General features: G+C 34.6%; 11 protein-coding genes, 2 long non-coding RNA genes and 1 other non-coding gene across 16 annotated transcripts; 5 read left to right on the top strand and 9 right to left on the bottom strand.

Annotated features, from left to right (window-relative positions):
- Positions 1 to 19,281: 19,281 nt before the first annotated feature.
- On the top strand, positions 19,282 to 27,161 carry LOC25497238 (post-GPI attachment to proteins factor 3). Its single transcript, XM_013597105.3, has 5 exons — positions 19,282 to 19,647; positions 22,455 to 22,716; positions 22,810 to 23,006; positions 24,035 to 24,222; positions 26,444 to 27,161. The coding sequence occupies exons 1-5, from the start codon at positions 19,553 to 19,555 to the stop codon at positions 26,728 to 26,730; spliced, it is 1,029 nt and encodes a 342-aa protein (XP_013452559.1). The 5' UTR covers positions 19,282 to 19,552; the 3' UTR covers positions 26,731 to 27,161.
- A 488-nt stretch (positions 27,162 to 27,649) lies between these two features.
- LOC25497239 (dehydration-responsive element-binding protein 1C) lies at positions 27,650 to 29,305 on the bottom strand. The gene is made up of 2 exons (XM_013597107.3): positions 28,337 to 29,305; positions 27,650 to 27,956 (listed from the first exon to the last, which is right to left on the bottom strand). Exons 1-2 carry the CDS (start codon positions 28,964 to 28,966, stop codon positions 27,783 to 27,785), a joined length of 804 nt encoding a protein of 267 aa, XP_013452561.1. The 5' UTR covers positions 28,967 to 29,305; the 3' UTR covers positions 27,650 to 27,782.
- A 1,076-nt stretch (positions 29,306 to 30,381) lies between these two features.
- On the bottom strand, positions 30,382 to 33,804 carry LOC25497240 (dehydration-responsive element-binding protein 1C). Of its 2 annotated transcripts, XR_003012877.2 has the most exons (3): positions 32,749 to 33,804; positions 32,166 to 32,396; positions 30,382 to 31,236 (listed from the first exon to the last, which is right to left on the bottom strand). XR_003012877.2 is itself a non-coding variant. In XM_013597108.3 (2 exons), exons 1-2 carry the CDS (start codon positions 33,376 to 33,378, stop codon positions 32,280 to 32,282), a joined length of 747 nt encoding a protein of 248 aa, XP_013452562.1. In that variant the 5' UTR covers positions 33,379 to 33,804; the 3' UTR covers positions 30,382 to 32,279. The 2 variants fall into 2 exon arrangements, 1 of the variants encoding a protein (XP_013452562.1); XM_013597108.3 differs by having other exon boundaries at positions 30,382 to 32,396.
- Positions 33,805 to 38,085: 4,281 nt separating this feature from the next.
- On the bottom strand, positions 38,086 to 39,571 carry LOC25497241 (dehydration-responsive element-binding protein 1C). Its single transcript, XM_013597109.3, has 2 exons — positions 38,721 to 39,571; positions 38,086 to 38,441 (listed from the first exon to the last, which is right to left on the bottom strand). Exons 1-2 carry the CDS (start codon positions 39,351 to 39,353, stop codon positions 38,337 to 38,339), a joined length of 738 nt encoding a protein of 245 aa, XP_013452563.1. The 5' UTR covers positions 39,354 to 39,571; the 3' UTR covers positions 38,086 to 38,336.
- A 3,536-nt stretch (positions 39,572 to 43,107) lies between these two features.
- On the top strand, positions 43,108 to 47,011 carry LOC112422490 (uncharacterized). The gene is made up of 3 exons (XR_003012811.2): positions 43,108 to 43,381; positions 44,989 to 45,312; positions 46,692 to 47,011. It is a non-coding gene; the product is annotated as an uncharacterized lncRNA (long non-coding RNA).
- LOC25497242 (dehydration-responsive element-binding protein 1A) lies at positions 46,588 to 48,158 on the bottom strand. Its single transcript, XM_013597110.3, has 2 exons — positions 47,167 to 48,158; positions 46,588 to 46,850 (listed from the first exon to the last, which is right to left on the bottom strand). Exons 1-2 carry the CDS (start codon positions 47,791 to 47,793, stop codon positions 46,662 to 46,664), a joined length of 816 nt encoding a protein of 271 aa, XP_013452564.1. The 5' UTR covers positions 47,794 to 48,158; the 3' UTR covers positions 46,588 to 46,661.
- A 4,272-nt stretch (positions 48,159 to 52,430) lies between these two features.
- LOC112422827 (uncharacterized) lies at positions 52,431 to 54,498 on the top strand. Its single transcript, XM_039826736.1, has 3 exons — positions 52,431 to 52,665; positions 53,739 to 53,965; positions 54,065 to 54,498. The coding sequence occupies exons 2-3, from the start codon at positions 53,893 to 53,895 to the stop codon at positions 54,313 to 54,315; spliced, it is 324 nt and encodes a 107-aa protein (XP_039682670.1). The 5' UTR covers positions 52,431 to 52,665; positions 53,739 to 53,892; the 3' UTR covers positions 54,316 to 54,498.
- A 7,540-nt stretch (positions 54,499 to 62,038) lies between these two features.
- LOC25497244 (dehydration-responsive element-binding protein 1C) lies at positions 62,039 to 64,905 on the bottom strand. Its single transcript, XM_013597112.3, has 3 exons — positions 64,164 to 64,905; positions 63,213 to 63,265; positions 62,039 to 63,056 (listed from the first exon to the last, which is right to left on the bottom strand). Exons 1-2 carry the CDS (start codon positions 64,767 to 64,769, stop codon positions 63,239 to 63,241), a joined length of 633 nt encoding a protein of 210 aa, XP_013452566.2. The 5' UTR covers positions 64,770 to 64,905; the 3' UTR covers positions 62,039 to 63,056; positions 63,213 to 63,238.
- A 4,564-nt stretch (positions 64,906 to 69,469) lies between these two features.
- Positions 69,470 to 71,335, bottom strand: LOC25497245 (dehydration-responsive element-binding protein 1C). Of its 2 annotated transcripts, none has more exons than XM_039834991.1 (2): positions 70,507 to 71,335; positions 69,470 to 69,701 (listed from the first exon to the last, which is right to left on the bottom strand). In XM_039834991.1, exons 1-2 carry the CDS (start codon positions 71,080 to 71,082, stop codon positions 69,651 to 69,653), a joined length of 627 nt encoding a protein of 208 aa, XP_039690925.1. In that variant the 5' UTR covers positions 71,083 to 71,335; the 3' UTR covers positions 69,470 to 69,650. The 2 variants fall into 2 exon arrangements, with proteins under 2 accessions (XP_039690925.1, XP_013452567.2); XM_013597113.3 differs by lacking the exon at positions 69,470 to 69,701 and adding an exon at positions 69,766 to 69,901 and having other exon boundaries at positions 70,507 to 71,334.
- Positions 71,336 to 88,196: 16,861 nt separating this feature from the next.
- LOC112422828 (uncharacterized) lies at positions 88,197 to 92,599 on the bottom strand. Its single transcript, XM_024786510.1, has 4 exons — positions 92,418 to 92,599; positions 91,285 to 92,213; positions 89,949 to 91,166; positions 88,197 to 89,860 (listed from the first exon to the last, which is right to left on the bottom strand). Exons 1-4 carry the CDS (start codon positions 92,597 to 92,599, stop codon positions 88,197 to 88,199), a joined length of 3,993 nt encoding a protein of 1,330 aa, XP_024642278.1.
- Positions 92,600 to 97,294: 4,695 nt separating this feature from the next.
- LOC112422829 (replication protein A 70 kDa DNA-binding subunit B) lies at positions 97,295 to 100,930 on the bottom strand. Its single transcript, XM_024786511.1, has 13 exons — positions 100,793 to 100,930; positions 100,072 to 100,336; positions 99,893 to 99,989; positions 99,683 to 99,810; positions 99,494 to 99,578; positions 99,275 to 99,404; positions 98,939 to 99,093; positions 98,725 to 98,845; positions 98,429 to 98,605; positions 98,270 to 98,338; positions 97,970 to 98,140; positions 97,613 to 97,882; positions 97,295 to 97,522 (listed from the first exon to the last, which is right to left on the bottom strand). The coding sequence occupies exons 1-13, from the start codon at positions 100,928 to 100,930 to the stop codon at positions 97,295 to 97,297; spliced, it is 2,034 nt and encodes a 677-aa protein (XP_024642279.1).
- A 16,908-nt stretch (positions 100,931 to 117,838) lies between these two features.
- LOC120576075 (uncharacterized) lies at positions 117,839 to 118,890 on the top strand. Its single transcript, XM_039827045.1, has 2 exons — positions 117,839 to 118,312; positions 118,354 to 118,890. The coding sequence occupies exons 1-2, from the start codon at positions 117,839 to 117,841 to the stop codon at positions 118,888 to 118,890; spliced, it is 1,011 nt and encodes a 336-aa protein (XP_039682979.1).
- A 6,138-nt stretch (positions 118,891 to 125,028) lies between these two features.
- On the bottom strand, positions 125,029 to 125,135 carry LOC120576270 (small nucleolar RNA R71). The gene has a single exon (XR_005642347.1). It is a non-coding gene; the product is annotated as a small nucleolar RNA R71 (small nucleolar RNA).
- Positions 125,136 to 137,780: 12,645 nt separating this feature from the next.
- Positions 137,781 to 138,389, top strand: LOC25481323 (uncharacterized). The gene is made up of 2 exons (XR_003008329.2): positions 137,781 to 137,889; positions 138,018 to 138,389. It is a non-coding gene; the product is annotated as an uncharacterized lncRNA (long non-coding RNA).
- The last annotated feature ends 5,790 nt before the right edge of the window (positions 138,390 to 144,179 follow it).

Here is a 144,179-nt window from a genome sequence, read left to right as displayed (position 1 = left end):
CTAGAATAATCATAAAGACAGACATCCTAGATCAGAGCCTACTCTACGACTCAAGAGGAACCGATAACGGAGATAAATTCCGCTATCCAAGCACTCACCAAGCAAACTACTCCTGCACTCTGTCTACCCATTCATACAAACAGGTAGGCGGTCAAAACCGCTGGGGGTAAGCTCAGGGCCGTCTTAACAAATTCATAGGCCCGGTTTTAATTTTATAAGGGATGCAAAAAAAAAAATTTTGGGCCCCAAAAAAATAAATAAGTTATTTTAAAAAAATATATATTAGAAATTAGACTTTGGTGGGTCTTGAACACATGACCTCACACTCAACAAAAAGTGGCCACACCACTAAAGCAAGCTGTACAAATTGAATTAATTTGCTTTTAATAGATATATAACCATTATTTTCGTGTCTTACATATAAAAAAAATATATTTTGTGCCCCAAAAAATTGGAGGCCCGGTGTCGTCGCCCAGCCTCGAAGGGCTATGGGCCGGCCCTGAGTAAGCTTCACATCAATCATAATCAACATAAACAAACATAAGCATTTCAAGGATTTCATGCATAACACATATACATAACCATCCCTCCTAGAATACAAGCATCACATGATTATTATCCCTCATCCCATACATCTCAAGTTATCACATTACTAACATAGCATAGCAAGCATATTCAATCTCTAAACAACTCATCGACATAAGCTCATCATTTATCAACATCAATCAATGAAAGGATTACTCACCTTATTCTTCACTTAGCATACTTAACTCAACAAGTACAATTCATCAAATAATTTTCATCAAATAGGTTCACTAAGTGTATGAGCACAAGCAAGTAAGACATTCAATTAGAGCATAGTTCAATTATTTACAACCATCAATAAAGCCCACAATTGTACATATACACCAATCCACATAGATCACAACATTCAACAATTTCACCAATGCACAAATTCATCAAGTCACATATTCAATTATGACACAATTCATCAACCAATCAATTCCAAATATCACAAGTATGTATTCATCAAACACACTTATCATCAACAATTATCTTCACATGCAACAATTAAGACCCATGCCAATATGATATGCGCCTAATCCCGACACATATATGCATGTGGTACCAAATCACCTCAAGGTCGTTATCCATGATGCAACAAAAACATCATATGTAAGATTTCACACCCGTCTTACATTATCACCGAAGTAAAAGAGTAACCCTCTTTTACAACATCAAGACTCAACATGACTATGAAGCATGGAAATACAAGCAAAGACTCGACAATGCAAAATCACCTCATAATATTCAACAACAATATAAAGGATAACCTCCATTTATATTGATCAACCCAACAACAATTTCATTATCAAGTATTTACGTCCACACAATCAATCAAGTAATAAATCAGTCAAGAATCATCACCACATCGTCATCAATCATTTAGCATATATGCAATCATCAACAAAATCACCATCACTTAACATATATGCATTCACCGACAATATCATAATCAATTAACATATATGTATTCACCAACAATATCACAATCAATCAACATATATGCATTAATCAACATCAACTATATCATATAGTTCAACAACTCATATAATTTCTCACAATTCAAGTAAAGGAGAAAATGAAACACATTATGATAAACATCATATTAAACACCTAGAAATCATTCACATATCTTCATATAATAATATCAAATTATCCAGAAAAAGATTTGGCAAGTATTTGGTCTTAAAGATTATTTTCGACAAAGTTCGTCTCTCATATTACAACTTTAAAATAATTGAGACAATTGAACCAAAACCAAGTAAATAAACTCTAGGGTCTCGACTATGTATAAAATTAGATCACATATGAGTGTAGTTGAATATACATGTGTGTTTCACCGGCCAACTACGACAAAATCATCAAAATCACAAAGTTATGACAAGTTCGTATCATTTTACCATTTTCCAAGTTATCCGACAAAACAAAACAAACAAGTTGGGAAACCTCAACTAAGTATATACACAAATCACATATGAGTGTAGTAGTGTATACATCAACTTTTCATAGGCCAACTCACTTAAATCTCAAAGTTTTGCAAAGTTCGTATCGTTTTACTCAAAATGCAAAACCAATTCATTTTCAAAGCAAAACGAAGTTAGATGCATTATAACCTAGGTTTAATACTCTTAAACATCTTAATTAAACTCCTAATACTCAAATTTTGAAGTTTGGAAACAAACCATAAGGTTTGATTTAACTTAGGAAAAATTATGCTGAATTTTCATAAAGTTTTACTAAGACCCACATGGAGTATTTTCATCATAACTCCAAATCTAAATATCATTTTCAAGTCAAACCAAAAAAATTGGAAAGCTAACACAATTATCTAAAACTTTCATGTTTACACTAAAGGCCAATTCAAAACAGAAATGAGTGTAAAGGACACAAGAACGTGAAACAAGAAATGTTGTCAGAGAGCATTTCGCGTAAGCGAAGGATTGTTCGCTTAAGGGAACTACTTCCAGTAGCTGTTTGATTATAGCTCGCTTCCGGCTCGCTTAAGCGAACAGTCATCAGTTCTGCAGAATTTTTCACGGGTTTAAACCATTTTTCACCCCAAAACCCAAATTTTGATCTCCCAACACCCAAATATGGTTCCAAAGTTTGTTTATAGGTCTTAGCACTTAAAAGGGCTCTCAAGAACACATCAAACATGAAAATAAATGTCAATCAAACATGATTCACCAAATCAAACCATTTTCACAAAACCAACAACAACAACTTAGTTCACATCAGAAACTCATGATTTATGAACACCCAATCTATGAATCATCAACAACAATATCTCTTATAACAACAACAATATCAATTAAACATGAATCTCATCACAAATCAACAACAACATAATACAATTCAACAATTAGAGCATAATTCACAATATACCATTTTCACATATTATGAACATGCAATTTCATCAACAACAATTCAATTATCACCAATTTCATGTACTCAAACATATCATCATAACAAGATTACGAATTTCAACTAGTAAGTGCAAAATAATCACTTATTCAAATAAGCACTTAAGCATATAATTAGGGAAAAGATTACAACTAAGTGATTATGATTGAAATTTAACACCCTTACCTCAATAAACAATAATCCTAGCAAAAGCTTCAATTTAGCTCCTAGAATCTCTATCACCTCTTGGTTCTTCAAGCTTCCTCTCTTTTAACCCTTTTGCTCCTTCTCTAGAACTTTCTCTCTCAAATTCTTATGAAATAAAATGAAAACCTATTTTTCTCTAAAGATTATAACTTATATAGGCTCCTCTCAAATCGGCTTAACCCTTAAGCGAACTACTTCTAGTAGCTGTTCGCTTACAGCTCGCTTAAGCGAACAGTCATCAGTTCTGTAGAATTTTTCATGGGTTTAAACCATTTTTCACCCCAAAAACCAAATTTTGATCTCTCAACAGCCAAATATGTTTCCAAAGTTTGTTTATATGTCTTAGCACTTAAAAGGGCTCTCAAGAACACATCAAACATGAAAACAAATGTCATTCAAACATGATTCACCAAATCAACCCATTTTCACAAAACCAACAACAACAACTTAGTTCACATCAGAAACTCATGATTTATGAACACCCAATCTATGAATCATCAACAACATGATATCTCTTATAACAACAACAACATCAATTAAACATGAATCTCATCACAAATAAACAACAACATAGTACAATTCAACAATTAGAGCACAATTCACAATATATCATTTTCACATATTATGAACATGCAATTTCATCAACAACAATTCAATTATCACCAATTTCATGTACTCAAACATATCATCATAAAAAGAGCACGAATTTCAACAACTAAGTGCAAAATAATCACTTATTCAAATAAGCACTTATGCATATGATTAGGGAAAAGATTACAACTAAGTGATTATGATTGAAATCTAACACCCTTACCTCAATAAGCAATAATCCTAGCAAAAGCTTCAATTTAGCTCCTAGAATCTCTATCACCTCTTGGTTCTTTAGGCTTTCTCCCTTCTAACCCTTTTGCTCATTCTCTAGAACTTTCTGTCTCAACCTCTCTCAAATTCTTATGAAATGAAATGAAAACCTATTTTTCTCTAAAGACTAGAACTTATATATGCTCCTCTCAAATGGGCTTAACCCTTAATGCCTTAATGGGCTCAACTCACTCATTAACTAATTCAAAAATGTTTCTACTCATTTAACGGTAAAATAATAACAACGATCAATTATCAGCTCATAATAAATTACCACACTAGTAACTTAGTAAAATAATGGTTCTCACTTGAAACACTAAAAAATAACCCTCACCATGAAAATACTAATTTACCCTTACTCCCAAAATGACCAAATTACACTTTTTGTACTAAAACCCATTAAAATGCAACCAATGATAAATAATCACACCCAAACACATATAAACACATATTAAAACAATTAAAAATAATTCTAACGAAAATTGGGCTGTTACATATTTCATCCATGTAAACATGGGTGCCTCATTACATTTTGAAGAAAATGGCATGTCAACGTCAAGTTTCCTCCACGAGTTAATTGTTAGGCTATATATCTCCCACAAATTTTTAGGCTAAAGATATTTTTCCCAACAAATTTGAATATTTAATCTCTGAAAGGTGTCCATAACCTTCAAACAATGATTCTATTTCAAAACACACATACTGAATGATCTTATAGTCATTTATAACACAATCATAACCAAACCCATGAAGATTCTAAATAATACAAAAATCAACAAAATCCTTAGCATCATCTGAGATAGACAACTCAACCGACTCAACCTAGCTAAAGGAAGGACCCTGAATGTAACAACTCGATTTTAGCTAGAATCATTTCAATTATTATTTTTCTATGTTATATGTGTTTATATGTGCTTTTATGTGATTATTTTTCTATGTGTGTGACTAATTTGGGATTAGTGGATTTTTAGCCTAGAATTGTATTTTGGTCATTTTTGAGGTTAAGGGTATTTTGGTTATTTGGCTAGTGAGGGTAAATTAGTAATTTCATTAGAATGGTTATTTTAGTGTTTTAGTGAGAATCGTTATTTTACTAAATTACTAGTGAATTTGGGTAATTAATTATAGACTGTAGTTATCCGACATTTTAACGGTTTAAGTGAGTAGTAACATTTGTGAATTAGTTAGTAAAGATGTTGTACCCATTATGACAATTAGAAACTTAGCTCAATTGGATGATGGTTTATAAACATAACACGTAAGAGAAAATTAGGTTTTCCCATTCATTCACTTCACAAAATATTTTGAGAGAGGTAGAGAGAAAAAGTAGATCAAGGCTTGGAGAAAGGGAAATAGAGGAGGCTAGAGGGAGCTTGGGGTTTGAAGAGCTAGGAGCTAAAGTGAGGCTTAAGCTTGTGGATTCAAGACCTAGAGGTAAGAGGAATAGATTGCTTTCTTCTAATAAGCTCTAATTTTAATAAGTGATTATGGGTCATAAGTGATTAGTTGAGAATTGTGATTTTTATGAATTGATATGATGAATTTCGTGCTCATGTTTATGTGATAAGTTTGAGTATGTGAAATTAGTCATAAACTTGATAATTATGCTTAAACTCTCTGGTGATTATGTGTTAAAGTGATTATGTTGAACTTTTGCTTTAAAAGATGAAAAATGATGTTCTTGTTGTTGATTATTGATGAAACCATGAATTGATGATTGAAATGTTGTATTGTTGATGCTATTACATGCTTTGGGTGTTGATGTATGTTAAGTTGTGATCAAGTTGTTTTGATGAACTTTTTAGAAAATGGGGTCACAAATAGAAAATGTTGATTTTGTTGTCAGATGAGCACGAACTGTGTGTGTAGCTTGACATTGAGCTGCACGACTGTGAGTCCTGTAGGCACCACCGTGCCTGCTGACAGAACATCAATTTTTGAATTTTTGAGCCTTTTTCACTCTTTTCTGTTTTGAATTGGCTTTTGGTGTAAACATGAAAGTCTTAGAACTTGATTTATGGTCAAATTACTACACACAGGTCATGTGACACTTTTATGAAACTTTATCGTAACTTTTTAACTAAACCATGAAACATCCTCAAAATTACTATTGAGTTTAAGGAAGTCTTATAGTGGTTAAATAAGTATGTAATCATGAATTTGTGATCTTTATAAGTGTTTTAACTTGATTGTTACTTTGGAAATGAATTGGGTTTGAAGCATGTTCAAAATGAGACACACTTGTGAAATTTTAGGAAAATGAGATAACTTTGAAAAACGAAAGTTCCGTGAATGTTTTTCCTAGATCATAAGTGATATGTATGGATGTCTTGAGTGTTTGATTGATACTTGTAACGCCTCAATTTTATTTAATTATTATTGGTTGATTTAAAGTCTTTTTTATATATATGATTCTATATAATTATATTGATTATGCGGTGTGTTATATTTTATTAAATGAGTTATTTTACTATTTAATAGAATAAGTGGGAATTTAGAATAATGTGAGAAATAAAATTAATTGGAGTCTTGGGGGTTTTATTTTAATTAATAGAAATTAAGTGGGAGGTTATGTTTTACTGAATTATTAGAAAATGGAAACTGTCAGTAGAGAAACAGTTTTCACATACAACAGAGTTTTGGGAGAAAAACCAAGAGAAGAGCCAAGTGGGGAGAATCAGATTCTGTAGAGCTTTGTTCATCGATCTAAGGTAAGGGTGAGACTAACATTCAGTAATCATAGTGTATAAATTCTGAATTTGTGATTTAACATTTTGTTGTTCTTAGGTTGGATAATTGGGATTAGGTTTTGATTATTGATTTTTGAATTGAAAAGTGTAGAAACCATCGAAATTGTGTTAAGAATTGATGTTCAGGTTGTAGAATAATCATAGGTTAAGTTTCCTATCAAATTTGGGGTTTGGGTGGATGAAAAATTGGGTTTTTGGCTGGAAACTGGTCTGTTCCGGTAGAGTTGTCTGTCGCAACTCGCCACAGCGAGTAAACTTACTCGCCTCGCGAGCTTCACTTTGACAGCATCCCCTATTTCGCGTTCTTGCGTCTTTTTCACACGTTTCTGTTTTGAATTGGCCTTTGGTGTAAACATGAAAGTTGTAGATAATTTTGTTAGCTTTCCAATGACTCTGGTTTGGCGTGAAAATAATTTTTGGTTTAGGAGTTATGATGAAAATACTCCAAGGAGGTCTTAGTGAAATTTTATGAAAATTCAGCAAAACCGTTTCTAAGTTTATCCAAAACTTAGGGAATAATTCCAAACCTCAAAACTAGAAGTACTAGGGGTTCAATTAAGGTGTTTAAGATTATTTAACCTAAGTTGTGAGTTGGTCCTTGGGGTAGAAACGAAGTTGTTTATAATATTAATGTTCTTCAGAGAGTCTGAAATTAAGATGATTAATGTTGTTGGTTATGTGAAATAACTATATGCCTTATGTGGAAAATGTATGATGTTTAAGTAGTGTTGATTATCATTTGGTATTGTCATATTTTGGGATGTCTATGTGCTACTAGTGTTGCTGTTGGATCTTAATTAAGATGTGAATGTTGGTTTAAATTGTAAGCGTGCTGGGTTGTGCGTTGCCGAATGAGTCATAAGTAAATTATGCAAATTGTCGATGTTGTTATCATCATTGGTGTTGTTGTTGACGTCGTAGTTGTATCCGTTGTTGGTGATTGATCAGGTTAGATGTTTCTATAAGAGGTGGTGTACTCTTACTTGTCGCTTTTATAAGAGGTGGTGTACTCTTACTTGTCGTCTTTATAAGAGGTGGTGTACTCTTACTCGTTGTCTTTATAAGAGGTGGTGTACTCTTACTTGTCGTTGTTATAAGAGGTGGTGTGCTCTTACTTTATTGTTTTTCTAAGAGGTGGTGTACTCTATCTTTGATTGTCTGTTATAAGAGGTAGTGTACTCTTACGTTGTTTATGTTGATGAGTATGACGAGGTTATGATGATCTTTTATGATGTTGAATGTGGGGTTGTTATGATATTACATGAGGTTACCTATGAGTTGTTAAATGTATTTGATGAGGGTTATGTTAAGTTGATAAGTTGTCTTTTATTCATGAATTGCTAATGGAATGTTTGATGAATAATTATTATTATGAAATGATGATGTTACGTATAGTTGCTAAGTTGTCCTCTACTCATGAGTTGTTAATGAGGTGCTTGGTGGAGAATGTTAATACGAATTAATGATGTTGTTATGATGTTGTTTATGATATCGAGTTATGACTGTTGATATGATGGAGTTTAAGTTGTTAGATGCATTTGATGAATTATATGCTTATTATTATTGTTTTTAAAATCTCATCCCTTCTGCTTGAAAATGTTGCCCTTCGTATGGGTAACTTGCAGGTAATAAAGATTAGTAGGAGTGGTGGCTCAAGTGTCTTAGGGCTCTGATACGTACGTGATGAGATTTTCTTATTGTTTTTCATTCCTATATATCAATTTTTGAATATTGCTGACGTAGCCCTATGGTTGTTGAATTTATGTTGATAAGGTTTTTATGCCAAGATTTAATTATGGAGATTTAAACAGTTGCTGTTGTTGTTTTGATGCAAATTTTCCGCTGTAAAATTAATGATGACTTTGAAGGATGTTTATTTAATAGATTTTATATTCTATTTAAGAAATCTTGAAAATGTAGTGTGATATGCCCGTTTGGGAATTACTCTGATGCATATTTTATTAATTAATTGATTTTTGGGAAACGGGGTGTTACAATACTTGAAACTTCATATTTAGTAAAATAGTTGGAAATTGACTATTTTACCGAAATTGACGAATTTTACCGAAATTGAGTTTATGGTTTCCGAACCATGTAATTGAGTTGTAATCTTGTTTATATGCTTTCCAAAACTTATATGATTGTTGTTTGTCCGTCTTTGGTGTAAAATGGGAAATTGAAGCGATAATGTTTCCTTAAGGTGATAATTGTTATGATGATGATTATAGATGATAGGTCATCTTATGTTATTCTTAGCATGTTTTTCAGTCATTTTCAGTAGGTTTTAGAAGCAAAAGGGAGGAGTATTAGAACGATTGCCTATTGTAACGCCCACTTTCGTTTAATCGTTGATTTAATTGAGTTTAGGCAATTATATTATAATTATATAGTATATGCACGATTTTGGTATGTTTTGATGATTTGATTGATGACGTGTTAAGTTATGAGTTTTGGAGGATTTGATTATGATATGAGATTTATTTTATTGTTAAATAAAATAAAGATTTGAAAATAATATAAAATATTTAGTTGAGGGCTGTTTTGATATTTTAGATAGTTTTGGGGGTGAAAGTGAGATAAGGTAAGTAATTAGGAAGAGATATAAATAGGAGAGGACCTAATATTTTAGAAACTCATTGTACGTGAAAACTTTTGGAAAAGGGGGAGAAAAAGCTTAGAGAGGAGCAAGAGACCAAGAGGGCTGCGATTTTTCTTCATAACCAGGTAAGGGTGGGACTAATAACTCAGTAACATTAATCTCTGTAATTCTGAAGATTAGTTGACAAAGTTAGGATTGATTTAGAGAAGTTTTGGAATTAGGTCAAAACCCTAAAATTTGAGAATAAACGGTAAAACTTGTTTAGATTGATGAAAGAACCGTCCTTTAACCTTAGAATATGTTTAGGAAGAATTCTGGAATCAAAACCAAGCTTAGAACCATGTGAATCGACGGATTTTTGTGTTTTTAGGAAGCCTGGCCGTAGCGACGTTCATCGCTCGCCACGGCGAGCTATGATCCTCGCCTCGCGAGTGATGAAGTTCATCGCTCGCCACGCGAGCCTTTTCCCTTCGCCTCGCGAGTTGTTTGGTGCAACTCGCCATGGCGAGCAACCTTCCTCGCCTCGCGAGCTTAGGCAGAGTGCATGTCATATTTTGTAGTTTCGACTTTTTAGTTGGACCTTGAGTGCCTTTAAGTGCCTAAACAGACCTAGAGATGATTAGGAATGATTTTAGGACAGGATTGAACCCAAAACAACATTAGTTGGGAATCTGAGTGGTACTCGCCATGGCGAGTAAGAACTCTCGTCTCGCGAGCAAGTCCAGAATGTAGCTGTTTGAGTGGTTGTGCGATCTGTGTCGTACCTTTTGATCAAGAGTGAACCCCTAATTGGTAATGAGACCTTATGATGACGTTTAATGCAGTCTGTAAAAGCTATTAAGATATGTTGATATTAATTGAGCATGATTAATGTATTATGCAATATGTGAGATATAATGAAACGATTATGATTCTATTGAATTGCTGTTGATATATTGATATCTCCCTGCTGATATGTGACTTGACTATGCTGCTGCTGTTATTTAACTGAGTATGCAATGTTTATTTATGAATATAATGAAAATGATGACGTTTCGCTTCAAGTTATTGAATGCACATGATTACGATGTTTTGTTGTTAAGAGTCCATGCATAGCATATCATTGAGCTTAGTCCTCACCACGAATATTAGGAGCTTTGTCCTCCGCACGATTAAAGTATATTTATACTTATGATGACGATTGGTACCACATGCATATACGGAGTCTAGGAGCATTGTCACATTGTCATGTCTATTATGCTATGTTGATGATGATTGATTATGTGATTACTTGATAAAAGCTTATTAAGGTTACAATGATGATTACGTTTTAAATTGATTATGATCAAGATTAATTAGGATGTTAATTCATGATTCTTTATTGCATTGATTAATGTTATTCTGTTATGAAATCTCACCCCTTCTGTTTGAATGTTACCTCGACCGTGGGTAATGTGCAGGTGACCGTGCTTAGTGTGCAGTTGTCGTCGTGAGTGGCCTTGCCTTCTCTGTGTCGTCTAGGTCGCTCTGATACGTAACGGGATGGGGTTATATGCTATAACATGCTTCGTTCTTTTACGTGAACTATTATGATAATTTCTGTTTTGATTAACTCTTTTGAGATAATTTGTTGGGGCCTGCGTGCCAAACTGATTTATGATTTCTGAACTAATACTCCGCTGCTATGTTAAGATATTATGTGGAAGTTAAATTATTATTTAACTGTTTTTGGATTACGTTTCTATGTGATATCCCGTTTATGGTTTTTACTCTGATAAATGTTTAAGAAATTTGTATATTGGGAACGGGGTGTTACACCTATGATTTCGAAACTTTTGTAATGTTTTCAATATTTGAATCTGTAATTCTATTTTTCCGAAACATGGCAATTTTAGGGGGGGTTTAAAGAAATTCACATAGAAATCATGCAAATCGGAAAATCAAGAACATCTGAAGAATTGTCAAGACTTTGGGGAGACCAACAATGAAGATTCAAGAGGCCTAAGGAGACTTTACACAGGGAGGAACTATGTTCCCAACTTCCGAGGCAAGTTATTTGAAGACAAAGACCTAAAAACGACGAAAATTAGAGAAATTGGGCCCAAGAAGGAGCAGCCATGCACCTAGGGCATGGAAATAAGGCTATATGCGCCTAAGGCATGTGCAATATTGCACTATATGCCCATAGGGTTGAATTGTGTTAACTTTTTCTTTTTTAAAACTAAGTTCAGTGTTCAAAGTCTAATATAGTTCAGAGTCTTATGCAGCGGATAGAGTAGATATATATATATATATATATATATATAGAGAGAGAGAGAGAGAGAGAGAGAGAGAGAAGATAAAGACACAATGAAATTATAAAGGTTCCTTCCACAATCCGAAAGTAGTCTTGTCCCCTTTGCACTTTCAATGAGAGTTTACTAAAATCAATATCTGATTACAACTGCTCAAGCACAAAAGAAAAAGACTTCCAAATACTCAAGCACAAAAACATGAGATTTCCTATGCTCAAACACAAAAGCAAGAGACTTATAAACGAACAGAATTAGACAAAAAATGTTTGAGGTTGAACACTTGATATACAATCAATGGTGTTCACAAAACAAATCAGATACAGATTCTTAAGACTCTATAATTTATAAGATATAAAATTTGTTAAGAAATTTTAAGTGAACTTTGATGTGGAACAATTTCAGCAGAGCTTTGGCACTTGTAACTTGTTCTTAAGTCTCTTACAAGCTTCAAGTCTTCACTCCTTTATATAGAGGTGTGAGAGATACGTTGAGGATTGCCAACACATCAAAAAGAGTCGTTGTTGAAGTTTCACCATCACCAATGATCTTTTGCATGATTTGGTTATTGACCTATGAGGGAACACTTTCAAATTCATTCCCTGAATAGAGACTAACTAGCGTAGGCACATTTGTTACTTGTACTATTGCAGACATGAAGAATGGAGTAGTGGAGTATTGATTGGATTGTACTATGTCCTTTTCCTGCGCTCTTCCGTGGATAAGCATCCAATGCCTTCTAATTTCTCTGAAATATCAATTGCTTCAGGCTTTTATTCATTCTACGGTGATATGTCTTTAGAATAACAAACTTTAACTAACTACAACTATTAGTCTTCAGACTCTGATGAACTTCAGCTTCTTAGAATCTTCAGACGCTTGATGACGTCAGCTTCTGGCAGTCAGCTTCTGTCCTGCAACACAAGCTTCCTTTGTAAATTCCTTTGCTCTCTTTTGTTCTTTCAGAACCAATACTTGGATAAAAGACATATAACTTTTTTGTCTATGGTCCTGCATAGTTAAATAAATATTAGCATATCCAATTGACTTTTTAATACCTTGTTATCATCAAAATTTAAGGTGCTAATATTAAACACATTTTGTTCGAAATAGGGCATGTTGTAACTAAATCTTCTTAGGTTAGAGTTCTATGATGAACCTCTATTTATTTAATTTAATATGTCCTTTATTTTATTTATTTTTTTGTTCGGTATTAAGTTCGTGATTTAATTATTTATTTCAAAGGAGGGTAACCCTAGATTAGGTACTGATGTCGAGACAGGGCATAATATTGCTACTATTATCGTGCTGCTTATAAGATAAACTTGGGGATTCGAAGAATCCTAAACGTTGCTTACTTTTCTATAACCAAAACAAGTAAATTTGCTCTGTTGCAAACAGATAAAATTGCAAGACTTCTAACCGTTAACTTTTATATCGTCAAACTTACAAAAATAAGTAACGCGAATTGTTTGGACGAACCGACAATTCTTATGGATATGATACCCTACTTATCACTTTATTACTTGGTAAACGTCTGTATTGTTGGATTTTAATGAATTTGTGCTTATGTAATTTAACGATGAATGGGTAAAATTGACTGTTTATGTCAGATTATGTCATTTTAGAAATTTATGGACAAATTTGTGTAATTTGGATCGTTGACGTGTCATTTAGTGTGTTTAAGTGATTACGGGTGTAACGCCCTAGTTGTTACTTTATTTATTTAGAGTCCTTTATATGATTTTAAATAATATTTGTGATTTATGTGGTGTACATGTATTGTTTTATTATATAGTTTATTTGAATAATAATTAGAATTAGTGGAAAATTAATATTATTTTGGAGTTTGGGGAGTTAATTAGAATTAAGAGAATTAAGGGGGGAGTAAATGAAATAAATGGGAGTTATTATTTTGGGAGTTAAGAAAAGAGAAGTCAGAGAAACGTTTTTACGTACAACCAAGCTTTTGGGAAACAGAAGAGCAAGTAGAGCCAAGAGAATCAAATTGTTGTGCATTTGTCTTTCTGAATTAAGGTAAGGGTGAGGTTTGCTTCAATAGTGTAGTTAATGAATGCTGATTTTGATTTTAACAGGTTTATGATAGAATTGGGAATTTTAGGTATGGTGAATTATTAAGTTTTGGGTGTAGAGATTGTGGTTCTGATGTTAGAATTAGGTTCTGGTTGCATACAACACTTAGTTTATCATCTGTAAACTGATTTGGGGAGTGGAATTGAGAAAATTGGGATTTTGGGTAAAAACCTGCATTCTGGTCGTGCTGACATTCATCGCTCGCCTAGGCGAGTGGACTTTCCCGCCTCGCGAGTGAGCAATGTTCATAGCTCGCTCTGCGAGCAAGCCAACTCGCCATGGCGAGTACCTGTGAGAAAAACATGATTTTTGAATTGTTGTTATAAGCTGTAATATGGATAGTTTTAAGTGCCTAGATGATTTTAAAGAGGTCTGGGACAATTTTCAGATTAAAAAGATGAATAGAGAACTTAAAAATGAAGATTTAGTGAGAAAAATGTCAAAACTCCAGAGAGCACCTGTTTTTCGTTCACCTTGAGTTCACCACGGCGAGCAGTTTCTTGTGCTCGCCATAGCGAGTAGATGTACTCGCGAGGTGAGTTGCCCAGTTCTGAAGCTGTTTGTTATTTAATTGAATAAAATGGGAGAACTTGAATGTATGAGCATAGTTATGATTAATTGTGTATTTCCAGGACTGTTGGATTGATTATGATGATTTGTTGTTGACTGTGATGTATGCTTTATTTAATTAAATATTACATGTTGTTAAATTGTGGGTTGTGAGTCATATATACATATATGCATTTGTTGAAGTTGTATGTAGATATACACAAGTGGAGTAAGTTGCATGAGCATAAAAGCGGGAGGGCTCTGGCCCTGGAACGCCTTGTCGTTCAAAGCGGGAGGACTCATGTCCTGGAACACTTATTGTTCAAAGCGGTGAGGGCTTAGGCCCTGATGAATGCTTTAACCATTCAATATCCGGTGAGGGCTACTGCCCTGTAAATTGGTACTACATGCATGTGCATTGTAGAGGAGTCTTAGTGGAGTTGTCGAGTGTTGCATGAGTCGTTGTCTTGGTTGTAAATACCATTGTTGATTATGAAATATACATTTATATTTGAATCATTATTATTATGTTAGGGTGTTAGATGCAATTGATGAATTTATTATCTATATTTATTGTTGTGAATCTCACCCCTTCTGTAACGCCCTAGTCGATATATTAATTATTTTGATTTATTTAGGGTCTTTTATATGATTTTAAAATAATATTTATCGATTATGTGGTGTGTATTATTTTATTATATAGTTTATTTTATAATAAATAGAATATGTGGGAAATTAATATTTATTTTGGTGTTTGGGGAGTTATTGGAGTTTATTAGAATTAAGGGGAAGTAAAATGAAATAAAGGGAAGTTAAGAAGGAAGTTAAGAAAGAAAGAAAAGAGTCAGAAACATTTTTACGTGAAAACTGTCAAGTTGGGAGAATAAGGAGAGAAGAGCAAGTAGAGCCAAAGAACCAAATTATTGTGCATTTGATATTGGATTCTGGTTTTGATTTTAACAGGTTTATGATGAAATTGGGAAAATTGGGTTTATGATGAATTAATGGGTTTTGAGAGTAGGAATTGTTGTTTTGATGTTAGAAATGGGTTCTGAGTGCATACAGACTTTCATTTCATATCTCTAAACCAATTTGGGGAGTGAATTGGAGGAAAATGGGATGTTTGGGAAAAACCTGCATTCTGCCCGTACAGATGTTCATCGCTCGCCTCGCGAGTAGTCTTGTTCGCCAAGGCGAGTGAGCAACTTCATAGCTTGCCTCGCGAGTGAGACAACTCGCCGTGGCGAGTAGCTGTGAGAAATTCTGGATTTTCAAATTGTTGTTATAAGCCGTAATTTGGTTAGTTTTGTGTACCTAAATGATTTTAGAGAGGACTGGAGCAAGTTTTAGATTAAAAAGATGAATAGGGAGCTTAGAATTGATGTTTTAGTGAGAAAAATGTCAAAACTCCCGAGAGCACCATATTTTCGTTCGCCTTGAGTTCGCCATGGCGAGCAAGCTGTTTTCTTGTGCTCGCCATAGCGAGTAGAGGTACTCGCGAGGCGAGTTGCCCAGTATTTGAATTGTTGATTCTGTTTTGGTATAATGATGAATGATATTGATGTTTAAGCATGACTGTGATTAATTGTGCATTTTTCTGGAATTACTGAATTGATTATGATGATTGTTGTTGACTGGGATGTATGCTTTTATTGAGTTAAGTCGTACATGATGTTGCATTACAGAGTTGTGAGTCATATACATATATATGCATTTGGTCGAGTTGTATGTAGATATACACAAGTGAGTCAGTTGCATAAGCATAAAAGCGGGAGGGCTTCTGCCCTGGAACGCCTTGTCGTTCAAAGCGGGAGGACTTATGTCCTGGAACACCATGTTGTTCAAAGCGGTGAGTACTTATGTCCTGATGAATGCTTTAACCATTCAAACAGCGGTGAGGGCTTCGGCCTTGAATATGGTACCACATGCATATTTGCATTTGTTGAGGAGTCTAAGGTGTTGTCTTAGCAGTGTTGTCATGTCATTTGCATGAGTCGGTGTTGTTGGTTGTAATTGCCATATTGATTTGATGATGATTTGAATTGATGATGATGATGTTGTTTGATGAAGTATATATTTATACATAGCTGATGATGATCTGATTATATTTAGGGTGTTAGATTCAATTGATGAACTTTAATATCTATATTTTATTGTTGTGAATCTCACCCCTTCTGCTTGAAAATGTTGCCCTTCCTATGGGTAACTTGCAGGTGATCCTGAGTAGTCGGTGGTGGCTCAAGTGTCGTGTCTAGGGCTCTGATTTGTATGGGATGGGATTACTTTATTATTTTTCATTCCTTATGTTTCAATTTTGGAACTTGCTGATGTAGCCCTATTGTTGTTTGAATTTATTTTGATGAGGCTTTTATGCCAGGATAATTTGATGGAGAATTAAACAGTTGTTGTTGTTGCTTTTAATGCAAATGTTCCGCTGCATGTTATTGATGATTTGAGGGATGATTTATTAAATAATTTTTATAATCTATTTAAGAAATTTTGAATTAGGAGTGTGACATGCCCGTTTGAGAATTACTCTGATGTATGTTTAATTATTATTTAATTACTTTTGGGTAACGGGGTGTTACACCTTCTGCTTGAAAATGTTGCCCTTCCTATGGGTAACTTGCAGGTGATCCTGAGTAGTAGGTGGTGGCTCAATGTCTAGGGCTCTGATACGTACGGGGTGAGATTTCTTATTGTTTTCATTCCTTATGTATCAATTTTTGGAACTTGCTGATGTAGCCCTTATTGTTGTTTGAATATTTTGATGAGGCTTTTTATGCCAGGATGATTTTATGGAGAATTAATCAGTTGTTGTTGTTGCTTTTGATGCAAATATTCCGCTGCAATTTAATGATGATTATGAAAGGTGTTTAATTAAATAGTTTTTATATTCTATTTAAGAAAATTTGAAAATGTAGTGTGACATGCCCGTTTGGGATATACTCTGATGTGTTTATTTATTATTTATTTGCTTTGGGATAACGGGGTGTTATAACGGGTCACTACGGGCGAATATGTGTAATTTGGACCGTTTGGATCGTTATGTGTGATTATGTTATTGTGAGAAAAACGATGTTTTTGTGTAATTTTGATCGATTGTGTCGTATTATCCGATAATCTTGTTAAATTGACGTAATTCGGTTCAATCACGAGCGTCTTAAAGCTACGAGTCTTTGATGACACAATGCATTCAATGCAATACAACATTAAATGTTGTATTGATATATCAGTAGAGCGTGAGTTAACTCGCGCATGTGTTAACACTATGCGTTAGTTAACTAACAGAATGTTTTACACTTGCGCAACTTAATTGACGCAATGTTAGTTAACTAGTTAACTAACGCAGGGGTATATTTGAAAAGACTGTAGGGCGCGAGTGTTTTGTGCAAGGTGAAGAGCAAAATTCTAAAAGTTACTATTTATTAAACCACTAAATCACAGAATTATTACCATTGCTAAATAATTACCCCAACTTACTAGTAAAAATAATGATTCTCACTGAAACGTCAAAAATAACCTTCTTAATAAAATTAATATTTTACCCTTACTCACCAAATGTTCAAAATACCCCTTAGTCTTAAAATGACTAAAATACCCTTATAGCAAAAAATTCCACTAATCCCCATACAAATACACACAAAGGCAAGTAAGCACATATAAACACACATAAATACACACAATAATTAAATTAAATAATTAAGGACATAAATTAACATTTCCCATATTTTTTCCTTTAAAAAAGAATAAGTTAATTAAGTTTTTTTTTTTTGTTGAAATAAGGTTAACTAAGTTTTTGATCCCTAAAATATTACCAAATTCCATTTTTCACCCATAAACAGATGTACATTTTTTCTTCTTTATAAAATTTTTCGACATGTAGTTTTATCCTGCATTCTTTTTGAGAGAGTTTTAGCCTTTATTGTTAAGTTAATAAGTATTTTTTGAATGATTTTCTTGCAGACATATTTAAATTATTATACAAACTCTTCGAAAAATACCAGGAGATCAAAGTTTTTTTTTTAAGTCCAGATTTTTCGTTACTTTTATATTGAATTTTTTACAATATAAAAATTCATATTTAAGAATAATTTTATCCAAAATCCCTTTTCTTTGTAGGAACTAAAAATAAAATTTCATAATAATTTTTCTACAAAGAAAATATTATTTTAAACAAAAAACTATGAGTTTAATGGTGGTGGGGTTGACGGTTCAAAACAATTTTGCACACACAATCAATTAAAACATCATAAATTGTCATGTTTGTCACTGTAAATTATAAATATTAGTTGATGTAACAATTTAAAATGTTTTAATTGGTTCTGTGTGCAAAGTTGTTTTCCATATATTATTGAATTGGGGGGACAAGGTAAGGTATGGTGTGGCTATACCACAATAGATTACTACCCAATTTTTTTCTTCCATATACTTGACTTAAACAATTAATTATATATAATATATGTCCTTGATATATCACGTTTCCTTTCTTGGCTAGCGGTGAATGTGGCATTGTTAACCCACTTATCCCATGTTCAACTCACACCAAAATCAAATGTCACGGTCCGTCCCTGCCTTCAACCCACCAACATTAACCTCAAAAACTATTTAAAATAAGATGAAAAAAATATGAAAAAAGTATTGTCATCATTTGTATATTCATTTAAGGGTCATGATAACCTGACAAAGGATATGGATACAAAAAAAGGAGGTTATTATTAAAAAAATGTTTTTTTTTAACTTTTTATGAATTGATTACATAATTTTTAATACAATAACTACTGCGTAATTTTCTTTTTATTATAATTAACCGGTGCTCCAGGATATTGATTAGCATTTCCCTGCATTTAAATTAGAAACAAACTAAGCACATTAACTTTACATATACTTCTATTTAATTAGACAATAAGACATCCATTTAATTTAATCATCATTCAATTTTGGTAACACAAATAGTTTATTTATTACCAATCAATATCAATAATAAAATAACAAAACAATAATGTTGTATATGTAAGATTTCATCATCATTCATCATCACCAATCTCTTCACAAGATTCTCCTCTCCTCCAACTCGCTCTCAGTTGACTCATTCCAATCTCATCCCTTACCAGATCAACTACAACCACCACTTCCTCTGCCGTACTCCGCCGTCAATGCAAATCTCACCGTCGATTTTCGTCGGAACTTCATCCTCTCCCATATCTCGGGAATAACCAAACCTTCCGTTTGACTTTTGCTTTTCAGCGATTTCGATGGCTCTCTTTCCCTCTTTTGTGGTTCTTGTAGTTCTCTGTTCATTCCTCCTCTCCGTCGATGCTAGTGATGGAGACACCGATCTGATTTACAAGTAATCTCTCTCTCTCTCTCTCTCTCTCTCTAAAATTAATACGAAGATTTTACAATGAATTGTTTACTTTAAGAACTTGACATGATTTTGGCTTATTTTAATTTGGTGTTTTAATATATGTAGCACTGACTCTTCTGATCGAAGAAGTGTTTGGAGTCGGGTAGGTGTCAGTGTCATGACTCTGACACATGTGATTTCATTGAATTATGTAATTTTCTCAGTTACCTCGAGGGATTAGTATTTGCAAATGTGCATGGGATAGATTGGTTTAAAGGAAAAATAGTATGTAGTTGATTTTTTGGTTGATATGAGTAGGTTTTTAATGCCTGTTATAATTGCAATTAATGATGATGATTATGCATTTTTTGGTATGTTTAGTGGTTTGATATAATTTGTTAAGCATGGAGTGTGCGTGTAAGATTAGAATTTATTGAAATAATGGTATCGTCTATAGTAATAAATTTGCTTTAGAGGGTATAACGAACATTGTCAATTCTTAGTTGATGAAAAAATCAACTGTTATGTGTTATATATAAAGCATGGTTTTGTTGGGATATCAGCCATTAAAGTTTTAATCATCGTTGATACGAGATTATTTGCTTTATTTTCTGAAGTGAATTGCTCATTTTTTTATAATGGTATGATGATTAAGAGATGTCCAATTCCTTGTTTTTGTTTGGAGATATCCGTTTGGATTGAGTTTATTTTGAGCTTATGAAAAATAACTTATACAAATAAATAAGCTTTTATTTATTATTCATAAGCTTGTTAACGTGGTTTATCAAAAAGCAAATTATGACGATACAACTTTCCTTAGTGAGAACTTATGAATTAATATAAAAGCTTATTTATTTGCATAAGCTATTTTTCATAAGCTCAATCCAAATGGGGCCTGTGTACTGTTGAATTCATTTTGCTTGCAAAAATCTTTACTCAGTACCTGAAGATATTACAGAATGATATACAGTAGACAGTAGCTATGTGGCACAGCTTATATATTATTAATGCACTGTATGCATGGATCTTCGCAATTGAGATGTTCAAGAAAACAGTTGGGAGCATTAATGATTCATGTGCCTTTAATTTTCTTAAATTTGGGTTTGGGACTAAATGAACCTTACAAATCCGGCTTCTAAGGTGAGAGATGCTACTCGGACAAACACATTTTCAAGCCATATCTCATCTAATGTGGGACTTTCAACAATTTTCTAGAAATACTGCGTCAGTTTATTTACTGAAGTTGTTAAAGGTTTTGTTTTAGTGCATTTCTTAATTCACCATGCTAACCATAAAGAACTTGTTTATGTAAAAAAAATCTATATATATAGTTTATTGCAACATTACCAAGGTTCATTTTATTTTAAGTGATGATTGATAAATCCTATATCAGTGACAATGCAATTAGTAAAGGGTGAACTTCTCAAAGATTATATATCATAGATTTTAAAAGTTATTGTTAACTTTGATGGCATGTCTAGTTTGTGATATACAATAATTGCTGGAATACCTAGTTATTTTTTTTATAATAATGAGTGTCATTGTGTCACATCATCTGTGTTATTCTAAACAGATTTTAAGTTATAAAAACAGATATTATTCTAAACAGATTTTAGGTTATAAAAACAGATAGGCCTGTGTACTTTAAGGTTACAAGGGGTAAACTATTCTTTTCTGGTATTGGTTGCGTTGAAACCTTTCCTGAAAGAAAATGAATTGAATTTAAGGAGGATTTGATGGCAGCTTTAGCCCCATGTTTTGCTGAAATATATATTGTACTTATTGGGTTGCGCAGTACAAACATTAGTGTCAGTGGCTTTATTATTGTTGTTAGAAGCCTGGTCTGCGTTTCATCATTGTCTAGGATCATTGATTGAATTTCAAAGTTCGAACTTAGTTGTATTTGCAGCATGTATCATTTACTTTAAATAACACATTCAAAAGAAAATTTAATCAGGTGTTAGTGTTACGTGCTTATGCAGCATCAGTCATGAGTTATGTTCAAAACTTCAAAAAATTCTGTAGGTGCATCTAACATGGTAATGTGAACTCATCTCTAAAGGAGGGGAACAAAGCTTATTGAGTCTCAACCCTGAAGCTTCCTGCATAAATGTAGTCTCAACATTTTAGTGTGAACCCATCCCCAAAGTAGGTGAATGAAGGTCTATTAAATATCAACCCTGTTCCCTGCCTGGATAAATGTAGCCACGAACCTTTAAACACGAACAAATTCATCATTGGAAGTTGCAATTTTCTTGTGAACACAGCAGACCAATGATGTTATTGAAATTATGGTTTTAGATAGGGCAGCCCAGTGCACTAAAGCTCCCGCATACGCATTGTCCTAGAAGGGGTCCCACCAATTGGTATATTGTACGCAAACTTACCCTGTTTTACACAAGAGGCTGTTTCCAGGACTTGCACCTGTGACCTTTCAGTCACGTGACAAGAAATTTATGGATTTTAGATAAAAGAAGAGAAATGATGTGGGCTTTGAATATGATAATGGTGTAATATTGTTGATAATTAACATGATATAATAACTTGTATACGCTTTTTATGTACTGAATTGTGTACTTCTCTTGTTTTTTGTGAACTTATCCATCAATTTTGAACTGTAATGTTATGATTTTGTATTAAGGTCTGGTCCAGATTTATTTGTTGCGTACAAAATATTTCAATTTTGGTTTTGTGGTTTGGTCTATAACTAGGTTAGAATGTTTAATATTTACTGCGTACAAAATATTAAATCAAGTGAAGATATAAAATAGATGTACTTAGACTATTTGATCTTGACTATTGAATTTCAGGGGTTGTGTAGAACAGTGCGAGAAATCTGGATGTGTAGGGGATAGATGCTTTCAACATTGTAAATTCTCATCAGATGGAAAACCAATTGATGGTCCGTGGTATATGCACGAACCACTTTACCTGGAGTGGAAACAATGGGACTGCCGCACCGATTGTCGATATCACTGCATGCTAGCCAGAGAGGAAGAAAGAACAAAGCTTGGTGAAACGCCTGTCAAGTATCATGGAAAATGGCCGTTTAGGCGCATTTATGGGATTCAGGTTCTTTCATGAATATCCTATGAAAAGTTCAGTGTAATAGTTTGCTATTTTGGTGGTTTTGGTTTCTGATTGTAGCACGTATATCTGTTTCAGGAACCCGTGGCTGTTGCTCTGTCAGCCCTGAATCTTGCTATGCAGTTTCATGGCTGGGTATCCTTCTTCATTCTTGTTTACTACAAGTTGCCTTTGAGGCCAGACAAGAAAGCTTATTATGAGTACACCGGCTTGTGGCATATTTATGGGATACTTTCGATGAATGCATGGTTGTGGAGTGCTGTTTTTCATAGTAGGTAAGTTGTTCACTTTGATTGTTCTTACTATAGTCTGGGCTGTATGCGTGTATATATTAAAGGCAAAATATATCATACTGTTTAAGTTTTTTACCTGTACTAAACCCACTTGGGTTGGCTGGTGATGTTGCCTTGGGACCTCGGAGTGTACTCCTCCTCAAGGTCACAGGTCCGGTTCTCCCCGGTGCCAATTTGGGTGGGCTAGTTTAGCTTCTTCAAAAAAAATATAAAAGTTTTTTAGCTGTACCATTGGTCATTCAAGTTTTTTGGTCACATATAAGTTATTTGTCACACAAATTGTGCAAGAGAGAAAAGGATTATACTGTGCAGCCCTGTAGTTGTTTGTCACGCAATATTTGCCCCAAACCGTTTAACCTAATTCTAGAATGGACAATAGTTAAATGTCGAAGATGGGAAGTGGGTACATTTAAGATAAGTGGCCAACCCCATTCATACGCATCAGTAACATAACCACCTTTGTGTTTTTGTAACAGAACGTGTGAATAAGGGTATCAATGTGCATATAATGGGGACTTAAAGGACCTATGTGGGACAAAAACACTTAAAAGGACTAATTTGATACAATTAAACAACATAAAGGAACACAATATGTATTTTGTCGATTAATGTTATGTTTCAGTATTAATGTACTAGCTTAATCTTCCGCTGTCGTTTCTTTGCGGTGCCTCAGTATTGATTTTCTTTGTATTTTATGTTTTGACTAGGCTTTATATATATATATATATATATATATATATATATATATATATATATATATATATATATATATATATATATATATATATATATATATATATATATATATATATATGTAATTCTTAAATATGAATTTAAGTAGGCTTTTATATAAATATGTACTTCTTAAATATTAATTTAAGAAATACACATGCACGCAGTGTAGTAATTCACTACGCTTTTATATAAATATGTATTTCTTAAATATGAATTTATCATTTTATTTTTATTTTTCGGTCTTGATGTGTACTTGAATCTTTTATTATCTGTAGAGCTGTCGATTTAACAGAGAAGTTGAATTATTCTTCTGCTGTTGCTTTGCTTGGATTTTCCCTCATCCTGGCAATACTTCGAGCTTTTAATGTGAGGGATGAGGCAACAAGAGTCATGGTTTCTGCTCCCTTGGTTGCTTTTGTGACAACTCATATCATGTATCTGAATTTCTACGAACTGAATTATGGTAATCTTTTAATTTTAAATGTGCTATTATTGTTTTTGTGTGTCTTTTGTATTACTCATCTTACAGTTTTGTGTTCCCCATCCTACTAGATTCATGATTTATCATTTCTTGATTTGTTTTTGTGACAACTAGTATTTGATAGAAACTGGTACTAAACTAAATTTAATTGAACAATATAAATACTTTATCGATAGTAATTTTGAGAATTGGAATATAACCTGAATGTTACTCACATACAGAACAATAGATCATAAAAGTACAAATGGAAATATTGTAAAGAACTCGTTTCCTCTCAATGTTGTCGAGAGCTTGGTCTCTCCCACACAAAAACCAGTCATTAACTTATAGATTCTGTTACAAACACACAACTGACAAACACAATTAATTGATAAAAACATAACCGCTACTAACTGTCTTTAAATCATAACTGCCACAAAACTGACCAAGTCAGTTTTAATATTATTGGCGTCTCCTCATAGTGTTTCTTAACGAGAAGTCTAACAGTATCCTCTATCTGAGTAGCTACATACTTGTGTAATCTTTTATTTTTAAATGAAACCTCTGTGAGTTGCACATGTCATCATAGGATTAAAAATGCAATCATTAGACAAAATTGTGGTAGTCCTCATTGTAAAAGAGATAGTAGAGTCTTGTTTTAGGTGGTTATGACATGTGTAATGAATATCTACAAAAGCACATGTGAGGAGAGTTGATTGGATGAATGGCAGTCCAATAGTTAGAGGTGGGGAGTGACCAAAGAAAGCTGTAGGCTAAACCATTAAGATTGACCTAGAGGGTATTTCGAAGAGGTTATTTAAATGACTTATGGCGTCTCCGTAAATTGTTTGTGGTTTAGTTTCACAAAAGTCTTCCTTTCTCTCATATTGCTTATTCCTATAAACTTTTTTCAGTTCATGCAGAGTTTATCCTTATTCTCTAATCGACTGTAGAAAAAGGTTATATTTCAGCACTTAAGCACTTGTTCCCTCTGTTCCAGAACTTCGGTAGTTCACTTTCTTATTTGATTTTTCTTTTTTTTTATGAAATCAAAATAAAACAAGCTTTTCCCTATTTTCCCTTAGAAAACCAAGAGTTTACATTAATTGTATTTTTATAAGAATTTTCAAAATGACTAGTTATTTAATTTTTTTTAATAGTAATGTAATCTAAATTTATTATTACTGAATCTATGCACTAAAACTTTATAATTATCTTAGATAAATGACGGAGGTAGTACTGGATAAAAGTTTAATTAAGATGTATATCCAAAGGTTCCTTTAGAAAAAAATAGTCTATCAAATGTATATCTAAATGCCCCTTTAGAGATTATTAATTTTTTTTTTTTTTGAGAGGATGTCCCTTTAGAGATAAATAGTCTATCAAAATGTATATATCCAAATGTCCCTTTAGAGATTTTCCCTCATTCTAGCAATACTTCGAGCTTTTAATGTGAGGGATGAGGCAACAAGAGTCATGGTTTCTGCTCCATTGGTTGCTTTTGCGACAACTCATATCATGTATCTGAATTTCTATGAACTGAATTATGGTAATCTTTTAAATTTAAATGCAATGATGTTATTGTTTTTCTGTTTGTCTTTTGAGCTACGCTTCTTGCAGCTTTTGTGTTCCGTTCGCTACTAGATTCATGGTTTATGATTTCTTGATTGCTTTTCGTGACAACTTTTTGATAGAAACTGGTCCCAAACAAATACTTTATTATTACTGAATCTATGTACTAAAACTTCAAAATTATCTTAGTTAAATGACAGAGGTTGTATTGGATAAACGTTTCATTAAGATGTATATCCAAATGTCCCTTTAGAAATAAATAGTCTATCAAAATGTATATATCCAAATGTCCGTTTAGAAATAAATAGTCTATCAAAATATACATATCCAAATGTCCCTTTAGAGATTTTTTATTTTTTTTAGAGGGTGTTCCTTTAGAGATTTTATTTTTTTAGAGGATGTCCCTTTAGAGATAAATAGTCTTATCTTTAGACCTGATACATTGCAAGTTTATGACACCAATTGATCTTTGTAGTCGACCCACCTAGTTTCAAAGAGTTTGATTGTTCTAGTTATAGTAGCAGTAGTGCTGAATGTGACACAGGAACGCGGATGCGATTCCTTATCATATTAGTTTAATTAAACTATGGTCTGCATCAATCATCTAGCACTATCTTCGAGACTGAGCTAATGCATCGACTGTTTTTTTCAGGTTTGAACATGAAAGTTTCCATGTTGATGGCTGTTGTCCAGCTTCTTATTTGGGCAATCTGGGCCGGTGTTTCTAGCCATCCAGCACGATGGAAATTATGGACAGTAGTGGTGGGAGGAGTTGTTGCTATGATCTTGGAGACATATGACTTTCCACCGTACATGGGATATGTGGATGCTCATGCAGTATGGAATGCAGCAAACATTCCTCTCACATTCCTTTGGTGGAGTTATATAAGGGATGATGCTGAGTTTAGAACCTCTGCTCTCCTTAAGAAGGTCAAATAGTGCTGTGGAATAATGGAGACAGAAGGGTGGATCAGATGCTTAAATTCATATGCTTACTTTGATTTGTATATTACAACTGTTTTCCTTTTCCTCGTGTCAGGCACTTTTTTAAGTGCTTAACACGATGGCTTTTATGTTTTTGAGTTTGTAACTCTTGTTTTCCTCAAGTATGGGGTATACTTTGTTAATGTAATTTAATGTTTCAATTCCTTCCATACCTTTTTAAGTGCATGCTTGGATTGGTAGTTATATTGACAAAATCACAATGATCCATCTCGACCTTGGCAAAATTTACACTTCAGTTTTTACAAAATCAGTGTTATCATGATTTTGTCAACCACACCACCTATCCAAACATACACTAAATTCTAAACCCCCATCCCCTTTTTTTATTAAACTCTTGAGTTAATAGACCCATTTTGGATTGCAAAGTTTTTTGGCTGTTTAGTTATTCTCCACAAGGCTTGATTCCAAAACATAACCAAACTTGTCCACTTGGACCTTGGTATATAGATTAGTTAACCAGCTCGGGGAGTAAATGGTTAATATCAAATTTTAAAGACTTAATTACAGTTTTGGTCCTCTTATTTTTATCATTTTGCAGAATTTGTCTCCGTATCTTAAAAAGTGTGTTGCATGGAGTAAAATTAGTTTTCATTAGTTTTATTTTAGACTATCAAATTAAGAAATGTTTTTGCTTTTATATTCAAAAGTCAATGGAGTACACTCTATTGCCTAAAGATGAAATGCCTTTAAAGACAAGTTGGAGAAGACATGGGATGACTTTAAGGCCAAGTGCATGTAGTAATCTGGAATATTTGATATAGTCTTTCTTTCATGGCTCCATACTTTAGTCATTTTTTAATGTAAATGTTAAAACTAATATTTGGCATGCTTTAGGCCTCAATAATAAGATTCATTGGAAAAGGGGCAATGACCATTCAGACAGCTATAAACATACCCTTCTGGATCAAACACATGAAGAAATTACCGAGTGTATTCATCACTGGCTTCTGCTTAGGTAGTAAATTCAGAATATGACCATTCAAGTTTTATTCTTTCTTCTTTTCTACCTTTCTTTGCCAGGAAGAAAACAAAGAAAATATAAAAGCGGGGTTCGCAGTCACGGCAACAATCACGATCCTGTACATTATGGTGAAATGCGGCGAATGCACCCCAGTTGCAGTCACAGTCCAGGTAGTGGTAACAGACTTTTTTTTTAAGTCCTACAAAAGAGAAGAGAAAATTAAGACAAGATACACTATTTTACCTCCTACAACTTAGTATAACCAAAACAAGGATAGCAGTAGATAAATGTTCTATGTGAAAAGCTGAAATTCCAACTGAATAGGTTATATTTGGAAAATTCCAAAATTATATTCTTTTTTCATATATAATAAAAGTCATGAGATGCACTATATGCTCGATTAGTGATTTAATATTCACATAAAAAGCTATAAAAAGAAATTCCTTTTTAATTTTAACCTATGTATATGCAGTATTTATGCTACCAATTAAAAAGGTTGTAGTATAGACATTTCCTATCCTACAATCCAAAAAGAAAAGTAAACAAAAGACATTAAATTTAAAAGTTCCATAGTGATACCTCATCATCTTGAAAATCTTGTACATGAATATCGTCATACTCATGATACTCAAAGCTATGTGTAGGTGACATCAACGCCATATTCCTCCACAACTCTGGCATATTCAACATTTCCTCCTGTTCATCAACTTCCACACAAAACATATTCAGCTCCTTTGTGGCGACGACATCTACGATAGTGTCAATATTGTTAGTCATTAAAGTATTGTCTGGTCTAAAAGCTTCGGCCGCTTTTGTAGCTGCCTTTTGAATATCTTTTATTGCGGAAGTTGCTGGAATAGGAAGGCGCCACACCGAGTCTGAGAAATTGAGACAGGCATAGCGGCCCCTCAATGCCATTGCAGCAACATCGTGGGCTCGGGCAGCCATCTCCGGTGTTGGAAAAGTTCCCAGCCAAATCCTATTCTTTGTGTTCGGCTCCCTCATTTCACAAACCCATTTATTTAAGTTCCTCTTCCTCACACCTCTATAGACCGGGTGGCGAGTTTCCTTAAATATCTTCCTCCCTGCTCGCTTCTTCGGGTTACTTGATGCTAACCGCACCTCAGAACCCGGTGATGATGCGTCGAAGGGAGAAAAATCTTTTGAGGAAATGGAGTGTGAATAGGAAGAGTTGTTAGTACTAATCATATGTATGTGTTGGATAGAGTGGAAAATGGTTTTGAGAGGTAAAGTGGGAATTGGAGAGAGTTTGTTTTAAGAGAATGAAGAGTAAGGTGTGTTATATATATAGGGAAGCATGGTTGTGTTTGAAGGAAAGAATAAGGTAACAGGCAAGTGTTTGTGAGTGTGTGTGTTTTGTGTGAGCGAGCTAATTGCCAAGTTGGAGGTTTTGTGATTGGTCAAGAAATGTTTGGAAAGAGAAAGGGAAACAGATGAGAAAAGAGAGAGTAGGGACAGAAAAAGTGTGCTTGTGTGTAGCGACAGTTACAATGAAAGAGGAACATTTGGCTCAAAACAAGCCACGTTATCAAAATAACATCTTTGTTTTCTTTTTTCTTTAAGCATGTTAGCAAAATATCTAGACTAGCAAAATATCTAGACTAACTACATTACTATATAAGGTTCTTAAGGAATGTACTATTTTTGGCTTTTTATTCCTTTTATAGTATTTATATATATGTTAATAAAAGTACTCTTAGGAGTATGCTATATATTATTGGCTCTCGCTCAATGCTTTTGTGCGTGAGGAAAATGTTGCATTTTATTTTATGTTTGTTTGTTTGTTTCAGTATGAAGAAGTCATCTCCCAACGGACCAGGTTATCTCTTAAATCACTAGCTTCAATACGAACTATAGTATGGACACGTTCTGGAAGAATAATCAGTATCGTTGATCGATCAAAATCGTTTGATCTGGATTGTATGACAATTTGTCTACAACTACACAATAAGACAACTGTCCAAGATAGAGTTTGTAATTGTGTCTTATCTAGGTCTAGGACTTAAAATATTTTAAGGTTCGAGTGATGTCTCTATTAGGTTAGTTCTTGTGTATGGGCTCATTCTTAAGATCGTATCATAGTATGATTTTTTCGAAATTGATTTCATTGCATAAAAACTTTATTTGAAAAATGATTTAGAAGAAAAAATATAGGTTGCAAAGCTATTTTAATAAGAAACATGGATTAATAATGAATTTTTTTTTAAAAAAAAAAACTTGGGTTAGAAATGATTTTTCACATTATATCAAGGGTTTTTTTATGTGAATTGATTCATAATGAACAAAGAATATTGTGAATTGATTCTAAGTTGTGTTTCTGAAAATCCAAAGTTTATTCAATTTACAACTTTGATGAATGGAATCATGATTCGAATTATTCCTCATCAAAATTATGTGCCTTGATAATGAATCCAATCATTATTCATGTGCATTGAACCATTCTTCATATGAATCCATAATACGTTTTTTAACACGTAATTTGAATCACTAAATGTGTGAATTGATTTATGTAGTTTTTTTTCTAAACTATTTTTTAGCTTTCATTTGTTCGAAACATCTCCAAATATATAAATAAACCACTACACATGTAATTGCAAAGGTAGTGAAAATAAACTTTCTAGATTACATGAGAGATTTAGCAGAGATGACATTTTTGTTGATAAGATTGTGATACCTATTAGTTCTTGGTTGAACTCATGTGGTATACCTCTTAAGTAAGGAGTGTATTCTTAAAAAGAAAACAACAAATGAAAGGAAGAAAAGGATATGAGTAAATCTCAAATGATAATTTTTTAATAATAATAGTATTTGGACCGGTGTAGCTAAACCCTATGAAAAACAAATGTATTGGGCTTGATGGCTTAACCCATGGTGGGCTGTGGACTAGTATAGGTTGACCCTACGAAGAACAAACATGGAATTTATTATACTTTGACTATTCAACTTGTCCAGCTCATGTTGAGCAGTCAGGTCACAGGAGATCCCCCTTCAGCGTGCTTAGCTAAGCTTGATCGTTAAGGTCGAGCTTGTCCTTTCAATATGCATAGCTCAACTCGACCATTCAACATGCCAAGTTCATCTCGATCCTTCAACATGCCAAGCTCGGCTCGGCCATTCAGCATGCCTAGCCCTGCTTGGCCCTTGAGCAAGCCTAGCTCAACTCGACCCTTCAGCATGCCTAGCTCAGCTTGTCCATTCATCATGCCTAGCTCAGCTCATCCCCTTAGCATTATAAGCTCAGCTCGGTCCTTCAGCATGCCTAGCTCAGCTTGACCCTTCAACATGCATAGCTCAGCTTGACCATTCTGGTCAACTAGAGTTTCACTTCTTCCTTACGTTACTGCCCAAGTGAAAGTTGTGGTCCTCATTAAATGTGTTTCATGGAATGCCACGTGTTCTGCACGGGCAAGTGACGCAAGCTGCACGTGTTCTAGCTCTGCATGTCTTGTACGAAGGAGCTGCAGAGAGAAGGAGTAGCAAAATCCACTAATGAGTGTAGACATCTAAAGAGAAGCCATTAGGTCAAGAAAATGATAGCAATAAAAGAGGACATTTATAACACAAGGGGGATTCATTCATTCTAGCTTAAACATTGTATTTTAACCTTAGTCATTTTAGAGTATTCTTAAAGCTCCTCACATGCAGCTCTACTGAATAGCTCATCTATTGTAATTCATGTTTACATACGTGAACGATATTAAATATAGTAAAACAAGCTTTTATAATAAAAGATCAATTGACATATTTGTCTTTGTTTTAAACTATCAAATTAAGAATATTTTTTTGCTTTTATTTGTGGATGGGGTACACTCTATTGCATAAATATGGAATGAATTTAAGGCCAAATGAATGTGGTAATCAGGAATACTTGACTTAGTCTTTCTTTTGCGGGTCCTTACTTTAGTCATTTTTTAATGTATAATTAAAAGGCTTAATTGCACTTTTTCCCCTATCTTTTGTCAATTGTGAGATCTTGCACCCCCTCTTTTTTTTGAGCGATTTTGCGCCCTATCTTTTGCCAATTGTGTTTTTGTTCAAAATCATCATTAAAAGAGGGGAAAGGGGGCAAAAAGTGGGGTGCAAAATCACTCAAAAAAAGAGAAGATGAGGTGCAAAATCGCACAATTAACCAAAATATAGGGGTAAAAGTGCAATTAAACACAAGAAGGTCCATCTAATCAGAAAGGGGGCAAAAGATGGGGTACAAAATCGCTAAAAAAAAAAAGAGGGGGTACAAATTCGCACAATTAGCAAAAGATAGGGCAAAAAGTGCAATCAAGCCTAGCTAAAATTTGGCATGCTTTAGATTCCGAACTAGGGTCTATTGATGAGTCTTAGTTTTAATTCTTTCAAATGTTTTAATTCTTTCAAATGGATAGAAACATACCCTTTCTAAACCAAATACATGAGGAAATTGCAGAGGATATTAATTACTGGCATCTGCTTAAATTTCATTCATTCTTCTCTTGTAGCTTTCCTTGCCAGGATGAAAACACAGAAATCAGACACATAAAAGCAAGGTTCGCATCACAATCCTTGATATGACGGTGAAATGCAGCGAATGCACCCCAATTGAAGTCACAGCCCAGATCGTCGTAACAGACCTTTTTTTAAAGTCCTACAAAAGAGAAGAGAAGAATAAGACAAGAGACACCGTATTACCTTCTTCAACTTAATACAGGCTAAGCAAAGATGGCAATAGATTATATTTTCTATATCAATAGCTGAAATTCCAAAATTATATTTTCTTTCATATATAATAAAAAGGATGAGATGCACTTTACGCTTGATTAGTGATTTAATAATTCACATAAAAGCTATAAAAATAAATTCCTTTTCAAATTCAACCTATGTATATGCAGAGTTTACGCTACCAATTCAAACGGTTGTAGTATAGACATTTCCTATTCTACAATCCAAAAATAAATGTAAAACCAAATCAATTAAATTTAAAAGTTCCATAGTGATACCTCATCATCTTGAAAGTCTTGTATATGAATATCTTCATACTGATCATGATACCCAAAGCTATGTGTAGGGGACATTAGTGCCATATTCCTCCACAACTCTGGCATATTCAACACTTCCTCTTCTTCGACTTCAACACGAAACATATTCAGCTCCTGTGTTGCGACAACAGCTACAACGGTGTCAATGTCACTGGTCATTAAAGTATTGTCTGGTCTAAAAGCTTCGGCGGCTTTTGTAGCTGCCTTTTGAATATCTTTTATCGCGGAAGTTGCTGGAATAGGAAGGCGCCACACCGAGTCTGCAAAATTGAGACAGGCATAGCGGCCCCTCAATGCTATCGCGGCAACATCGTGGGCTCGGGCTGCCATCTCGGCTGTTGGAAAAGTTCCTAGCCAAATCCTATTCTTTGTGTTCGGCTCCCTCATTTCACAAACCCATTTATTTAAGTTCCTCTTCCTCACACCTCTATAGACAGGGTGACGAGTTTCCTTAAATATCTTCCTCCCCGCTCTCTTCTTCGGGTTGCTTGATGCTAACCGCACCTCAGAATCCGGTGATGATGCGTCGAAGGGAGAAAAATCTTTTGAGGAAATGGAGTGTGAATAGGAAGAGTTGTTAGTACTTATCATATGTATGTGTTGGATAGAGTGGAAAATGGTTTTGAGAGGTAAAGTGGTAATTGGAGAGAGTTTGTTTTAAGAGAATGAAGAGTAAGGTGTGTTATATATATAGGGAAGCATAGTTGTGTTTGAAGGAAAGAATAAGGCAACAGGCAAGTGTTTGTGAGTGTGAGTGTGAGTGTGAGTGTGTGTGTTTTGTGTGAGCAAGCTAGTTGCCAAGTTGGAGGCTTTGTGATTGGTTAAGAAATATTTGGAAAGAGAAAGGGAAACAGATGAGCAAAGAGAGAGTAGGGACAGAGAAAAGGTGTGCTTGCGTGTAGTGACAATTACAATGAAAGAGGAACATTTGGCTCAAAACAAGCCACGTTATCAAAATAGCCTCTTTGTTTTCTTTTTTCTTTAAGGCATGTTAGCGAAATATCTATACTAGCTATATTACTATACAATTTGTCAAAAAAAAAAAAGCTATATATTACTATACAAGGTTATTAAGGAATGTACTATTTTTGGCCTTTTCATTCCTTTTATAGTTTTTATATTTTTATATATAGTTAAGCAAAAGTATTCTTAGGAATATGCTATATATATTATGAGTATTGTTCTTCTCCCATCTGCTTTTGCTCATTCCCTCCATATGTGAGTTAACTCACGCTCGGCTATTTTGACGGGAATGAGCAAAACCAGATGGGAGAAAAGCAATTATCATATATTATTGGACATGGCTCAATGTGTTTGTGTGAGAGGAAAATGTTGCATTTTGTTGTATGTTTGTTTGTTTCAATATGAAGGCTTGTTCATACTAATCAAGGCCCAAGAGACCGGGTCATCTCTCAAGTCTCTAGCTTCAATACGAACTATAGTATGTAATCTCCTTAAAAAAACAATCAAGCGGTGCGGTAGATCAATCAGAACCGTTTGATCTGGAGTTTGTGACAATTTGTCTACAACTACACAATAGCACAGGTTGTTTTCTCCTCATCATCATCAAGGGGAGGTGCACGCAGATTCAACAGTTAGCCATGAGACTGACTTTGCACAAGGACAGACAGAGAGGGTGAGCATTGATGTACCTATTACTCATAATATTGTTTGATTTTTATTTTGAAGGGTTTTGGTTTGGCCCTCCTCTCGTATATATATTTTCTCTTTTTTTTTTTTTAATAATATATTTTGAGTAGGTGACATAGGATGAGGGTACCTGTCCTTCAGAGCTACCTTGATGTCTCACCTATCTCTTGGTTTATAAAAAAAAATTATATATATTTTGAACATGGAATTGTGAAGGTAGTGAAAATAAACTTTCTAGAGTACATGAGGGATTTAGCAGATAATACAATTTTACTGATAAGATTGTGATACCTTTCTTGGGTTAACTCATGTGGTACACCTCTTAACTAAGGGAGTGTATTCTTAAAAAGAAAACAAGAAATAAAAGGAAAAGAAGCCATGAAGAAAGGTTATAGATAGACTTTGTCACGTTGATACAAAGATTAGGTAACTGTTGGTTTTAATTTAAGTTAGTATAGTTGATTAGCATTTTAATCAAGGCTTTGTTTGGTTAAAACACATTGTAACCAAATTGGTTATAGTTGGTTATTAGTTTTTTTTACTGTTTTTGCTAGATTTTAGCATAAGGTAGTTAGGTTTTGAGAGATGACTTGTTTCACAATTTACATAATTCTAATCTTCTAATTCTCTCTTCTTCTTGTTCTCTTATAAAGGAAGAAACATTGTAGGAGAAGCCATGAATGATAGCGGTAATTTCAACACTCATTTTCTAATTCTTAAAGGATGAAATTGGGAAACATGTAGTGCAGTGATGAAGAATCTGTTTGGAGCACAAGATTTTTTCGAAATATTGCAAAATGGTTACAATGATTTAGCTGCAAATGCAAATGATATTCAAAGGAATGCGCACAAAGAATTAAAAAAGAAGGATTTCAAGGCTTTGTACCTGATTCAATATAGTATTGATGAAGGAAACTTTGAAAGAATTTTAAAATCCACAAGTTCAAAGGAAGCTTAGGATATTCTTGCAAAGTATGATGGAGGTGATGATAAGGTGAAGTTGATTAAGCTTTAGTCATTGAGGAGGAAGTTTGAATTATGCAGATGGAGGATGAGTAGAAGATTGTTGAGTACATCTCTAAACTTATCAATATTGTGAATCAAATGAAGGCTTGTCAGGGAGCAGTTACTGACCAACAAATTGTTGAGAAAATCACGAGAACACTATCATCAAGATTTTATTTTTTAGTGGTAACAATTCAGGAATCAAATGATGTGAAAACATTGTAGATTGAAGAATTGCAAAGATCATTGGAAGCTGATGAATTGATGGTTTCTGAGAGAATCAGTGAAAGATCAATTCAACAAGCCTTGCAAGTTCAAACTATGAAGAAAGATGATTTTGATAGAAAGAACTTCAACACTAAGAGAGGAAACTGGTCTAAAGGCAAGAACAAAGGTTCAGAAAAAGGGTGAATCTTCAAATGAAGGAAGTTCTTATCAGAACAAGAAGAAAGGTTTTGATAAGAAGAAGATTCAGTGCTTTAAATGTGAGAAGTTTGGTCACTTTGTTTCTGAATGCGGGTCTAGTAAAGGAAAGCAAGCAAAGAATGTAGAGCAACAAGCTAAGATTGTTCAAGAAGATTCAGATTCTGACACAATGTTATTCATGGTTACAACAACTAGTAATGAGAGTTGCAATTCAGAAAGATGGTTGTTAGATACTAGTTGTTCTAATCATATGATTGGAAATAAAGAATGATCGAGGGAAGTTGATCCTAGAAATAACACAAAAGTGAGATTGTCTGATCATAGAACACTAGTTGCAGAAGGAATGGGGAATATTGCTATTGAAGGAAAGAATGGAAAGATATTAATAATTGAGGATGTACTCTATGCTCCTAGCATGAAGTGTAATTTGTTAAGTGTTAGTCAGTTAGTTCAAAAAGGCTACTGAGTAATCATTAAGGATAACTCCCTGAAACTGTTTGATAAGAATCAATGGTTAGTGTTGAAAACTCCCCTTGCAAAGAATATAAACTTTCAAACTGATATGAAAGTTGTAGAACTGAATGGTCTATCTGCTATTTTGAAAGAAGAAGATAACTGGTTATGGCACTATAAATTTGGTGATCTCAATTTTAGGAGTGTTAATCAATTGGTTGATAAATATATGATTCTAGGAGTACCTAAATTTGAGATACCTGACAAAGTCTGTGATACTTGCTTGATTGGTAAACAACCTAGATCTGCATTCAGTTCTAGCACTACACATAGATCCAAGGAGATATTGAATGTAGTATATTCAAATGTGTGTGGCCCTTTGGAGGTTCCTTCATTAGGGGTAAACATGTATTTCATCTGCTTTGTAGATGAATTTAGCATGAAAAATATGTTTATATCTAATCAAAGCAAAAAGTGATGCTTTTGATATATTTCAGAAATTCAAAGTCTTAGTAGAAAAGCAAAGTGGAAAATCTATTAAGATTTTGAGAACCGATGGAGGTGGGGACTATAATTCAAAGGTGTTTGAGATTGTGGGATCACTGAGGTATTTGTGCAATAGAAGGCCTGATATTGCTTATGCACTTGGCATAATTAGCATGTTCGTGAGTGAACCAAGAGCTTCTCACTTGCAAGCAGCTAAAAGGGTGATGAGATACATCAATTGAATACTAGAGTAAGGTATACTGTTTCCTAAATGTCTGACTTAAGATTCTATGGAGTTGATAGCTTATTCTGATGCATATTAGTGTGGGGATAAGCAAGATATAAAGAGCACCTTAGGTTACCTATTTAAATTTCTGAATGCTCCAATCTCTTGGTGTGCTAAGAAGCAACTAGTGGTAGCATTGTGAACATGTAAATCTGAGTATAAGTAAGCTATAAAGTTAGCAAAAAACCCAGTTTTGCATGGAAGGAGCGAACACATTGAAGCCAAATTCCTTTTTCTTAGAGAACAAGTAAACAAGCAGGAAGCACTGAAGATTGTCCATTGTTCTTTTGATTTACAACTTGCTAACGTGTTCACTGAACCTGTGAAGGTTGACAGGTTCATCAAGCTAAGAAGCTTGACTGGTTTGGTGAAAATGGAAACCAGAATTAAGGGAGGATGTTGGTTTTAATTCAAGTTAGTATAGTTGATTAGTGTTTTAATCAAGGCTTGTTTGGTTAAAACACATTGTAACCAAGTTGCTTATAGTTGGTTATTAGTTTGTTACTGTTTTTGCTAGATTTTAGCATAAGGTAGTTAGGTTTTGAGAGATGACTTGTTTCTCAAGCTACTTAACAAAACCATGTATATAAACTCTATGTATGTGTAATTTACAATCTAATGAATTCACAATAATCAAAAACCCTAAAAACCTAGCTTGTATCACAAGCATTGTGCTGCGCTAACGGTAACGAGTCCGGGGAGGAAAATGATATGAGTAAATCTCAAATTTGAAAGTATCAATAGTAATAGTATTAAATAGAGTAAAATTAATTGACATATATTTGTCTTTGTTTTAGACTATTAAAATAAGTTTTTTTTTTTTTGCTTTTAAATGTGGATGGAGTACACTCTATTGCATAAATATGGAATGACTTTTGGGCCAAGTTGGAGAAGAGATGCGATGACTTTAAGGCGAAATTTATTTGGAATATTTGATTTAGTCTTTCTTTTAAGGGTCCATACTTTAGTCATTTTTTAATGTATAACTAATATTTGGCAAGCTTTAGGCCTCATTAGATTCAGAGCTATGGTAGTTACTGATGAATGAAAGCATTTAATTGATGAGTCATAGTTTCAATTCTTTCGAATGGCTAGAAACATACCCTTCCAAACCGAACACAGGAGGAAATTGCAGAAGATATTAATTACTGGTTTCTGCTTAAGTTTCATTCATTCTTCTCTGGTACCTTTCCTTGCCAGGATGAAAAGACAGAAATCAGCCACAGAAAAGCAATGTTCGCAGTCACATGGAAACGATCACAATCCTTGATATTACGGTGAAATGTGGCGTATGCACCCCAATTGCAGTCACAGCCCAGATCGTCGTAACAGACTTTTTTTTAAAGTCCTACAAAAGAGAAGAAAAATAAGACAAGATAGACTATATTTGGAAATTGCAAATTATGTTCTTTCATATATAATAAAAGTCAGATGCACTTTAAGCTTGATTAGTGATTTAATAATCCACATAAAAGCTATAAAGAGAAACTCCTTTTCAATTTCAACCTATGTATATGCAGAATTTATGCTACCAATTAAAAAGGTTGTAGTATAGACATTTCCTATTCTACAATCCAAAAATAAAATTAAACCAAACACATTAAGTTTAGAAGTTCCATAGTGATACCTCATCATCTTGAAAGTCTTGTACATGAATATCTTCATACTGATCATGATACTCAAAGCTATGTGTAGGGGACATTAGTGCCATATTCCTCAACAATTCTGGCATATTCAACATTTCCTGCTCTTCTTCGACTTCCACACAAAACATATTCAACTCCTTTGTGGCCACGACAGGTACTACGGTGTCAATATCATTAATCATTAAAGTCTTGTCTGGTCTAAAAGCTTCGGCAGCTTCAGCAGCCGCCTTTTGAATATCTTTTATCGCGGAAGTTGCTGGAATAGGAAGGCGCCACACCGAGTCTGCAAAATTGAGACAGGCATAGCGGCCCCTCAATGCCATTGCGGCAACATCGTGGGCTCGGGCTGCCATTTCGGGTGTTGGAAAAGTCCCCAGCCAAATCCTGGTCTTTGTGTTGGGTTCCCTCATTTCACACACCCATTTATCTAAGTTCCTCTTCCTCACACCTCTATACATCGGGTGGCGAGTTTCCTTGAAGATCTTCCTCCCTGCTCGCTTCTTTGGGTTACTAGCCGCTAATCGTACCTCCGAATTCGGAGTTGACATGTCATACGAAGAAGATGCTGTTGAGGGAATGGATTGTGAATAGGAAGAGTTGTTAGTAGTAAACATATGTATGTGTTGGAGAGAGTGGAAAATTGTTTTAAGAGGAAAAGTGGCAATTGGAGAGAGAGTTGTTTTTAAGAGAATGAAGAGTAAGGTGTGTTATATATATAGGGAAGCATAGTTGAGTTTGAAGGAAAGAATAAGGTAACAGGTAGAGTATTTGTAAGTGTGTGTGTTTTGTGTGAGTGAGCTATTTCCCAAGTTGGAGGCTGTGTGATTGGTTATCAATTATTTGGAAAAAGAAAGGGAAACAGATGAGAAAAGAGAAAGTGACACTTTAAAAAGGAACACTTGGCTCAAAATGAACAAGGTTATCAAAATATCCTCTTTCTATTTTATTTTATTTTATAAGGCATGTTATGAAAATATCTACGCTGCGTCACTATACAAGGTTATTATATGATTCAGAGGAATTTACTATTTTTGGCTCTCCATCCCTTTCAAACCCACATGTTACTGATTGCGCGTTCGTTTCTTTTTAAAGTTACTAAATACCACTCTGGCGGAGCCAGAAAAAAATGTCAGGGTGGGCCACTAAAATTAACTATTGAAAAATTGTTTAAAGTCTCACAAATTAGATCTATAATTGAATTATTTAAATTTTTCGGTTGGACCACTACACCAATTTGCAGAAATTTGGATCAACCAAAAGCTAAAACCGACGTAAAATTGTATAAAATCTCACAAAATAGACCTATAATTGAATTATTTAAATTTTTGGGTGGGCCACTACAACATTTTGCAGAAATTTGAATCAACCAAAACATAAAACCGATAGAAAATTGCATAAAATCTCGCAAGTTGGACCTATAATTGTTGATTTTTTAATTTTTTTCGCGTGGGCCGTGGCCCACCCCACCCCAGCCCATGAAGGGCTCCGCTATTGACTCCCTCCCTCCGTTTTGAAATGAATTTCGCTTTAGCTAATTGCACACAGATTAAGAAATGAAATAAAGTAGTCAAATGTCGTAACAATTTTACCAAATTATCCTAATCAACTATTGATTTGCTTTTCACTAAAGAAAAAATAATACTTTGGAAGTAGTGTAACATAATATTAATTTAAGGGTACAATTGAAAAGTAAAAGTTATTTTTGCATTGGAAACTGAAAATGACATTCATTTTGAAACAATATTTTTTGGATAAAACAACACTCATTTTGAAACGGTGGGAGTAGTGTAACATAATATTACCGGGGTTCAAATCCCGATCATAACGTCCGGCATAATAATTTCGGCATTTTTGTCAGTTGAGCTAGAACTTATGAAACGTATGTTTGTTTTTTTATTGTGCTTGCAAATATAAATTGTAAAACTTATATTTTTGAAATGTTTGATTTTGGTTTAAAATATTTTGATTAAAATTATAGGTATAAATATTTATGATTTTTAAATTGTAACACGTTATGTGTAACGCCCCGGATTTTGATCTAAGACATTACGCCTAAATCATTTTTCTTTTCTGAAAAACACTACTATTTATTTATTTCATCAATAATATATTCTAGCAAAACCTATACAAAATTCTTAACATAATGTAATTAAAACTCTTAAACTAATATCCTTAAAAAATTTCTACTAAAGTTACAATTCAATCAAAAACCCAATTTCATCCCCCGTACGCACTTCAAGCAAAAACTTCAAAGCATAGATCATCTCTTCTTTGGTACCTAAAATTCTTCTTTGGTACCTAAAATGTTAGTGTAAGGGTCAATTTCCTTATCCAAATTGGTTCATACTCAAAGCACAAGAACAATGCCACAAAATAGATAGTATCAAAACTTCTCAATAAAAAAGAAATAAGAAAAATACATTTAAGTATTTAAGGTAAAGTTCATACACATTTCTTTTGTATATATAACAGTTTAATCACTTATCAACACAGATGTAAAACAGACCTAATGCAATGTAATGATGTGTAATTCCCGCCACACAGGCACCACACAGAAATATAATTGCAATTCCCGCCACTAAGGCATCCACACAAAATATAATTGCAATTCCCGCCACTAAGGCACCACACAGATGCATATGCCATGCATGATCATGAAAATGCAGACTAAAACCCCGTCACTTAGGCACAATAATGCAACATGATGTTATCCTGCCACTAAGGCACCACAAAAAAATATATTATTAACACATCATCATCCACATGAACCAAACTGAAATATTTTCATAAAACTCATATTTCTATATTTTCATTTATTTAGTTTATCAGCAAATCTAACACTTCTTTAACAATACCACAAAAACATATATGAATAGAAAAATAAAATAAATGTCATTCCACATAACATTATCATACAAACATCATATAAAATATAATTAAACTAATAACTTTTATAAAAGGCTAAATTTTACCATATGAATTCATATTTTAGTTGTTTTGTTCTTTTCAAGAGACAAGAATCTCTACCTCTAATTCATAACATAATCCTAATACTTAGTAAGAACGTATGGGGAAAAAGCCCTTACCTCTAAGACTTGTTTTTCGAACGCGGAAACTCAACAGCCTCACAGACAATTTGCAGGAGAAAGAGTTCAAAGCTTCAAAAGCATAAATCCTAAAATTAGAGACAAAATAGAAATAGGAAGAATATATAGGAATGGTTGGAAAGGGGTTACCTTTGCGTCACACGAAACATGGAACGGAAGCAACTATACTTGAAAAAAAACTATTTGATGAATGATAGTTATAGGAATAAGCATGAGCGAAATTAATGGCCATGGATCTTGTTTGGAGCCGTAAGGTAAATCAAGAGGATGGTGTGGGATATATCAAAAGAGGGTCATGTAATTAAAGAGAAAAGTGAGAGAGATTGAATGACATGGCTAGAGAAGAAAACGTGAGGTACATCATGTACCAACATAATTTAGGATGAATAATTAGGATGAAGAGGCATGAAAATGAGTTATAATATTTTGATGATGTGAGACTGGCAAGTAGCACGGTTACGAGAGTTAGAGAAACATATAAGGGATTTTGCAATATGAATTGAGATGGACTAAAATAACTACTTAAGAGAATGGTACTCCACTCAATCAATCCTAAACGTGGGTTATGGTTATGGAGGAACCGTAAATGCCACTTACTACCCTAATTACTAATTAGTCAAAGTTATGAACAATTCATAGCATAACTATAGGAAGTATTTAATCCGTGGAGTGTGAATTCCTAATATTTAGCAAGACATGCTCTTAAGCTAATTAACAAGAGTGAATAATGAGTGAAACATGTCCTTTGACTCAGCAAACAAAAGAGAAGCTCATGGTCAAATTATTAGTATTATAAATTGAGTAAAAATATTATATTCCACCAATAAAATAAATAGACTCCAAAGTCATAAGAGTTTCCTTACACTCCTAACACATCATTAGTAAATTATAAATCTATAAAAAAATACTTTGAAGGCCATAAATAATATCTAAAAATATCGGGATGTTACATTATGTGTATCTTTTTTAATGATATTAACGATATATGTAATATTGTATAAGTTCTTATCTTTTTTAATGACACAACTAATATAACATATTTATAGAATTTTTTTAAGAGTGTATGGAAAGAATGAAAAAAGGTGACAACTAGGGTACCTATGAAAGAACGGTGGATAATTTACCCCAACCAATACATATTAACCTCATAAGCACATTTTTAAGTGATATCCATGAACTATCTTAACCCCATCAACAAATTGCTCATTTTCATTGGTTGGTGGGTAAATTACATAAAAAAACCCCTATCCTCTTTATTGCATATAATTGTCTATATTCTTTTTGAAGGGTTAATTGTATGTGTGTATACAAGTAAAATGATTCTTGGAGAAAAATGAATGATTACAAGGGGATAACACTTCGTTCTCTTTCCTCCGCTCTGATATTCTAGCCAACTCCAACGACAATTATCGTTGTTCGTCAGTGATTCAGACGGTGGTTCTCTGCGGTTTTCCAATGGGCCTCCGGATCTGCTCCTCTGTTGAAAATTTGTTGCTAGTTCTCTAGTTTTCCATTGATTCCTTTCTAGTTCTCTGGTACGTGTCCTCCTCTCGTAGTTGTTTCTTGGTAGATATCAGTGTTCTCCTTCTGCGTTCTCGAATATTTTATTTATCTTAAGTTTCAGTTCTATGCTCTGTCACTTGGTTTCAAAATTTATTTCGTTCTTTTAACTGTTGATTCGATTTGGTTGATTTTCATATTTTGCCCATAAAATTTCATGGCTAAAGGGGACTGTGTTATTGTGAAAATCTCTCAGCAGAAGTATGAATTAAAGTTAGAGGATGGTAATCGAAGCTTACACGATAGGTTAACTCTTCAAAAGGGAGATTCTCCCCTAACCACACGTGATCTTTACATGAAATTGTCCTCTCTATGGCCAATTTAACACAGTTGAAGAGATGCGAAAAATATGGTCTTTAAGGTAGTTGAGTCTCAAACCAGTCATATCGAGGTTTTCGTGTTCGACAAAGGACTTCAATCCATCCAAGCAAAAACTTTCACATGCACAAGTTTGGATTCGAATTATGAACCTCCCGCAAGAGTATTAGAGACCAACATTGCTTTTTGAAATTGCATCTAGTGTGGACGCCCCTCTTTCCATTGATGAATCCACAAAAAACCGTCTACTTGGCCACTATGTACGTATTTTGGTTGATATAGACCTAACCCAAAAGCATTATAACAAGGTTTTGGTTGAGAGGGACAATTATGCCTTCTATAATGTGGGAATTGTGTTTGATAAACATCCTTTATATTTTTAACAATTGCAAAGTCATTGGGCACTCTATTTAGCAATCCAAGAGACTTGCAACTGACTTAGTGGAGGTGAATAAAATTTCTATGAAACATAAGCATTATGAGGTCAACAAAAAAGTAACATAGTTTAGTCTAGTAAAAATGTGGCTGAAACTATTGAGGATGCTAACATTTCTGGGCATACTTTGGCTAAGATAGCACATGTTGCCAAAGGAAAACCTCCAACAATCGATTATAGCATTGAAAATGTGAAAGGCAATATTTTAATTCAAAGTAATCTTGCGAATATGGTCAATGAACTAATCACTTTCAATTTATTTGGTCATGAACTGTCTGTGATGGCTTCTAGCCCTCTGATCGCGAAGGAGGGGCTAAATTCTGATAATTTTGATAATCCCATTTATGTTACTATCTCTTTCATTATCCCAAATCTGGATGGCTTGTTCTCTAGTCCTAAGTCAGCTTCTTTAGTTAATGGTATAACTATAGACAAGGTTAACATTCAAGTTGGAATTTCCAAGGATGTTGAAAACATTGCTGACAATAAAATGAACAAGGATAAAACAGAATCTCATTGCTGACATGACTTCCTCGAGTTATAATCATTTCATCCAAAACAACCATTTGCAATCAAAAAAAGTTTTAGATGAAGAAAATGTTGCTTTTCTTTTGGATTTAAAACATCCTATCTTCTCACGGCTACATATATAACTATTAGTAACATTGAACAGGTAAGCTTCTTAGAAATGTTACTATTTAACAGCTATTTGAGACATTTTTTTAAAAATGTTACCAACACTGTAACACTTCTGCTTTTACTTTCTATTCAATAAACATTGTATGGCTTTTTAATTGAAAAATATAAATGGTTTGTTGCGTGTGTTAGCTTATTTCACACAACGCAATCATTCGCGATCTCTCTTTCACTCTCATTCTCAGAGGCATTCTCGATCCATGGAATCTCCGTCTCATTCTCTCACGATTACTTCCCTGTGAAGCTTGCTCAAGGTTCTCTTCAACATGCTCACTCGTCGTCTTTGTCAATCATCTTCGATCTATGCTCTTTGTCATTGAGCTTCTCCGAGGCGTAGTCAACCACCACCGTCTTCTTCTGATGGCGTCTTAGTCATCGATTTTGTATGCTCTCGATCACTGTTCGTTGTTGTTTGTCGCACCGGTTTTGCATCTTCATCCATCATCTCTGCCAAAGGTAATATCATTGTTCTAATGTCTTGCTTTCTTTCTTTCTTTCAGTCTGGCTTTACAGGTTGAAAAAATGAATGTTTGTATCTTGTTGGTCTTTTTTTCATGTTGGTGATACAAAGTGTTACAAAAATACAAATAAGTAACATTTTTTTAGTGTTTCTGATAATACTATAAAGTTTTGCTGAAGCTCTTTAGTAACACGGATTTTACCTAACAATTGTTCGAATGTTACTAAATTTAATTAGTAACAATTTTCTTGATTTAGTAACAATTTTCAATATTCTTACTAGATCTCAATTATGTTGTAGTGTTTTTTTAAGTATATTATTATTGGGAAAGTTTTACTCCCACACCAAACTTCTTCATCAAGGAGTATCAGTCAGTCATGGTAAACTTTTTTGGCTTAACTCTATCAGTGTCTCAATGATTTATATGATATCTTTTAAAGAACTTAGATTCTTTTACAGATGTGGTTAAATGCTATTTATGCACCAGATTTTCAAGAAGTCAATGTTGCTCCTGGAAACCGTTATAGTTATAACCCTGTATTTCTAACCAAACATATCAGACCTTCTGATTTATCTCTGCTTTTAAGAAATATTTTGAGTGATTTGTCCCCTTTTGCTAGTCGAAGAAAAGGTCCTGCTTGGTTTACTCATAAAATTTCTGATCAAATACTTAGAAACTAGGTGGCGAAGTCATTGAAGTGAACCATAACAAAACTAGTTGTCGCATGTAGAAACAAGTGCTTGTAACACGCCCTTTTCTAAAACAACACAACAACCTAATCCAGAACTTCGGATTAAAAAGAAAACAAGAAATGGAATGAAGAGAAGCTATAGGAGGGAATTTGTCACGTTGGTATAAAAATTAAGTAATGAGCTTGTGGAGGAAAAGACTATATAAGTTACTCTCAAATTTTACAGGATATTTAGTAGGTAACCAATTATACTTTTTAAAGGATACTTTAATAATAATAGTATTAAATAGAGTGAAATTAGTTGACATTTGTTTTTATTTTAGACTAGTAAATTAAGAATTATTTTTGCTTTTATATTAAAAAATGGATGGAGTACACTCTATTGTCTAAATATGGAATGACTTTTATGCCATGTTGGAGAAGATATGGGATGACTACTTTACCGCCAAGTGATTGTGGTAATCTAAAATATTTGATTTAGTATTCTTTTATGGGTCCATAGTTTAGTCATTTTTTAATGTAAAACTAATATTTGGCATGTTATAGTCGTCATTAGATTAAGAGCTGCTAGCTAGAAACATACCCTTCTAAATAAAACACTGAAGAAATTAATTAGGATATTAATCACTGGCTTATCCTTCAGTAGTAAATTCTCAAGTTTCATTCATATTCTTCTTTTGTAGCTTTCCTTGCCAAGAAGAAAACAAAGAAACCAGAAATAGAAAAGTAGGGTTTGCGGTCACGGCAACAATCACGATCCTTGATGTTACCGTGAAATGTGGCGAAAGAACTCCAATTGCAGTAAGAACCCAACTCATGGTGATAGATCTTCTTTTAAAGTCCTACAAAAGAGAAGAGAAGAATAAGACAAGAGACGCTATATTACCTCTTTCAACTTATAATGCAAGCTAAGCAAGGATGGCAATAGATTATATTTTCTATATCAAAAGCTGAAATTCCAAAGTTATATTCTTCTTTCATATATAATAAAAGCACTTTATGATTGATTAGTGATTTAAAAATTCACATAAAAGCTATGAAAAGAAATTCCAATTTATGCTACCAATTAAAAAGGTTGTAGTATAGACATTTCCTATTCTACAATCCAAAAATAAAGTTAAACCAAACAAAGAAAATTTAGAAGTTCCATAGTGATACCTCATCATCTTGAAAGTCTTGAAAATGAAAATCTTCATATTGATCATGATACTCAAAGCTATGTGTAGGGGACATTAGTGCCATATTCCTCCAAAACTCCGGCATATTCAACATTTCCTCTTCTTCTTCCACACAAAACATATTCAACTCCTTTGTGGCGACAACAGCTACAACAGTCTCAATGTTGGTAATCATTATAGTATTGTCTGGTCTAAAAGCTTCGGCGGCTTTTGTAGCTGCCTTTTGAATATCTTTTATTGAGGAAGTTGCTGGAATAGGAAGCCGCCACACCGAATCTGCAAAATTGAGACAGGCGTAGCGACCCCTCAATGCCATCGCAGCAACATCGTGGGCTCGGGCTGCCATCTCGGCTGTTGGAAAAGTTCCTAGCCAAATTCTAGTCTTCGTGTTGGGTTCCCTCATTTCACAAACCCATTTATCTAAGTTCCTCTTCCTTACACCTCTATACACCGGGTGGCGAGTTTCCTTGAATATCTTCCTCCCTGCTCTCTTCTTCGGGTTACTAGCTGCTAATCGTATCTCCGATTCCGGTAATGAGTTATAGTAGGAAGAAGATGCTTCTGAGGAAATGGAGTGTGAATAGGAAGAGTTGTTAGTAGTAAACATATGTATGTGTTGGAGAGATAGTTGTTTTTAAGAGAATGAAGAGTAAGGTGTGTTACATATATAGTGAAGCATACTTGGTTTTGAAGGAAAGAATAAGGTAACAGGCAGAGTGTTTGTGAGTGTGTGAGTTTTGTGTGAGGAGCTATTTCCTAAGTTGGAGGCTTTGTGATTGGTTATCAATTATTTTGAAAGAGAAAGAAAGGGAAACCGTTGAGAAAAGAGAGTAGGGACAGAGGGAAAGTGTGCTTGTGTGTATTGACTGTGACAACAAAAGAGGAACACTTGGCTAAAAACGAACCACGTTATCTAAATATTCATTTTTTTAAGGCATGTGGGCAAAATATCTAGCTAACCATTATTATATAAGGTTATTGAATTGACTAGTTGGAATATACTATTTTTGGCTCTTCCTTCCATTTATAGTTATTGCATATATAATTATGATAAAGTATTCATAGGATTATAGTATTTTTGTTTAGGAAAAAGATACATAGACCACTCTTTTGGTAGACCCTTTGTACACTATTGATGTGGCAAGGGACATTTTAGGGATTTCATCTCACAGCCACTCTCTTTTCATCTCCAAATAGATCTCTCTCACTTCTCTCTATCTCACCATAACTTAACCACCACCACCACTCTTTCTTTCTTGTCAGCCATCACCACATCCTTCACCGACACCACCATAACGGCAACCTTTGAACCCATAAAACACATACAACACAACATCTTAAATCAGCAAAAAAATATAGATCTGGACCATAAAAACAACCAGCAACAATATTCTAATTTTATCTCAATCTCTCATCGGCGCCGAAAATACAGATCTGAAGAATCGACAATGGAGGTGTAAGAGGACGACGAGGAGAGAGAGTGCGACATAATGACGCCGTCGAAAATGAGGGCGGAAGAAGAGAGACAACAGTGACGGAGGAGGAGGACGGTGATGGAGGAGGTCGACGACAGTAGTGGTGGTTGGTGAGAGAGAAACTACACACGCACACTTCTTTTCTTCCTTTCAGCTTGGAACAGGAATTGATTCATTCCTTCAATAACCTTCAAACCGATTAGCAGCAGCAGCGATTTCGCATGGCGGTGACATGATCTCCGACGAACATATTTTTCAAAAGAGATAACTCATGTGACAATTATTGATGTCTTAATTTTTTTAAAAAGCAATTAACTCCTTAAAAATAAGCTATAATCGTTGATTGAAAATAACTTAAATGTTAATGACTTAAATTATATTTGTTCAGATGCTGCAAAATATAAAGACATCAAGTTATGGATGAGATTGGGAATTTTGCAGCATCAAAAATTTACAGAACAATTCTTTTACAATAATTGGCAAATAACAACTCATCCTTTGTTCCAAAATTCAAATGGTAGAAATCATGAATTCTCTGATATGGAAAAATAAGATTTGCGAGCAAAGAGGTAAGATGGGGGTGTGACGGTAAAGAAAGAATACCAAGCGGCAGGGTGAAGGTGAAGAAGACAATGTGAATAGTTTTTATTTTACTTTTTTTTCCTCTAGATTAATCCAAAGGTCGGGATGAGCGTAGAATGAAACAGGAGAGAGTCATAAAGGAGAGGATCCAGATCCCACTTTTTAAGAGTATTTTATATATTTTTTTGACATGTTGGAAGGTGTATAAGCATGGTATGCCACCTAAGGTGGGATGCCTATCACCACTCTTTTGTTTATTATAAATATAAATATGAAGAAAAAAGTTGCAGTGTGTATTAAATGTAAAATTGTTGATGGATTTATATAAGTTTGTCATTATAATAATTGTGAAATTTTTACTAACAATATCAATCGTAACTAGGATGGATAAATTGGAGGGTGTACATGACATAAGTTTGGTTTGATAAAAGAAATAAACAAATGAAACGGCAGTAAGGTCATGTCGAATTCCCTTCCCTGAATTACTTAGTAACTAAATACTAAGAATACAAATGTTTGAATAAGTTAGTTTTGCGACATTTGACAAAAATAATTAGACCAAGTTCACAAAGATTCTCCTACAGTCACAACAACCTAATGTTTTAGGTGATGAGTCTATAACCATTGGAGGTTTATGGAACGCCAAATTATTATCACAACATTAATAAAATATGTCTAAAGATATTAAAGATTGGACAATTACACTAGTTAAATTACCAAAACAAGGGTTAGTTGTCATTTGAATTGTCTTATTTCTTGTACATTCGTAAAGGCACAAAAAAATATTAGAAACAAATATAATTGAATAAAACCAAAGCAATCAACGATATCCAAATAATCATTAAAAGTTACATAACCAGGCAATTACAGAGAAGTTCCTCACTTGATTTTTTTTAAAATTAAAAAAACGAAAAAAATATTATAAAAATCTGAATTTTTTTTAAATATTAATAATTCGAAATTGAAAAAAATATTATAAAAATTCTGAAAAATATTAATAAAAAATTTAAAATTTTAAAAAATCTGGAAAAATTTAAAAATTATAGTAAAATCTAGAAAATTTAATAAAAAATCTGGAAAAATAAAAAAAAAATTAATATATATCGAAATTTTCAAAAGAATTATTAAAAAAAATCTGAAATAAATTAAAACTATAAATATGAATATACTTTCCAAATATATATCGAAATAAATTAAAATCTGAAATAAATTAAAATTTTAAAAAAATATTATAAATTACAATATATATCGAAATTCTATTCTTCATGATCTAATGTTATGTTCTTTTAATTATGAATATACTTTCCAATATTTTGATTTTCTGTATAAAAAATCAAAAAATAAACTTTTTAATTTCGAAAGAAAAATCTGAACTTTCATTTTTAATTCTATTCTTATTAGATTCATAAATTTTGAAATATTTTAAGTTGATGAATTTTTGATTTTTTTATAAATTAGAACTTCTTAATTTCGAAAAAAAATATGATTTTTTTTTATTTTTTCCAGATTTTTTTTTATAAATATGAATTAAAACTCCTCTATTGAAAATAATATGGATATATGAATTTTTTGAAATATATTAATTTTTCCAGATTTTATTTTATTAAATTTTCTATATTTTTTCATTTGACCAAATTTTTTAAATTATTCCAGAATTTTTTTTACTAAGTTTTCTAGATTTGTTCATTATTTTTCATTTACCAGATTTTTATTAATTTTTCCATAATTATTTTAATTTTTTTACTCATTTTTATTTTTCTAGAATTTATTTCATTTTTTATAATATTTTTTCATTTTTTTAAGAATTTTATAATTTTTTTTATAAAAAAAATCATAAATGCCACGTGTACCCCATAATAAAATAAAAATAATTATACAGTCAGCAAAAATGCACAGTCAGCTGGTCTAGGGGGGTTTTCGAAAACAAATTTTTTTTACAAGGACCGAATCAAAAAAATAATTTTACAGAGGACAAAATCAAAAGTGACCTATATTAAAGGGGGTAAAGACCTATTAACCCAATTATAAATATAAAGAGATATCGAAACTCTCACGTTTCTATCTTTCTCTCCATCATCTTAATTTTTTATAACATTATGAAACTTAAAATAGAAATAATTTATTCAAAGTTCTGCTTTTTTTTTTAACAAAAAAGTTCTGCATTTAATTTCTTAAATGTTTAAAAATTATTACTTTCAATATAAAATATATACTTTTTAACTCCTTAACATGCCCTTAAAGATAAATTTATTGGATCAAGATCATCTTTATTTAAATGATACCATCATGTGAAAAGAGATATATTCATAAAAAATAATAGTATTATTTTTAAATATTATTTCATGAATCTATCTCTTTTTAAATGAAAGTGTCCAATAAATGGACATGACTCCTACTCAAGTTAGATTTGCACAACAGTTTGTTTTTTTCCTTCTTTTATTTGGCAGAGGTATTTATTTTATATATTTTGTTTTTATTTGTATAATTGATTAGCAATAGAAAAATTATAATAAACAGAATTATATGTTATTTTTCTATTGAAAAAATCAAATTAGCCCTAGAAAACTAGTACCAGGAAGAATTAAACTTTAGATCTTGAGAAGAGCACACTCAAAAGTCTCATGCCAACACTTCCATGTCAACCCAGGTGAGCTTGTGGGGTTATTCGTTCATTTTCCGTGTGTTAGTATTTAAAATAATTTTTCTATGAAGCCGTTATATTTTGTCAAAATTATTTGAATATAAAAATTAGAATATAACAATATCTTTTATTTTTAGCAAATATCTTCTATATGTAGTAACAACATGGTAGTCAAGATAGGCTTAAGCTTGGTAGCCAAATTATGTATACATAAACTCGTGATTATTCAATGAGAAAGCAAGACAAATATTCTATTAAATATTATGTCTCATATTCTTTCACATGAGCTTTGGTTTCTTATCCCTACAAGAAAATTGCCATATACCTTCGGAGGTTTATAGTGACGGACGAAAATCCGTAGGTATTGATAAGTTTTACCTACGGAAGTGGCAGTTATAGGTATCTTAATATATATATATATATATATATAAAGTAATACAATAGACCGGGAAAGATCCCGCTTTTTCCAATTTTCTCCACCTCTAAATTGAAAATATATAAAAAAAACTCTAATAAAAAAAAAAAAAAAACCCAACTCTTCACGTTCTAGACACAGTTTCATTCTTCACCCGTTTCAGAATCCAAATCAAAATCTCACTCTTCCAAATCCTGAAATGGCCAAATCAAAACCTCACTCTTTCTTCCCTGATTGAAACCTAAACCTCTCTTGTTCTTCCCCGTTACCATATTGCAACACTTTTCACACCCAAATCGAAATCCTTGAAGATCAACTGAAAGAATCTGAAGTCAAATCCCTCTGTCTCAAAGCAAACGAGATCTTGTAAGCCATCAATTTTCACGTTTCTTCTATTTTTACTTTCTGTAGGTCATCAAAGGACAAAATTCTGTTATTATGTTTTCACTATTTTCACTTGATGTTTTGATTTATTTTTACCATAATATTTGTTGATTTTTTGATTTGTTTTGATTATGTTTTTAGTATGATAGTATTTATACTTACTGGGCACACTGTGATAATTAGGCACACAGTAGCAACAATTATTTTAATGAAAATTTATTTTGTTTTTAGGGTCTCTTTCAATGAGATTTAGTAGGTTTGGGGAGTGTTTGGGTTGATGTATTTGCTCTTATATACTGACATAAGTGTTGTGAGACTGTTATTTGGCAAGAACTTATCAAAACAGCTTATGACGATCATAAGCTGTTTTCAGCTTATTCTCATAAGCATCGAAGATAGGCTATTAAAATAGCTAATAGTTTATGCAAAGGCAATATAACTTGATTTTGGCTTATTCTTATATATATATATATATATATATATATATATATATATATATATATATATATATATATATATATATAGTTTATGCTAATAGTTCATGCAAATGCATATATTTTTGAAACCAAAAGAAAGACCAATTCAGAACAAGCCAAAACAATGTCACACATGTGTGTGAATCTTGAAAACAAACCTCATTATTATATGAGAATGTAGATTGTGAAAAAGTAATACAAGAAAGAAAAAAAGATTGAAATGAGGAATGTGTAATAACAGGTTATGAATGCATGTTGATATTTTTACCTTTGTCTGGAGAATTATGAATGAGTTAAAACGAATTAAGACGAATTTTTTGTGAGATGTATTGAAGTTATTTGTAGTTTGCTTGGAGTCTTATATTGTTTAGATTCATTCTTAGACGATTGAGTGTATAAATGTGTTTGGACATTTTTATTCATTTAACTAATTTTTAGAACGAGATCCAAGTTCATTTAACAACATGAAACCTATAACTCTTAACATTTGTTTGGAGTCAATTTTTATGGACATATTAATATTACTTTGTGTGCTAATATATTGAGTTGAGATTATTTTAAAAATATTTTCATATTTAGAGCAGCAATGGCTAGAAGAAGGAAATTGATTATTGGGCATCGAGAAAATAGTAATGGAGGAAGATAGTCCATTCCCACTAATTCAAACTCAACCAATGTGCAAGGAAGTAATGGTGAAGAAACTGGTTCTGGTCCTAGTCATACAGAAAGTGTCATGCCTGAGTCTGTAGAATCTCACTCCATTCCTTCTGACATAGAAGCTGAAGAAGAAGAACGTATTGTGGAAGGTATAAATATTATATACCATTTTCTATTTTGTTCGTTTATGTTAATTCTTTGAATTTGTTTTTATGTTATTATGTCTTTCCTTTTACTTGTGGATGTAGGACCTAAACGATGTAGAGGTCCAACAAGAATGTTAGATATATGGGAAATGGATGATGATTTCATAATTGTTAAGTTGGATAACTTTGGACGACCAATTGGTGATGAAGGGACAGCTTTTACTTGTTACTTAGGTAGTATTGTTAGAAAGTCTCAATATGCACCCATCAACATCAAAACTTGGAAAGATATGCCCTCAGATAATAAAAAAGCGATGCTGAAACAAATAGCCGATTTCATAATCGTTACTTAGATAGTTTGCAAGTTTTTTAATTATTTGTGTATCAGAATTTGTAATATAACTTACATTTTTTATTTAACATCTCTCAATGTGTAGAAACGATTTGAGTTTGTTCCTCCAATAACCGATGAATTGCGAGAAATGATAAAATCTGATTTGAATGAAAAATGGAGGCAATGGAAGGGTGATTTAAAGGCAACTGGATTTGACCCAAGTAAAAAAGTAGATGAAATTGTATATGAAATTGAGTTATGTGATGCTAGGATTGACGAAGTTCAATATCGTGGGTTGGTTGAATATTGGTTCTCTGATGAAGCAAAAGTAAGTCTAAGTCATAAATATTATACGTAATACACTAAAATGCATATTATTATGACTAATATTTTATACCAATTGTAGAAAGCGAGCACAATCAATAAACAAAATCGTGCCAAGTATCAGGATGTCCATTGTATGGGGACAAAAAGTCTCCCAAAATTTATTGATGAAAAGGTTTGATTTTTGTATTTTTCATTGGATGAGTTGTATTTAAAAACAATAAACATATAACCTGTTTGTTTGGTTTTTCGATGAAAAAGGGAAAAGGAGTGATGCCTGGACGTCAAGATATTTACATTGAAACTCGCACACGTAAAGATGGGTCAATTGTCAATGAAAAATCTGCAAGAATGATTGTAAGCAACTAACATTTTTGGAACGCATAATGATTCTCTTTTTTTCTGAATTTTGAATCGAATGCCTGTAATACCATTTGAAACTATGATATCTTGCTGCTGTTTGATTTCTTGTAGTAATTATGATTTGGTGAGATATGGAAAACCAGGAGTGAGTAGAGTATTGTTTGTTTTGTGGCTTGTAAAATATAGTTTAGGTGCTTTAGCATGTTAGCAACAGGATCAACAAATTAAATATGCTTGAGTAAATATTTTTGTCACTATGTTTTCCCAACTGCTTTTGTATTAACAACAACGCCAAGAAACTCTAATGCCTTTTCATGCCTAATTGCCAACTGTTTTTAATTTTGTTTTGGGTTTCAGGAAGAACTGAAAAGACATAGTAATGAGGTTGGAACATCTCAATCAACTCAAAACAAGCAGGGTTCTATGTCTTGGATGGATGAAATATTTTCTAAAGTACAAGGAGCTGCAAAGAAGGGCGCGTGCGATGTATGGGAAAGTTACCTAAATCTAAAAAATCACAGGTTGATTTGTCCGAAAATGAAGAGCTGCGTGATAGAGTTAAGACTATGGAGGGCTTGTTAGCCAATGTCATGACTTTGATTCAAAGTCGATTTTTTGGAGAAGATGTGAATGAGATAATACAAGCTGCTAGACAGGTACTTTTGAATTTACTAATCTTCGAATAAAAATACAAGTTTCTTCATTGGTTTAAGAGAACATGGAATCTATATACAATGCTAGTTTTGTGTTTGAGTTACACAATTTTTTGAATTTAGCACGTGGTGGTTCGCACCATTTAGCAATACTCTTGATTTAATACTAATCTTTATCTGCAATTTTCGATTTTCTATGATATAGGTTACTGCTGCTTCTAGTGTTCCTAACCCTTTGAATTCCCCTAGTCCAACCAATAATGAAGATAATGAAAATGGTATTCAATTAAATATCACTGAAGTTGTTAATATTTTCTTTGTTTTTTAGGAGTGATATTCTCAACGATGAATTGTGTTATTATTCATCTTTTCTTTTTATTTCTTGTAGGTGAAGATGAGGAGGCTAATATGGAGACTTGAAGATGGAAATTTGAAATTGGAAACTAGGCTAGACATTGTTTTGGTTCTTTTCTTTATTGACATAGTTATAAGGCTTTGTATGCCTAATATGGTTCTGTTTTGTTTTGGCTAATGCTCTAAAGTACTATAGGATTGACATGATTTAGCTTTTGTTAATTTCTATGTTTGGAACAATTGGTGTTAATCTTCAATATATATGATATGGAATCTTTTTTTTTTGGTTTCTAAATATATCCATTTAATTGCCTAGTTTGTAATTTGATTAATTTCATAAAATAAAATTTTCAAATAATATAGAATCAAGAACGTGATGTGTACATTAATTGCAATGAAATGCGTACGGTAACAAATTTATACGAACAAATGATAGGTCTTAGCAAGTTTTTAGTGACGGAAATGGTCGTAGGTAAAAACCATTTGCAGTTTTATACCTACGTCCAAATCTGTAGGTAAAAAGCATTTGTAATTCTGATTGGGTTCTATACCTACGCCCAAAATCCGTATGTAAAGCATAATTGTCTAGTCCAACGGCTATTGATTCCATAGCTAAAGGATGTAGTGACGGCTCAAATCCGTAGGTATAACACCAGTATCCACCACGAAAAAAATGATCGTAGGTATAGGTATTTTCACATATACCTACGGCAAAAGGATATTTACCTGCGGTTTTTGGTTGTCACTAAATGTCAAGTTTCTTGTAGTGTTACCCTAGCCCTATCTCAAATAAGAATTTTCAAGAGTGCGTATGCATCAACTCCTTAATGGTTTAGCATGTTGTCAACATCTTAAATCGTTCTCTGCATTGTTGGTGCTCCTGTATCAAACGAGTGATTGGTTATCCAACTTATTTTTCTATTGACTGATGCTTATGCCATCGTCGGACAACAAATTCTACATGGAGATACTCTCCCGTCTTTCTGCAAAGTTTCTTCCATGATTGTTTTCGAGGAAACATGTAGAGAGAAAAAGCAAGCAACCATTATTGACAATTATGTGTTTCTTGCATCTGAAGATGATAATTCTATTGGTAATTATTCTCCTTGTCAACATTGTAACGCCCACTTTCGTTAATTGTTTATTTAATCGAGTTGAGGCGATTATATTATATTTATATAATATATGCATGATTATGGTATGATTTGAATGATTTACGACTATATTGATGGTTTGGTTGATATTGAGATAAGTTATGAGTTTTGGAAGATTTGATAAGATTAAGGGACCTATTTTATTATTAAATAAAATAAAGATTTGAAAATAATATAAAATATTTAGTTGAGGGATGTTTTGATATTTTAGATAGTTTTGGGGGAGAAAGTGAGATAAGATAAGTAACTAAGAGGAGATATAAAAGAGTTAGACCTAGTTTTAGAAAAAACGTTGTTGTACGTATGTTTTTGGAGAAAAAGGGAGAAAAAGTCAAGAGAAGAGAAACCAAGAGGGAGAGCTGCGATTTTCTGCAAGTTAAGGTAAGGGTGAGACTAATAACTCAGTATTGCTAATTGAATGTAATTCTGATGATTAGTTAGCAAGAATTAAGATTGAATTGGAGAAAACGAAAAACTAGGTCAAATCCCTAGAATTGATGATTAAACGGTAGGAATTGATTAAATTGGTGTAGAAAGTGTTCCTGGACCTTATATAATGTTTAGGACAAACTTTGGAATCAATACTAGGCTTAGAACCATGTGAATCGTCGGATTTTTGTGAAAATAGGAAGCCTGGCCACGGCGAGCTATGAACCTCGCCTCGCGAGTGATGATCTTCATCGCTCGCCACGCGAGCCTTTCCCTTCGCCTCGCGAGTTCCTTTGGTATTGCTCGCCATAGCGAGCAACCTTACTCGCCATAGCGAGCTAAGGCAGAGAGCATGTTAGATTTTGTGTTTTCGACTTTTTAGTTGGACCTTGAGCTCCTTTGAGTGCCTGAACATACCTAGTAATGATTAGGGATGAATGTAGGACAAGATTAAACCCAGAACATCATTAGTTTGGAACTAGTCCCGTACTCGCCATGGCGAGTAAGAATTCTCGCCTCGCGAGCACTTCCAGGTTGGAGTGTAATGAGTGCTTGTGCGATCTGTGTCGCACGTTTGGATCAAGAGTGAACCCCCCTTATGGTAATGAGACCTAATGATGATGTCTAATGCAGTCTGTAAAGCTGTTTAAGATATGTTGATATTAATTGAGCATGATTAATGTATTGTACAATTATGTAAGATATGAAAGTTTAATTATGATGCAATTGATTTGCTATTGATATAATGATATCATCCTGTTATGTGACTAGACTATGCTGCTGCTGTTATTTAACTAAGTGCAATATGTCTATACATGATGAAATGATGACGTTTATCTCCAAATTATTGGATGCATGTTGATGTGTTGATTACGGTGATTTGTTCATAAGAGTCCATGCATTAGCATTCACTGAGCTTAGTCCTCACCACGATTTATTAGGAGCTTTGTCCTCCGCACGATTTATTAGGAGCTTTGTCCTCCGCACGTTTAAAGTATATTAATACTTATGATGACGATTGGTGCCACATGCATATAAGGAGTCTAAGAGCATTGTCACATTGTCATGTCTATAATGCTATGTTGTTGATGACGATTGAATATGTGGATACGTGATACGTGTTTATTGAATATGCAAGTTGTCTATGAATGATCATGTGATTACGTGTTACGTGTTTATTGAATATGCAAGTTGTCTATGAATGATGATGTGATTACGTGATAATTGTTTATCAAATATGCAAAGTTACTTAAGATTGATTATGATGTTAATGTTAATTATGATTCGAATTACTTTGATTAACATTATTTTGTTATGAAATCTCACCCCTTCTGCTTGAAAATGTTGCCCTTCGTATGGGTAACTTGCAGGTGATCGTGCTTAGTGTGCAGTTTCCGTCGTGAGTGGCCTTGCCTTCACTGTGTCGTCTAGGTCGCTCTGATACGTAACGGGATAGGGCTATATGTTATGCATGCTTCGTTCTATTACGTGAATACTATGCTATTTGTTTATTGAACTAACTCCTTTGAGACTATTTTGATGGGGCCTGCGTGCCAAAACGTTTTATGATTATGATATAATTTCCGCTGCAATGTTTAAGATATTGGGTTAAATTATTATTTAACTGTTTTGGATTATGTTATATGTGGTATCCCGTTGTTTATGATGCTTACTCTGATAAATGATTTAAGAAATTTGTATATTGGAAAAACGGGGTGTTACAAACATCATTACAACACACCTGGTAGTAACACCCGCGGTGGACGTAACAATGCACCATTCAACGGTGGTTGAGTCAATAATTGTGGTGGTCGTGGTAAGGATTGAGGCGAAGGTCGTAACAACCAATCACAACATCATCAATATCCATTGTTCTAGTAACAAAAACAAAAGTGGGTCTTCCCACCATGGTCTGCATTGTGGCAACCATGGACCATGCCACCGTGTCTGTACCCAACAAAACGAAATTGGCATCATTAGTCTACTTCTCATCGCTAGCCATGGATTCTTAGTTCTAAGCCTCAATAGGCTTATATAACAATCGTGACAAGAAATAGAGCTCAACCATCATATGCATCAACCGACATTCAAGTTGCAATGCATACTTTATCTCTCACTCCATCTAATGATAAGTGGTACATGGACACAAAAGACACTTCTCAAATAACTGCAAATGGAGGTAATCTCACTTCTTATTCCAATATGAGAAATGATATTATTGTCGGTAGTGTTCATAATATTCCAGTTATTGGTCGTTGAAGTGCATTCGTACCTAATTCTCATCATCCCATAACCCTAAACATTGTATTACATCCACCTCATTTAATCAAAAATCTTGTTTATGTCAGAAAATTTACAATTGATAATGATATGTATGTTGAATTTGATCCGTTTTGTTTTTCTGTGAAGGATTTTTAGTCAAGGATCTTTTTAATGAGATTTGATAGCTCAGGCGACCGCTATCCAATTACCAAAAGACCAACCACTATCAACTCATCATCATCCACCTTTGTCGCTATGTCCAAAGAATTATGGCATAACCACTTAAGACATCCGAGCACTAAAATTTTAATTCTCTTCAAAGAAACAATTTCATTTTATTGTAATAAGCTTCAAAAGCATTTCTTTTGTCATATTTTTTCTCTTTGAAAACAAATAAAATTACCATGTTATGAATCTTTTTTCTATACTATGATGCATGTTGATATTGTCCATAGTGATATTTGGACGTCACCTATTCTTAGTCCAGGTGGACATTGTTATTATGATTTATTCCTTGTTGATTTCACAAATTTTATATGGACTTTTCCAATTTCAAATAAATCTCAAGTGAAATCCATGTTTATTCAGTTTTGTGCTCATATTAAAACACAATTTCAATGAAAAATAAAATGATTACAAGGTGATAACAATGCATATCTTTATAAATTTTGTGACCTCAATGGAATGACATTTCGATTTTATTGTCCTTACACGTCTCCTTTAAACGGAAAATCTAAAAGAAAAATTCACACCATGAATAATATAATACGCACCCTTCTTGTCCATGCCCCTATCCCACCTCATTTTTGGTATCATGCACTAAAAATGGCCACTTACTACCGCAAAATCCTTCCCAACAAGAAGCTTGCCCTATAAACTCGCACGAAAATCCAAATAAACCCATCATAATTTCACCTTAAGCTTTTTGGTTGTCTATGTTACCCTCATATTCCTCTATCTAAAAATAAATTATAGTCTCGCTCAACCACATATGTATTTTTGGGTTATCCTTCCAATCGTAAAAGTTATAAATGTCATGAGTTGTCGAGTCATAATACAATTATTTCTAGGAATGTCACATTTGATGAAAATATGTTTTGGTTATCAACTATGAATTCTCCTCCTCCCTCTAATCATGACTTTTTGGATTCAAGCAACACACCATTTCTTAACCTCGACTCAATCTATTCATATAAAAACACTACTACCCAAAACAATTCCGCCCATACTCAAAATGCTAACCCATTAGCCACACCGAACTTATCACCAAATTTCACTGCTACAAACCTAACCTCCAAACACATGTCATCAACAAATCTATCATTTCCTCACCACAAACTGCTGACCAAATCAGCTCACCGCTGCACCCACGTCCCTCATCACAAATGAGCACACGAGATTAACATGGAATTTTTAAGCCTCACAAACTTTTTAATCTTCATACATCATCTCCACAATCAATTTCTTTGTTGCCTACCAATCCCATTCATGCATTACATGATTATAATTGAAAAATGGCCATGAAAAACGAATATGATGCTCTTATTGAAAATAAGACGCGTGACTTAGTGCCTCGTCTATCTAATGCTAATATTATTTGAAGTTTATAGATTTTCAGGCGTAAAAAGAAATATGTAAGGTACAAAGCTAAGCTTATATCTAATGTTGCATGTCAACAAAATGGTATCGATTATGGTGAGAGGTTCAGACCTTTCGTCAAACCAGCCACTGCTAGGGTGGTACTTACTGCCACTTTATCAAAATCATGGTGTCTTCGTCAATTATATGTCAAGAACACATTTTTGCACGGTAATCTTAATGAAATTGTCGACATACATCAACCACCAGGTTTCTGTAATCCTCAGAATCCTGATTATGTTGCTACCTTAGGTTTCTGTCATAGGATCTTTGATCTTTCCTTATTCATCTAATGCCGAGGTATAACTTATATATTTTTATATGTGGATGACATTATTCTGGCTACCACCTCTGATTCTCTTCATCCATCTATCATGACTTAAGTCGTCTCCGATTTTGTTATGAAGGATTTAGGTCCTCTTAGTAATTTTCATGATATTTCTGTTACCAGAGACACGAGAGGTATTTTCTGTCACAAGAGAAATATGCCAGGAAATTAAGTGTGTAGGTATATCGTCTTGCAAACCTTCTGCTACACTGGTGGACACACAATAAAAACCATGTGGCTCTTATGGAAATTTATATCTTATTGAAGCACTGCAATAATTTACTTTTACAAGACCTGATATTACGTAGTTTGTGTAGAAAGTGTGCTTGTTTATCCATGATCTAAAAACACAACATATGTCTTCCTTGAAGCGCATCATTTGGTACATTCAGGGCATTTTTTTACTTCAGTTTACATCTTTATCCTTCCTTCATTGATAAGCTCATCACTTATACTGATGCAGATTGGGTGGATGTCCAGACATTAGTAGGTCAACATATTGGTATTGTGTCAAACGACAACCTACTTTGTCTCGTTCCAATGATGAAGTCAAATATCGTAGAGTCACTAATGTAGGATCTGACTCCTGATGGCTTATGAATCTTCTGTTGGAACTACATTTCCCTGTTTCGAAAGCCACACTAGTTTATCGTGTAACTCTCTGGCAATCCCGCTCAACATCAACACATCAAGCACATTGAAATGGATATTCATTGTGTGTGAGAAAGTTACTCGTTGCTAATTTCATGTGCTGCATGTCCCTTCACGATATAAAATAGCCGACATATTTACTAAGGACCTCCCATGACACCTTTTTGATGATTTTCGACTTAGTCTGAATATCCGATAGCCTCTAGTTTTAACTACGAGAGTATGTAAATATTCACTACTAAAAAATTAAAAATTAGGGAGGGAAATTTTGTGAGGGAAAACGTGAAATCCCTCTCTAATTCCGTCACTAAATTTTGCGACCATAAAATTTGTGAGGAATTTTATTTTTTCCATCACTAATTTCCCTCCTAATTTTAGCAATAGCTTGATAGTCAAGATATGCTTAAGCTTGGTCGTCAAGACAAACTTATACACACACACATGATTATTCAATGAGAAAGGAACACAAATATTCTCTCACAAAATTTTTAAGAAATCTGGAATGTGAATCATGCCAACTTATTTTCCTCAGTGGAGAGTGACTTTTAATTAACACACACATGAGGGAGCTCTTGAAAGATTGGAGCTTTGATTATGCAGACATCTGCAATTTATGAAGATAAGGTTCCATCAATTATTCAAGATATGAAAATGAATTTGTCAAAAAAAATATGAAAAAGAAGTTAGAGTCTAATTCCAAAGAAGCTGTATATATTAATTCTAAATGAAACACATGAGGAAATAGTTGAGAAAACTTAACCACTACAATTGCGGTCACAATCCAAGTCATTTTAACTGACTTTTTTTTAATACCTACAAAAGAGAAGAGAACAATAAGCGGTGAGACACTGATTTAATTACATCCTTGATCCTTCAACTTAATGCAATTAGCTAAGTAAGCCAAATGCCAAAAGTTGAAATTGCAATCAAAATGCCTATTTTTTTGTTGATGAATACCAAAGGTCAATATTAATAGATAGACAGATATTTTGATATTCTTTTATAGTATATACTACCTCCGTCCCTAATTATAGGGCCCTTTAGAAAAAAATAACGGGAATTAAGAAAATTGATAGTGATAATAAATTTGTTGGTAATTACCATTGGTTTTACAATTTTATCCTTAAGAGAAAGAGAGTTAATTTATGTTTTCAATATAGTATTTAATGTTGATTGAAGAAAAATAAACAAAATAAATAGGGGTATGATGGTGAAAAATTAATTAATGCACTTGGAAATAACAAAGGGGTCTTATAATAAGAGACAAAAAAATTCTCAAAAGGGTCTTATATTTAGGGACGGAGGTAGTAAATAAAAGAGATAAGATGCACTTTATGCCTGATTAGTGATTATATTCACATATAAGCTACAAATTAAAAATCCTTTTGAAATCCAACTTGTTGTATATAGATATATTGCAGTTGTGTAATTTAAACACAATTTCTGACACCACGTCTCAACACCGTATATCATCGAGTGTGGACTTCGGTGTCAAAAAATGAACAAACATTTGAAGATAGAGAAAAAACAATTTAAAACACAAAATCCGTATAAATATACGGTACCTGTGTCCTAAACTGTGCAAACAAAACATTTCCCTACATAAAATCCATACCACTAACAAAAATTGTAGTATAGACATTTTCAATTCTACAATCCAAAAAAAAAAACAAAACCAAACTCTTCAATTTTAGAAGTTCCATAGGGATACCTCTTCATCTTGAAAGTCTTGTAAATCAAAATTTTCATACTCATGCTCCATACTATGTGTAGGGGACATTAACGCCATATTCCTCCACATCTCTGACATATTCAACACTTCCTCTTCTTTTTCGACTTCCACACAAAACATATTCAACACTTCCTCCTCTTCTTCCAATTCAACACAAAATAAACTAAGTTCTTCTGTGACGACGACAGCCACAACGGTGTCAATGTCGTTAGTCATTAAAGTCTTGTCTGGTCTGAAAGCCTCGGCGGCTTCTGCAGCTGCCCTTTGAATGTCTTTTGCTTCAGCGGAGGCAGGAATAGGAAGCCTCCACACCGAGTCTGCAAAGTTGAGACAGGCATAGCGGCCCCTTAATGCCATGGCTGCAACGTCGTGTGCTCGTGCAGCCATCTCAGCCGTTGGAAAAGTCCCTAGCCAAATCCTAGTCTTTTTGTTGGGTTCCCTCATTTCACAAACCCATTTATCTAAGTTCCTCTTCCTCACACCCCTATACACCGGGTGGCGAGTCTCCTTAAACTTCTTCCTCCCGGCCGGTTTCTTCGGGCAACTTTCCGCTAATCGCCCCTCCCCATTGTTATTAGTAAACATATGTATATGTTAGAGAAAGTAGGAAAAGGGTTTTGAGAGAGAAAGTGTGAACTGAAGATAGAGAGTTGGGGAGTTGGTGTTACGAGAGTGAAGAGTATGTTGTTATATATATATACGGAAGCATGGTTGGGTTTATTTGAAGAGTGTAAGTGTGTGTGTTTCGTGTGAGTTGGATATTTTAGAATTGTAAACTGTTTAAGAAGCCAGGTGGTTGGTTATAGCTATTGTGATTGCTCATTGGCTATAATGAATTATTTTGAAAGAGAAAGGTAAACTGACGAGAAACGAGAGTTGAGTAGAAACAGAGAGAGAAATTGTGCTTATGTGAAGTACAGGTGACATCGATCAAAGAGACTTGGCTCAAAGCAATCAATGCTATCAAAATATCATTCCCTTTTTTTTTTTTTTTTTTAAGGCATGTTATAAAAATATCTTTTGTGGTACGGGTACGATATTATTGTCACTAAAGCATTCATAGTAATTCATAGTAGTATACTTCTTGCCATTCTCTAACTCTTCACTTCTTTATATATAAGTGTGAAAGAGACGTTGTGAATTGCCAGCACATCAAAATAGAGTCGTTTGAAGCTTTGATCAATCACCAATGATCTTTTGTCTGATATGTTTATTGTCCTATGAAGGATTAATTTCAAATCCATTCCAAGTATGAAGGAACATTGTTGCAGGCAGAGCTGTTATTCTTGTCTTGTAGCGGAGACACAAACTGAGTAGTGGAGATAATGGTTATACACTTCGTACAATTGTACTTTGTCAACGCTCTTCAAGGAACAAGCATTCAATGCCTTCAAATCCTTTCAAAATAGGCGTTGCTTCACTTTTCTGGTCTTCTGCAATGCTTAGACGAGATTAAATCCATTGAACAACATTTGAAGCTTTAAGTCTTGCATCTCCTGATGAACTTCAGCTTCTAGCGATCTTCTGCTTCTGATGAGATGCTTCTAATGAACTTGCTTCTGATGACATCATCACTTCAGAAGCACTTGACTTCAGGAGCACTTCTCTTCAGATGTTTCAAGCTTCCTTTTTGTTGATTCCATAGTTCTCTTTTGTTCTTCCAGAAGCTAATAAAGATATCAAATCTTTGTTATGCTCCTGTACACTTGAACAAAGATTAGCATATCCAATTGACAATTTTTAATATCTAATTATCATCAAAACTCTCAAAATGTAATATTCAACACATTTTGTTCCAAGAGCCCCTGCATTATAGTTACCTTTCTTTCTTTCTTTTTATATTTCTCAGCTAGTACAATTAAAGAGTTATATTTACTTACTTGGTGTATCAACTTGTTATCTCCCAAAATGTCAGATACTTTTGGACCACTTTCCTCATTCACCACCATCTTTCACTCCTCACTTCTTTAGATTTCAATATTAGTAAGTGTGTTGTTTCTGCATTGGTTGACAACCTAGCCACGTCTTGTGCTTCCAACTTCTTAGATTTTTCTTGAGCAATGGAACTAGCTAGGTAGTGTGTTGTTTCTGCATTGACCTTTTTGAGTGGTTTTTCTCTAATTCTTTTTTTTTAACAAGTGATGAATTAAATATGAATTTTTTAAATTTCAAGTGCTTAAAAATTCATATTTAATTCATATTTTGTTAAAATATTCAAAAAAATTTGTAGAAGAGATTGTTATAGAATTATAAACATCTATATAAAAATATATTCAAAAAAACAAAGACATTTTTTTAAAATAAAAAACAATCATGCATAATGCAAAAACTTATTTCTACTATTGATCAATATGTCTTTTTTTTTGAGCAAATTGATCAATATGTCTTATTGTTAGATTAAATGTGACTTATTAATCTAATTGTGAAGGACAAATTTGTGCTAGTGCAAGACTTAATTCCGTGTTCACATTAGAGAAAGCATATATTGAGGCTTATTCCCACCTATAATTACTTTGTTTGCTAGACAAAGTTTTTTTATTTTTTTTAAATAAAGGCAAAAAACTTTGGGAGATATAGTTAGTATGGCGTAAGTTATGGAATTGTGTAGGTACGAGGAGTTACCAACTCATTCCAATTATTATTGTAAACAGTTGATATGGGTCCATAGTTTTGTTTTCATTTCATTTCCATAATATTTCTTAATCTTGAATTTTCGTACACTATGTTTGTTTGGATTTATGTATGCGTATGGACAATTGCATTCCACATGTTTAGAAATCAATCGCTCGTTTGTTTCTCTTTATTGATGTCGGTATAATGTTTTTCTTAATGACAATACACAACAACTCACAATTATCTTTCTGACAAGACACACCAGTAAGAAAAACAGAAAATCAGCTCTGATACCAAAAAAATCAGCACCAGTAGCTAACCAAGATGTCACAACAGCCGAAACCCATGCTGGTTTTTATTAATAATAATATTTCACACTTTCAATCTAGATTTTTTTTCAACAGATTTTATTTTTGCTCTTTATTTTCTTGTGAATAATTGGTTAGTTTCTCAATAGACAATTTGTTTTGAACAAACAAAAATGATGTATATAAAAGTGCTGCAGTTATCCCAGCATAAAGCGTTCAAAAGAGAATAACCACTCAAGAGTATTTACAAAGAAACGATGCTAGCCATAGCAAAGCACCAATGGAAAAAACACAAACAGACAAAATTATGAGTGGACGCCCATACAATGGAGCGGTTTCATCCACCAGTCATGGTAGCTATACATAAAAGTTGTCTGTTTTGACTTTAACCAAAAAAAGATGTCAGCTTAACTTTTTCGATAAGTAAAAAAGGTGTCGAGGTCGTGTTATTGAACACACGGTCATTCCTCTCTTTCCAAAGAATCCAAACTGTGGTAAACCAAATAATTTTGAAGAACCCAGGCATGTAAATAAATTGTGAAATGTTGAAAAATATCACCATGTAAAACTGAAGAGATACCCAGCCAAAGCCAAACCTGAGACCAAAGTGAACCGAAGATGTCACATCCTAAAAATAAATGATTTGCTGTCGCTTGACTCCCGCAACCAGATACACAAACCGCATCTTCGTGAGAAATGACCCTCCGCTGAACCAAATTATCCTTAGTTGGAAGTCTATTGCGAAGAAGGCGCCACACAAACACCGACACCTTAGAAGGAATCTCCTGATGCCAAATGTCGATAGCCTGGTGCCTATCCCCCAAATCAGCCGTGGTAGTAAGGAAGCGGTAAGCCCACCGAACCGAATATCCATGCATAGGATCTAACAGCCACGTCCAAGTGTCCTCTACAGTTTCCTGAAACAAAGTTATGAAGTAACACAGAACACTCGCTCACGCTCTCCTCCTCCCAAGCAAACAAACGTCGACGCCACAATCTCTCCCTCCCTTCTGCCGCCCTAAAATCCTCCACATCTTCTCCACCGAATACTCCTTGTCTATAGACAAGTCAAAAAGGAGGGGAAATTTAATTTTCAAAGGAATTTCCCCAACCCAAATGTCATGCCAGAAGTAAGTACTCCTCCCATCTCCAACTACCCTCCGTATATTACTATCAAACCACCTACCAACTCCCTCACCAACCCCTTCACAGATCCTACACAAAGACCGCCACCAAGCCGAACTATGATTATCTCCCTCTTTCAACCGATCCCCCTCCTCACCATAACAAAGCTTTTAACACTTGGTACCACAATCCCTCTTTGTGCAATCCTCAACATCCTGATTATATTTCTGCCTTAGTTTTCTGTCATAGGATCTTTGATCGTTCCTTATTCATCTACTGTCGTGGTATAACTTATAACTTTTTATATGTGGATGACATTATTCTGGCTACCTCCTCCGATTCTCTTCGACAATCCATCATGACTAAACTCAGCTCCAATTTTGTTATGAAGGATTTAGGTCCTCTTACTTATTTTCTTAGTATTTCTGTTACTAGAGACACAAGAGGTATTTTCTATCACAAAAAAAATATGCCTAGGAAATTTTTAAGTGCGCAGGCTTGTCGTCTTGCAAACCTTATGCTACATTGGTGGACACACAAGCAAAACTATGTGGCTCTTATGGAAATTCATATCTTATTGAAGCACTGCAGTACTTGAATTTTACAAGACCTGATATTACTTAGTTTGTGCAACAAGTGTGCTTGTTTATGCATGATCCAAAAACACAACATATGTCCAAAAACACAACATCTTTATCCTTCCTCCATTAATAAGCTCATCACCTAAACTGAAGCAGACTGAGGTGGATGTCCAGACATTAGTAGGTCAACATATGGGTATTGTGTTTATCTTGGGGACAACCTCATCTCCTGGTCTGCCAAAATACAACCTACATTATCTCGTTCTAATGCTGAAGTGACATATCGTAGAGTCGCTACTGTAGTGTATGAGTCATCTTCTGTTGGAACTACATTGCCCTGTTTCGAAAGCTATATTAGTTTATCGTGTATCTCTCTGGCAATCTCGTTCAACATCAACACACCAAGCACATTGAAATGGATATTCACTTTATGTGTGAGAAAGTTACTCGTGGCTAAGTTCATATGTTACATGTCCCTTCACGATATCAAATAGCTAACATCTTTACTAAGTACCTCCCGCAACACCTTTGTGATGATTTTAGAATTAGTCTGAACATCCGGCAATCTTCAGTTTTGACTACGAGGGTGTATTAGAATAAATTATAGTATAACATTATATTTTATATTTAGCAAATATCTTCTATATTGAGCAATAGCTTGGTAGTCAAGATAGGCTTAAGCTTGGCCGTTAAGACAGACTTATACACACAGACATGATTATTCAACCAGAAAGCAAGATGAATATTCTCTCTCATATTCTATCACATAAATATTAAGAAATCTGAAATGTGAATCATGCCAACTTATTTTCCTCAGTGGAGAGTGGCTTTTAAATATCTCACACATGATGGTGCTCTTGAAAGAGAAAGAGTATAGAGAACACTAATGTCTGCAATTTATGAAGATAAGGTTCCATCAATTATTCAAGATATGAAAATGAATTTGTCAACAAAAATAAGTTAGAGTCCAGTTCCAAAGAAGCTGTCTATATTAATTCTAAATGAAACACATAGGGAAATAGTTGAGAAAACTAGATATCTACAATTGCGGTCACAATCCAAGTCATTGTAACTGATTTTTTTTTAATACCTGCAAAAGAGAATAGAAGAATAAGATATATGTGAGACACTGATTTTAATTATATCCCTCAACATATTGCAATTAGCTAATTAAGCCAAATGCCAACAGTTGAAAATGCCTTCTATTTTTGTTGTTGAATACCAAAGGTCAATATTAATATTTATACATAGAGATATTTTGACATTCCAAAGTTTTATTATTCTTTTATATATAAATAAAAGAAGTAAGATGCACTTTATGCCTGATTAGTGATTCTATTCACATATAAGCTACAAATTAAAAATCCTTTTGAAATTCCAACTTATAGTATATAGATATATTGCATTTGTGTAATTTAAACACAATTTCTGACACCACGTCTCAACACCAAATATCATCGAGTGTGGACTTCGGTGTCGAAGAGAGAACAAACATTTGATGATAGAGAAAAAACAATTTAAAACTCAATCCGTATAAACATACGGTACTTGTGTCCTAAACTGTGTCAACAAAACATTTCTCTACCTAAAATCCATACCACTAACAAAAATTGTAGTACAGACATTTTCCGTTTTACAATCCAAACAAAAAAAAGTAAACCAAACACTTCAAGTTCAGAAGTTCCATAGCGATACCTCTTCATCTTGAAATTGTACATCAAAATCTTCATACTCATGCTCAAAACTATGTGTAGGGGACATTAGTGCCATATTTTTCCACAACTCTTGCATATTCAACACTTCCTCTTCTTTTTCGACTTCCACACAAAACATATTCAACACTTCTTCCTCTTCTTCCACCGCAACGACAACAGCCACAACCGTGTCAATGCCAGTAGTCATTAAAGTCTTGTCTGGTCTGAAAGCCTCAGCGGCTTCTCCAGCTGCCCTTTGAATGTCTTTTGCTTCAGCGGAGGCAGGAATAGGAAGCTTCCACGCCGAGTCTGCAAAGTTGAGACAGGCGTAGCGGCCCCTCAATGCAATTGCTGCAACGTCGTGTGCACGGGCAGCCATCTCGGCTGTTGCAAAAGTCCCTAGCCAAATCCTAGTCTTCTTATTTGGTTCCCTCATTTCACACACCCATTTATCTAAGTTCCTCTTCCTCACACCTCTATACACCGGGTGGCGAGTCTCCTTAAACTTCTTCCTCCCTGCTGGTTTTTTTGGGCAACTCGCCGCTAACCGCCCCTCCCCGTTGTTACTTGTATACATATGTATGTATTGGAGAAATATGAAAGAGGTTTTGAGATGGAAGGAGGGTGCTCAAGATAGAGTTGGTGTTAAGTTTTAAGAGAGTGAAGAGTAAGGTGTTATATATAGAGGGCAGCATGATTGGTTTCAATTGAACAAAAAATTAAGGTAACAGGCAGAGTGTGAGCATGTGTTTGTTTTGTTTGAGTGATTTGGATATTTTAGAATTGTAACTGTGTAAGAAGCCAGGTGGTTGGCTATAGTTATTGCAGACTTTGCGATTGGTCATTAGTAATGATGAATTATTTTGAAGAAGTGTAAGTGTGTATAAAAATTACGATTTCATGCCATCAAAATATCTATTTTCTTGAAGGCATGTTATAAAAATATCTTTTTTTCTTGAGGCATGTTATGAAAATATCTATACTACATCAAATAATGTATGTTGTTAAAGGATTCAAAGGAATATACTACTATTTTATGGTAAATTCTATGGTACATCCAGATATTTGAGTGTAACAGTACGCTAAATCATTAAATTAATAATTAAATGAATTTTTATTTTTTTGAAGAAAAAGATTTTTTTCCGTCATTAACAATTATAAAAATTAAATTTTATTTACCAAAAGCGTCGACGAAATAAAATTTAATTTTATTGAATTTTTATTACTCATAACGAAAAATATTGATTATTTTTTATGACAAAATGTTAAAATTTAATATGATTCTTATAAGGAAAATGCTAGATATCAAAAATGATTTTATAAGAAAGATTCAAGAATGATATGGCACAATAATTACCTTTAGATTTCAGTCTCATTTATTAATCTTTCATAAAAAAAAGAAAATACATAACACCCATCACCCCATGATTTCTGGCCAGGCTGAGATTTTATTGGTTAACATTAATTTCAGAACTATTTCTTGATAAAATCTAAGGGTGATTATTCTGCCATGTCATTCTTAAAATTTTCTTGATAAAATCTTTCTTGATATATAGCATTGCTCTTCTTATAAACAATGAAATTATGTTTTTTCTTATGAAATTATGTTTTCTAAAACATAAACATTGACAAATAGCTCTTTACTTCTTAATTGTTAATTTATCAATTTAGGCTTAATTGCACTTTTGGACCCCTATCTTTCCAAAAGTTGCGGTTATGGACCCCTAACTAATTTAAATACAAAACAGTCCCCTATGTTTTGATTCTTTGGCAGTTTTGGACCCCCAAGGCAAAAATAATAATAATTATTGACACGTGGCACCTCACTTAGGGTGCCACGTCAGCGTTGACCGAGTCAACAATGGACTGGAGGTCCAAAACTGCCAAAGAATCAAAACATAAGGAGCTGTTTTGTATTTAAATTAGTTAGGGGTCCATAACCGCAACTTTTGGAAGGGGTCCAAAAATGCAATTAAGCCATCAATTTATAAAGAAAGAGTATCGGTATACCCCAATTTATGAGATGTATCATAGAAGTTCCCCTTTTTTTCGGGGCCAGAAATTCCTAACTTTTGTCTCATGGTACGCCACTGTGACCATGAAGATGTATATATATAATACTCATAACTTGCCTTCTTACAAAGAACTTAAAAAAAGAAGCTTAAATATGTCTTTCGTCCCTACAAATATAGGCCATTTGAATTTTCATCCCTGAAGTTACTAATCCTTCCAATCTGCCCCTGCAAATATTAATCATTTGACTTTTGGTCCTAATTACATCTGATTAGTAACTTCAGGGACGAAAATTCAAATGACCTATATTTGCAGGGATGAAAGACCTATTTAAGCAAACCACCTCGCCCAATCATCACTTGCCACATGGGCACCACGTCGCTAATGACAGCCCACTTCAGCAAAAAAACCTAATTAGGATCAAAAGTCAAATGATTAATATTTGCAGGGATAGATTGGAAGGATTAGTAACTTCAGGGACGAAAATTCAAATGACCTATATTTGCATGGACGAAAGACATATTTAAGCCAAAAAAAATATAATTATTGTGAAATTCATGATAAAGACCAAATAGGAATTTAGAAAATTGTTTCTCAAAGAAGGGTTACACACTTATACGTAGTCTATAGAAATAAATATTTTGATACTTGAAAAATAATTGAACTCTTAAAGCCTCTTATCAAAAATCACTAAAAGAAGATCGATGAACCAGATTTGCTTGTTATTTGGATCAGGGTTGTCTCAATTATTAGGCCAGCAAAGCTATTTCTTTAGGTCCCAATTTATTTTAACTAGTATACATGTTTATGTTATTATTACTAGTAAGATAGTAGTAACTTTTAGGTTTACTAAACCTACACCCAAACAAGGCACATGTTGGGCCTTGTAACACCCTAAACTCTTAAAACGAGAAATCACGTAAATAATACAAATCATATAAGAATTTAGATGTTACTTCTTCTATAAGTCCAAACATGCATAATTAATTTTTCAAAACATTGCAGTGGATTTATATCATAACATCTCATCAACAGATAATAAGAATTCTCCAAGGTAGCCATGACACATATCTCATAATACATCACTAAAATAAATCCTCAATCTCATCATACTGAGTGATTAATCTCATAAAGACATAAAACATAAATAACGACAGACATACATCCTAATCAGAGCCCGACACACTAAGACTCCAAAAGAAAAAGACGAGATAGCTTCAAAGCTAGCCTCAAGCAGACTCACAACAAAGCAACTAATCATGCATGCCGTCTACCAATTCATATGGATAAGGTAGGCGGTCAACCAAATGACCACTAGGGGTTAGATAACATTCAATCATTTAAAATATAATCAACTACAAACCTTAAAGGATTCCATGCATAGCACATATACATACTCTACATTCCTAGAATACTAACTCCACATGAATATTATCTTCAACTCAATATCAATCATGTTATCATACTTCTTTCATAGCATATCAACATATTCATTCTTTAACCAAATCATCATCAAAACTTGTCACCTAAATAACATCAATCAATATAAGAATTTCTCACTTCATTTCATATTTAGCTTAATCATTAAACTACATCAAATTTATCATTTAGGAAGTATAAGAATACATGCAAATTTAATCGTTTTACATAAAGCACATACTTTCTCTAAAGTATACAATTCATCTAATTCATATCAATCATATGGATCATATAAGCTCTTGCCTAATCAACTCAAAAATACAATTCATCATTTTCAAACCAAGGAAATTGTCATCAGCAAAGAAGGCACCAAATCAAACACATATGATTCATACTTAATTACTATCACCAAAATAACTACCATCAAATAAAATCACCAATCGTACAAGCAATCACAAAAGACAACAAACATCATCATGTGCACATCTTTACACAAGTCACATTATTCACCGATCACCTAAATCACCAAATTCATATAATGTGTAACAACCTGTTTTTCGCTAGAATTAGTTCAATTATTTATTATGTGTTTATTTGTGATTAATTATCTCTATGTGTATTTTATTTGGGATTAGTTGATTTTGGCTTAGAATTTTGTATTTTGGTCATTTTTAGACTAAGGGTTATTTTTGTCATTTGACGAGTAAAGAAAAATTAGTCATTTTTATTAAGAAGGGTATTTTTGGTGAGAATAGTTATTTTTACTAAGTTACTAGTGAGTTGGAGTAATTATTTAGAGATGATAATTATTCGGTATTTTGACGGTTTAAGTGAGTAGTAACTTTTGAAAATTAGTTGGTAAAGATGTTGAGCCCATTATGACAATCTGAAACCTAGCCCAATTAGAAGGTGATATAGAAACATAACTCTTATGAAAAATTAGGTTAAACCTTTCATTATTTCATTTCACAAAAAACATAAGAGGTAAAGAGAAAAAGTGGATCAAGAGAAAAGAAGAGGAAGCTAGAGAGAGAGTTTGGGGTTTGAAGAGCTAGGAGCTAAATTGAGGCCATAACTAGGATCCTTAAAGTTAGAGGTAAGGGAGATAGATTCCTTTCATCAATGAAGCTATAATCTTTTATTTTCAATTGTAGGTTTAAGTGCTTTAATTTTTGTGTTAATTGTGAATTTTGTGATTTTTGATGATGAATTGTGTGTTCTTAATTCATGTGCAATTATGAGTATGTTAAACTTCATGAATTTGTTATGTTATGTGCATAAAATTCATAGTTGTTGTTGCTGATAAGTTGTTTTGATGATTTTAGCTTATTTGAGTCTAAATTATGAATTGATAAGTGATTATTGTTAAAATATGTTTAAATTCACTTCATAGATGTTTACACATGTTTGTATGTTGATTGGTTTTGAATTAGTGTGATTGTTTGTGAAGTTTGAATGAAAAATGAAAAAATGTAGGCTTTGGTGAAAAATGAACATAATGATGATTTTGATGAGAATTGATGTTATGATTCCATGTTTGTTGTTTTTTTATTATCTTTTGATGTATATTAACTAATAAACAAGTTTGGGGACGAATTTGGGTCAAAGGAAATCAAAACGGGATATTGGGATGAAAAGTGATGGGTTCTCGAGAGGGAAAATCCAAGAATAGGGATTATGTTCTGGTGTAGCTTGATGGGCGAGTTGCACAGTGCACAACCCCATGTTTTGGGTGTTCCAGGTGTTTCGGGGTTAATCCTGACTGTCCAAAATGATTCTTTTGATGTGTATTTAACTGTTGTTATGCTTTCTAAACCTTTGAAAACATCAACTTATTTAGATTGAACTTGGTATTTGTGAATCAAATCAAACATTTTAAAAAAATGTTAAAGAACGCATAATTTTCCGAAACTTGTTTTTCTTAAGAGAAAATGGTAGTGTTAGGGTTGTTTACTGTAACTATGATTTATGAAATGGTTTTGGATGGTTTACATGAGCTTTAACTTGATTTTGCTTTTAAAATGAAATTCTTTTGAAAAATGATAAGGTGAGGCGAACTTAGTGCAATTATGAAATTAATCGGAATTGGCCTATGACGCGTATATGCATATGCTATTGTAATCTTATGTGAGTAGTACACATGCCTTGTTGAGGTGTTTGCTCATGTTTACCTTGTTTTGTAAAATTACTTAGAAAATGTAGAAAGTGGTTAAAATAGACAAACTTTGTTAAAATGTGATTTCAAAACCGGATAACTTGCAATTGACTACATGCTTAAGATGATATGATATAGAATAAGAATGAATCAATGTTGGTTGGATGTTTAATATGGTGAATGTCATGAAGTAGATATATGTATGTAGTTTTTTATATTCTATGATATTTTATCACTCAATATGTTGAGGTTTCAGATTTATTCTGTAGATGTATTATGATTATGTGGCATAGCTACTTGGAGATTTTTATTTATCTGTTGATGAGATATTATGATATTATATTCCGCTGCGATGTTTGAGAAAAATTATTTATGTATGTTTTGACTTATAGAAGAAGTAGCATCTAAATTCTTTGTTTGATTTGTATTATTTCAGTAATTTATCACTTTAAGGGTTTAGGGTGTTACATAATTCACCAATCATAATTCATATAATTCACCAAGTTTCATCAATGCACATAATCACCAAATCACACAGTCAAGTATGACACAATTTCACCAAATATCAGATGCATGTAATGTTCTAGACTCTTCTCTAGATGCATGTGGTACCATTAGGATTCCAGAGATAATTTTACCGTTAATGAATCCACCAACATGATAAACATCATCAATTATGTTCTGCAGAAGCTATGTAATAAACATTACCAATTACATTCTTCAAATCACCTTTAAATGACTACGAATGCATGGACTTCAAGTAAGGACTCGACAATGCATAACTCACACACACACAGATATATATATATATATATAAAGGTGAGAAAAACACAAGAAGGGGGAGTTTAATTGTGGTTTCTTTTTATTCTCCTAAGACTGAATTCACTGTTCAGAACCTAATAGAGTTCAACTTTTGAAATAATGTTTAGAGTCTAGTTGCAGCGGATAAGTAAAGAGAGAGAGAGAGAAGAAAGACACAAAGCAATTATACAGGTTCCTTCCACAAACCGGAAGTATTCTTGTTCCCTTAGCACTTCCAAGGAGAGTTCAATAAAATCAATATCTGATTATAAATGTTCACTGCTCAAAATACCAAGAGACTTCAAACTACTCAAGCACAACTGCAAGAGACTTCTATTCAAACAGAATTACAAAGAAAATTGTTTGAGGTTGAACAGTTGATATACAATCAGTGGTGTTCACAAATACAAATCAAATACAGACTCTTAAGACTCTCGAATTTCTAAGATATGAAGGTTGATAAGAAATTATAAGTGAACTTTAATGTGGAACAATTTCAGAAGAGTTTTGACACTTGTAAATTTGTTGTGAGTCTTTTGGAAATCTTCAAGTCTTTAATCCATTATATAGTGGTGTGAGAGAGACGTTGATGATTTTCAGCACATCAAAAGAGTCGTTTGAAACTTGATCAAATCACCAATGATCTGTTGCTTGATTTGGTTATTGTCCTAAGAAGAAACAATTTCAAATCCATTCCAAGTATAGAGGAATACCAGTGTAGTCACAATGATGAGATAAAACCGCAAGTGCACGGTCTTATCGAAGTAGTAATGAAAAGAGTATTGTTCCGATAGGGAGTTGTTTAATTCAATTAACTTTAGTTGGTGATTAGAAGAGAATTAAGAATGTAAGATTGTTGTTTTCAAATGATTGAAAGAGAAAATAATAATAAAAGAGAGCCTTGGGATCGTTGGTCCGTCATAGGCGACAAAATCATTCACAAGCCAAGCCATTAAACCTAAACCTTATTTTAGACCTAGTTTCTAATGACGAGTTTCTTTTAAGCCTATCACATCTCCTATCGGTCTCAGTGAGTGTGTTCCTCTAGCAAGCATGCCTATTTTCATGGTTGATTACTATTAGAATCCTTGAAGATCGAAACTCTATAAGTCTCAAGGTTCACTAGACTATTTTCATGTTTCGCAATCATTGTCTAAATTTACTTGATCGAATATTAAAGCTCCACTTTCGTTTTATGAATTAACATTTGGAATGATGGATTAACGATTATCAAACCCTCCACTTTCGTTTCCACAGTTTGATAATATTTAATCCATGTTAAAACGGTGAATTTATAAGAGAAACTAGGTTTATACAATACTAAGGTTTAAGGCTTGACTTGATTACGATTATGTCATTAGACTTATCCAACAATCCCAAGACATAAGAAGTCTACTCACTCATGGTCATCGTAGACATGGAGAAGAAGAGAGAAAGCATAAAAGTAAATAACAAGAAAGTAAAAGAAAAGAAAAGAACTTTTATTAGAAAGACAATTGTCACTTATTGAATTCCAAGAAAAGATGAATATTTGTGATGGCTAGCTACTCTATTTATAGTTTACATTCGACTTAAAATCTAAGCAATCACTAGAATGTTCCACAAGTAAACTAAAACAGAGTAGCTTAAAATCTAAGCAAAAGCAACAAAAGTAGTTCTGGAGGGTGGCACGGCCGTGCCAAGCCTAAGACGGGCCGTGCCAAGTTTCTGACTTGAGAGAGATATATTTTTGTCTCCGAATCTTCGTATTTTCATACCGAAACAGCTCCAAAACCATTTTCTTTTGCTCCAAGACTCAATCCATCAAATATTCGTTCCTGAAATATAATAATATGCAATTGTAGTAAAATAGCTCAAAAAGGAAATAATATTAAAATAAAATAAACTTAAATCTAATTAAAACAAAACTAAATAACATATTAAAATAGATAATAAATGAATCATCACACTATTGTTGTTCTTGTACTATTGCAGACACAAAACAGAGTAGTGGAGATAGTAGTTGTACAATTGTACTATTGTCCTTTTCCAACATTCCCCAAAGAATAAGAATCAAATGTCTTCCAATTCCTATGAAATAGCCATTGCTCCAGACTTTTATTCCTTCTGCAATGATAGGCATAATAATAACAACATTTAACAAACTTTAAAGCTTCCAGCTTCTGATGATCTTCAGCTTTTGGTGAAAAACTTCTGATGAGAGTACTTCTGATGACGTTAGCTTCTGTTGATCTTCAGAACCTCTTGATTTCAAAACCTCTTTCCTTCAGACGCTTCCTTGCAACTCAAGCTTCCTTTTTGTAGATTCCATTGCTCTCATTTGTTCTTCAGAACCTATGCTTTAAAGAGACGTTTCAAATTTTTGTCTATGGTCCTGCACACTTTACAAATATTAGCATATTCAATTGACATCTTTTAATACCTTGTTATCATCAAAACTCAAAGGGTAATGTTAAACACATTTTTTTTCCAACAATAAATATATATCACTATAATAACCATCACAAATTATGTTTTTCAACAACATTTGCATTATGAAATAGTTACATCCATACAATCAATAAGTCCCAATTCAACAAGTCATCATCAATTCATCAAGTTAAAATCACCAAGGAAATCATCATCATAAACATCATCAGCTATTAACACATGAAGGGAACGATAAAGTTTCAAAATCACATTTTGCATAAAAGACGGACAACTAACCACATCATGGCATTCATTGTATTTAATACTCAATCATCATTGATTCATTCGTATCATATCCTATTATCATGAGAGTAAAGCCACTTACAAGTTATCCAGTCTTAAACCACATTTTAATAAAGTTCGTCTATTTTCACAACTTTCCACATTTTCTAAGTAATTCAACAAAACAAGGTAAACACGATCAAACACCTAAACAAAGCATATACACTACTCACATAAGATCACAGTAGCATATGCATATACGCAGCATAGGCCAAAATCGATTAATTTCAAAGTTTCACTAAGTTCGTCTCAATTTGTCGTTGTCCAAAGGAATTTCAATTTTAAAATTAAACCAAGTTAAAACTCATGAATACCATTGAAAACCATTTTATAAATCATAATTACAGTAAAAAAACTTAACCCCACCCTTTTCCTTTGAGAAAAACGAGTTTCAGAAAATTATGTGTTCTTGAGCATTTTTCAAAAAGTTTGATTCGATTCACGAAACCAAATTCAATCCAATTAATTTGATTTTTCCAAAGGTTTAGAAAGTTTGATAACAGTTTAATACATCAAAAGAATTAGTTTGGACAGTTCGAATCGACCCCGAAGCACCCGAAACACCCAAAACATGGGGTTCTGCATGTTGCAACACGCAACGACGAGCTACACCAGAACATAATCCTTTATCTTGGGTTTTCCCTCTCGAGAACCCATCACTTTTCACCCCAAAATCCCGTTTTTGATCCCCTTTGATCTAAATTTGTCCCCCAAACATGTTTATTAGTTAAAATACATAAAAAAGCAATCAAAACAATAACAAACATGGAATCATAGCATCAATTCTCATCAAAATCATCTTTATGTTCATTTTTCTCCAAAACCTACATTTTTATTTTTCATAATTCATTCAAACTTCAAAAACAACCACACCAATTCAAACTCCATCAACATACAAACATAAATAAACATTTATGAAGTGAATTTAAACATGTTTCAACAATAATCACTCATCAATTCATGATTTACACTCATCAATTCATGAAGTTTAACATACCCATAATTGCACATGAATTAAGAGCACATAATTCATCGTAAAAAATTACAAAAGTCACAATTATAGCCTAATTGATGAAAGGAATCTATCCCCCTTACCTGTAGGTCTTGAATCCACTAGCTTACGCTTAAATCTCTCCCTAGCTCTTCAAACCCCAAACTCTCTCTCACTAGCTTCCTCTTCTTTTCCTCTTGCAATCTACTTTCTCTCTATACCTCTTATGTTTTTGTGAAATGAAATAATGAATGGCTTAACCTAATTTCTCATAAGAGTTATGCTTATAGAGTCACATCTTAATTGAGATAGGTTTCTAATTGTCATAATGGACTCAGCATCCTTACTAACTAATTCTTAAACGTTACTACTCTATTAAATCGTTAAAACACCGAATAATTACCATCTCTAAATAATTACCCCAATTTACTAGTAACTTAGTAAAAATAATAATTCTCACTAAAGTACCAAAAATAATGTTCAAAATAAAAATGATTAATTTACCTTTGCTCGTCAAATGACCAAAATACCCCTTAGTCTTAAAATGACTAAAATACCCTTATAGGTCAAAAATCCACAAATCCCAAATAAAATACACACAAACACAAGTAAGCACGCATAAACACATACAAAAAAATATGATAAATAAATAAAATAATTCTAGCGAAAAACGGGCTGTTGCAGATCTGATGTAATACCTAATATTAGGTAGGGATGTAAGTGGTTTGGGCAACATCGTTGAAACCGAAAATTCAAACCGAACCAAACCGAAAAAGAAATCGACCTTGTTTGGTTCGGTTCAAAACTGAACCGAACCAACCTAAACTGATCTAGTTTAGTTCGGTTCTCGGTTTTTAATTTTGAGATCCAACAAACCGAACCGATGCTAACTTCACTCTCCATTTTAGTAATATTATCCCTCCTCATACACACTTATGATTAAACTCAAAATTAAAGTCCAACATAAAATACTCCTTAATTCTTTCACTTTTTCCCATCATCATCTCATCTCATCACTCACATTCTATTTCGTTTCCACTATAAAAGAACACTAGTCGCTACTCACACCTAACCCATCTCCTCATCGTCACTGGGATCGTCCATCTCTTGTTAGTTTTATCATGTTAGTTATACAAAGTAGTTTGAACAATAGAGAACATGAAAAACAAGGTTCTATTAAATATTTGAGTATGTTGTTTGTTTGAAATACAAATTTATGAAAATATAAATTTTTCAATTGTATTTTCAAACATTCCGATCTACGGAACCGATGCAAACCGACTAGTTTGGTTCGGTTTCTTTTTTTTAAAAATAGTAAAAACTGAATCAAACTGAACCGATGAAAATTTCATGGGTTCGGATATTTTTTGATCAACACCGAATAATTACCATCTCTAAATAATTACCCCAACTCACTAGTAACTTAGTAAAAATAATAATTCTCACTAAAATACCAAAAATAATGTTCTAAATAAAAATGATTAATTTACCTTTGTTCGCCAAATGATCAAAATACCCCTTAGTCTTAAAATGACTAAAATACCATTCTAGGTCAAAAATCTACAAATCCCAAATAAAATACACACAAACACAAGTAAGCACACATAAACACATTCAAAAAAATATAATAAATAAATAAAATAATTCTAGCGAAAAACGGGCTGTTGCAGGTCTGATGTAATACCTAATATTATGTAGGGATGTAAGTGGTTTGGGCAACATCGTTGAAACCGAAAATTCAAACTGAACCAAACCGAAAAATAATTCGACCTTGTTTGGTTCGGTTCAAAACCGAACCGAACCAACCTAAACTGATCTAGTTTGGTTCGGTTCTCAGTTTTTAATTTTGAGATCCAATTGCAACCTTGATTTCCATTGAAAACTCATCCTTGACATCCCATTTATGTCTTCCTCCCTTCCACAAATCACTTTATCATGATTCAATTTCTCGTTTTGATTTATTTTTCTTCCCATAGTTTTTCCTCTTTCTCATCTTTCTTTCTCCATTCCATTTCTTGATCATTTGTTTTTCTCCCACTCTTCATCCATTATTTTTCATTGCTACACATTTCTAAATCCTCTAAACATTTATTATGTTACTAATTACTATTAGAATAAACAATAAAAGATCATTATTTTATCTTTATTTTAAATATATGCAGGCAAACTAAAATATGTTGAGTTAATAAATAATTGTTATATGACTTGACAATATTTTGTTTATAAATCTATATACCAATTATTTCCATTAATATTTTAAAATTTTAATCAAAATTATACAAACAAACATAATAAAATAAAATCACATGCGTTAGCACAGTAGAAAGAGCAGACAGATAGTGCCCGTCTTTCCGCTAGTTTTAGAATAAAGAAAATCCACAAAAAATTATTGTAATATTTTTTATATATATTTAATGTTAGAAATTTATATGTAAATATTGTCTCCACTATTTGAAATTTCCGGCTCCGCCACTATTCGCGTATCAGTTGAGAAAGAGGTATATCATTTGAACAATTATTTTAAAATAATCTATGAGACAACCAAAGATGTACAAAAAAATTTAAATATTGTCACAAAAATTTAAACAATAGAAAGAGTACAAGTACAATGAAATTAGTAGATAGAGGAGTTTCCAAAAAAGTTCTAAAAAATGGTTGTATAAATATTATCTCGGATTGAGAAAATGGGATCCACATTTTTTTTGTTTTACATCTTTATTTCACATCATCCAAACAACGTAGGACATCAATGAGTCAAAACAAATGGTAGACATTAAAAGAGATGCATTTTTCTTGTACAAAAAATATACACATTTTTATTGGGCGTGTAAGTTCTATAAACCATATGAATCTAGTTCTTCCTAATAACCATTTATTTTGGTTTTATACTCTTTTTCTTTTTTCCTTTTCTTCTTTTCTGTTCAACCATTTCATAATATTTGAAAACTCAACGATACATGTCTCCCAGAGTGCCCTTTTTCTCTGAATTTATATTTTTTTTTTATCGTTACAAAAAATTTACACGAAATTTGACTTTTAGTGATGGCCAAAATCTGTCATTAGGGTAAATTTCTGTAGCTAAATTTGTTTGTCATGCAAAATGACTGTCACTGCATATTTTCCATCTTTACCTACAGAAAAAACGGTGGGTAATTTTAAAGAGACCGTTTTAAATACATTATGACCTCTACCTACGGTTGCAGCTGTCACTAAAACTTATCGTTGTTTTATTTTGCCGAAGCTCCAACAAATTTCTTGGATATTTTACAAGTGTATGAAGCCAGATGGCTGGCTAGTTTTTGAAGGCTTCGTGATTGAATATGAATTATTTTGAAAGCGAAAGGTAAACCGATGAGAAAAGCCCAACGAGTGTATACACATAGAGAATTTGTGGTTGTGTGTAGAATGTGTGACATAGAGGAACACTTGGTTCAAAACGTTTAACGTTATCAAAATATCCTCTCTATGTTTTTAGAAGGCATTTTATCAAAATATCTATGCTCACTAAATAAAGTTATTAAAAAGGATTGATAAGAAGATACTATTTTTGGTATTTATATAATTATATTAGAGTTAGTCTATGTGTCTTGTTTCACTGTCATCATCATATTAGAGCACCAACATTGCTCCTTTTATCAATCTAACTAATTATATTTATTAATTTAAACTTCAAATTAGTTTATTGACATGTCATTACTATCAATGCCCATGTGATTCTATTTTTGCCCATGTGACATGACATGAATAATTTTCCTAATGTCACATGAAAGTTGTGAAGGCACATACCGTAGATTTGTATTTTTCCTTATAATTTCCTTGTGTCATCTTGAATATTATCATGTAAACAAAAATTATGTACCCTGTTTTGTTGCTTCAAGGAATCAAATCACAACCTTAAGTAAACCCCTAAGGCTTTGTTTGTGAGTTTTAAGGGGAAGGAAAGGAAAGGCTAAGGAGGGGAAGGGAAGGAAAGGGAGGGAAGGGAGAAAGGAGGGAAAACCTTCCCCTTGTTTGAGAGTTAAAAAGCCAACAAGGAAAGGAGATGGAGGGCTTATGTTATAATTTTACTATTTTACCCTTTTTCCTCTTAAAATCAATACATTGTTATACTTCGTAATTTAACTTCTAATTTATTCAAAACAACTTATCGCATGAAAAACAAATTATTAAGATCTATTTTTTAAAAAACAACTTATTTATAAAAAAAAAAAAAAAAACTTATTACAATCACTTTTTATAAACAACTTACTTATACAAAACAACTTATTACAGCCTCTTTTTAAAAAATAGTTTATCTTATGAAAAACAAATTATTACGATCTTTTTTTAAAAAATAACTTATTCAAAATAGCTTATTTATACAAAACAGCTTATTATGACCTCTTTTCAGAAAAACAACTTATTTAAAACAGCTTAATACAATCTCTTTTTCAAAAACAACTTATCCAAAATAGTTTATCTATACAAAACAGCTTATTACGACCTCTTTTCAAAAAACAACTTGTTCAAAACAGCTTATTTATACAAAACAACTTATTCAAAACAACTTATTTATACAAAACAACTTATTCAAAACAGCTTATTTATGCAAAACAACTTAATACGATCTCTTTTTCAAAAACAACTTATTCAAAACAGCTTATTACGACATCATTTTCAAAAACAGGCTTATTCAAAACAACTTATTTATGCAAAACAGCTTATTATGACCTCATTTTTAAAAATCGCTTATTCAAAACAACTTATTTATACAAAACAGCTTAATATGACCTCATTTTCAAAAACAGCTTATTCAAAACAACTTATTATGCAAAACAACTTAATACAATCTCTTTTACTAAAACAGCTTATTCAAAACAGTTTATTTATATAAAACAGCTTATTACAACCTCATTTTCAAAAACCGCTTATTCAAAACAGCTTATTTATACAAAATAGCTTAATACGACATCATTTTCAAAAACCGCTTATTCAAAACAACTTATTTATACAAAACAGCTTATTACGACCTCATTTTCAAATATCGCTTATTCAAAACAACTTATTTATACAAAACTGTTTATAACGACCTCATTTCAAAAACCTCTTATTCAAAACAATTTATTTATGCAAAACAACTTATTATGTCCTCTTTTCAAAAAATAACTTATTCAAAACAGCTTATTTATGCAAAACCGCTTATTAGGATCTCTTTTTTAAAAACAACTTATTTATGCAAAACAACTTATTACGATCTCTTTTTCAAAAACAACTAATTGAAAACAACTTATTTATCCAAAACTTTTTTTGTAAAAATAAGTTATTTTGAATAAGCTGGTTTTTGGAAAGAGGTCGTAATAAGTTGTTTTGAATAAGCTGTTTTTTGAAAATTGGTGATAATAAGCTGTTTTGGATAAATAAGCTGTTTACAATAAGTTGTTTTTGAAAAATAGATTGTATTAAGCGATTTTTGACTAAGCAGTTTTTGAAAATGAGGTCATAATAAGCAGTTTTGTATAAATAATTTATTTTGAATAAGCGGAGTTTGAAAATGAGGTCGTAATAAGCTGTTTTTGAAAGAAAAAAAATCGTATTAAGCTGTTTTGCATAAATAAGTTGTTTTGAATAAGCTATTTTTTTTTAAAATGAAGTCATATTAAGCTGTTTTGTATAAATAAGTTGTTTTAAATAAGCGATTTTTGAAATTGAGGTCGTAATAAGCTGTTTTGTATAAATAAGCTGTTTTTGAAAAAGAGATCGTATTAAGCTTTTTTGCATAAATAAGCTGTTTTGAATAAGCCGTTATTGAAAATGAGGTCGTATTAAGCTGTTTTGCATAAATAAGTTGTTTTTGAAAAAGAGGTCGTAATAAGCTATTTTGTATAAATAAGTTGTTTTGAATAAGCGATTTTTGAAAATGAGGTTGTACTAAGCTGTTTTGCCTAAATAAGCTGTTTTTCGAAAAAGAGATCGTATTAAGCTGTTTTGCATAAATAAGCTATTTTGAATAAGCTGTATTTGAAAATGAGGTCTATTAAGGTGTTTTGCATAAATAAGTTGTTTTGAATAAGTTGTTTTTTGTAAATGAGGTCGTAATAAGTTGTTTTGTATAAATAAGTTGTTTTGAATAAGCTGTTTTTGAAAAAGAGATCGTATTAAGCTGTTTTGCATAAATAAGTTGTTTTGAATATGTTGTTTTTGAAAAAGAGGTCGTAATAAGCTGTTTTGTATAAATAAGCTGTTTTTGTATAAATAAGCTGTTTTTGAAAAATAGATCGTATTAAGCTGTTTTGCGTAAATAAGCTTTTTCTGAAAAAGAGGTCGTAATAAGCTGTTTTGTATAAATAAGTTGTTTCGAATAAGCGGTTTTTGAAAATGAGGTCGTAATAAGCTGTTTTATATAAATAAGCATTTTTTGAAAAAGAGATCGTATTAAGATGTTTTGCATAAATAAGTTGTTTTGAATAAGCTGTTTTTGAAAATGAGGTCCTATTAAGCTGTTTTGTATAAATAAGTTGTTTTCAATAAGCTGTTTTTGAAAATGAGGTCGTAATAAGTTGTTTTGCATAAATAAGTTGTTTTGAATAATCTGTTTTTGAAAATGATGTCCTATTAAGCTGTTTTGTATAAATAAGTTGTTTTGAATAAGTTGTTTTTAAAAAAGATTGTAATAATTTTAGTAAGGTCTAAAATTGGAATTTTGAATTATTAAGAGGGCAAAATTGTCAATTTGTATGTTTAACCCCCCAAAACCCCCCAATTTGGGGGAACTTTAAAATTGGACAAATTAAGCCCTTCAAAACCCCCCAAAACCTTTCCCTTGTTTTTTTAAAACTTGCAAACAAGGGTTACCACTCCATAAGCCTTTCCTTCCCTTCCCCTCCCCTCCAAAATTCAACTCGCAAACAAAGCCTAAAGCTACTTCCTTCAATAGCTAAAGGTTTCAGGGATCAAGTTGAAAGTAAATTCATTGAGCCCAAAAATGTTTTGCAACCTAAGATTCATCGATCATAGTGTGTCATTTTCACAAGATTTACTTTCTCTTTCTGCAACCTTATTTTGTTGTGAAGTTTTAGGTGAGGAAGAATCTTGGAGAATCTCATGTATGCCACAATTTTTTTCAAAAAGTTCATTTTCAAACTTAGAGATTAATCTCCGGTTAGTTTGATTTATAGGTGAAATCAATCAAGCATCTGACAAGTATTAGCTTGCTAAGTATTAGAGATATATGTTAGATACTAGTTAGCATTAGTCACAAAGTAGTATAGAAAGTTGTCACCACCTCATTAGAAGGTATCTCTTTTTATCATTTGTAATATTCACATTTATCATCAACTAGACGTCTAACCCGTGCTCTCGCACGGGTCAATAGTGAGCACATAACAACGACAATCCAAAAAAGAGATCAACCATATGAGAAACATAAAAGCATAATTCACATAACCATCCTTGTAAAGCACGTGATACAACGTCAAACACATATGAAACAGTATTTGGTAATGGACATCCACGAAAGTTTGCTGGCAAATTACAAAGTGCAGAAACAACCATGAAAAAGTTAAACAGAAAACAACAATTTAAATTACCGAACATTCTGAAAAACTTCCTTGTAAACCACGTTGGATGTAACATCGGTATCATCACCATCCTCGTCAAGCAACAATATCTTCAACCCCTTTCTCGAAGTAACTCGAGACATAGCAACATACAACTGACCATGAGAAAAAACGGAACGGGGGAGATAAAGTCCAACCTGACTCAGCGACTGGCCTTGACTCTTGTTAATAGTCATGGCAAAGGAAAGAGCTAACGGAAACTGCCGCCGTTGAAAATTGAATGGGATCTTCTTATCAGATGGAATCAATGACAACCTTGGAATAAAAACTTTCTGATTGATGTTGCTTCCTGATATAACCTTTGCCTCCAAGACATATGTTCCCATCCTTGTAATTATTAAACGTGTTCCATTGCAGAGGCCTAAATTTTGGTCGATCTTTCTCAACAACATAACAGGAACACCCACCTTCAACCTCAACTTATGTGTTGGAAGTCCAGAAGCAGTTATCGTGTTCAAAAATTCCGGAGTATACAGATCATTGGGACCACCAGTGTCTGCACCATCATTACATGCAGAATCACAGCTCAGGTAAGTGTTTTCCTCACCAGGAATCAAATCCATTACATAATCATTGAGTGCGTCAACAATTGCATTTGTCGGGGCCAAAATAACCCTATCCTTAAAAAAGGACGGATCAGTCATGTTGTGCAAAAGATCAGGATATGTGTGAGTAACAATAGCTGAAAGCGGGTCCCCACAGCTTGGGATAAGGAGATCATGGGGCACATTCAGCGTTATATCCAAGTCATTATTTTGTCCAATACTTCCATCTCCAATCCCCAAAACCCAATCAGAAAATGCCCTTGTCTCTACAATGTCAGAAGCGTTGCCTCCAGATAAAAGCCGCATGTTTGTGGTTAGTGTAAGTACCTCACAAAAATCCCAAAGAGACGAAGAATTTATAGTGCCATGAACAACTTCTTGTCTCGTTCCTTTGGGTATGATTGGAAGTATCTGGCGAAAATCTCCACCCAAAACAACCACTTTTCCTCCAAAGGGGATATCCAATCGATCATTATTATAGGTTCGTAGAACGTCCCTAAATGCACGATCAACAGCCTCAAAGCAGTGCCTATGAAGCATTGGTGCTTCATCCCATATGATCAACTTTGCTCTTGCTATTAATTTTGCCAGATCACTGTCCGGAGTTATTGTGCATGATGATGATTCATGAATAATTAAAGGAATGTTAAACCGTGAATGTGCAGTTCTACCTCCTGGAATGAGCAAAGCTGCGATACCACTTGAAGCAACTGCTATAACAATCTCACCCCTTGATCTAATTGCTGCAGCCAATGATCTCCAAATATATGTCTTCCCGGTTCCACCGTAACCATATAAGAAAAAAAAACCAGGTTTCTTGTCATATACTCTATTCATGATTGTATCATACACCTTTCTTTGTTCAACCGTCATTGTTGACATCAATCTCCGATGCTCTTCTGCTAGAACATCAACATTATAATTAAGTTCATCATGAATCAATCGATTATTTATCTCAGGTGCCAACGCCCTATCCGGTGCAGGCATTTCAGGATAATCATCCAAACTAACTCCATGACACTGTAAGCATATCTCAATTTCAGCCAAAGTGTATGTCTTTAGCTGATCAGTAGTTAATACCAAATCTACATTCGCAATAAAAGTCAAAGTCATTTTGAAGGAATAATAAAATATATTGAAAAAAATAAATGCATTAATTGTCAGGTGAAATACTTGGAAACTGCAAAATCCTCCGTTGCCGGTGCAAAATATCTTCGCTTAAACATTCCCAAGTAATATTCCACACAGTATCTGGCCGAGATATTTGCTTTGACACCAATAAAGTAACAAACAAATGACGCAAAAATGTTCCAGTGCCCCAAAGACTTGCTTCAACAATTGCATCTATAAATTCTTTGTCATCCTCGAGCAATCCTCTGGCATAACATGCTTCTTTAAATGAGTTTTTTACAATTCCCCCCACAGTCCTTATGTCTTCAAAAGACGTCGGACCTTTCACATAATTCAACAAAGTTCTTAAGTAAAATATCTCACCCGAACCAGGCGTAACAAAGTGAATTCTACCTACTGAATACCCTCTCTTCCGCGGAGACCAGTAATGCTTCCTTGCTTTCCAAACAAACTTACCAGGGAACTGGCTGTATGTTAGATTTCTAGCTTCGGGATATATTCGATTAGCATCAAACCACGCCAAAAACTTTGTGGCTTGGATGATTGGATTAGCAATAACCTCCTCAAGATCATCATTATCGCTGTATACCACACCCTGTTCATTCTCAAGATGAATACTCAATCGTTCGACAGATGGCTCTCTAAAATGTATATCAAATGAAAAAATACGCCATGCTGCTTCACATGCAGATAGATATCGACAATCGTAGTACATCTTTATCTCATCAACACAGTCGGAATCATTCCTTCCATGGCCACCACTATAAAATGTAACTGTCACACGATCATGGCCTTTGTTCACGTATTTAAAAAGATATTTTATGGACCTTGTTTGATTGCACCACTCTACATTTATATGAGCATTATACTTTAAGAGGAGGTGCTTGTTATACGGAACAACATACCTATTGTCCACGAATGATTTTCCTTTTTCAATATATACCCCATTGTCTCGCCTTCTATAAACCGGATATCCATCAGCATCAATGATAGTCTGATCGACAAATCTCTTTGGAAAGAGTTTAGTGCACTTCCTATTGTTCATACACGGAGAACTCGTGTTTTGAGGACCGCACGGACCATGTATCATAAGTGAAGAAACGATATCAAACAACACTGGTTCTTCCTCTTTATTAGGAATTTCAGCTGATATTATTTTATCAATGTATCTACCCTGAATATCCCTAAATCTAGGATGCAGGAACACCAGTATATGCGCATGTGGGAGTCCACGTTTTTGGAACTCGATCGTGTAGATAACTACAACACAGTTGAATTAACATATTAGAGTGCGAAATTATTCCAAAAAAAATCTAACAAACACAATCTGGTACGAAAAAACATTGAAAATAATTCATTTCAAACAAACATGGTTTACCTGACTTTACTTTACCAAAAACATCACCTTCCTTGATATCCTTTATCAACTGATTCAATTTAATTTTGAATATTCGGGTAACTAAATCCGGCCGATCCTCTGACTTGAGGTTGTAACTTTTCAAAAAATCAACCAGCTCGGGCCATTTGTGGTTGCATGTGAATGTAATAAATAAATTTGGATAACCCGCCCAACCACAAATAGCCATAGCATCTTGGTAATTTTGTATCATATACTGTGCACCACCGACAAAAGTCGATGGCAAAACAATTCGTTTTCCGGATGTGGTTGGATTAGTTTCCCCTCTTAAAACAGCCTCCGTTAATCCCTTGTACATCGATGCTCTTAGCTGTTTTTGATGAAGGCGAAGATATTGAAGTCTTGCAGCCTCAATCGTGCTAAACATATCCACTAAAAATTGTTGCAACAACCTCTTAGCAAAAATTATGGTAGATTGATTTCTAGTTCTTTGTTGGACCCTGTAAGCAACCCACTCTTTTTGCGTAACAAATTCCCTCTTTGAAGAATCGGGGTCATGCTCTTCATTGTATGGTATGTCTTTTCGGTACCCATCCTCTCCTCTTGGGAAAAGAAGCGGATACTGCAATGGCACATACGCAGGCTCAAAAACAGATACGCGCTGTAATAATCCAGATTGAGTTTCAACCACAACATCTCTCTCAAAGTCAGCCGCATCAAAATCGCCAACTATCAATGCCGCAACTTCTGATGCAGTTGGAAGATTATACCGTCGACCATCACGGCCTCGTTTTCCTAGTATCCTCAGTCTTATATCTGAATTCCCTGATTGTTGCATTATTGTGTTTCGAATTGTTCTGTATGTTTGAACATATGGATTATAATCATCAAGCATACCCCTTAAAGTCTCAATAATAGATGACTTTAACTGGAAGTTTTCATCATCCATCCTATAATATACACCAAAGAAATGTCAATGTAAAAAAGCAAACATAATAAATGTAACAACAAAAACACAATATATCAAATACTTGGAAATATATATACATATATATATAGACACACACACACATATGTGCACGGCGCAAAAAATACTAACATGCATGATGAACACATAAAAGTAAATATGTGCATTTCAATAGCAATTTTCTAACCTGACAGCCGTCATTCTATTAGCTATTTCATTATCTGTGTCATATATATATAACTGAGCAAATTTAGGCTGATCCCCCGGCATAGGCAAAAGACTTCCAATTCGGTGGCAATTTTCACCATTCATTATAAACATCGGAGGAGCTCGACCACGATTCATCTCATTATCAATCCGACCGCCCATAGACGTAAATGCAAACATGCTATTGAACGATCTAATATTTTCCAAGAAGAAGTCGAGGGTAAGGAGCAATCACAACTTTTCCCTTTAAGCAACACATGCTGAATTCAGGAACCCTTGCGTTATAATGCTTCCGAGTGCGCTCCTTATACCACATCATGGCACCGCATTTTTGACAAATATATGTGGGTTGACCAATATTAAGATATCCAGAATCCTGTACTCCTGTGAAACAATCAATGGGAATTAAGCACTTTGAATGATAAATTTCATAATACATTCAACCCATAATAATAAAAAGGAATGTCATACCAGACACAGCTGTATCGGTGAAGTCAGTGCTATCAACACTCGAAACATCTGTTTCAAAATCATTTCACGATTTAAAAGACTAAACGTGTGAATTGCATCAGATGAAAGTCAAATATAAAAATGATGAGTTTGTTATCATTTCAACAACAACAAATTTTATCACAGGAACAAAATAGCATATGAACTTGGCAACACATCTAATATGGAAAAAGGCAATCCTTTGATCATCTAAAAGTATCTGAAAAATCTATAAGCGCCCGATCGAGACATCAATCAAACAGCAGGTTTTTCTTTAATACGAACCAGATAGTAGAATAAGGAAACAAAAAAAAGTGTACAATATAACATGAATTTGAGATGCATATACATGCGTGGGGGGTGTGGGTGTGTGTGTCTGTCCATACGTGGGCGCGTCGTTGTGAAGAGTCCTCAGCCAACAAATAAACTCTACTAACTTACATGAATTTGATGGTATATCAGAGTCTTCAAAATTATCATTACATGGGATGCCATTGACGGCGTCTACGAAGTGCATGTCATCTGAATCAGCTGCATATAAAATGCCAAGTTACTATGCAGTACAATGAAAATCATGACACTTTGATGGTTGAATTTCATTATCAGTGTATAATACCATAAAAATAGATCTAATTAGAATAGCGAAAATAATATGCATGAAGGATGCCAAGAAAAAAATTCCAAAGAAGACCGTAATAAAAAGGTAATTATACGAAATATGGATCTTAAATTGAAACATATGATATATGGGGAACAATATATGCCCACCCGAATACGACGGAACATCTGAATCTTCGTAGTTATCCTGGCATTCTGTGTCGTTAATGGTATGCACAGGCTCCACATCAGCTGAGCCACCTACATTCACAAATTCGTTGTGTGTCGTTAATGGATCTTAAATTGAAACAATGATATGTGGGGAACAATAACTGCCCACCCGAATACGACGGAACATCTGAATCTTCGTAGTTATGCTGGCATTGTGTGTCGTTAATAGTATGGACAGGCTGCACATCAGCTGAGCCAACTACATTAACAAATTCATTGCACAAATTAGTATATAGTGTCTGAATAGCATAGGAATTTGATGTGATGATTCTAATCTCATCAATGTTTAATCAGGAAAAAATTATCCAACGACTACAACGCCGTTTATAAAAGCAGTCGGTAATTATTGCCTTAATCAATATTTCAATTGAATTGCAATCGATAACAAACATGTATTTGACGGTACTTCGTTGTCCTCAAAATTATGTGCACATGTTTTTTTAACATAGCTACATAGGTTGCTATAGGCGTAGTCTTTTGATGTGGTTGACAAAAATCAAACGATTATACACTCATATGTTTCATGACAGTCAAAATAAATTCAACTCATATCTGTTGTATTTTTATATAAATGAATCTACTGACAAACGCACCATCATTCATTTGCATGACCGAGTCCACTGAATTTAGCGTGCACTCTATATCTGCATCAGTGTTTTGACACGCAAGCCCTAAATCATATATTCGAAATATTGAATTTACCAATTTCTCTCATAGACAGAGTGATGACCACCTAAGATACACTATTGACAATACCTTGAAATGATCCCTGCTGCAAATCCACAGGTACAACACCAGCTGGATGTAATGATTTGTGTTGTTTCTTTGAATGAATTGTGAGCTTCCGATCTTTAAGAGTGCATCTCCCAGGAGGAAGGTGACCTTGCAGACAAACAATGCATTCTTCATATTTCATTGTGCCAAGCATAAAAAAAAAAAACTGGCAGAATTCATACTTTTACATTGAATAGAATGACAAATAAAAAAATAAAAAAAAGCGCAGAATGATAAAGAAAATCATAACAATGAACATCACATCCCTAGTTATAAGTTAGGGACAACAAATTTTCAATTGTTCTACAATTATATAAATTAATCATAAAAGAATTGCTAAATTCTCCTTTAGCTTTTATCATCAAAGGAGTTATATCAAACATTTGCATGGATGAAGATTGATCTATGTGAAAACGATTACCTTTCAGAGGAGCAACATCACTCCTTTTTTTCAGGTGTCTTATTTGCAATGACGATGAAGGAACTGCATAATCACAGTGACGATCAGCATAGCTATATGTTTGTCTGCAGGACAAAACATGGGATGAAATCAAGAATCAATTGAACTCACCGTTAGTAATGTCAGTGAAAGGAGACCTTCGAGCATATTGCAAAGAATGATCTTCATATTCATGGTAAAGAATATCGTCTTCACTTCGTACCCTTTTACGGAGTTTGCCCATAGTGTTGAGCGACACACCACTATAGTAGAAACATGGTTATAGAAGACTCTACAACAAATAAAGAAGGCATGGTAAACATGAGAACATCATTCAAACAAAGTACATCTTGTGGTAGGAGGAAAATAAAGTGGTTAGCAATCAAGAGTGAACAATCTTGTTTAATGGTGTGAATAAAATAGCTAGAGTGTTAGATCTTATATAGAATGATGGCTTGGGATAGAAAGAAAGAAAGATCTAGGAATCAAGTGTGAACAACCGTGCATAGTGTAGTGAAGAAAGCAAATCAAAGATTTAGATCCTATATGACATCATGATAGATTTTTAGATCTTATATGAAAGCATGATAGAAACATAATCATGATTTTACAATTTCAAAACCTTGGAAGTCTTGCAAATGTGGTATGTGATTATCTTTGGTTGAGTACAAAGAAACATAAAACAATCATTTCATTGTAAAGTCATCATTGGAAATCTTGAGATCATGTAACTTTAATATCCACATTGGATGGCTTAGCATGAAACGTATAATCATCATCGCTCAAGGCCCCGTTTGGTTTGAGCTTATCTTGAGCTCATGGAAAATGACCTATGTAAATATGTAAGCTTTTATTTTAATTTATAAGCTCTGACTAACGAAAACTGTATATTCATGAACAATTTTTTGATAAACGACCTTAAAAACTTATAAATAACGCATAAAAACTTATTTATTTGCATAAGCTGTTTTATATAAACTACAGAAGAAGTTATTCCAAACGGACTGTACGTAATAATGGATTGATATGGGCAAACTTATAACTCATTAATTTTTTTGATCTTGTAGGCCAAAAGTTGATGAAGAATTTTAGTCATTCAAACTAAGAGTCTACCATGGTCAATCACACTACACGTAGGATGAGTTGTATTGACATTCGCATATAATAATCATTGCTTCGTTGACAATGACCTCATATAAGTCAAGATGTTGGAAATTGTGCAATTGTGAGGTGAATTGGTATGGATTTTCTAATCATGAAGATTATAAAGAGTTGTATTACTTGTAAGACACACAATACCAACTGAGCACGCATATCAACTAATATAGTTTTTAAATCCAATATGAAATCATGATAGATTTTTGGATCTTATATGTAAGCATGATAGAAACATAATCATGATTTTACAATTTCAAAACTTTGGAAGTCGTGCAAATGTGGCATGTGATTATCTTAGGTTGAGTACAAAGAAACATAAAGCAATCATTTCATTGTATAATCATCATTGGAAATCTTGAGATTATGTAACTTTAATATCCACATTGGATGGCTTAGCATGAAACGTATAGTGATCATCGCTCAAGGCCCCGTTTGGTTTGAGCTTATCTTGAGCTCATGAAAAATGACCCATGTAAATATCTAAGCTTTTATTTTAATTTATAAGCTCTCACTACGCGGCGTGCCCAATCAACCAAGTGCAAATGCGATATGAGCTTATATAAAATTCGTCATCCCCGAAAGTAAACAAACAATACAACCTGATGTGCCCATACACACAATCTAATCCAATTGGCAGATGTCATTTCAATTTAAGTCATTAGGGAGTAAATTTTTTTTGCAGATGATATGATCACACTTATATAGACACCAAATGAACGATCCCCAACATCTCTAAGCGATAAGTATACCAAAGAGCAGAGATAGATGAAGCCAAGTGTAGATTCATCCAAGTAAAATTTATAATTCATAGAGACCGTAGATGATTACAAAAATGACCCACAACATATAGTCAAACATAGATCCAAAAGAGGCCTATTATGGCACTCAATAGTTTTGATTACACACGAAAACATGAAATAGTACATACCAAGAAACATGAACGATTAAAAAAGGCTGAAATAGCCTTCACATAAACTACAACGTCCAAGCACAGTGGATTGGTTGGCAGCACACAACAAAACACATGTTCAAAAGAGGCATACTATAGCGCTCAATACTTTAGGTAACACAGTTCACTACGAAATATAACATAATAAGAAACATGAGCAACCAAGCGATTCAGATATAGGCTCCACGCAAAACAACCCTACCAAGACACACGGTGGTGTTTACTTCAGATCTCTAATCCGTACAAAACCCCTTTTTGTCTTTTCCTTGCCCCTCAAGTTATCCGTTCTTGGCTTCTTGGTAGCAGAGGCATCCCCAATCTCAATATTCATTGATTCTATTCCCTCAGAAAATGTAGTAGGCCTTTTCCCAATAGAGTTGCCTATAGGAGTTTGAGCATTCTCTAGATCATTAACCTGATTGTCTGAGTTACCTCCACCGGTCATCTCCTAAGAAGAAATCACGTAAAATATAATAAAATTGGTGATAAACAAACCAAATAGATGGTGACATGCAAAAGCATATAGATGGAATTATACCCCACGAATTTCATTAGCAATCTGAGTAAATGTTCCGGCACCATCGGTATTGATTGGATGAAAACTTTCAAGGCCGACAATTGACTCATTTTCAACCAACTTGCTTCTAGAAGTTTCGGTGACATCGAGATCATTTAGAATCTCAACGTTGATGGCCTCCATTCTCTCTGACACCTTCATCAGCTTCTTCCCTGCATAGCTTCTTATAGGAGTCGGTGTTATCTCCAAATCTTCAGTTTTGTTGCTTGACTCACCTCTTTCCATTACACCCTAAACAGAAATTAAATAGGATACTATAAGTTTGGGGATAGACATAAGAAAGAGACCATTCCACACAAAATTGAGATGTAATTAGACCTCATGCATCTCCTTTTCAATTTGAGTAAATGTTCCCACAACGTCGATATTGATCGGATCAACATCTTGGAGTTCAACTATTGCCTTTTTCCCAGCCAACCTGCTTGTAGGAGTTCCGGCCACATCAACGACATCATCCTTGTTGTTTGAATCACCTCCTTCAATGGCCCCCTGAAAGGAAAATCAAACAACCACAGCGCATTCTTATTTGCATCATATGACAAACACACACGAAAATCGAATTTCGCAGACAGATCCAGTAAAAAAAAAGACATGACATGTATACATATATACATATACCGCAGCATCATTTTCAGTGTTCGCAGTTAATGGCCCAACAATATTAGCTCCAGCGCCTACATCATCCATCTACAGTACATGTTGCATATAATTTTACCGAATATGAAAAAGGTATGGAATCAATAGAAGAATCAAGCAATTTCTATATTTTAAACTCACATTTATTCCATGTAATGTCAGGAAGTTCTTGATAATTTCATCACTATCAGTCAATTTATTGACAGTATAACTACGCCAGTTACGAAACAAATTGGCATCGCTGACCTCAACCTTAAAAAGCATTCTCTTATCCACAAACACATTGAGTTCAGTTGGATAAGCAGGTAAATCATTCCTCTGCGTACAGACAACATCGAAAAACGCATGCCGCCAAATTATCAGACATTGTAATCATACTCGCGTTGCTCTTGTTCTAGACAAAGTTGTTTTTTAATCATATAAAAAAAAAAACATACATTTGGCATATTATCAAGCAAGTCTTGAACGCTTCTCCCTAAAAACTGAGACACAACACGATCAAACAGGACAAAGGTTGTTGATCCAGTGTTGTCTATCGCCTGCACATGAACCTTGAACCTAAAAAATTGCAATACATATATAAGTATACACAAACACAAAAAATCAAATAAAAAAGGAATTTTTTAAGATCATGCAGTGCAGGCTACTTGCCTAGGAATGGCAGTTCTTGGCATCTTGCTATTGTCACAATATAGGCTCCCAGCAGCAGTTATAACCCTTGATGCGCACTTAGTACATGCTTGATAGTACCATCCCATGTCTACCTCAAGTTCGCACGTCCTCGCCAGCACAGCACCAGAACATCTCTAGAAAAAGATCAGCAGCAGAAATCTCATTAGAATCAATTCCATCGATCTAAAACGCACAATTGCAGAACATAACTATGTGTGTGTGTGTGTGTGTGTATATATATATATATATATATATATATATATATACACGTGTGTGTGCGTGTGTGTGTGTGGATATATCGTAATTAATCGTCACCTCATTGGACTCAATCAGATCCTCGATTGTCATTCGCCTAGATTGCATCAAATCTTCAGCTACAGTGAGCAAGTTCGGTGCAGACATTTGACTGACAACTTGAGTAAGGGCAACATCAGTTTCATTCAAGCTGCAAGATCAAAAAATAGATAACTTAGTTCAAACTAATCTGAACGAAAATCATCCCCGCACAAATAAAATAGGACAATGATTATAGACCGTGTTTTGTATTCAATAACGTCGGGTATGTCAGGGTTCAAGAACATCTTTGTTCCATAAAAAGCATTAGATACTCCCATAACTCCTGAAAAACATGAATAAACAGTAAGATAATAGACTGGAAATTAAATGAAATTAGATAACACAAAATCATATATCTACAACATATTCGCTGAAAAAGATAGAGACCAAAAAATTTCTTCATCTTGCAAAGCTGGAGTATCAAAATCGCAGGCTGTGCTGATTCATGTGTGTCAAGAAATAGTTGCATTCTTTCAGCATAACTATCCCATAATGTACAATGTAATCGATTGCTTCTGCAGCCAAGAGAGCAACATCAATCAATGCACAATTACTCCCAATCAAATAATAGCAGATAATCAATTCAACTAAACTTACTCCAGATCCTCGAGCATAATATCTAGAACCTTGCGCTTCTTCCCATTTTTTTCAGTCTCTTTGATAACATCCTTCTCGACCACATGACCAATTACATCTATAACATACAATGGTTATACTTCAGAAACAGATAGATACATCACAAGTTTGATTGAATTAGATAGAAATCAATATCTTACCAAGCAACTTATCTTCCCTGGTTGCACTCACAATTTGCATAAATGGCATGAAGGTGAAATGATGAGCAGGAATGTTAACAGAAGAAACCCTGAACACATTTGTACCTCCCATAAAATTCAACTTGTATTTATGGCCCGTAGTCTTGTAAGCATGATCATTTGATCCCACCATGAAGCTCTCAATCACATAAGCTGAACCCTCGTCAATCTGATCCTTAAAGAGGTGGATCAGATTCTTCCTGACACTTGCATGAATTTTGCCGCACTGTATCACACACAATCAACACATTGGAAACAAAGAGATGCATATATAGTATCAAGGTCAACCACGGAATTGAGATAAAGGCAGTGCTATCATATAAGCATAAAAGCTAATCATACAATGCTGACCTATAACAGTGGCGGCATGAACAGATATAAGCATTTTGTAGAAGTTTATTCATATCTTATTTCAATACAACATAATAAGCATGCAACCATCAATTAGGAAAATCAACACAACATAGTTAGTCTATGAAATGGGGAAAATATCTTGAAATGTGTTCTTTAAAACATTGTTATTGAAAAATCAAGTTAACCATACACTACAAATAACCACTTTTATATCCATTGCTTCAATTTGACTATAGCCATCTAAGACAACTTAGATCACATGCATCGGATAACTAACATTAATCATCAAATTCAACCACCAAAGACCAGATGCTCATAAACTAAGTACCTTTTCATCAAGCAAAAGCATATGCAGGCTTCCGTCCACAACAGGATTTGTGCGATCAGGAACACTCCACAGGTGAATTACCCTGACTGTCAATGCCAGATCAGTATTCCCACACTTGATTCCAGCCACAGTAGTCATCGTTGGTGCTGTAACTAAAACACGAAGATAAACATGAATTAGTACTTTTCAATGTTGTTGATAAATTTGTAAATAATGTCAGGTGTTTAGCCAAGGAATAATGTCCTGGAAGCACAACTAAGCAAGATAGATCACCTCTTTTAGGAATCTTGTTGAGTTGATTGCTTCTATGAGCCATAGTATCTCAGGTTGAATAACTTAGCAATATGAGAAAGAAACTTGGTGCATATCACAGGTTGATATATCACAGTATTTATAGTGAGTAGGAAATGTAGCTTGCAATAATGACAGTGGACAAAAATTGCACATTCCAATGGACATTTCTTACACTTGGCAAAAACAATGATCACCATAAATCTATCATCCAAAACTTCAAGCAACGTAGATTACATAAGCAAACTTAGGGATGTAGGACACACCACCGTCCTCATTGGGAAAATACAAAAGTTTGTGATTGAGTCAAACACACAACAACTCTAATTGAAAAAAAAACGTCATTGGAAGTGCTCAAGTATCATGAGAAGTTCGTCGAAGAAGCACGGTTGGTGATCGATATAGACACGTACTTGACCTAAGCATGTATCTGCATTGCTTGTCATGCAAAGGATATAAGAACAACCACAAAATACTGCGTCATTGCAGATATTATGCAATTTGAGTTTAGCGGTCGAGGCCACATGACATCTCGTCGACACTCACCACACGGGGTCCTTCCTGCTACATCAGACGTTCGGTGTTTTATCGCAGGTAAAACCAAAAACGCCACATAGTTTGGACATTGTTGGATAGGACGTGTCGATAGACTAATATCACCGTAAATACATATAGTCACGATACACTGTAATTGAATTTGACGGTATTTGCATAGAACATAGTGCGATCTCAGTGAAGATTAAAATGAAAGAAGTCTCAGGGGATTCAAATGAGTGCCGAACAAAGTTCCTTCAAATAAATGATCAACTCTGCAAACTCAGATGATCATTTATATTATTCCGACCGCCGGGTACACGAATGGATTCAAAATCTGAAATGAGTAATTGGGACAGTGGGTCTGGATCATTTCTTTTTCCCAATAGGCTGATTATTATATATGCATCAGCGACAATTTGCTTAGACAGACCGTGATCACAAATATACCAGAAACATATGGGATATGTGCTGAAGAGCATTGCTGCTCAGATATTCATCTGATAGCCATGCATTATTTTTATTGTTTTCATTGGCTCGAATTTTTACTATTAATCATCAAAGGTGTAAAAATAACACACACTGTGAAATTTACTATATGGAACGACAATACGGACCACTGATCAGCCACATAATGTGATCTCAGTACAGACATCAAATAGAATAAACCAAATGAACGCAACGAAACAGAGGGCAAACCAGAGATTAAAACCATCAGCGAAATAAATCACAGCGAACGCAACGATTATTGTGGACACTTATCTGATCATTCCTATTACCTAGGCTGACAGTCGGAAAAATGAATTCGAAGATGAGCTGAGGGATACTCGCAGCAGTGCTTTGTAGTCTACTTCTGACTATAAGACGACTATGGTGCAGGTGGAATCGACAGGTAACTTACATAAATGAATGCCACAAATAAATAATAAATGCACGGTCATGCACTGAAGAAAGACACAGCTCGGATATTTATCCATTGACCGTGTGGTTTTTATGTTGCATCTGGGTTGTTTAAATGCCGAGGCAACATTCTCGTCACATGTGCCTGCATCAATAATGATATAACATTCATGTGACAGGAAGTGCACCAGCAACATATAGCATCAGAGCAAAGCACAATTAGAAAGTATTGCATAAATAACTTGTTCCTATACAAAGAAACGAAGCGCATACTCGGCGCTGGTCAAAGTTCACCAGATCGTACAAAATATACATTGGCAGAGGCATGAAACATCACCAAAATAAACTGAAAACAAAACAAACAAAATACACGCCAGCCAATTACACAGCAGGAACTGTGCACACACTGAAATGACAGTCAAATCCACGGCTCCTGACATACACCCTCTCAGGAGGCACCACATTTTTTCTTGAGTGGACAATCAGCGAAGTAATGGTTCACCCGATACACATGTCTTGCATCAGCAGCATTCCTGGACCTCACGAAACCCCTATGGACACAGTTCAAAGGAGCATACCGTATATGAAGAACGCCGCTCCTGCTATTATCGGTTATAGCAAGCTTTATAGCATAACCTTTGGTCAATCTACGCGCTATACATAAGGGCTTCCAGTCACCTCCAATCCTGCAGAAAATTGAATCACCCATCCTAACGAAATCCATCGGGCACCTCCAAACACTCCCGCAGTGATCGATAATAGATAGCCGACCCTCAGTTTTGGGCAATGCATCCACACCAAAGCCAAACCAAGGCAGAACCTGTGTTTTTTATAGACAATTCAGACTGACATCACCAAACACAAACGTTGTAAACTCCAAACGCATATGTTACAGCTAAATAAACAACTCACCAGGTATCCGGAACTAATATCAGCGTCCGACAATATATGGACGAATGAGCGATAGAAGCGCATGACCGATCCACCCTCACGTGGGACAATCATTTTCGACATGGGAGGAAGAAATTTGTTAGGATAGTTGATTTCGACTCCTGATCTCTCTGCGATAGTCATATCTAGAAGATTCGGCTGTACATACGTCAGGGTGACCCACGCACCACGATCTACCTTATAGAAACCCTTCAGCTCAGCCCAACCATCCCGCAGATAAACCTTGCCATTTTTCACGTGGACCTTGACCTTGAACATGTTTCTGTTTGGATCACGCAACATGACATAATCATCAACATGCAAACCATATTCCTTGGCGAAACACGATGGCAACCTTGTCTTCGGCTGACCAACACATCAAACACATGACACGGTTAGTTCCAATCAACATACCAAAACAGTGCAATGCCCACAAATGAACCGACTAACTACATAGCATGAATGATAATTGACAGTCTTGATCCTAACTTGACAACCAAGAAATATCAGCGTAAGTATTGTATAACTTTCAGAAAATGCACCAAGAAACAAATAAGTCTTCATAGCATTACTTTCCAAAAGTAGCCAAATTAAAACCATCGCCTAATATTCAAAACAACATGTGGCCAGCAAAATAGAGAAGAACAAACATCTATTTTCCACGCAAACCTTTTTGAGTTAATTAATGCTGCAAAATTTACGTTGGTTAATTAAAATCTGGTGCTCAGCTTAATTTTAATGGTCAAGACAGAAAGACTCCATAAGAAAAAATACAGCAGTCCAAAAAGAATCCACCACACTGGTTGCAAATTTGTTATACCTTTTGGGAGTATTACACATAGCTAGAGGCAAACTCCTAAAATGTTCGCAATTTATCTTATGCCCCATCGTGCGCATCTTCGTAATGACGACATTAAGCAAGCCAACGAAATCATTTGAATTAGGGATTTTGTCCAACGTAAGTCAGCATATTATAATGATTGTTCCATCAGAAAGCAGTTGACATATAAAAAATCACTTACAGTTGCGGTCTCAAGCTCTGCATAATATGTATTCAGCAATCGCATCTCTTGAAGGGAAAGCTCATCAGCAACACGAACAACAGTTCCTGAGGCAACGACAATGTGTACATTTTTCCTGGTAAATCATGACACAATATATCAAAACAGCAAAAAATTACATAAAACAAACTTATCAACCTCTTGGGGGGAGTACTGCTTCAGCTGCATTCCGGCACACAATTTTATCGGTCAACTTCGTTATGTCCGTCTGCATTGATGGAAAACGAAGATGCTTCAGATAGACAACCTTATTGTCCGCTTCATGAGTCACACCCAACTTCAATGGCTGTTTTGGTTGCAGCCTCCGTGCCTTGCAAAGAGCACCCCACCCACCTCCAATCTTACACACCAGCCTGCTGCTGTCCTCAACAATCCGAAAAGAGCAATTCCAAGCAAATCCCAGATAATCAACAACCTTCATCCCAGATTCCTTACTTGGCAGTGCACTCCGAGGAAAACCGACCCAAGGCATTATCTACAGAAGAAGTTCAACACAAACCATGAGCAATAAAGTTCAGTTCATGTATTTATTTCAAGCAAAAACACAGCAAAGATATGTACCAGGAATCCAAACTTCACATCAGATTCAGTCAATACTATGATAGACGATAAACAAAGATCCAGGGAACTGCATTCAGTCAAATCCCGATCTAACTTTGCTATTATCGGAGGATCATTAACAGGATAATCTACTTCCTGATGAAACCGATTTTTCAAGGACATCCGCATGAAACTCGAATCTTCATATGTAAGCAAAGCCCATGCACCAATATCAATAGCATAGAAATCCTTCATCCCAAACCAACCGTTCTTGAAATACACCTTGTTTTCTTTAATCGCAACCTGCACCTCTATCTCATTGTTCTTTGGATCACAAAGCATAATGAACTCATCAATTTCAGTGCCATGCTCCTTTCCAAAACACCTGGGCAACTTCGCGACAGCCTGCGCATGCATATCGTATGTATTATAGCCATAATCAGAACAGAAAGCACAGCATATAAACAGGTTATAGCTTATTCGGAGGGGTCAAAAAGGTGACTCACACTTGTGACATTAAACTCAAGTACATACGAATCATCCATTGATATCTCCTTCGCAGAAGGACGCACATTCAAATCAAAAGTGGCTGATTCTGAAAAGGCAATATTCACATCAACAACAGCCATAATATATAAGACACCAACATAACATTGATAGTGTAACATTCAACTAATAAGATACAACTCTTGTTGAGATTGCATATCAAGGGAACTGAAATAAAGATACTTATGTGGTAAGTAAGTGCACTCATCATAAAAATGACATGCATCCACCTCAAATCATTACCATAGTCACTCACACCCCTGGGAGCCAAGCATACATCATATGAAAGACAAATAATACCAGCTACATGTAACATACACCTCAAAACACAAACAGACTTGAGCAGAGTGGCTAACCAACATGAAGAAAGATATATGCATTTTGTTCCAATCAAAGAAAATACAATAATTGCATAAGACATTATAAATATTCATAAACATCAAATTGCATGCTGCATATATGCAATGATTGAGAGAAATGTCCTAGAAAATATAAGGTCTGGGAAAAAATGCAAAGCAAATAACTGCAATTAAAACCCCTTTGTCATCTGTAAAATACCTCTGAGAGAGATCAAAGTCTCAGAAGTTCCAACATCATCACTTGTCTTGCCATTGCCCCGAGCAGCAGCCATTCTAGAAATCTTAATAAAGGGGAAGGATTAGGGGATGCTTTTAATAGTTTTTTATATGAGCTGATAAGAGACGTGCCTTCAATCTCTGTGCATGGAAAGAAATAACTATGGAGATAGGCATATAAAGACGTGAGTACAAAGTTGAGTAAACAACTAAAGAAGGTAATTTATCCAAAGTAAAGGAATACCACATCCCTTCATCATCACCACATCTAACATAGACTCATTAGGGGCAATATTAACCATTGCTATCCATATTATATTATATATTATATGCTATTAATCCTGGTTTGGAAAACTAATTTGGAAAACTAAATTAGTTATTATAAAAAGATACACCAATATAAAACTTGTTAGCTATATGCATTCACATTACACGTGCAAATGTGCAGATTGGGTAGTAGGAAAAAGATCTATATCAACTTTCTTACCACATCAAACCAATGATTAAACTTTATTGCCAAAAATCTAAGTGTCTTGGAAAAAATAAATAATCATGTTTTCCATTTGAAGTCAAGACAATGTGGCTACAACTTGGAGTTTAATTATGAGACTAAGAAAACTTGATGACAGATGGCCAGCTAAACACGGAGCTCAAGACTATATCTGATCCAACACTCCACTCCAACCAAAAGATAACCAATTACAATCCATTGGAAAAGGAAAGTATCTCATGGTCCCTGAGGAATCCAACACATGGCACACGCATGGCTACATTGAGTGATTCAATTAATGGAAATCATGTGAAACAATCCTCAACAGAAGCCCAAGATAACCAATATTCCCAATTCAAGCTTGCAAACTGATAAGAGAATGACACAATCATTATAGCAATAGATAAGTGAGGTTCTCTATCACGCACATGGCTATCAAACACACAAAATTGCAAAAAAAAAAACTCAACATACTATCTGCATATACAGGGAGAACATCTAAAACCCCTATTTGCATTAAAGGACAATGAAATTTAGCTTAGGCCAACATCACATATTATACATCAGATGCCCTTGCCTGATCCTACAATGTCTATAAATCAATAAGGGCTGACTCATGTGATATAGACTCCTTCATTTCGATTAACCAAGACTTCAATGTATTCTAATGTATTTGCATAATTGAAGAAAATGGGTTGGCATGTACACGGCTTCGCCATTCCTCTGCATAGAAATTAAACAATGCGGGTTTATCCGGAAAAACGATTGCTCGTGAATTGCAAGCTTGAATTGGGAATGAACTTTAGTTTGGATCAGCGTAATAAATTATTATTCGACAAATGTCATTGCCTGGTCTCGAAATGAATTTAAAATCAGGTTCACGGTCGTGCAGAAATCACCTTACCAGTTCTAAAGCAACACACACTCCAATGCACCGCTACACACGTCCACAATTCCAATCTGCACACCATCCAGCAGATGCAACTCGAATATTTATCCGGGGAGAAATCGGGTGTGCAAATTTCCAGAATACAGCCACTGGTGCACCGCGTCCTAAACATGCAGGACTGGTAATTCCGATCCAGCAGAACCAATTCCCCCCCTCCCCAAGAATACATATTAACGTTCCCTAACTGCAATTAATCTATGGATGACACGTTAATGTCGCTTTAAACGCACGCCTTATACATCAATATCACAATATGACCTATGTGTGTGTGCTCCACATCCAGTCATCTGATATTTTACTGTCACATCCACCCTAGCACGCAATTTGTTCGACCATCCTAAATTGCTTATTGTGAATCCAGTCTATCATAATCAGCTGCCCATAACACAAATAGACATGGTTTATTCGCGGGTAAATGTACAACGAAGCGCATACTCACACATCAGTCACTCACCTTGCAATCCAAATAGATAATCATATTTCCAACATGGAATAAAATCTGAGATGAAACAAACATAACCAGTAGATTACGTGATTTAAAAGTCATTCATAAGTCATTACAACTCAGACACAAACAAACCACGAACTAAGCACTAATCGATGTTTTTCATACAACATGCGAAACCGGTAGCGAAATACCAAACGCAACATAAATGTGCCCAAAACTAACCGAAGGACATACGCAAATGCAAACTGCGTACTATCAAAATCACATAACACCAAAAAAATGGAATACTCCATGTCTCATAACACACATCAACCCAAACGCCAACCGCAGTCTCTCTTCAACGGACACTGCCCAAAGTAATGGTTAACTTGATACACATGTCGCGACTCAGTTGTTCCCATGGAACGTGTAAAGCCCCTGTGGACACACTGCAAAGGAGCATGCCTTATATGCAGAATACCGTTCCTTTTATCACCGGTGACAGCAAGCTTGATAGCATGTCCTTTCAACATATTGCGCGCTGCGCACAAAAGACTCCACTGACCTCCAATCCTGCAAAACACAGTATTCCGAACCTTCATAAACACCATCTCACACTTCCAAATATTGCCGTAGTGATCGATAATAGATAGCCGAGTCGCAGTTTTGGGCAATGTATCTTCGCAGAAACCAACCCAAGGCAAAACCTGCATTTACGAAAATCAAAAACATTATTGCCCATCGCAAACAACAGTACAATGCATAGGTGGACACACTCAGCAGCATATATCAGTTACCAGATATCCAGAATTAATGTCAGAAGCGGTGAGTAAATGCACAGTCGTGCGATAAAACTGCAGCATCCTGTGGCCGTCAGATGGGATTAATCTCTTTGATATAGGAAGCAGACCGTTGCTGGGGTAGTCAACTTCAACCCCTGATTTGTCTTTGATGCTCATATGCATAAGATTTGATTCATCGTAGGTAAGAGTGACCCACGCACGACTGCCTATTTTATATACATCCTTCAATTCTGCCCAACCATCCCTCAAATACACCTTGCCTTTTTTCTTGTGCACCCTAACCTCAAACACATTCTTGTTGGGATCGCGCAACATCACATACTCGTCAATGTGCAAGCCGCACTCCTTAGCGAAACATGATGGCATCCTCACCTTGGCCTGTTACAAACACAAACTGAATTTAATCGGAACATTACAAATAAACAGATACAATAGCCACATCTAAGTTAGACGGAACATGCATTTGGCAGTGTCATTGGCAACACAATAAAGTGCACCAAAACACACACAAACACAGGCACACACTGCAACCACAAATATAAACAAAGTGTCATAATTTTTTGTTGACTATCATCTATCTCGCTGAAAGCCACAACGACATCATACACATAATAACGGCAAACACACATCGACTTAATCACTAAAACAGAGAGCAAACGCAGGAACTCAGAAAAAATAATTGCTGCCACGATATGATTAACGCACAGCATCTCCTAGCAGATATAGGCAAGAACTATATGTAACCTCACTTTTAAATTATAGAAGATTAACCGTTTAAAACTCAGAAATCCACAAATTTTCACCAACTTATTTCGAAGCACATTGAACTCATACGACGACTTACATGTCAAGGACATTAATATACGACAGACATAAAAGGTATCCAATGCAACAACATCAGAATCTCATGCAAAAATAAGCAGATCACTCACAATTGTCGGATCAAGCTCAACGACATAGCTCTTCAACCTATGTATCTCCCGTACATAAAGTTCATCTGTGATCCGGATAGCCGTCCCTAAGACAATGACGGCACATATAACAGTTCAACCAAAAGAACACATATCAGAACACAATATACCAACATGCATCATATAACCAAACCTCTTAAGGGAAATCCAGCCAGAGCAACATCAAAACAGACAACACGATCAGTCGGTTTGATAATCTCCTTGTGTCTGCAGGGTATGGGGAGATACCTTAGGTAGACAACTTTGTTATCAGACTTTTTAGTTACAGCTAACTTCAACGGATCCTTTTCGGCGAACCTGCGCGCCCTGCAAATAGCGCCCCACGAACCGCCTATCTTGCACACCAAACCATGATCCCCATCAACAATTTGAAAATAGCACTTCCAAACAAATCCCAAATAATCAATCACTTTGATCTCTGTTCCCTCCCTTGGCAACAATCTCTGGCAAAATCCCACCCAAGGCAACACCTACAACGATAAATAAGCAAACAATATGAATACACGGTACCATTTTTTCCATAGGATACAACCAAAACAAATAAAAAAACATGTACCAAAAATCCGGAGGCAACATCAGCTGCAGACAATTCCACAGTACATGCTCCCCAAAATGTCAACTTGCTATCGGAACATAATCCACGATCAAGCTTTGATACGATGGGAGGAGTGCAACCAGGGTAGTCAACCTCCTCACCATACCTGTTATTTAATCTCAGTCTCAGAAGTCGTGGGTGCTCATAGATGAGGGTTGCCTAAGCACCTATATCTATGTTGTAGAAATCCTTCAAACCAAACCACCCACTCTTAAAGAACACCTTGTTGTTTTTTATCTCCACCTGAACTTCCACCATATTATTCTTAGGATCACAAAGCATAACAAATTCTTCAATGTGCATGCCATAGTCCTTTCCAAAACACCTGGGTAACCTAGCAACAGCCTGCAGGAACATATTTGGTGTTACACCCACAAACATACCACATATATCTCATACCTCGAATGAACAATATAACATGCCATATTACAAAAAAGTGGCCTCACATTTGTGATGTCAAATTCCATGATGTATGAATCCAACATCAGCATCTCCTCGCTGAAAGAGGGAACATCCAAATCAAAATTCATAAGCCCTAACAATGCAACATTCATACATGTTAGCGTTGGTTAACCACCTGATATATACCAGAATAATGCATACATGTCTCAATCTCTATATAACTTATTGCTCACACATTACCTTTCATTAAGATCAAAGCATCTGCAGCCTGTTTACAATCATCATCCAATTCTCCGTTGTTACCCTGCTCCATCATAGGAACCTTGATAATGTCTGAGAACTATGGGAAACCTTAATGAGCCTTTTCAATTAAGCACCTAGAGCATAAGTCTACACAACAAACCCGTTGGAGAATTGCTAAGCAAGGGGAACAAATAACAGACACGGTGAACAACCAAGCACAGCAAGGAAGTTGGAAAGTGGTTGGCATATCTGAACAACTTCTTATAAGACACACAAATATCATTAACAATGGAGCTGTCATGTCTAAGAAAGAGAGCAGAAAAAATCAGCTTTGGAAAACTAACACTAATTATAGCTTAAAAAAAATGAAGTAAGTGGATGTCCAAATTACATTAACTACATGTCTATGTGTGGAGACACTCCTTCCCAAACAAATCCGTTGGGATTCATAGCAAAAGCAAGCACGGAGCTCTAGGAAAATACTTGTTCCAACACTCCACTCCAGCTAATCCACCGCCAACCAAACCATTGGGAAACAAAAAAAGTCTTGTAGGCATTTCAAACATGACACTTGGCAAACACATGCCTAGATTGAGTGGATCAATTGATAAAATGGTCTCAAGCATGCCTTGCCATGATAAATATACTGAATATCACTATCTAGCAATTTTACCTCCCTGAGTGCCTTTGGATGTAAAATGAGAGGCACAATCAAATTCACACACTTTATTATATTTGATCATATTTTAGCATAAATAAGGTCATGGTGTAGAATAGATCCCCAGTACACATAACAGGAGGAAACTTACAACAAAATGAAAGCCAACTGGATTATTTTACTACCATAAACTTGTAATTCTATTGCGTGTGTGTGTGTGCATATATATTATGTGAATAGACGTATCATTTCCCATGCCCCCATTCTCAACATTATCATTTCAATCTCAGCTGGGCACAACATTATAATTTCCTATGCCCGCATTTTCAATTATCCATATTCAATCAAACAATCATGCAAGACTACATCCACAAATTCAATTACAATATACCCTGCAGGGAATGTAATAAGTCGAGATTACAGATGCAGCCAAGCCACATCATTCAAACAAAAACAGAGAATAAAAACTATAGCCACACATTGATACAGTAAAAGCAAACACACAAATACTCGTCATTTATAAGGACAACAACTGTTACAAAATCCATCATAAACACACCAAACTTACTTAAACATCAGGCTACTAATAATAAGACGTCCGCTAATGGACTCGTCCCCTAAAAACCGAACAACAAATGCGATAAAAAAGTGTACATACAACACTGACAGCACAACTGAGAACACAACAGACATATACTCATAAAGACATCGACACTTTCCCGACGGGAAAAAGAAACCAATACATTAAAAACCACTAATTCTTCCAGAGATACTGCTCAAATCGATAAGACGGACCATCTCCTCCGGCATTCGCACATGGCGGGAGCATGCTCTTCAAGACCAGCATCTGAGGTGGGCAGAGGTACATCACACTGTTGTTACAGGATTCTGTGACGCCAAACTTCACAGTCGATCCTTGAACCAGACAACGTGCCCTACACACCCCTTCCCATTCACCCTTAAACAGACATGTCATGTCTCCATCGCGCCCAAACTCCATCAGTAGTTTCCAAGGATAGCCAAGGTAATCAATAAGCGTTATCTCCGTTGACTCAGCAGGAAGGGTAGATTGGCAAAATCCTAGCCAATTCAGCTTCTGAAAACATAGGATAAAATACATCAACCAAAAGATCCAAGCAGTTACCATACAAAAACAAAGTTATAGAAAAACATTCTCCACTCACCAAGAATCCAGAGGATACATCCTCAGAAGTTAACTGCTTGACCATTGTGTGACAAAAAACGGTTGGTAGGAAAAGAGCATTGTTACCATATCTCACAAAAGACTTCCGGTAATCCTTAGCAGCCTGGGATTCCAGCAACACCCTTAGAGGAGGATCAAGGCGAGGATATTCCAATTCACCTCCATAGAGATTCCTCACCTCAATCAGGAAAAGATGTCGGTTGGCAAATATGAATGTAACCCAACCACCAGCCAATATGCCATAAAAAGTCTTCAGAAACGTCCAACCATCAGCAAAATAAACTTTCCCACTCTTCTTCTCGATTGCAACCTCGATCTCATTCTGGTTTTGATCACGCAACATAGCATATGGCCCTACCTGTAAACCAAAAGCTCTTGCAAAGCAAGCAGGCAGTCTTCCCTTACGCTGCATAAATGGTTTATATTCATCGATCAGTGATGTCTCATCCAATCCAACTATATAAATCAATTACATCTTAGTAGTACAGTTGACTAAGAAAATCAGATCAAACCCTTAGAGGTGTATCATATAAGCCACACATCCAAACCACTGTTCATACACACATCACCTTTCAAACCAACCATCCCACCAACCAAACACACAGCTAAATAACAAATCATTATTGTAGCACATATACCATACCCAAAGAATAAACCAATTAGTAGCAGGAGAAACAACCAGGCAAATCAATTACACATCAGTAGTACATTTATGCAAGTAAATCAGATTAAATGCTTAAAGGATTATGTCATATAATCCAACACATCTAATCTATCCCCATTGATCATACACACATCACCTCTAAACCAAGCATCACACCAAGCAAACACACAATTAAAAACACATCATTATCTTAACACATGTAACATACTCAGAATTTGAAGTAATTAGTAGCAAGTAAACCAACTCACAGAGCATATATCGTACTCCATGTGAAATGTCCGAAGACTAACCAAATCCTTCATAACACGTTTGTCAATCTCCCCACCAGCATTGCCTTGAACTGCCAGCAACCAAAATAACATGAACAAATGAAACAACATAAAATGGCCATCACACATGATAAAACAGACACACAAACTGCAAGGCATGACAAAAACACGGTTTCAACTTGAAATATAAACAACAGCACCATGAAAACCAACACACGTGCACCACTCAATGTTTGTTCTTCCTGATTCAACAATTTAATGAATTGATAACTTCATCAAAAACAAATTTACACCATTCAGCAGCAAAGAAACATAGCATGCATATATATGACTTTAATGGCAATATCAAACTCAGACTAATATTGGCACAATGCAACCTATAGAATCCTTCAAAAACATACCTTTGGTCAAGCACACAGCACCAGCAGCTTCACGATCCTTAGCATACATTGTGAAGTTCCCAAAATTCTCCATTGATTACTTTTGTTTCAAAAACTGAAATGTGGTTGATGTGTTGTGATTTGGGAAGGCATGAGCATCCCTTATATAGTGAAGAGAACAGGCCAAGGCAATGCATTCATCTCAAATTCAGATCAAACATCATGCCAAGTGTATGCCTAATGCAATTGCTCAGCCAAGTGTATGGTTTGATGCCAAAACCATCATTGCACATCCTTAGTTAGCGTGTGCTCAATTATCAAGGCAGATTTCCTTTTCATTTACACACAAAGCAGCTTGCTTCACAAGGCTATCACACACGCCACATGGCCTAAAAGGACAACAATGTAATTTCCCCCATTCAAACCCTAGGGTTTTCCCTCCACAAGAGTTGCTAGTTAAATTGGGGATGAATTGCATTAGGGTTTTGGCACAATTTGCAAGCAGGACTGTTCTTCTTTTATATTTTTAAGATAGAAAGACTCTCTTAGTTTTCTCTCATTCCTTCATTGGATATAATGTTTCAACATGGTATCAGAGAACCTGGTATCCACCTTGAAGGATATTTTCCGCTGCACTTTCTTGAAAAATTTTAATTTTCTCATTTTTCTTCTTCTTTTTCTCGTTCACTTTCTCGAGAAAATCATTCAATTTTTCTCAGCTTTCTTCTTCGCCATTCTGGATCGGACCTTTTCAGTTTTTGCTCAGAGGATTGTTTGTTGAATTGGTATTTGGTGAGGTCTATGATTCCATCTCAATTTTGGATGGGTGGAGGTTCTTTGATTAATTACCTTTCATTCTGTTCCTAGATCGTTGATGAATTTTGGGCAGACCTTTAAAGCATCTTGGGTTCATTTTGATGTCTTTGGGCTGCATGTTTGGATTTATTTTGTGCAACATTACTGCTGCAATTTGAATAACTCCAAATCAATAACTCCAATTCTTCAAAATTAACAATTTGAATATCCAACTAATCTTCAATACTAGAGAATACGCCATAAATTCTGGAATCAAATAGCCTAAACTTCAATGAATCCTGATAAGCCTCATAGACTCTGTCACAATCAAAAGTAGAGGAACGAGGAAGTTGAATGATGCAACACCTTCACCTCCAAGGTCCCCCTTTTAGACTCCAATAAATTGTGAGCTTTCCTCTTTAAGCTTTCTAAATTAAGTAATATTTCTTTACAAATGTCAAAGTGTTCAATTTCCAATGCACTTTATTACACAAACTTTTATAAAAAGTTACCATTTAAAGTGCATAACCAGTGCCCCGGGGGCACTCGTTAACATTCCTTATCTTTTGCATAGACGCCCTTGTGGGTTCAACCTATCACGATAATCATTTTTCATTTTTTTTAATATGTCTCTAACTTTTGCATGGACCGCCCTTTCAGGTTTTCAGTCTATCGAGACGCTCTTTTTTTCCTAAGCTGCCTTTTCAGGTTTGTGACTTATCGGGCTTTTTATTTTAACAAAGTATTTCTTGACTGCATTGGTATTCACAAGACATACAATCGGCTTTTCTCCTATGGCTTTCTCACTAAGATGCTTGTCACTTTCTATTTCACCCTCTTTGTTATAAATTAGCTTTCACAACGGGGTCCTTTAATTGTTTACCATCCCTAAGGGTAATAGTATTTATATGGGCTTTGGGGTTGGCTTCAGTTTAACCTGGGAAGACTTCCGGGGTTTGAGAGGAAGCAGCCACTTGTTGGGTTGCTTGGGAGATTTGAGTTTCAAGAATCTTAGGATGAGTAGAAATAGAGTCTACCTTGGATATGAGTTTAGCAAGAGAGTCATTCAGAATTCCGGTTTGGTTTTTTACCTCTTGGAGTTGCTTGGATTGATTCATAACATAACTTTCCATTAAAATTTCCAAGCCAGATTTATGAGGGACTTTCTGGTTGTTTGAATAACCAGGTGGTGCCATTTGTCCATAGGAATTTTGAGGGGTTTTATAAAAAATTTGATTTCGCCTCATTCCTTGGTTGTATTGAGCATAATTCATTAGCTCAACACCTTCAATAGCACTACCTAGTTGTCAATCAACGCCAGTATGAGCAAATACACCACAGACTTCACAAGGAGGTGAGACAGGAGCAGGTGTGACAGCACTAACATTCATTTTGTCAAATTTAAGTGTGAGTGCGTCAACCTTAGCATCTAGATGATCAAGGGAAGAAATTTCGTACATACCTGCCTCTTTTTTAGAGGGTGAAGAAGCAGTTATGACTCTCTCATTAGTCCACTGACAGTGGTTTTGGGTCATATCCTCGATCAAGGCATATGTTGTTGTATAGTTTTTGTTCATTAAAGCTCCACTTGTAGCTACATCAACAGTCATTTTTGTGGTATATGAAAGACCGTTATAAAAAGTATGGACAATAAGCCACTTATCTAGACCATGATAGAGACAAAGTTTAAGCATTTCTTTGAAACTATCCCACGCATCGTAGAGATTCCTCAATTTAGCTGTTTTAGAAGGGGGAAGAATTGGGCAAGAAATGCTTGTCTCATTTGGTCCCATGAAGTGATAGAACCAACTTTCACTGAATGAAACCAAGAACTAGCTTATCCCTTAAGGAGAAAGGAAAGAGGTGTAACCTTACGACCTCTTGGTTTGCCTTCAAGGTCCCACTGAGTCTTAAAAAGGTTGAAATATGCAGATTCAGATCCTCAATGAGTGATCCAGAAAACTGGTTTTGCTGCACTAAGTTAAGAAGTGCGGACTTAATTTCAAAATTGTTACGCTCAACCGTTGGGTACACAATAATAACATGCGTCTCTTCTGTAGAAGCGGTTGCATACTAATTAAGAGAGTGTTCCGCAACCATAGCGTTATTATTTCGTGCTTTTCTATTTCTTTTATGCAAATGGCTTTCGATCTCGGGAACGAAATCACCAGGACTTTTGGTTCTTCGCATAAAAGAATAAGAACACAAGAAGTTGACGGTAAAAAAAGAAAGAAAGAAGAAAAAAAAGATAAAGATAAATTCTAACCACTACTAAAAAGTTAATCAAATTGCCTTACTCCCCGGCAGCGGCGCCAAAAACTTGATGGGGTAAATTCGCAAGTGCACGGTTTACCGATGTAGTAATAAAGAGTGTCGTTCCGATAGGGAATTTTTGAATTCAATTAACTATTACGAATGATTAGAAGAGATTTTAGTGGTTGAAAAGTTGAGATTTTAACGGTTTAAAAACAATAATAAAAAGCGCCTTGGGATTACTGGTTCGTCATGGTGACAAATCCTTCACAAACCAAACCCTAAACCTATAACTTTATGTTGGACCTATTTTCTAAAGACAAGTTTCTCTTTAGCCTATAACATCTCCTTTCGGTTTCAGTGAGTGTGTTCCTCAAGCAACCACGCCTATTCTCAAGGTTGATTGCTATTGGAATCCTTTAAGAACAAAACTTTATTGTCTAAAGGTTTGCTAGACTATTTGTTTAAGTTGGCAAACTATTTGTTTAAAAAAGGAGTATCGCGGTTTGGGGGTGCGGAAATTGAAGGAGTTTAATTTAGCTTTGTTAGGAAAATGGTGTTGGCGGATGCTGGTGGATAGAGGTGGTTTGTGGTATAGGGTTTTAGTCGCCAGGTATGGCGAATTAGGTGGCAGGTTGGAGGTTGGGGGCCGGAGTGTTTCTTGCTGGTGGTCGGAGGTGAGGCGACTTAGGGATAGGGTAGGCGATGGTGGTAGCGGGAGGTTTGAGGATCAGGTGTTGAGGAGAGTTGGTGATGGGGTTGACACCTCGTTTTGGTCTGATAGGTGGATAGGGGAGGCTCCTCTTTGTGTGCGGTTTAGGCGGTTGTTTGAGTTAACAGAGAATAAGTCTATGTCCGTCGTCGACTTGCTCTCTATTGATTCGGAGCGGTGGGGGGAGGTGTGGAGGTGGAGACGTAGGTTATGGCAGTGGGAGGAGGAGTTTCTAGATGAGTGTAGGGCTTTACTTCTTGATGTTTCCTTGAATCCTAATGTTTCAGATAGCTGGGTGTGGCTTCCGGACCCATCTGGTGGATACACAGTTCGAGGTGCATATAGTTTGTTAATCTCTAGGTACCTCAGGTCGCCGACTATGCTATGGATTTGGTGTGGCACAAACAGGTTCCCTTGAAGGTTTTCGTTTTTGCGTGGAGGCTCATCCGTGATCGTTTACCAACAAGGACAAATTTGATTGCTAGACGGGTGCCATCGCCTGACATGTCCTCGTGTGTTGCTGGTTGTGGTCATCCTGAATCGGCACGACATCTATTTTTATTGTGTGATACTTTTGGTTCTCTGTGGCATTTGGTGCGAGATTGGATTGGATGCTATGGGGTGGATACAGATAATATTTCAGATCATTTTTTACAGTTCACTCATTTGACAGGCGGTGGTGTTGCTAGACGTTCTTTTATGCAACTAATATGGCTTTTATGTGCCTGGGTTGTTTGGAATGAACGTAATAACCGTATGTTTAATCATGTTGTTACCCCCATCCCTTGTTTACCAGATAAGATTAAGTTGTTGTCTCTAGGTTGGTTGAAAGCTAAAAAAGCTACCTTTGTTTTTGGGACTCAGCAGTGGTGGTCACGCCCTCTTGTTTGTTTGGGTATTGACTAATGTTTTTCTAGTGTATTTTGATTGTAATTGTTGTAACTCTCGTTTTCTGAGGTAGTCTCTAAGGCACACCTTGTGCGTTTGGGACTACCCTATTTCGTATATAATTCCATTTTGGCTTGTTCAAAAAATAAAATAAAATAATAAAAAAAAAAAACTTTTATTCAAAGAAACAATTGTCACTATTAATTTCAGAGAACAAAAGATGAATAAATGTGATTGCTAGCTACTCTATTTATAGTCTACAACTACTTAAGCCCCAAGAAATACATCAATATAATGTTCCACATGAAACCATGGGCTTTAGGTCATAAATAAACTAAATAGGTAACTTGTACGAGAAGCAAAAAGCAGCAAAAGGTTGTCTGGAGTGGTGGCACGGCCGTGCCACTGGAAGCACGGGTCGTGCCACTGGAAGCATGGGCCGTGCAAAGTCTTCTGGTTGGTGCCCTTATATTTTTGTACTAAATCTTTGTATTTTCAACCCGAATCAGCTCCAAATCTCATTTCTTTTGCTCCAAGACTCAATTTTTGAAATATTTGTTCCTGAAATTAAATAACTTGCAATTGAAGTAAAATAGTTCCAAAATAAAAATAAATCATCTTCCTGGATATAAATATCCTACTAAACAACTTATGAATGCTTCAACATATGAATCGATAATGCATACATTCACGACAAATTCATTTTCACTAACATTGTCACTTTTTATATATACATTCATCATCATTTCATCGTCATTAATAAATCATCGTCAATAAAATCATCATCATCAAAGCATCATCGTCATCAAGAACAATCAACTCAAGGAAATAATAAGGTTCCAAAATCACATTTCACTTGAGAAACAGACAAATAACAACGTCACGACACCAATCATAATGAACAACTAATCATCATTCAACTATCTAAACATGAATATAATCCATTTACAAGCTTACAAACCCAAAAACTAATTTTCGGCACAGTTCGTCTATTTTCATAAAACTCATCTTTTTCCAAGAAATTCACCAAAGACAAAGCATTCATGATCAAACACCTAAACAAAATATATGTACATATCACATATGGTTGCAGTAGCATATGCACATTCACTTTACAAGTTAATTCCGATTAATTTCAAAATTTCACCAAGTTCGTCTCATTTTGCCACTTTTCAAAAGAATTGCATTTTTCAAAGTAAGGCCAAGTTAAAATTCACACACACCCTTGAAAACAATTTAAACCTCATTGTTTAAGAAAACAAACCTTAACCCAAGCATTTTACTTAAGAAAAACGATTTTCGAAAAATCTCATGTTCTTGAACATTTTCAATTAAATTCCGATTCGATTCACAAATTCAAGTTCAATTTGATACATTTGATGTTTCCAAAGATTTAGAAAGTATAACAACAATTAAATTCATCAAAAGAATTAGTTCCGGAACACCCAAAACATGGGGTTCTATCATGTGCCACTCGTCATGTCGAGCTACAACTTGCCTAGCGAGTTACACCATAATAGGTACCCATGTTCTAGGGTTTTCCTCTTTTCCCTTCAATTTTCACACCAAATCTCATTTTTGATCCCCTTGGCTCCAAATTCGTTCCCCAAACATGAAATCAAAAACACCAATTCACCTCAAAATTATCACTTAGTTCATTTTTCAACAAAACCCCACAATTTTCAATTTTCATTCAAAACTCAAACAACCACACCAATTCAAACCCCAACAACATACAAACATTATAATCTTTTAGGCTTAATTGCACTTTTGGCTTCCTATCTTTCCAAAAGTTGCGATTTTGACCCCTAACTAATTAAAATACAAAACAGGCCCCTATGTATTGAATCTTTGGCAGTTTTGGCCCCCAAGGCCAATTTTGAATCGGTCAACGCACACGTGTATTTTTTTATTATTTAAAAAATAATTTTTTTATTTTTGTAATTAAAAAAATTAAAAAATAATTTTTTAATTATTTAAAAAAGTATATTTTTTAATTAAAAAAATAAAAAAGATTTTATTTTATTTTTTTAAATTTAAAAAAATAATTTTTTATTTTTTAAAAAATATTTATTTTTTTAAATTGCCACATGACCATGTCAAAATTGGCATTGGGGGCTAAAACTGCCAAAGATCCAATACATAGGGGGCTGTTTTGTATTTTAATTAGTTAGGGTGCCAAAATCGCAACTTTTGAAAAGATAAGGGGCCAAAAGTGCAATTAAGTCAATCTTTTATGAAGTGAATTTGAACATGTTTCAACAATAATCACTCATCATTTCATGTTACACACTTGAATAAGCAAAAATCATCAAAACAAGTTATAACAACTGCAACTATTAATTTTAGAGTTTTTCTAATTACACCCTGTTTAATCCTGGTTGCACCCCAAAATGATCAAATTATCCTTCCATAAAATTTAATTTTCAAAAAGCATCTTCCTTTTTTCTTGTTTACACCCTAAGATCCCTCTTCAGTTTAAGTAGGTCATGTAAACTTAGTTTCAGTAGGTCATGTAAACTGAGTTTAAGTGTACATACTTAAACTCAGTTTAAGTAAGTCATGTAAACCGAGTTTAAGTGTACATTTAAAAGTTCAACCTTGTTCAATGATTCTACGAATCTCAGTTTAAGTATGTACATTTAAACTTATTTTATGTAGGTCATGTAAACTAAGTTTAAGTGTACATACTTAAACTCAGTTTAAGTAGATCATGTAAACTTAGTTTAAGTGTACATTTAAAAGTTCAATCTTGTTCAATGATTCTACGCAATATCAGTTTAAGTATGTACATGTAAACTTAGTTTAAGTAGGTCATGTAAACCGAGTTTAAGTGTACATACTTAAACTCAGTTTAAGTAAGTTATGTAAACTAAGAAGATTATGTAAACTAAGTTTACATCAACCTACTTAAACTGAATTTAAGTTAACCTTGTAACACCCCGTTTTTCCAACATAAAAATTTCATTTAAATAATCAGAGTATTCATCACAAACGGGATGTCACACTTCATTTCTGAAAACATAAATGGAATAATTAACTAATTTTACTTCAAAGTTCAATTATATAATCTTTAATACTTCGCAGCGGAATTAATTCAAACTTCTAAAACAGTCTTTGGCATGAAGGCCTCATCATAAATATCTCTTAGAAATTCAGTTTAAAAACATAGTCATAAACTTCATAAAGTAATACGTAAGGAATAGAAAAGTATGCAACAAAGTTTCCATCCCGTTACGTATCAGAGCAACTAAAGACACACGTGAGAGATAGTCCACTAACGACAGCAATCTAACAGCAACTTAAACTCGATCACCTGCAAATTACTCATACGAAGAGCAACATTTCCAATCAGAAGGGGTGAGATTTCACAAACAATAATATTAAGCATATAATTCATCAATTACATTTAACAACTTAAACTTCATCAATTTATAATAATAATTCTTCGTATAGTACTTCATTAAATCATCAATCAACTTATAGTCATCATTAATATCATATTCATCCCATCATATACACTCATCATATAACAACATAATCATCACATCATAAACATCATCATATAACGACATAATTCATCATATCATAAACATCTTCTTATAATAATATAAACGACACAACATAATCACCACCTCATAATAAAATAGACAACACAACATAATCATCACATCATAATAATATAAACAACAACATATATTCAACAATAATGTTCTTACTTCTTTAACTTTAGTAACACTTACTAATTCAACCAACAACGATGACAACAACAAGATTCAACAACAACGACAACAACTCACTCAACAACGACGACAACAACTTAATCAACAACAACAACAACTCAATCAACAACAACAAAAACAACTTAATCAACAACAACGACAACAACTCACTCAACAACAACGACAACAACTTAATCAACAAAACAACTAAATCCAAAACAACAACAACAACGACAACAACTCACTCAACAACGACGACAACAACTTAATCAACAACAACAACAACTCAATCAACAACAACTCTCTCAAGAACAACGACAGCTACAATATGCATGTGGCACCATTTTCAACGTGTTGAATGACTAAGCATTCCGGGGCATAAGCCCCCAACAATTTGAATGATAAACATTCCAGGGCATGAGCCCTCAACAGTTGAATGACAAAGCATTCCAAGGCATGAGCCCTCCCGGATTTGAATGGTAAAAGCATTCACAGGGTATAAGCCCTCACCAATTGAACGACAAGTGATGAGTCATTTATATACTATTTTAATATGCTTTTTAGTTTAGTTTTATTTAGATTTTATATAATTTTATATTAGTATTATTTCCTTTTTAGGATAGTTTACTTTAAATTGCAATTTATTATATTTCAGGAAAGAATATTGGATGGATTGAGTCTTGGAGCAAAAGAAAGGGATTTGGAGCGGATTGGACACGAAAATATGAAGATTGAGAGACAAAATACGTCTCCCACAAGTCAGAAGCCTGGCACGGCCCGTGCTAGCCTTGGCACGGCCGTGCCACCCTCCATAACACCTTTTGCTGCTTTTGCTTGGATTCTGAGCTATTCTATTTTAGCGCGCAATCTCTCGTGGAATATTCTTAGAATATACTTGCTTAGATTTTAAGTCAAATGTGTGCTATAAATAGAGTAGCTAGCCATCACAATTATTCATCTTTTCTTGGAATACAATATGTGACAATTGTCTTTCTAATAAAAGTTCATTTACTTTATTGTTATTTACTTTTATGCTTTCTCTCTTCTTCTCCTTGTCTACGATGAACATTAGTGAGTAGACTTCTCTTGTCTTGGGATTGTTGGATAAGTCTAATGACATAATCCTAATCAAACCAAGCTTTAAACCTTAATCTTATGTAACCCTAATTCCTTATCTAAATTCACCGCTTTAACATGGATCAACCATTATCAAACTATGGAAACGAAAGTGGAGGGTTTGATAATTGTTTATCCATCATCTCAAATATCAATTCATAAAACGAAAGTGGAGCTTTGATATTCGAACAAGTGAATTTAGACAAGGATTGCAAAGTCAGCGAAATAGGCTTTGCAATCTTTGAGACATATAGTTTCGATCTTCAAGGGAACTAATAACAATCAAGTCAGCGAAATAGGGTTGGTTGTTAGAGGAACCAAAATCTAATAGTAATCAAGTCAGCAAAATAGGCTTGGTTGCTAGAGGAACAAAAGAGAAACTGTCTTGAGAAATTAGGTCTAACATAAAGTTATAAGTTTAATGGTTTGGTTTGAGAAGGACTTGTCGTTAGGATGAACCAATAACCCCAAGCCTTTTATCTTTTATTTTATTATTTACTTTCAATTAAAAACCCAAAACTTTCTACCTTATAAAACGTTAGTCTAATCATTATCTAAAGTTAATTGAATTCATAACTCCCTGTCGGAACGATACTCTATTTTACTACTTCGGTAAGACCGTGCACTTGCGGTTTTATCCCATCAAGTTTTTGGCGCCGCTGCCGGGGAGTTATTGTAATTTGATTAACTTTTTAATAGTGGTTAGTCTAAAAAAAATATATATAAAATAGTATATATATATATATATATTTATAAAATATTTTATTTCCTTTTTCTTACCTTTTCATTTTTTTATTTTTTATATATTTATAATATATTTTATTTCCTTATCTTATTTTATTTTTATTTTATATATATATATATATATATCTCCCTCCCTTTCTCCTTATTTTTTATTTTCTATCTTTAACCGTTTTGATTTCAGGCATGGCTCAAAGACAATAATAACGACATGGATGAGAAACGTGCTCTCCAAGAGTATGCAATCACATCTTCAGATGAGCCGTACGATGCTATTGTGTACCCAACGGTTGAGGGTAGTAAATTTGAAATAAAGCCTGCACTTATTTACCTAGTGCAGCAAAATCAATTTTTCGGATCACCCACTGAGGATCCGAATCTTCATGTTTCAAATTTTTTAAAACTCAGTGGAACTTTGAAGGCAAACCAAGAGGCCGTAAGGCTGCACCTCTTTCCTTTTTCCTTAAGGGATAGAGCTAGTGCTTGGTTTCATTCATTGACTATTGGTTCTATCACTTCATGGGACCAAATGAGGCGAGCTTTCCTTGCCCAATTCTTTCCCCTTTCTCAAACCGCTCAATTCAGGGTGAGGCTTTTTCAATACACTCAAAAAGATGATGAATCTCTTTACGATGCGTGGGAGCGTTTCAAAGAAATGCTTAGGCTTTGCCCCCATCATGGTTTAGAGAAGTGGCTTATTATCCACACCTTTTATAATGGTCTTTCGTATACCACAAAAATCTATGTTGATGCAGCTGCAGGTGGAGCTTTGATGAATAAAACTTACACAGCAGCATATGATTTGATCGAGGGCATGGCACAAAACCACTATCAGTGGACAAGTGAGAAAGTCATCACTGCTTCTTCACCCTCTAAAAAAGAGGCAGGTATGTACAAAATTTCCTCCCTTGATCATCTAACTGCTAAGGTTGACACACTGACATAAAAATTTGATATAATGAATACTAGTGTTGTCACACCTGCTCCTGTATCACCTCCTTGTGAAGTTTGTGGTGTATTTGGCCATATTGGCATTGATTGCCAACTAGGTAGTGTTGTTAGAGGTCCTGAGCAAGTAAACTATGCTCAATATAATCGAGGGTTTAGAAACAACCAATTTTTTTACCAAACCCCTCAAAATCTTTTTGGACAACAAGCAACACCACCCAGTTATGCAAACAACCAAAGAGTCCCTCAAAAATCCAGCTTGGAACTTTTAATGGAAAATTATGTTATAAATCAATCCAAGCAGCTCCAAGAGCTTAAAAACCAAACGGGATTTTTGAATGACTCTCTTGCCAAAATCACATCCAAGGTAGACTTCATAGCAACTCACAATAAGATGCTTAAAGCCCAAATCTCTCAAGTGGCCCAACACGTGACTACATCCTCTCAAACCACCGGGATCTTTCCAGGTCAAACTGAAACCAACCCCAAAGGCCATATAAGTTCTATTTTTCTTAGGGATGGTAACCAATTAGAGGACCCCGATGTGAAAATTAAGAACAATGAGGGAGAGATAGGAAGTGATGAACCTCAAAGTGAGAAAACTATAGGAGAAAATGAACAGCCATTTGTTTCACCACCTCATGAGCCTAAAAATCCATTAACACAAGGTTTTGTCAAATCAAAGTTAGATGACCAAATTATCATCTAAACTTAAGAATCCAGAAAATTTTCCCATACCTTGTGTCATAGGATCCGAAAGCATTGAGAAAGCCATGTGTGATTTGGGAGAGAATGCCAGGTTGACGCCGTTATCCCTTTGGGAAAGATTGGGTATATGGTAGAAAAGCCTCTTGATCGTCAAGCTAAGACTATAAAGAAGCGCTTCGTGGGAGGCAACCCACGCATTTAACTGCTTTTGTGTTTGTTGTTTTGTTTTTTAATTATTTTGTAGGTAATTGTTCGAGCATGATTCAAGAAAACAGAAAATTTTGAAGCCCCAGAGCCCAGAACCTTGGCACGGCCCGTGCTCACACTAGCACGGCCGTGCCAGACCTTGCCTCTCCAAAACCAAGCCAAACCCAGGAACTTGGCACGGCCCGTGCCAACCTCAGCACGGCCGTGCCCGACCTCAGGTAAGGTTAAACCTCATTCTTCATCCTCTTCTTCCCTCATTCACCAAACCAAACATCTCTCATCCTTCCACGTTATCTCTAAAACCTCCATAAACCACAAAAACCATTCCAACTACAACCCTTCATTCAAAAACAACTTTCATCCACCCAATTCAAAAATCATCCAAATTCGTAGCCCCCATTAACCTCACCCAAAACCCTCAAATTCATTACCAATTTCCACAACCCAACCCCTCCAACTCACTTAAACCTTCTCCCCATCACTAAAACCAACCTCCTCCACCAAAAACATTCACTAAACCCAACCTTCACCAAAACCACACCAAGTCCAACCAAGGTCAAGGCTATGGCTTCCAAAAGAAGTGGAAAAGAAGTTGCAACATCTTCAAGATGACCTCCCCCAAAGAAGCAAGTACCGACAAATAACCATGGCATAATATTCAAGGACAACAAGCAAAAGGATAGGTATAAAAATCTCATCTCTAAACCTTTACATCGTTGCAGGTACCCTGATAATTATTACTTGGTTACATTAGGCCTTAGTGACAATGTGTTTAAATTTCTAAGACGATTAGGGTGGGTTGCTATGTTACGACCTATGTGGGGTTATGAAAGTTTCACCTATAAGTTTTTAAGTTCAAATGTTTTTACAAAGGATAGGATGAATTTTGATAACCCTAATCATAGAATCTCTTTCCGGCTTATGAACATTGATTACGAGATGTCGCTTCAACACTTTTGTGATGAGATGGACTTCGCTAACGCGGGGTTCATCCACGACTCTTGGGATCAAAGTCTTAAGCCGGTTGACTATCAACCCACCACCTTTTGGGAACATATCACCGACCTTGGGCAATTTAACACACGGTACCTTCAAAAGGTAATGACTGGCACTATTTGGGGTAGGACCGAATTGGGGAACACTAGGACGAAGGAACTCTTCATGTCGTGGGTCATGCTTAACAAACCAACCCATTAACACATGCTTTTACTTGCTTGATTACCTTTCCCATGTCGGTAATAGGTCTGATAGTAGGGGAGAGATAGTTGTGGGAAGTATCATCACATACATTGCTAGGCAATTGGGAGTGGGTGAGGACCAAGGGATTACCAAAATTGAGGGAAACAATAGGCTTAACATAGAGACCCTTATCTTTATGAACTTCATTAAGCCCCATCCACCCATGTCCTACGCACTCAAACTCAATGTGCCTATTTTGATTATACTTTCTAACCCATCTCGGACTAACACCGAGGTGGAAGAAAATTTGTTGTATGTTGTTGATGATCCACAGGTACATGAAGAACACGATAATGAAGGCGAGGAAGATGCACATTTACACCAAGAAGAGGAAGGTGCACAATTGTACCATGATGAGGAGCACCATGACCATGATGCCGGATAAACAAATGAAAATGCAAGATGGGCATGGATGCATACCGAGGCCGAGAGGATAAGCACCAAGCAACTAAGACAAGGTGTTGAATTGTCGGGACTAAGGAATTATGTCCTAAGGGGCAACCACATATCCGAAGAAAATAACCAAATACTTCGGAACATGATGCACCATTTTCACCTCCAAGGTCCTCCCTATAGAACTCAATGAAAAATGTGAGCTTTCCTCTTCCTCTCTTCTCTTACTACTACTCCTCCTCCTCCTCCTCCTTCTTCTTCTTCTTCTTCTTCTTCTTCTTCTTCTTCTTCTTCTTCTTCTTCTTCTTCTTCTTCTTCTTCTTCTTCTTCTTCTTCTTCTTTATTTCTCTTATTTTGAATCATTGAGGACAATGCTTCTCCTAAGTGTGGGGGGAGCCTAATAAAGTGTCTTTAGTCGTAGTGTTTCCAAACTCCCTTGAACTTTATTCTTTTGTTTTGTTTTATTGTAAAAGACATGGTTAAGTAGCTAATTTTTATTGAAAATATCATGACACAAAATTTTCATTGTCTCCTCTTATTTGATTGATTCTTGTACATGAAAGCAAACTCTTGTGTTTTAAGTCTTCTTGATATACCACATCTTGTTTTAAAGTGAATAAAATTCTCCAATGAGAAAAAGACAAAGTTGCTTCCCTTGAGTAAATGTATGAATAGGTATTTTAAGGAAACGCGTTTTAATCTTAGTGGTGCATTAACCTTTAAAGATTCTCAAAGTGCCAGTAGTATAAGTTAGTATAAGGGAGTTCATAAAAAGCCAAATAAATTCCAAGATCTCATCATTGAATCTAGATTGGGGAAGGAGGTAGGCCCTCCGACTTCCTACGTGAAGATGATTGTTATCTTGAGGAAAAACTTTAAAACGCATCATTGAATCTAGATTGGGGAAGGGGGTAGGCCCTCCGACTTCCTACATGAAGATGATGTTTTAAGGGATACCATTGAATCTAGATTGGGGAAGGGGGTAGGCCCTCCGACCTCCTACGTGAAGATGTTGTTCCTTAAATAAAGAACTTAAAATGTGCAAATGGCAAAGAACAAAGATTCTCAAATACTCCCATCTCTCTTATATGAATTATAGAAGGAATCTTTCTTGGTTGGTTTAGTGCTAGGATTAGACCATGTTTCCTCATAATGCCTATCTTATACAGGAGCAAGAAAAGGGTTGGACTTCGCACACACACTCACTTGAAACTTGATCGTTGGGTTGAATAAAAATTACAAGAAATGCTTGAGTTTGTGATTAGTGTACATTTGGGATTTAAGCCCTTGAGGAGACATGTGCTTTAATTGAATTGTCATTTGATATAACTGTTGGTGCTACTATGTTTATGCCTTTTGCTTGAGGACAAGCAAAGATTCAAGTGTGGGGGAGTTTGATGAGTCATTTATATACTATTTTAATATGCTTTTTAGTTTAGTTTTATTTAGATTTTATATAATTTTATATTAGTATTATTTCCTTTTTAGGATAGTTTACTTTAAATTGCAATTTATTATATTTCAGGAAAGAATATTGGATGGATTGAGTCTTGGAGCAAAAGAAAGGGATTTGGAGCCGATTGGACACGAAAATATGAAGATTGAGAGACAAAATACGTCTCCCACAAGTCAGAAGCCTGGCACGGCCCGTGCTAGCCTTGGCACGGCCGTGCCACCCTCCAGAACACCTTTTGCTGCTTTTGCTTGGATTCTGAGCTATTCTATTTTAGCGCGCAATCTCTCGTGGAATATTCTTAGAATATACTTGCTTAGATTTTAAGTCAAATGTGTGCTATAAATAGAGTAGCTAGCCATCACAATTATTCATCTTTTCTTGGAATACAATATGTGACAATTGTCTTTCTAATAAAAGTTCATTTACTTTATTGTTATTTACTTTTATGCTTTCTCTCTTCTTCTCCTTGTCTACGATGAACATTAGTGAGTAGACTTCTCTTGTCTTGGGATTGTTGGATAAGTCTAATGACATAATCCTAATCAAACCAAGCTTTAAACCTTAATCTTATGTAACCCTAATTCCTTATCTAAATTCACCGCTTTAACATGGATCAACCATTATCAAACTGTGGAAACGAAAGTGGATGGTTTGATAATTGTTTATCCATCATCTCAAATATCAATTCATAAAACGAAAGTGGAGCTTTGATATTCGAACAAGTGAATTTAGACAAGGATTGCAAAGTCAGCGAAATAGGCTTTGCAATCTTTGAGACATATAGTTTCGATCTTCAAGGGAACTAATAACAATCAAGTCAGGGAAATAGGGTTGGTTGTTAGAGGAACCAAAATCTAATAGTAATCAAGTCAGCGAAATAGGCTTGGTTGCTAGAGGAACAAAAGAGAAACTGTCTTGAGAAATTAGGTCTAACATAAAGTTATAAGTTTAATGGTTTGATTTGAGAAGGACTTGTCGTTAGGATGAACCAATAACCCCAAGGCTTTTATCTTTTATTTTATTATTTACTTTCAATTAAAAACCCAAAACTTTCTACCTTATAAAACGTTAGTCTAATCATTATCTAAAGTTAATTGAATTCATAACTCCCTGTCGGAACGATACTCTATTTTACTACTTCGGTAAGACCGTGCACTTGCGGTTTTATCCCATCAACAACCCTCACCGCTTTGAACGACAAGGTGTTCTAGGGCATGAGCCCTCACTGCTTTATGTTTATGCAATGGACTCAACATTTGTGTATATCAACATATAACTCAACGACAACAACAATTGCTACAAAGTAATGCATATATGAATATGACTTATCATCACCATGGTCAACTATGACACAACAACCTTCGACAATGAATTCCAACAACTTGTATAATTTGTTTGAGTGAAATTATACATAAATCAACAATCATAATCAATCATGCTCTTGGTAAGGTAATATAATCATTAGTACAACCCAAAGAATCAATCTAACAACATGGGTTAAATAATCATAAACACCTTAATTGAACTCATAGTACTTCTAGTTTTGAGGGTTGAAATTATCCCATAAGTTTTGGATTAACTTAGAAACGGTTATGCTGAATTTTCATAAAATTTCACTAAGACCTCCTTGCAGTATTTTCATCATATCTCAAAAACCAAATATCATTTTCAAGTCAAACCAAAGCCATTGGAAAGCTAACAAAATTATCTACAACTTTAATGTTTACACGAAAGGTCAATTCAAAACAGAAACGTGTCTAAAAGACGCAAGAACACGAAACAGGGCAGTCTACCACTGAACATTTCGCCAGGCGAACTAATGGCGAGCTCAAGGCGAGTGGCTACTGTGATGTTTTGCCAGGCGAACTACTGACGAGGAAATGGCGAAAATATCAACCAGGCGAAATATCTATCCGCCATGGCGAATCGCGACAGACCAGAGTACGTGAATTCTGCAATTTTTCACCAAAAGTCCCAACTTTCCTCAATTCAATCCCCAAAACTGGTTACAGCATTGCTATATGATTATACTATTGATCTGTACGCAATCTCTCATCATTTTCATGGTTTCTAAACTTTCAATTCATTAATCTATAATCAAAACCTAAACCCAAAATCCCAATTTAACCAACACCCTTATGTTAAATCAAAATTAGAAGTTATATAATCTATAATTATTGAGAGTTAGTCTCACCCTTACCTTTGATTGAAGAACAAAACTCTACAGGAAATCTGATTCTCCTCACTTGGCTCTTCTCCTAGTTTTCTCTTGGTTTTTCTCCCAAAAACTGTTTGTTCGTGAAACTGCTTCTAACCCTATTTTCTCCTTTTTCTCAGGAAATATAATCTTCCAATATTTAATTAACTCCCACTTAATTCACTTAATTCTCATTTAACCCCAAAGCTCCAATTAAATCCTAATTCTCACTTATTCTATTAAACTCTCTAAATTCGCAAAACAGCCCCCACAACTTAATCTTATTTTATTTCAAATGTCATTCTATTAAATAATAAAATAACACCACTTAATAAAATAACAACACACCACATAATCATATAAATAGACTCTAAACTCAATAGAATAAATAAATATTAAAATAGGGCGTTACAAACCTCAACAATGTAAAACTGTCGTATAATGCAGTTGAACAACAAGAAGAATATTGAAAGATGTTTTGATTCACTCTTTAATCTTCCATAGAGATTAATTGAACATCAGGATTGTTTGATCGTTGGTGGATCAAAGAGAGTGGAATTTTAGAGTGACAATGAATGAAATCAAGATTTTAAGAAAATTTATATAAAAGGACAATTTTGGTATTATCAAAAACTTTTTAAAAAAACTGTGTGTAACCAGAAATATATAGGATGTGAATAGAAAAACTCTTAATTTTAAGCACATAACACATCAATTTCATGATACCCATAAATTCACTTGAATTAAGAGAACGGAATTTATCATCAAAATTCACAAAAAGTCATAATTCACAATAAGCATTTATTCCAATAATTTAAAAGATGAAGTTAGATCTTAATTTATGAAAGATTCTATCCCCGTTACCTCTAGGATTCTCTAGCACCAACTATGGCTTCAATTTAGCTCCCCCAAGTCTCTAGCCTCTTCCTATCTTCAAGCTTTTCATCTCTCTAAACCTTTTTCTTCTATTTCCTCTTCTCCAAGTCTTGATCTACTTTCTCTCTCTACCTTTCAAAATATTTTGCAAAGTGAATGAATTTGTTAACCTAATTTTTCTCGAGTAAATAGTCAATTTCCCCCCTGAAATTGTAGGTTTCGTCAATTACCTCCCTAAAATTAACAGCACTTCAATTACCTCCCCTGAAATTGCATAACGTTAATCAATTTACCCCCTCCGTTAAATTTTTCTGTTAATTGTTTACAGTTATGATCAAATACCCCCCTTAAATTTTGCACTTATGTGCAAAATGCCCCCTAAACTTTAAAATTTTTTTTTTTTTTTTTATCCTTGACTCAAAAGATATTAAAGACAAACAAATTAACAATTATTGATCATATAAATATATATGGAATGTATGTTTATGCAGCTATTGGTCATATAAATCTTGGATAATGATAAATAGTACGGGACGGTGAGCATGAAAATTAACGAAAGTAGTTATTGCTTGCCATTCAGCCATGTATTCCGTAAATTGGCTGTTCTCAATACTTCTCATGTTATAATTGCCAAGATTTTTATTAGTCATTACCCATGATTTCCGTCAAAGCATACTATATCAGTTTTTAATTTCATAATAATTGGACAAGTTGGGCATTCGTCTATTTCCGTACATGCATTTTTTCGTACCATATAGCATTATAAATCTTTATGGAAGGTATGTTACTCTCATGTGTTTTAAATATATACATATATAGAAGACTTTTTTTTACACAAGTTGATAGTTATGTTAGAGTATGCAGTCATAAAGTACACAAGTCTTTGATAATTGTGTGTCTATAAAGAAAATTCATAGGTTAATATCTGCAGGAGGAAGAAGAAACAATGCTTGTTGATAAATATGAAATATGAATGAAAAGGCTGCACATGACAAAATCATGATTTCTTTGGCATATATTCATTCATTTTCTTGTGAATATAATTTTTATGACAATAGGTACAATATACTACTTGAAGAACTAAATGTATGATTTTTGGTAAGAAAAATCAATCTAAATTTTTAAGTTTAGGGGGCATTTTGCACATAAGTGCAAAATTTCAGGGGGTATTTGATCATAACCGTAAACAGTTAACAGAAAAATCTGACGTAGAGGTAAATTGATTAATGTTATGCAATTTCAAGGGGGTAATTGAAGTTTTGTTAATTTCGGGGGGTAATTGACGAAACTTACAATTTTAGGCGGGAAATTGACTATTTACTCAATTTTTCTCACAAGACTTATGTTTATATACCACCTTCTAATTGGGATACGTTTCTAATTGTTTTAATGGGCTCAACATACTTACTAACTAATTCATAAAAAGTTACTACTCATATAAACCATCAAAACACCGAATAATTACCATCTTTAAATAATTACTACAACTTACTATTAACTTAATAAAATTAACGATCCTCACTAAAATACCAAAAATAACCTTCTTAATAAAAATGACTACTTTATCCTTCATCGTCAAATGACCAAAATACCCCTTAGTCTAAAAATGACTAAAATACCTTTCTAGGCCAAAAATCCACTAATCCGGAATAAAATATACACAGTGACAAATAAGCACACCTAGACACATATGAACACATATAATAAATAATTAAAATAATTCTAGCTAAATCTTTTCTTTGCTATGATTATTCAATTTAAAGTCTTTTATTCAGTTTTTTTTTTCGCTATTTAGTTTTATTGTGCGTAAGAGTTGTATGCTATAAAGCATGACCTGAAATAGGCACTTAGGTAGTGACATGGCCTAACAATGATATTCATATCTTAATATTTATACCTGTCTAACCATGAAGTAATTAATTAGTAACTAGCGAAACAAACCGAAAACAAGCATACCTTGATAGAAAGTACTTAGGGAGGTATCATACCTAATATTCATGAACAACTGTTGAAAGCAGGTAGTAACTAGTTAGTAATTAAGGAAACAAGTGACTTCATGACTTAAATCAGCCCAATAACTTCATTCTCCTCGCACCTTGATAAGGTAGATGCTAATAGGGCTGCCCGTGTGTAGAACTACCGAGAGGGAGAGTGTGCTATGTACTTCTAAGATGCATAGATGCTAGAACCTTTAGTAACACTTGCTAGTCATACCTTTGGAAATTTACGAACTTCAATTTAAGTTTATGTTTAACCTACCCTGAGGGAATAAGACTCCACACATAAGGATAACCGTGTGACAACCGGGTGCAACTCAATAGGTGGAGGGATATAACAAGTCTACGAGAGAATAAGACCCCGCTTGTAACACCCCGTTTTCCCAATATACAAATTTCTTAAACAATTATCAGAGTAAAAACCATAAACGGGATATCACATAGAAACGTAATCCAAATACAGTTAAATAATAATTTAACCTTCACAATATCTTTAACATAGCAGCGGAATATTAATTCGAAAATCATGAATCAGTTTGGCACGTAGGCCCCATCAAAATAGTTCATAATCCATAACATAATAAAAATAGCATATTATCCACGTAAAAGAATGAAGCATGTATAACATTAAACCCCATCCCGTTACGTATCAGAGCGACCTAGACGACACAGTGAAGGCAAGGCCACTCACGACGGCAACTGCACACTAAGCACGATCACCTGCAAGTTACCCATACGAAGGGCAACATTTTCAAGCAGAAGGGGTGAGATTTCATAATCAAATAACATTAATCAATGTAATTGTGAATCATAAATTAACATCATAACCATTCCTTAAATAACATTGCATAATTGCTAAACAGTTATAACATAATCATATATCCAATTATCATGAACAAACGTAACATATTCGATAAACACTTATCACGTAATCACGTATTCAAATCATCATCAACAAGGCATCTTAATCATGACAATGTGACAATGCTCTTAGAATCCTTATATGCATGTGGTACCAATCGTCATCATAAGTATTAATATACTTTAATCGTGCGGAGGACAAAGCTCCTATAAAACGTGCGGAGGACAAAGCTCCTAATATTCGTGGTGAGGACTAAGCTCAATGATATGCTATGCATGGACACTTATGAACAAAACATCGTAATCAACATATCAACATGCATCCAATAATTTGGAGCTAAACTTTATCATACACTTATGCACTTAGTTAAATAACGAAAGCAGCATAAACAAGTAACATAATCAAGATCATATCATTATATCAATAGCACATAAATTGCATCGTTATCAACCTTCATATCTTGCATGAATATACAATACATTAGTTCATATTCAATTAATATCAATATAACTTAAACAACTCTACAGGCTGCATTAAACGTCATCACTAGGTCTCATTACCAGTTAGGGATTCACTCTTGATCAACAAGTGCGACACAGATCGCACAAACACAAAAACAACTTCATTCTGGTTGTACTCGCGAGGCGAGAGTCCTTACTCGCCATGGCGAGTACCACTCAACTCCCAAACTAAGCTTGTTGGGTTCCCTCTGACCCTACATTCATTCCTAATCAATACTAGGTATGTTCAGGCACACTAAGGCATCCAAGGTCCAACTAAAAAGGTCGAAACACAAAAAATGACATGCACTCTGCCTAAGCTCGCGAGGCGAGAAAGGGTTGCTCGCCATGGCGAGTTGCGCCAAACAACTCGCGAGGCGAAGCGAAAGGGCTCGCGTGGCGAGCGATGAAGTTCATCACTCGCGAGGCGAGGATCATCCCTCGTCGTGGCGAGCGATGAACAGAAGCACGGGCAGACTGGGGTTTTTCTCAAAAATCCAACACACAACATGGTTCAAAGCCTAATTTTGATTCCATAATCCATCCTAATCATGTTCTAAGGTTAAAGGACGGTTCTTTCTTCAATCTAAACAAGTTTTATCGTTTGATCATCAATTTTTAGGGTTTTGACCTAATTCCAAAACTTTTCTAAATCAATCCTAACTTTGTCAACTAATCATCAGAATTACAGCAATTAACATTATAGAATTATTAGTCTCACCCTTACCTTGAATTGAAGAAATCGCAGCACTCTCCTTAGGTTCCTCTAGACTTGGCTTTTCTCCCTTTTTCCAAAAGTTTTCACGTACAATGAGTTTCTAAAATATTAGGTCTTCTCCTATTTATATCTCTTTCTAATTACTTATCTTAACTCACTTTCTCCCCCAAAACTATCTAAAATATCAAAACAGCCCTCAACTAAATATTTTATATTATTTTCAAATCTTTATTCTATTTAACAATAAAATAAATCTCATATCCTTATCAAATCTTCCAAAATTCATAACTTATCACGATATCAACTAAACCATTAACATAGTCATAAATCATTCAAATCACACCAAAATCATGCATATATTATATAAATATAATATAATCGCCTAAACTCGATTAAATAGACAATTAAACGAAAGTGGGCGTTACACCGCTTGTAAGGATCACCGTGCGACCAGCTGGTGCAACTTGACAGGTGATTAGGTTATCACGTCCCGAAAAACTCATCACTTAGATAGTCTACTTGGAATAATTGAACTTGACTTGAATGTTAATTAATTCCAACAAATTAATAAAGGGGATTCAAAGAATCCTAATCGCCACTAACTTTCTGCAATCAAATCGGTAACTTTGCTCCGTTGCAAACAGATTAAATTGCAAAACTCTAAACACTTATCTCTTTATTTATTTTATTGTTCCCGAACAAGTACGAGAATTGTTTACACAAAACGACAATTCCTGTGGATACGATACTCTACTTATCACTTTTTTACTTGGTAAACAGTTTGGTACACTTACCTAATCCGACCATCAATGATCATCTAAAGATGTTGTTCTCTGTTTAAACCGTTAATAACATTTTACTTTTTGTTGTTTCTTTAGGTGGTAGGGTTGGGGATGCCAACAAATTTTGAATTCCTTGATTTCATCATTTTATTTTTAACTTAAATTCTCAAGACTAGCTTTTTTTGGGCATCTTCCTTGAGTTATTCAGGCATCTATTTTTTTCATCATTCATTATTGTTGTTTCTCTTTTTGGATTTCCTCCTATATACTACAAGAGGCCAAAATATGAATAAATAATATATGCAATATATTTTAATAAATAAAATAATAAACAACTTTAAAAAATTAACTATTTATAATATTCTAATTGACTTTTGCAACTCCTAAGTGCTTTTAACCCATTTAATTAAAGTTTAAAAATCCTGAAATTTTACATATTAATTGATGAAAAATAGTTTGATTACAATCAAATGAGTTAAAATATGGCTCAAATCATCCCGTTTCTTGGTGCTTTGATCATCTTTCTTTCTCTATTTTTGGTTGAAAGCAAACAAAGTATGCCTTTTTCCACAACATTTTCCAATTTTCTAGTTTATGTTATACACACTATTTTATTATATTTTGTCACAAAAATTATTTTATTATATTTTAGTAATATTTCTTTCTTTGATTTGAAAATGCAGCTAATATTCCTTGTAAGTCTGCAGAAGATTGTCCTAAACCGATATATCCTAGATATGTTCTGTGCTCTTATGGTTTTTGTCGGATTTTTTTTCCATGATCATAAAATTTATAATTAATAAACTTTCCTTAAATCATATAATATAATTGTACCTTTATTATGGGATAATAAATTTAAAAATAATTATGTTTCCTAAATTCATATAATAATGTTTGCTTTATATTTCTGTTGTTGTTGTAAATCCCTAAGGCTAGTTATTTTTTAGAACTTGGCACTTGTATCAAATATTTATTTATTAAACAAAAGGCAATTATGTATTATGTTTATGATTTTAAGGTAATAAAATCCATAGAATAGTTTGTTCTTTTGAAAAGAGATAATTTTAACCTTTAGAGACTATTATATGGGAAAATTGATGCTTAAATGTTACGGATCACAAATAAGGAGTTATTAATTCTTCACACAAATATAAATATGGGTTAAATATGTAAATCGTCCATGTAAGATCGCGTGTTTTTTATTTCTGTCCAATATCTCTTTTTGTTCTAAAACAGACCCTGTAAGTTATAAACGTTTTGGTTTTGGTCCCAACCATCATCATCTGTTGCCAAAACGTGTATGTGGGAAATGGAGGATGATGTGGTGGCGTGTGTTGCAGGCAACGCTGATGTGTCGTGCTAGATGCTGAGTATGAAAGTTAGCGGGATAAAAAACAGAAAAACAAAATTCGTAGAGGGACAAAAACTAAGAAATGAGAAGACAAAATCTAAAAAAAGAGAAGACAAAATATATAGAAAAAAAAATCCAAAAATTCTTCATCTTCTTCCTTATATTTCTCCATCTTTAACACAACATTCATCAACATTCATAAAAATCTAGAAAAGAAATTCAAAAACAACAACTATCAACAACATCATCATCATGTAATCACTACATCACCTCCATCAACAATAATGCATATTCTCATCATCAACATCACTCGAAAATTCAACATACATAACGTGAATGCTGGTGTGAATGCTGAAGCTAGGATGTTGGAGACTTTCATGAAGAAGAACCCTCCAACTTTCAAAGGACGTTATGACCCTGATGGAGCCCAGACGTGGCTAAAAGAGACTGAGAGGATTTTCCGGGTTATGCAGTGCACTGAGGATCAAAAAGTGCGGTTTGGTACTCATCAGCTAGCCGAGGAAGCTGATGACTGGTGGGTTGCTCTTCTGCCTACCCTTGGGCAGGAGGGAGCTGTTGTGACTTGGGCTGTTTTCAGGAGAGAGTTCCTGAGAAGATACGTTCCGGAAGATGTTCGCGGGAAGAAAGAGATCGAATTCCTTGAGCTGAAGCAAGGAAATATGTCCGTGACAGAGTATGCTGCCAAGTTCGTGGAGCTGTAGAAGTTCTACCCGCACTATACTACTGAGAATGCTGAGTTCTCGAGATGTATCAAGTTCGAGAACGGTTTGAGGCCCGACATCAAGAGGGCGATTGGGTACCAACAGCTGAGAGTTTTTCAGGAATTGGTTAATTGCTGCAGGATCTATGAAGAGGATACGAAGGCTCACTACAAGGTAGTGAATGAGAGGAAGGGCAAGGGACAGCAGAGTCGTCCTAAGCCGTACAGTGCCCCCGCTGATAAAGGGAAACAGAAGATGGTCGATGTTAGGCGGCCTAAGAAGAAGGATGCTGCAGAGATTGTGTGTTTCAATTGTGGTGAGAAAGGCCACAAAAGCAACGTCTGCCCTGAGGAAATCAAGAAGTGTGTCCGGTGTGGCAAGAAAGGTCATGTTGTAGCTGATTGCAATCGTACGGACATTGTATGCTTTAATTGCAACGGAGAAGGTCACATTAGTTCACAGTGTACTCAGCCTAAGAGGGCGCCGACTACTGGTAGAGTTTTTGCTTTGACTGGGACTCAGACAGAAAATGAGGATCGTTTGATCAGAGGTACTTGCTATATTAATAATACTCCTTTAGTTGCTATTATTGATACTGGTGCTACACATTGCTTTATTGCTTTCGATTGTGTTTCTACTTTGGGTGTTGAGTTGTCTGATATGAATGGAGAGATGGTTGTCGAAACTCCAGCTAAGGGTTCGGTGACTACTTCTCTCGTATGTTTGAAATGTCCTTTGTCTATGTTTGGTCGTGATTTTGAAATGGATTTAGTTTATCTACCTTTGAGCGGTATGGATGTGATTCTGGGTATGAACTGGTTAGAGTACAACCACGTTCTTATTAATTGTTTTAGCAAGTCAGTACATTTCTCTTCCGTTGAAGAGGAAAGTGGGGCAGAGTTTTTGTCTACTAAACACCTGAAGCAACTGGAACACGATGGTATATTGATGTTTTCATTAATGGCTTCTTTATCTGTTGAGAATCAAGCAGTGATTGATAGGCTACCGGTGGTGTGTGAATTTCCTGAAGTTTTTCCAGATGAGATTCCTGATGTGCCTCCAGAGAGAGAAGTCGAGTTTTCTATTGATCTTGTTCCTGGAACGAAGCCGGTCTCGATGGCACCTTATCGTATGTATGCTTCCGAGTTATCTGAGTTGAAGAAACAGTTGGAGGACCTGCTTGAGAAGAAGTTTGTTAGACCAAGTGTTTCACCTTGGGGAGCGCCGGTTTTGCTAGTAAAGAAGAAAGATGGTAGTATGCGGTTATGTATTGATTATCGGCAGTTGAACAAGGTAACTATCAAGAATAGGTATCCACTTCCGAGAATTGATGATTTGATGGATCAGTTAGTGGGTGCACGAGTTTTCAGCAAGATTGATTTGAGATCAGGTTATCACCAGATTAAAGTGAAAGATGAGGATATGCAGAAGACAGCTTTCAGAACGCGTTATGGTCACTATGAATATAAAGTTATGCCTTTCGGTGTGACCAATGCACCTGGAGTATTTATGGAGTATATGAATCGCATCTTCCATGCATTTTTGGATCAGTTCGTAGTTGTGTTCATCGACGATATTTTGATTTACTCCAAGACTGAAGAAGAACATGCCGAGCATCTGAAGATTGTCTTACAAGTGTTGAAAGAGAAGAAACTTTATGCCAAATTGTCTAAGTGTGAGTTCTGGTTGAAAGAGGTGAGTTTTCTTGGCCATGTTATTTCCGGAGATGGTATTGCTGTGGATCCGTCTAAAGTTGAAGCTGTATCGCAGTGGGATACTCCTAGGTCCGTTACAGAGATTAGAAGCTTCTTGGGTTTAGCTAGTTACTACAGAAGATTTATTGAAGGGTTTTCCAAGTTAGCTCTTCCGCTTACGCAGTTGACTTGTAAAGGTAAAGCTTTTGTGTGGGACGTCCATTGTGAGAAAAGTTTCGGTGAATTGAAGAAACGTTTGACGACTGCTCCAGTTTTGATTTTGCCGAAGTCAGATGAACATTTTGTGGTGTATTGTGATGCGTCCAAGTTGGTTTTAGGAGGTGTGCTTATGCAAGAAGGTAAAGTGGTAGCTTATGCTTCAAGACAGTTGAGAATTCATGAGAAGAATTATCCTACGCATGATCTCAAGTTAGCGGCCGTAGTCTTTGTATTAAAGATATGGAGACATTACTTGTATGGTTCGAGGTTTGAGGTGTTTAGTGATCACAAGAGTTTGAAGTATTTGTTCGATCAGAAGGAATTGAACATGAGGCAGCGTAGATGGCTATAGTTGCTGAAAGATTATGACTTTGGTTTGAATTATCATCCAGGTAAAGCTAATGTTGTTGCAGATGCCTTGAGTAGGAAGACATTGCATATGTCCGCTATGATGGTCAGAGAATTCGAGTTGCTTGAACAGTTTAGGGATATGAGTTTGGTTTGCGAATGGTCACCTCAGAGTGTAAAACTGGGTATGCTGAAGATTGATAGTGAATTCCTGAAAAGTATCAAGGAAGCACAGAGAGTTGATGTAAAGTTTGTGGACTTGTTGGTTGCTAGGGATCAGACTGAAGACAGCGATTTTATAATCGATGATCAAGGTGTGTTGAGATTCCGAGGAAGAATTTGTATTCCAGACAATGAAGAGATTAAGAAGATGATTCTTGAAGAGAGTCATAGAAGTAGCTTGAGTATTCACCCGGGAGCTACGAAGATGTATCATGATTTGAAGAAGATTTTCTGGTGGTCTGGTTTGAAACGAGATGTGGCACAGTTTGTGTATTCCTGTTTGGTTTGTCAGAAGTCGAAAGTCGAGCATCAGAAACCCGCTGGGATGATGGTACCTTTAGATGTGCCAGAATGGAAATGGGATAGTATATCGATGGATTTTGTGACGAGTTTGCCAAATACTCCTAGAGGGAACGACGCAATTTGGGTTATTGTTGATAGATTGACGAAGTCGGCTCATTTTCTACCTATTAACATTAGTTTCCCTGTTGCCCAGGTGGCAGAGATTTACATCAAGGAGATTGTGAAGCTACATGGTGTTCCTTCGAGCATTGTATCAGATAGAGATCCAAGATTTACTTCTAGATTTTGGAAAAGTTTGCAAGAGGCCTTGGGTTCGAAGTTGAGATTGAGTTCGGCGTATCATCCGCAGACAGATGGTCAGTCGGAGAGGACAATTCAGTCGCTAGAGGATTTGTTGAGAATTTGTGTTCTTGAGCAAGGAGGAACTTGGGATAGTCATCTTCCGTTGATCGAGTTCACTTATAATAATAGCTATCATTCTAGTATTGGAATGACACCTTTCGAGGCTTTGTATGGTCGGAGATGCAGAACTCCATTGTGCTGGTTTGAGTCAGGTGAAAGAGTGATCTTAGGACCAGAGATTGTTCAGCAAACTACTGAGAAAGTTCAGATGATCCAAGAGAAAATAAAGGCGTCGCAGAGTCGACAAAAGATTTATCATGATAAGCGTAGAAAAGATCTTGAGTTTCAGGAAGGAGACCACGTGTTTTTGAGAGTCACTCCTATGACTGGTGTAGGACGTGCTTTGAAGTCAAAGAAGTTGACCCCGAAGTTCATTGGTCCATATCAGATTTTGGAAAGAGTTGGAACGGTGGCTTACCGAGTAGGGTTACCGCCGCATCTTTCGAATTTGCACAATGTTTTCCATGTGTCGCAACTTCGGAAGTATGTTCCGGATCCATCTCATGTAATTCAGAGTGACGATGTGCAAGTTAGAGACAACCTTACGGTAGAAACTTTACCGGTGAGGATTGATGATCGTAAAGTGAAGACGTTGAGAGGCAAGGAGATACCTCTCGTGAGAGTCATTTGGACGTGAGCGACTGGTGAAAGCTTGACGTGGGAGCTTGAGAGTAATATGCTGGAGTCTTATCCAGAGTTGTTTGCTTGAGGTAAATTTTCGAGGACGAAAATCTTTTAAGTGGGGGAGAGTTGTAACGCCCACTTTCGTTTAATTGTCTATTTAATCGAGTTTAGGCGATTATATTATATTTATATAATATATGCATGATTTTGGTATGATTTGAATGATTTATGACTATGTTAATGGTTTAGTTGATATCGTGATAAGTTATGAATTTTGGAAGATTTGATAAGGATATGAGATTTATTTTATTGTTAAATAGAATAAAGATTTGAAAATAATATAAAATATTTAGTTGAGGGCTGTTTTGATATTTTAGATAGTTTTGGGGGAGAAAGTGAGTTAAGATAAGTAATTAGAAAGAGATATAAATAGGAGAAGATCTAATATTTTAGAAACTCATTGTATGTGAAAACTTTTGCAAAAAGGGAGAAAAGCCAAGTCTAGAGGAACCTAAGGAGAGTGCTGCGATTTCTTCAATTCAAGGTAAGGGTGAGACTAATAATTCTATAATGTTAATTGCTGTAATTCTGATGATTAGTTGACAAAGTTAGGATTGATTTAGAAAAGTTTTGGAATTAGGTCAAAACCCTAAAAATTGATGATCAAACGGTAAAACTTGTTTAGATTGAAGAAAGAACCGTCCTTTAACCTTAGAACATGATTAGGATGGACTATGGAATCAAAATTAGGCTTTGAACCATGTTGTTTGTTGGATTTTTGAGAAAAACCCTAGTCTGCCCGTGCTTCTGTTCATCGCTCGCCACGGCGAGTGATGATCTTCGCCTCGCGAGGGATGAACTTCATCGCTCGCCACGCGAGCCCTTTCGCTTCGCCTCGCGAGTTGTTTGGCGCAACTCGCCATGGCGAGCAACCCTTTCTCGCCTCGCGAGCTTAGGTAG

Source organism: Medicago truncatula, chromosome 6 (assembly GCF_003473485.1).
Source record: "Medicago truncatula cultivar Jemalong A17 chromosome 6, MtrunA17r5.0-ANR, whole genome shotgun sequence".
Taxonomy (NCBI): domain Eukaryota; kingdom Viridiplantae; phylum Streptophyta; class Magnoliopsida; order Fabales; family Fabaceae; genus Medicago; species Medicago truncatula.
The sequence above is the reverse complement of the archived record's forward strand: the minus strand, read 5'-3'. Positions and strand labels throughout refer to the sequence as shown.

Excerpts from the sequence above, each read along its gene's own strand:
- LOC25497240 (XM_013597108.3), bottom strand. The coding sequence starts at position 33,378 with ATGATAAGTACTAACAACTCTTCCTATTCACACTCCATTTCCTCAAAA. Across the intron at positions 32,397-32,748 it reads AAGACTTTCAAGATGATGAG|GACTTTAAAAAAAGGTCTGT; the intron begins GTATCACTATGG and ends TCTCTTTTGTAG.
- LOC25497239 (XM_013597107.3), bottom strand. The coding sequence starts at position 28,966 with ATGATTAGTACTAACAACTCTTCCTATTCACACTCCATTTCCTCAAAA. Across the intron at positions 27,957-28,336 it reads AAGATTTTCAAGATGATGAG|GACTTAAAAAAAAAGTCTGT; the intron begins GTATCACTATGG and ends TCTCTTTTGTAG.
- LOC25497244 (XM_013597112.3), bottom strand. The coding sequence starts at position 64,769 with ATGTTTACTAATAACAATGGGGAGGGGCGATTAGCGGAAAGTTGCCCG. Across the intron at positions 63,266-64,163 it reads AAGACTTTCAAGATGAAGAG|GTATTAAAAAAAAGTCAGTT; the intron begins GTATCCCTATGG and ends TCTCTTTTGTAG.
- LOC112422828 (XM_024786510.1), bottom strand. The coding sequence starts at position 92,599 with ATGGGCGGTCGGATTGATAATGAGATGAATCGTGGTCGAGCTCCTCCG. Across the intron at positions 92,214-92,417 it reads AATAGAATGACGGCTGTCAG|GATGGATGATGAAAACTTCC; the intron begins GTTAGAAAATTG and ends TGTATATTATAG. Across the intron at positions 91,167-91,284 it reads TTTTGGTAAAGTAAAGTCAG|TTATCTACACGATCGAGTTC; the intron begins GTAAACCATGTT and ends ACTGTGTTGTAG.
- LOC25497245 (XM_039834991.1), bottom strand. The coding sequence starts at position 71,082 with ATGTATACAAGTAACAACGGGGAGGGGCGGTTAGCGGCGAGTTGCCCA. Across the intron at positions 69,702-70,506 it reads TACAATTTCAAGATGAAGAG|ACATTAGTGTTCTCTATACT; the intron begins GTATCGCTATGG and ends CATAAATTGCAG.
- LOC25497238 (XM_013597105.3), top strand. The coding sequence starts at position 19,553 with ATGGCTCTCTTTCCCTCTTTTGTGGTTCTTGTAGTTCTCTGTTCATTC. Across the intron at positions 19,648-22,454 it reads GACACCGATCTGATTTACAA|GGGTTGTGTAGAACAGTGCG; the intron begins GTAATCTCTCTC and ends ATTGAATTTCAG. Across the intron at positions 24,223-26,443 it reads TTTCTACGAACTGAATTATG|GTTTGAACATGAAAGTTTCC; the intron begins GTAATCTTTTAA and ends TGTTTTTTTCAG.
- LOC112422827 (XM_039826736.1), top strand. The coding sequence starts at position 53,893 with ATGCCTGAGTCTGTAGAATCTCACTCCATTCCTTCTGACATAGAAGCT. Across the intron at positions 53,966-54,064 it reads AGAAGAACGTATTGTGGAAG|GACCTAAACGATGTAGAGGT; the intron begins GTATAAATATTA and ends TTGTGGATGTAG.
- LOC120576075 (XM_039827045.1), top strand. The coding sequence starts at position 117,839 with ATGCTGGTGGATAGAGGTGGTTTGTGGTATAGGGTTTTAGTCGCCAGG. Across the intron at positions 118,313-118,353 it reads ACCCATCTGGTGGATACACA|GTCGCCGACTATGCTATGGA; the intron begins GTTCGAGGTGCA and ends TAGGTACCTCAG.
- LOC25497241 (XM_013597109.3), bottom strand. The coding sequence starts at position 39,353 with ATGTTTACTACTAACAACTCTTCCTATTCACAATCCATTCCCTCAACA. Across the intron at positions 38,442-38,720 it reads AAGACTTTCAAGATGATGAG|GACTTTAAAAAAAAGTCTGT; the intron begins GTATCACTATGG and ends TCTCTTTTGTAG.
- LOC25497242 (XM_013597110.3), bottom strand. The coding sequence starts at position 47,793 with ATGTTTACTACTAACAACTCTTCCTATTCACACTCCATTTCCTCAGAA. Across the intron at positions 46,851-47,166 it reads AAGACTTTCAAGATGATGAG|GACTTTAAAAGAAGATCTAT; the intron begins GTATCACTATGG and ends TCTCTTTTGTAG.
- LOC112422829 (XM_024786511.1), bottom strand. The coding sequence starts at position 100,930 with ATGACTACTGTGGCTGGAATCAAGTGTGGGAATACTGATCTGGCATTG. Across the intron at positions 98,846-98,938 it reads CCAAGAACTGCCATTCCTAG|GTTCAAGGTTCATGTGCAGG; the intron begins GCAAGTAGCCTG and ends GCAATTTTTTAG. Across the intron at positions 98,339-98,428 it reads TGACATTACATGGAATAAAT|ATGGATGATGTAGGCGCTGG; the intron begins GTGAGTTTAAAA and ends CATGTACTGTAG.